This window comes from Somniosus microcephalus, chromosome 27 (genome assembly GCF_052327205.1).
Source record: "Somniosus microcephalus isolate GS21.2 chromosome 27, FLI_Smic_1.0, whole genome shotgun sequence".
Classification (NCBI taxonomy): domain Eukaryota; kingdom Metazoa; phylum Chordata; class Chondrichthyes; order Squaliformes; family Somniosidae; genus Somniosus; species Somniosus microcephalus.
Window position 1 is genome coordinate 24170745 of NC_141013.1, and position 144179 is coordinate 24314923.

Below are 144179 nucleotides of genomic sequence, written 5' to 3' on the forward strand. Positions count from 1 at the left end.
AAGATTCTAAATGGCAAGCCCCTGAAAGACCGCAGCTTCGAATGGCGTACCCCTCGCAATCAATTCATGGTACAACCGAGCCTGTAAGGTGCATATAGCCTTACAGCCAATCCCTACCGTATAAGCTTCCCAAATGGGACAACCCTCGCCCCACACTACTGACCATAGAGCACATATACCAGAAACGCTGTTTACGGAGGTCACGGTCCATCATCAAAGATCCTACCCACCCCAGCCACAGTCTGTTCGCCCTCCTGCCATCTGGGAGACGCTACAGATGCATTCGCACCCAAACGACCAGATTTAGGAACAGCTTCTTTCCCAGGACTGTCATCCTACTGAACTCCATAAATAAACTCTAAAGCCTGCACATCTGCCAATGCACTTTATTATGGTTATGTTTATGTTAATGTATTACAAGCCAAATGAATGTTGAATGTTTAAATGTCTTAATCTAAATGTACACTCTCGGGAGCCGCAAGCCTACATTTTGTTGTACTGCACTTGTGCACTAACAATGACAATAAAGTTGATTATTATTATTATTATCCCCTTACTGCTACCAGTGAGGTTATAAGAAAAACAGCATCTGATGTCTTCTAGGGACTGCTGTGTGAATGACACAAATGGCTTTTATTCTAAGTAGGATCGATTTATGTTACAGATTCAATTTCTTAACTCAAATGGCCAATCAGAGGGACTTTACTTTCAGTATCTCTTCATGCTTTTCCCGCTATTAACTGTTGAGTAACTGATCATTTAGTCACAAATAGGCACTCGACATCTATTCTACATAACATCTTATGCATTCTTCTTCATTGGTTTAAATTGGACTTGTTCCTTACAACATTAAACTGTTTCTGCTATCCGCAGAAATGTCTTCAATTCCAGTCCACAGACGGTGATGACAGAAGCAGCTACGGTTGTGCAGTTGCAATATCTAGTTGCTAACTGATAGATATTTCGGTAGCTTTTAGCCCGCTACCGTGCTTTGGGTGTTTCCTCGCTTTAAAGCATGTCGCCTGGGCTGCGATTATACCGTGCTATCGATGGTTAGCTCCAGAGTCGGGAGGTCCTACGGATCCCGGCCCATTTTTAAACACTGGTTGGCACCTCACTGGAGTTATAACTCAATACCCTGTCAGCGTGAGACTGCCTCCCCGAGGCTTCTCCGAGCGCTGCATATCGGAATCGACTGCGACCTGAGTCAGTTCTCCAGTCACTCTGACTCAAGAGAAATCGGAAGCCATTTGGCAATGATACAGAAGTGACGATACAACGTCGCCCTTTGGAAGCCAGTTATCTCCGTCAATAAGCTGTGTAATAAGCTGCTAACTGTGTAAAACGGAACTCCTCATAGAAGCATTCCATGGCCTCGCCCTCCCTATCTCTGTAATCTCCTTCAGCCCCACAACTCCCCCCTCCCTCCAGGTATCTGCGCTCCTCTAATTCTGCCCTCTTGAATATCCCTGATATAATCGCACAACCATTGGTGGCCGTGCCTTCTGTTGCCTAGGCCCTAAGCTCAGGAATTCCCTGCCCAAACCTCACTACCTCTCTTTCCTCCTTTAAGACGCTCCTTAAAACCTACCTCTTTGCCCAAGCTTTTGGTCACCTGCCCTAATTTCTCCTTATGTGGCTCCGCTCAAATTTTGTTTTATAACCGCCTTGTGAAGCGCCTTGGGACGTTTTACTACTAAAGGCGCTATATAAATACAAGTTGTTCTTCATAATATAATATTTTGGGGTCAAATTGAACGTTGATAGAAACTGGCTCTGTATGGGAATTGTTGGTACGTCTCAATTTCACTTGTCACACACAATAATCGTCCTGTTGATTACAAGTCAGATCAGAAGCAATGTAGATGTTCCTCCCACTCTATTCCACGTAAACAGTGTTCCACTGGACTGGCTTGCAGGTGGAACGTGTAGATAGATAACTAAACGGAAAGATAAGTAACAGGCCAATGGATTCATTACATTGGGCGTTTCCCCCAGCAGAGGGAGCCAAGGTTTTCTAGTTCACAGTGTGTGCTTGCAGCCCTGGAACCGAGCTCCCTCTGCCTGGCATGGTTTCTGTGCTTTGCTTTGTTAACTGTATGCGGGTCCTTGTTTGTCTGTGTTTAAAGTAATGGCTTGAGAGTAAGATGTTTTGATTACATTAATCACTGTCAGTCTCTTCGGGAATTAAGCTCTTTGATGTAAACCTCTGCTGTAAGAAAACAGGCTTTTGTTTAAAAAAAAAGAAGGTAGCAGTATTCACACATGCTGGAGATAAAGCTGGTCAGTTTAGAGGGATTTCTTTAAATTTGGCAAAGTTTTGACTTATTTCGTAAACCTAAGGCTGCAAAGTCAGGGAAACTAATTGCGGCTGTTGTTTTAGTTGTAAACAGCTCTATTGTTTTATACCAATGTTTAAAGATGTGTCATTTCCTCAAAGCCCAAATGTTATGCCTCAGAACTTTCGCCATCAATAATACGCATTGTATTGATTCAGCAGCGGGCACTGACAGGACACCGTTACATGGGCAATATCGCATAAAACATGGAATTTTGAAAGCAGTCGAGGAAATTCAGGACCTCGTTTTATGCCCGAATAACGGTATCTGTTATTGCAATTGGGATTCTCAAACGCTTCAAAAGGTTTCATTTGCAAGGAATGACTTTGAAGGGCGGCGACTGGTGTTCTGCAGACAAACCCAGTCAGCCATTTTGGGGACAGGAAGATCCCACAAACAGCAAATTGGTGCAGGGCACCTGTTTTTGTTGCTATTCCTCGAGGGAGGAATTTTGCCCAAGACTCTGCTCCTCAAATAGCTCCATGGAATATTTAATGGCATTCTAAACCACTGGGACAGAGAGACGGGTTAACGTCCCATCTGAAGGATGGCACCTCTGACAGGGAGAACCGCTGGAAATACTAAAAAAAGAAAGGTTGCCATTTCAGCTCGAATCCCTTGGTCAGATTGGGTTATAAATACATTTGGAAATGTATGAATAAAACATGACAAGAGGGGGGGGGAAATCCTCAGACAGGGCTTAAATTTTGAGAAAAGTTACCCCCAGTCAACACTTTGTTTTGTGATGGTGAAGATTGACAATAGTACATGAAATTGTGAGCGGACTGTAAGTGTTAAATGGAACTAACGGCAAAAGCGTCCAAAACATTCGCCCGGAAGGTTGCTGTCTGTCTTTGTGAACAAGCGCGTTTACTTTGGACGAATTCGACTAGCTTCGTTCCGCCAAAGCTGTTTTTGTGTGCTTGAAGCTTTCGTTTTCATTGGCAGGGAGAAATCCCAGCTGTGGAAAAGTGGAGGACACTGTCTGGGAGGCTGTGGGAAAAGCCCGCTCACGGTTCCGAGCTCTGCCCGTTCCTATCGCCTGTGCAAGGTTTCAATTTAGATTGAAATGACAGTTTCCCAGGGAGAGAGGGGAACTCCTGCCCAAGCCTGGACTCAGCAGTTACCCCACTATTCCGCCTCACTGTGTATTATTTGTATTAAACCGAATGGCAACTCTGAAAATAACTGAACTCTCTGGTGTGTGTGTGTCTCTTTTAAAATCTGCTCCTGGTGTAAGTGAGTGTGAAGACATTTTTTAATAATAATATATTAAGCAACACTGACATAACAGATGAAGATGTCTTTCCTATCTATTTATATAACTAATATAAACGGTGCATGGGTACTTCAAGAGACCAATTGCATTAATCCCGAAATAGATTAACACAACATAAAAAAAAATACTGTCCGTGAGAAAGGGAGTCCAGGAAATACAGCCCGCTAAACACAAGGGGGGATGATAGCCAATGTCACTTGGAATCTGCTTCGGCAGAGTGAGGGATTGAATGGACGGAAACAGTGGAATTCAGAAAGTGCTGCAACAGCCCGGCGGAATGCTGCAGATTTCACAGAGAGGGAGGCGCGGAATAACGACAGGATTATCCCCTTAAAATGAAAGCGAGTGGGATCAGCTCTGCGCGCCGGTGTTTCGGATGGACTGGGAGCCTCGCCTCTCCTGTGTGGGGTGCAGCTGGAAGCTATCGACCAGTTGTGCTCAAAGGAACTCCAGGACAGAGTCGCCATGCCCAGCCCGTTCACTGGCAGGGCATTTCTTTGGGGATTTCAGGTGGCGCTGAGTCCAATGGAATTAAACCGCGCCGCTCCTCTGGAATTGTTCAGCTCCAGAACCACTTGGCTAAACAAAAAAAAGTTGGCATTGTCTCTCCAGGTCTGGCTGGGTTTACAGGTGATGGGATCAGGGAGAGATCAAGTATTGGCGACGATAAGATAATACAAACACAGATTGTCCCTAATGAATCCAATCGTGTGGAGTCCTGCATTGCGTCCGATTGTTTAATCTTATTTTTTTTGGAGCATATCATTCTTACGAGGACAGCCCAGCCCCTTCTCAGCTGATGCCCAATAAGAGAGAGACACAGACTGACACCTGCTTATATACAAAGCCACAGCACAGGGAACAAGTCACAATCTCTGATCAGCAAAAGTAGAAAAAACCAATCGGCATCCTGACCGCCACTCCGCTTCGACAGATCGATATGACTTCCAGTGAGATCGAGTTCCCCAGTGAGGTGAAGGCGGACCCGGCCGCTCTGATCGCTTCTCTCCAGCTGCTGCCGTCCCCAACTCCAAACCTGGAGATCAAACACGCCAAGGTTGGTGCCGTTTGTATTAAGTCAAGTGTGAGCAATCCCGTGCAGAGCAATTGCACCCCAGAGAACAGGTCGCCCTGCAATCTGCTGCCTCGCTTAGATCTGCGTTCGGTGACTGATGTGCAAACCCGTCTATATATCGAATATAATGCAATATATAATGATATAAGGCTGCCGGAATCCGCAGAGATGCAGTTGTGTTATTCCATGGCAAATAGTGAGTGTTTAGTGGGTGAACCGAATTCACCAAAAAAGCTACGGTGCCTTGGCTACTGTTTCTGAGCTAGCCTTCGACCCTTCCCAATACTGCACCCGCCCTATTAACACAGCGTTAAATTCAGGAGCAGGGATACTGTCCAGCCTGGGGAGAAGCAAAGGACATGTCCCCCCGCTCTCGACACCCCCTTCTTTTTACTGTTTCCAACACCTTGTCTCAGCCAAACTCTTGCCTCTTATTTATTTGGCTTTTAAATGATTATGAGAACAGCAGGTGCTTTTCCCCCCGAGGTACATCTTCAGAGGGGAATAAAACTGACAAACAGAAGCGTGGAGACACTCCATCACAGCCCGCTCGGCACAACACTGTCATGTTATGTAAAACCAGATATTCTGGGGGGAAAAATAGGCACAGTTAAACACGGAGTGGGTTTTACAGGGAGGGGTTTGTGTACAAACCTTAGCCGGATGAGAGTTAGGAGCAGCTCTCCCTCCTGCCCCCTTGCAGTAATTATCACTGAGTTACTTCTGGGGAGCCGAGCTGGTCGTCTGGAGACTGGTGTCAGTACTTGGGATTTAGGGGTCCTCTCTATCTCTCTGTGGTGTGCTGATCCCAGTCTTTCGCTGCTTCCCTTTCCCACAGGACTTACTGGGGCTGTTGGCAGCCCCTCTGTAGTCTGTGATTTCTGTGATGATCCGATTCAGCCCCCAACTTTACCAAACCTGTGCTGTCGCTGGTACCCAATGCAGCCCGCAATGGACCATTCCGTTTTATTTCGGAATTCTTTATTTAATCGGATGTGACTCAATAATCCTTACAATGAATAGTAAAACGTTCAACGATTGAGTGTTTCTCTCATCTCTCTCTGTAGTTTTAAAATTGATCTAAAGTTGACAATGTTTATTTCTCTTTCAGTCTCTCTATTTTCTGGCGCTGTGATATCAATATATCTTTTACAATATTTATTAATAACATCTCAAGATACTTGTAACGTTAATCGGATTCAACGTCGTGTTCGGATTGTATAAATAATTCGTTCTTTATGGATTTAGATTTTTTTGTTGTTGAAACGTGAATCTTACTTTTTAACATCACCGAGAGCTGGAGGTGATAAGATGGTTTTCCGCCGAGATCTGTCAGAGTAATATGTGCATCAGGCATTCTGCAGGGATCTTTTCATTGCGCACAAGTGGATCTCCACAGGGAGTGAGCGAGATTTATGGCCATTTAGTGGTTTGGGGCTAGAACCCTGCCCCAGCCAGCCCTTTAATGCAGTATCCACTTTCCCATTTATTATAAAAGAAAAACAAACAGCTGAAATGGGGCAAGATTTGTAATGCGACCCTTCGAAAAATTTTTTTAGATCTAATTGGTAATGAAACCTTGCTTTCTCGCCATATGGTAACTGCCCGATATAATCAGGGGCGATCCGTAATCCGCATTACAGGAGTGCATCAAGAGGCGGGTTGGGGAGACCGTTAGTGCTCCTATAAGGAGACTTTCCACAGCTTTACAGCACGCCTTTGACAGGGTGAGACGGTGGAAAAAGGTCGAATGGCCCCAAAATATTTATATGAACGAAATATATATGGAGAATGTAACAGGCTGATCTACAATCAGTACACTTACTGTGGTGGTTCAGCGCCTATAAAAGGGCATATTTAGAATAACACAGATAGATGGAAAGACAGAAAGAGGCCTCAGGCCATATTTTGTTGCTCTGTAATACCGCATGTTTCAAATTGATGTTGATCGCAATCTTGCTTTTCCAGACTTCACCAGTCTTGGGGAGTTCATAATATCCCACTGCGGGAACTCAGTGCGTGTGAGAGCGGCTGGATTATCCCAAATATTCCGTTTCATTGTTGAACCAGCAAAAACCTGTATTCAATTGTATTTTTGAGAGTGCACTCGCTCCCCAGCCACCAGTACAGTTTGACTCAAGTCTGCGTCTTTATTTTAAGCAGCGCTCCTGCCCTTAAACATCGACACAAGCACACACTTAGAGCTTGGGCCATTGCAATTAGCTTATTGGCTGTTTTTAATGTCAAACGCGCCGCTTCACAAATCGCGGCGGAGCGAGTTGAATGTAAAAAGAGAAATTCTTCAAGAAAAAGGGGAAATTGTACAACGGCGATGTGTTGAGAGTTGTGGGCCGGCAAAGGGTGAGAATGTCTTCACACTACAACTGTTATAGTGTAAATGCAGCCTGAATCCCGAGTCAGGACCAGACCTGACACCAGAGTGCAGAGGTCTGAAACTCGCAGGGGAGGAGGTCTCACTGCTTCACCTCAGTCACTTCGGGCCTTTACACCCAATTTACACCACACACGTTTAGCATGGCGCGGTGCTCAAACTGTTGGGCACTGATGTTAAACTTCTCCTCCAACGCCATTTTCATTCTTTGATTTGACAAGACATGGAGTGCGAATCCAGCGCAATGTCTACCTACTCTTAGTTTAAATGTTTAGAGATTCTTCCCTCCGCTATTTTAACATTTACATTTCTAACTCTTGGGCGATGGCCCTGTTCATGTGTGGAGACAGTCCTGTGTATCTATGGAGACAGTCCTGTGTATGTGTGGAGACAGCCCTGTGTATGTGTGAAGACAGTCCTGTGTATGTGTGGAGACAATCCTGTGTATGTGTGGAGATCAGCCTCTGTATGGGTGGAGATCAGCCTGTGTATGTGTGGAGACAGTCCTGTGTATGGGTGGAGATCAGCCTGTGTATGTGTGGAGACAGTCCTGTGTATGGGTGGAGACAGCCCTGTGTATGTGTGAAGACAATCCAGTGTATGCGTGAAGACAGTCCTGTGTATGTGTGGAGACAGCCCTGTGTATGTGTGAAGACAATCCAGTGTATGCGTGAAGACAGTCCTGTGTATGTGTGGAGACAGCCCTGTGTATGTGTGGAGACAGTCCTGTGTATGTGTGGAGACAGTCCTGTGTATGTGTGGAGACAGTCCTGTGTATGTGTGGAGACAGTCCTGTGTATGTGTGGAGACAGCCCTGTGTATGTGTGGAGACAGTCCTGTGTACGTGTGGAGACAGCCCTGTGTATGTGTGGAGACAGTCCTGTGTATGTGTGGAGACAGCCCTGTGTATGTGTGGAGACAGTCCTGTGTATGTGTGGAGACAGCCCTGTGTATGTGTGGAGACAGTCCTGTGTACGTGTGGAGACAGTCCTGTGTATGTGTGGAGACAGTCCTGTGTATGTGTGGAGACAGTCCTGTGTATGTGTGAAGACAATCCAGTGTATGCGTGAAGACAGTCCTGTGTATGTGTGGAGACAGCCCTGTGTATGTGTGGAGACAGTCCTGTGTACGTGTGGAGACAGTCCTGTGTATGTGTGGAGACAGTCCTGTGTATGTGTGGAGACAGCCCTGTGTATGTGTGGAGACAGTCCTGTGTACGTGTGGAGACAGTCCTGTGTATGTGTGGAGACAGTCCTGTGTATGTGTGGAGACAGTCCTGTGTATGTGTGGAGACAGCCCTGAGTATGTGTGCAGACAGCCCTGTGTATGTGTGGAGACAGTCCTGTGTATGTGTGGAGACAGTCCTGTGTATGTGTGGAGACAGCCATGTGTATGTGTGGAGACAGCCCTGTGTATGTGTGAAGAAAATCCTGTGTATGTGTGGAGACAGTCCTGTGTATGTGTGGAGATAACCCTGTGTATGTGTCGAGACAGCCCTGTGTATGTGTGGAGACAGTCCTGTGTATGGATAGAGACAATCCTGTGTATGTGTGGAGACAGTCCTGTGTATGTGTGGAGACAGTCCTGTGTATGTGTGGAGACAGTCCTGTGTATGTGTGGCGACAGTCCTGTGTATGTGTGGAGACAGTCGTGTGTATGTGTGGAGGCAATCCTGTGTATGTGTGGAGACAGTCCTGTGTATGTGTGGAGACAGTCTTGTCTATGTGTGGAGACAGCACTGTGTATGTGTGGGGACAGCCCTGTGCATGTGTGGAGACAGTCCTGTGTATGTGTGGAGCCAGCCCTGTGTATGTGTGGAGACAGTCCTGTGTATGTGTGGAGAGCAGCCTGTGTATGTGTGGAGACAGCCTTGTGTATGTGTGAAGACAATCCTGTGTATGTGTGGAGACAGTCCTGTGTATGTGTGGAGAAAGTCCTGTGTATGTGTGGAGATAATACTGTGTATGTGTGGAGACAGCCCTGGTATGTGTGGAGACAGTCCTGTGTATGTGTGGAGACAGTCCTGTGCATGTGTGGCGACAGTCCTGTGTATGTGTGGAGACAGTCCTGTGTATGTGTGGAGACAGTCCTGTGTATGTGTGGAGACAGCCCTGTGTATGTGTGGAGACAGTCCTGTGTATGTGTGGAGACAGTCCTGTGTATGTGTGGAGACAGTCCTGTGTATGTGTGGAGACAGTCCTGTGTATGTGTGGAGACAGTCCTGTGTATGTGTGGAGACAGCCCTGTGTATGTGTGGAGACAGTCCTGTGTATGCGTGGAGACAGTCCTGTGTATGTGTGGAGTCAATACTGTGTATGTGTGGAGACAGCCCTGTGTATGTGTGGAGACAGTCCTGTGTATGTGTGGTGACAGTCCTGTGTATGTGTGGAGACAGTCCTGTGTATGTGTGGAGGCAATCCTGTGTATGTGTGGAGACAGTCCTGTGTATGTGTGGAGACAGTCCTGTCTATGTGTGGAGACAGCCCTGTGTATGTGTGGGGTCATCCCTGTGTATGTGTGGAGACAGTCCTGTGTATGTGCGGAGCCAGCCCTGTGTATGTGTGGAGACAGTCGTGTGTATGTGTGGAGAGCAGCCTGTGTATGTGTGGAGACAGCCCTGTGTCTGTGTGGAGACAGTCCTGTGTATGTGTGGAGACAGCCCTGTGTATGTGTGGAGACAGTCTTGTGTGTGTGTGGAGACAGTCATGTGTATGTGTGGAGACAGTCTTGTGTATGTGTGGAGACAGTCCTGTGTATGCGTGGAGACAGCCCTGTGTAGGCGTGGAGACAGCCCTGTGTATGTGTGGAGACAGTCCTGTGTATACGTGGAGACAGTCCTGTGTATGTGTGGAGACAGCCCTCTGCATGTGTGGAGACCTGTGTATGTGTGGAGACAGCCCTGTGGATGTGTGGACACAGTCCTGTGTATGCATGGAGACAGCCCTGCGTATGTGTGGAGACAGTCCTGTGTATATGTTGAGACTGTCCTGTGTATGTGTGGAGATAATCCTGTGTAGGTGTGGAGACACACCTGTATATGTGTGGAGACAATCCTGTGTATGTGTGGAGAGAGTCCTGTGTGTGTGTGGAGACAGCCCTGTGTATGTGTGGAGACAGTCCTGTGTATGTGTGGAGACAATCCTGTGTATGTTTGGAGACAGTCCTGTGTATGTGTGGAGACAGTCCTGTGTATGTGTGGAGAAAGTCCTGTGTATGTGTGGAGTCAATACTGTGTATGTGTGGAGACAGCCCTGTGTATGTGTGGAGACAGCCATGTGTATGTGTGGAGACAGCCCTGTGTATGTGTGAAGACAATTCTGTGTATCTGTGGAGAAAGTCCTGTGTATGTGTGGAGACAGTCCTGTGTATGTGTGGAGATAATCCTGTGTATGTGTGGAGACAGCCCTATGTATTTAAGGAGACAATACTGTGTATGTGTGGAGAAAGTCCTGTGTGTGTGTGGAGACAGCCCTGTGTATGTGTGGCGACAGTCCTGTGTATGTGTGGAGACAATCCTGTGTATGTGTGGAGACAGTCCTGTGTATGTGTGAAGACAGTCCTGTGTATGTGTGGTGACAGTCCTGTGTATGTGTGGAGACAGTCCTGTGTATGTGTGGAGACAATCCTGTGTATGTGTGGAGACAGTCCTATGTATGTGTGGAGGCAGTCCTGTGTATGTGTGGAGACAGCCCTGTGTGTGTGTGGGGGCAGCCCTGTGTATGTGTGGCGTCAATACTGTTTATGTGTGGAGACAGTCCTGTGTATGTGTGGTGACAGCCATGTGTATGTGTGGAGACAGCCCTGTGTATGTGTGGAGACAGACCTGTGAATGTGTGGAGAAAGTCCTGTGTATGTGTGGAGCCAGCCCTGTGTATGTGTGGAGACAGTCCTGTGTCTGTGTGGAGCCAGCCCTGTGTATGTGTGGAGACAGCCCTGTGTATGTGTGGAGACAGCCCTGTATATGTGAGGAGACAGCCCTGTTTATGTGTGGAGACAGTCCTGTGTATGTGCGGAGACAGTCCTGTGTATGTGTGGGGACAGCCCTGTGTATGTGTGGAGACAGCCCTGTGTATGTGTGGAGACAGCCCAGTGTATGTGTGGAGACAGTCTTGTGTATGTGTGGAGACAATCCTGTGTATGTGTGGAGACAGTCTTGTGTATGTGTGGAGACAGTCCTGTGTATGTGTGGAGACAGACCTGTGCATGTGTGGAGACAGTCCTGTGTATGTGTGGAGACAGTCCTCTGTATGCATGGAGACAGTCTTATGTATGTGTGGAGACAGCCCTGTTTATGTGTGGAGAAAGTCCTGTGTATTTGTGGAGATAGTCCTGTGTATGCGTGGAGAGAGTCCTGTTTATATGTGTAGATCTGCCTGTGTATGTGTGGAGACAGCCCTGTGTATGTGTGGAGACAGTCCTGTGTATGTGTGGAGACAGCCCTGTGCATGTGTGGAGACAGTCTTGTGTGTGTGTGGAGACAGTCATGTGTATGTGTGGAGACAGTCTTGTGTATGTGTGGAGACAGTCCTGTGTATGCGTGGAGACAGCCCTGTGTAGGCGTGGAGACAGCCCTGTGTATGTGTGGAGACAGTCCTGTGTATACGTGGAGACAGTCCTGTGTATGTGTGGAGACAGCCCTCTGCATGTGTGGAGACCTGTGTATGTGTGGAGACAGCCCTGTGGATGTGTGGACACAGTCCTGTGTATGCATGGAGACAGCCCTGCGTATGTGTGGAGACAGTCCTGTGTATATGTTGAGACTGTCCTGTGTATGTGTGGAGATAATCCTGTGTAGGTGTGGAGACACACCTGTATATGTGTGGAGACAATCCTGTGTATGTGTGGAGAGAGTCCTGTGTGTGTGTGGAGACAGCCCTGTGTATGTGTGGAGACAGTCCTGTGTATGTGTGGAGACAATCCTGTGTATGTTTGGAGACAGTCCTGTGTATGTGTGGAGACAGTCCTGTGTATGTGTGGAGAAAGTCCTGTGTATGTGTGGAGTCAATACTGTGTATGTGTGGAGACAGCCCTGTGTATGTGTGGAGACAGCCATGTGTATGTGTGGAGACAGCCCTGTGTATGTGTGAAGACAATTCTGTGTATCTGTGGAGAAAGTCCTGTGTATGTGTGGAGACAGTCCTGTGTATGTGTGGAGATAATCCTGTGTATGTGTGGAGACAGCCCTATGTATTTAAGGAGACAATACTGTGTATGTGTGGAGAAAGTCCTGTGTGTGTGTGGAGACAGCCCTGTGTATGTGTGGCGACAGTCCTGTGTATGTGTGGAGACAATCCTGTGTATGTGTGGAGACAGTCCTGTGTATGTGTGAAGACAGTCCTGTGTATGTGTGGTGACAGTCCTGTGTATGTGTGGAGACAGTCCTGTGTATGTGTGGAGACAATCCTGTGTATGTGTGGAGACAGTCCTATGTATGTGTGGAGGCAGTCCTGTGTATGTGTGGAGACAGCCCTGTGTGTGTGTGGGGGCAGCCCTGTGTATGTGTGGCGTCAATACTGTTTATGTGTGGAGACAGTCCTGTGTATGTGTGGTGACAGCCATGTGTATGTGTGGAGACAGCCCTGTGTATGTGTGGAGACAGACCTGTGAATGTGTGGAGAAAGTCCTGTGTATGTGTGGAGCCAGCCCTGTGTATGTGTGGAGACAGTCCTGTGTCTGTGTGGAGCCAGCCCTGTGTATGTGTGGAGACAGCCCTGTGTATGTGTGGAGACAGCCCTGTATATGTGAGGAGACAGCCCTGTTTATGTGTGGAGACAGTCCTGTGTATGTGCGGAGACAGTCCTGTGTATGTGTGGGGACAGCCCTGTGTATGTGTGGAGACAGCCCTGTGTATGTGTGGAGACAGCCCAGTGTATGTGTGGAGACAGTCTTGTGTATGTGTGGAGACAATCCTGTGTATGTGTGGAGACAGTCTTGTGTATGTGTGGAGACAGTCCTGTGTATGTGTGGAGACAGACCTGTGCATGTGTGGAGACAGTCCTGTGTATGTGTGGAGACAGTCCTCTGTATGCATGGAGACAGTCTTATGTATGTGTGGAGACAGCCCTGTTTATGTGTGGAGAAAGTCCTGTGTATTTGTGGAGATAGTCCTGTGTATGCGTGGAGAGAGTCCTGTTTATATGTGTAGATCTGCCTGTGTATGTGTGGAGACAGCCCTGTGTATGTGTGGAGACAGTCCTGTGTATGTGTGGAGACAGCACTCTGTATGTGTGGAGATCAGCCATGTGCATGTGTGGAGACAGCCCTGTGTATGTGTGGAAATCAGCCTGTGTATGTGTGGAGACAGCACTGTATATGTGTGGAGGCAGTCCTCTGTATGTGTGGAGACAGTCCTGTGTATGTGTGGAGACAGTGCTGTGTATGTGTGAAGAGCAGCCTGTGTATGTGTGGAGACAGCCCTGTGTATGGTTGGAGACAGTCCTGTGTGTGTGTGGAGAGAGTCCTGTGTATGTGTGGAGACAGTCTTGTGTATGTGTGGAGGCAACCTGTGTATATGTGGAGACAACTCTGTGTGTGTGTGGAGACAGTCCTGTGTATGCACGGTGACAGCCCTGTGCATGTGTGGAGACAGTCCTGTGTATGTGTGGAGACTGCCCTGTGTATGTGTGGAGACAGTCCTGTGTATGTGTGAGACAGCACTCTGTATATGAGGAGATCAGCCCTGTGTATGTGTGGAGACAGTCCTGTGTATGTGTGGAGACAGTCTTGTGTGTGTGTGGAGACAGTCCTGTGAATCTGTAGAGACAGTCCTGTGTATGTGTGGAGACAGTCTTGTGTATGTGTGGAGACAGCCCTCTGTATGTGTGGAGACAGTCCTGTGAATGTGTGGAGACAGTCCTGAGTCTGCGTGGGGAGAGCTCTGTGTATGTGTGGAGACTCTCCTGTGTATGTGTGGAGACAGTCATGTGTATGTGTGGAGACAGTCCTGTGTAAGCCTGGAGACAGCCCTGAGTATGTGTGCAGACAGCCCTGTGTATGTGTGGAGAGAGTCCTGTGTATTTGTGGAGATAGTCCTGTGTATGTGTGGAGAGAGTCCTGTGTATGTGTGGAGACAGTCCTGTGTATGTGTGGAGACAGCACTCTGTATGTGTGGAGATCAGCCACGTGTATGTGTGGAGACAGTCCTGTGTATGTGTGGAAACCAGCCTGTGTATGTGTGGAGACAGCACTGTATATGTGTGGAGGCAGTCCTCTGTATATGTGGAGACAGTCCTGTGTATGTTTCGAGACAGTGCTGTGTATGTGTGGAGACAGCCCTGTCTTTGTGTGGAGACAGCCCTGTGTATGTTTGGAGACAGTCCTGTGTATGTGTGGAGACAGTCCTATGTATGTGTGGAGACAGTCTTGTGTATGTGTGGAGACAGTCCTGTGTATGTGTGGAGACAGCCCTGTGCATGTGTGGAGACAGCCCTGTGTATGTGTGGAGACAGTCCTCTGTATGCGTAGAGACATTCCTGTGTATGCGTGGAGACAGTCCTGTGTATGTGTTGAGACTGTCCTGTGTATGTGTGGAGATAATCCTGTGTATGTGTGGAGACAGTCCTGTGTATGTGTGGAGACAGCCCTCTGTATGTGTGGAGACAGTCCTGTTTATGCGTGGAGCCAGCCCTGCGTATGTGTGGAGACAGTCCTGTGTATGTGTTGAGACTGTCCTGTGTATGTGTGGAGATAATCCTGTGTATGTGTGGAGACAGCCCTGTGTATGTGTGGAGACAATCCTGTGTATGTGTGGAGACAGTCCTGTGTGTGTGTGGAGACAGCCCTGTGTATGTGTGGAGACAATCCTGTGTATGTGTGGAGACAGTCCTGTGTATTTGTGGAGTCAGTCCTGTGTATTTATGGAGAAAGTCCTGTGTATGTGTGGAGACAGACCTGTGTATGTGTGCAGACAGCCCTGTGTAGGTGTGGGGACAGCCCTGTGTATGTGTGGAGTCAATACTGTGTATGTGTGGAGACAGTCCTGTGTATGTGTGGAGACAGCCCTGTGTGTGTGTGAAGACAATCCTGTGTATCTGTGGAGACAGTCCTGTGTATGTGTGGAGACAGTCCTGTGTATGTGTGGAGATAATCCTGTGTATGTGTGGAGACAGCCCTGTGTATGTGTGAAGACAATCCTGTGTATGTGTGGAGACAGTCCTGTGTATGTTTGGAGACAGTCCTGTGTATGTGTGGAGATAATCCTGTGTATGTGTGGAGACAGCCCTGTGTATGTGAGGAGACAATCCTGTGTATGTGTGGAGACAGCCCTGTGTATGTGTGGAGACAGTCCTGTGTATGTGTGGAGACAGTCCTGTGTATGTGTGGAGACAGCACTCTGTATGTGTGGAGATCAGCCATCTGCATGTGTGGAGAGAGTCCTGTGTATGTGTGGAGGCAATCCTATGTATGTGTGGAGACAGCACTGTCTATGTTTGCAGACAGTCCTGTGTATGTGTGGAGACAATCCTGTGTATGTGTGGAGACAATCCTATGTATGTCTGGAGACAATCCTGTGTATGTGTGGAGACAGCCCTTTGTATGTGTGGAGGTCAGCCCGTGTATGTGTGGAGACATTCCTGTGTATGTGTGGAGACAATCCTATGTATGTGTGGAGACAGCCCTGTGTATGTGTGGAGGTCAGACCGGGTATGTGTGGAGACAGCACTGTGTATGTGTGGAGACAGTCCTATGTATATGTGGAGACAGCCCTGTGTATGTGCGGAGACAGCCCTGTTTATGCGTGGAGACAGCCCTGTATATGTGTGGAGACACTCATGTGTATGTGTGGAGACAGCACTGTGTATGTGTCGAGACAGTCCTGTGTATGTGTGGAGACATTCCTGTGTATGTGTGGAGACAGCCCTGTGTCTGTGTGGAGACAGCACTGTGTATGTGTGGAGACAGTCCTGTGTATGTGTGGAGACAGCACTCTGTATGTATGGAGACAGCCCTGTGTATGTGTGGAGGCAGTCCTTCGTATGAGTGGAGACAGCCCTGTGTATGTGTGGAGACAGCCCTGTGTATGTGTGGAGACAGTCCTGTGTCTGTGTGGAGACAGCCCTGTGTATGTGTGGTGACAATCCTGTGTATATGTGGAGACAGCCCTGTGTATGCGAGAAGACAATCCTGTGTATGTGTTGTTAGATCCGTATGTTAATGGAGTCACGGAATGCAGGAGTTGATTTAACAAATGTTTACTGAACAAAGTCTGGAGGTGAACTAACTACACAAGACGCTATACAGGCTTATATACCCGAGTGGTCACTACTGGTACTACAGTATACAGGGGCTTCAAAACCATAGTTCCTCTTAAAGGTACATACACTGCAATTCCTCCCCTTTTAGATAAATAGCACATAACATTTTAAGTAATCATTAAATAACATTTTTACAAGAACAATAATATACACATTTGCTGAAGTTAATCAATTACAAATTCAGTCTCTCTGGAGGCTTCCTGACTCGGTCCGGATAACGCCTCGGTGGTGTAGTAGGTTCTTTTGGCAAGGTCGATTCGGCTTCAATGCCAGTGTCGGGTTCGTCTGGTTCCAGTATCACCGGATCGGAGGTAGATACTATGGGTATCTCTGCTTCATCACTAGGCGTATAGAGTTGTGGTGTAGGTTGTCCTTCTTCGGATTACTCTATGATCTGGTCAGCATGGCGCCTTATTATGCTTTCTCCAATGTCCACGGTATACATCAGCGGTCCTAGTCGTGTGCAAATAGTTCCAGGCTGCCATTTCTCGGTACGGTAGTCCCGGGCCAAAACTTGTTGACCTACCTGGAAGGTTCTAGTTGGCCTTTCATTCATGCTTTGAAATTGTCGGTTCTCTACGTCCCTTCTGACGTTTGGCTTGACCAAATCCAGCCGGCATCTTAGGCTTCTATTGAAAAACATCATGGCGGGGATTTGGTTTGTAACCACATGTGTTGCATTCCTGTATGCAAACAAGAAGTTATCTACCTTATGTTGTAGATTAATGTCTTCATTACCCATGGCCTTTATGGCCTTCTTGAAGGTCTGGACAAACCTTTCAGCCAATCCATTGGTGGCGGGATGGTATGGGGCGGACGTGTAGTGCTTAACCCCATTGTTTTTTAAGAACTTCCTGAATTCTTCGGATACAAATTGCGGTCCATTATCAGAACAGATCTGTTCAGGCAGCCCATTCCTGGTGAATATGGTCCTTAATACTGTGATGGTTTTTTCCATGGTGGTGGAGGACATCTTTATTACCTCCGGCCACTTGGAGTGTGCATCCACTGCGATTAAGAACATTGAGTCCATAAATGGACCAGCAAAGTCGATATGTACCCTTTGCCATGGAGATGAGGGCCACTCCCATGGATGTAGAGGGGCTTGTGGTGGGGCGTTTTGGACCTTCTGGCATCCTAGACAGCTCTTGGTCATTTCTTCGATGTCTCCATCGATACCTGGCCACCACACAAAGGCTCTGGCTAAGTTCTTCATTTTCACTCCACCCAGATGCCCCCCGTGAAGCTCCTTTAGCACTCTATCCTTGAGTTTGGGTGGAATCATCACTCTGGATCCACACATCAAGGTTCCTCGGCACACTGACAGCTGTTCTCTTCTTTGCGAGAATGCTGGCAACAGTGGTTCGCCATGTGCTGGCCATCCCTTCACCGTTAAATCGTAGACTCGTGAGAGAGTCGGGTCATTTCGCGTTTCCTTTTCAATGGTAGAATTTGTCACCGGTAGACATTCCACTATGGTCGAGTGGAACATCTCCACTGCGTCCACTGTAGGCGCCTCTTCCACCGTTGGCAATGGTAGGCGCGAAAACTTGTCAGCATTCCCATGCTGTTTTGTTCCTTTGTATTCTATGTCATATTGGTGTGCCCCTAGGAAAAGGGACCACCTCTGTAGCCTTTGCGCTGTCATAATGGGAACGCCCTTTTTGGGGTTGAATATGGAGACGAGGGGTTGATGTTCAGTTAACAAGGTAAACTTTTGTCCGTGTAGGTAATGGTTGAATTTCTTCACCCCCCACACCAGGCTGAGTGCCTCCCTGTCGATCTGGGCATAGTTACGCTCAGCTGAGTTCAATGAGCGTGACGCAAAAGCTATCGGCCGCTCCGAGCCATCAGGGAATCTATGCGATAATACCGCTCCCACGCCATAAGGGGATGCATCGCACACCAGTCTGATTGGCAGTGATGGGTTGTAATGAGCCAACACTTCCCTGGACGTGATCAAGCCTTTGCATTTATGGAAGGCACGTTTACAGTCTTCGCTCCATTTCCAAACTATTCCCGTTTGTAGCAGTGCGTTAAGAGGGTGCAGAACCGTCGACAAGTTTGGTAAAAATTTATGATAGTAATTTACTAATCCCAGGAACAACCTTAATTGTGAGACATTTTCAGGTGCTGGGGCCTTTACGACCGCTTCAATTTTTTTAGGTGACTTATGCGACCCTTCTTCGTTAATGACATGGCCACAATATGATATTTGTTTTTGGAAAAATTCGCACTTGGGGCGATTTGCTCGTAGGCCCCGTTCTCTCAGCCTCGTGAGCACCTGCTCCAAGTTGGCAAGGTGCTCGTTGTCGTTTTCTCCTGTTACAAGGATGTCGTCTAGGTAGCATTGAGTCCCCGGAATCCCTTGCAGGACTTGCTCCATAGCTCTTTGCCAGATAGCCGGAGCTGATGCCACTCCGAAAACCAGTCGATTGTACTGGTACAGGCCTTTGTGTGTGTTTATCGTGAGATACTTTTTAGAGGCCTCCTCAACCTCCATCTGTAGATATGCCTGCGTTAAGTCAATTTTGGTGAAACGTTTCCCTCCAGATAGTGAGGCGAAAATATCTTCTATCCTCGGAAGAGGATACTGTACCGTGTGAAGAACCAGGTTTACAGTCACCTTGAAGTCCCCACAGGTGCGAACTTTTCTCTGTTCTTCAGATTTATCATTATTCAACGTTTTCTTCATGACCGGGACGATGGGTGTTGCCCACTCGCTCCAATCTACCTTGGATAACACGCCTGCTTTTTCCAAATTCTCCAGCTCTGCCTCGACGGCTGGACGAATTGCGTATGGCACCGGCCTTGCCTTAAAAAACTTGGGAATTGCCGCATCTTCCACTTTTATTGAGGCGGTGGCGCCTTTCAGGGTTCCTAGTTCCTGTTGAAACACTTCTTTGGTGTTAGCCAAGATTTCTTTTAATCGTCCAGGTATGACGTCATCATCGTTTTTTTTCTTACTGGTCACCGTCAGTGCCTGAATGGAGTGCCAGTCTAAACGTATCTTTCGGATCCATTCACGTCCCAACAACGGTGGACCACCATCTTGCAGAACGTATAAATACAACTTCTGTATTTCCTTGCCGTTGTATACAACAGGCACCCTTATTTTCCCTCTGGGGTATACTTTCTACCCCGTATATGTCTTCAAGATAATGGATGTGTCTTTCAAATGTATATGCGGAAATAGCCGCTCGTAATCCCGTCGACTCATGACGGTCAGAGCTGATCCTGTATCTAGCTCCATTTTGACTGGGGACCCCGCTATCGTGAGCGTAACCCAAATGGTCTGGTAATCTTCTTTGGCAATTACATTATGTAATTTGAGACAGCTTAGTCTCTTGTTTCCGGAGTCGCTATCGCTCTTCTGGTCTTCGGAGCTACTGTCCGTCATCATTTGTACCTTTCTGTACTTTTCCTTATTGACCTTTTTACTGTCAGCGAATTTCTTTCCAGATCTGCATACACGTGCAATGTGTCCCATCTTTCCGCATTGCCTGCATGCTTTGCCCTTGAACCAGCAGTCCTTCTGGTCATGGGTGGATCTGCTGCAGCGATAACATCTCTCGAAACCCCGTGTCATTTCATGGGTGCCGAAGTCCTGTGGCTTTTGCTGTATCTCTGCAGCTCCTCTTGCTGCTGCTTCGTATGATACAGCCACACTGAAAGCCTTGTCCAGTGTCAAATCTTTCTCAGAAAGTAGTCTTTTCTGTGTTCCTTCGCTTAGGAGACCGCAGACGAATTTGTCTCATAGAGAATCTGCCAGTCCTGCCCCGAATTGGCAGTGCTTTGACAGCTTTCGTAATTCGGTGAGGTAATCAGCGTTACTTTCATTCTTGTTCTGATTCCTCCTGAAGAATTTGAATCATTCCACTATCAGCAGCGGTGTTGGGTTTAAGTGCTCCTGTAAGGTATCAACAATCTCCTTTAAATTCTTGTCCATCGGTTTGGCTGGAGTGATCAAGTTTCGTAACAGCCCGTATGTCCTTGCGCCCATCAGATTTAGAAGTACTGATGCCTTTTTATCATCCGCTACTTCATTCGCCTTGCAATATACCTCCACTCTTTCCACATATGTGGTCCAATCTTCTATATCACTATCGAAAGCAGTAATATTGCCAGTCTTCGGCATCTTGAAAATCTAAAATGGCGCTTCCCGCACTTTTCTTTCTTCCCCGCCGAGTTAAGATGGCGCCTCCCGCGCTTTCCCGCCGCTGCCGCTGCTGCCAACGCTGTTCTCCGCGGTTCCCGTTGCGACCTGCAGCTTTTCGCGGTATTCTATTTTTTTTATATATATCGCTTCAATAGTTTCTCCGTTACTTGGAGAACCGTTCCCGTCGTGGAGCGGACCCTCTGGGACTTTCCCCTCCCTCAGCTCGGTCCAAACGCCGACCTGCTTTGCCGCACCGGCCGCGCCCTGAGTGCTCCACCCTCTCTCTCTCTTTGCTTCTGCTTCCCGACTCGCTGCCCGGCCCCGTTGCAGAGCCACCCGATCGAGCTCTAGCCCGCCGCAGCCCAGGAAGGACCAGTGCACTACCTGCCACCAGCCCGTTTAGCTGGTGAAACCACAGTTTTTTTTTTCTTGCTTCTGGCTTCGACCTTCATCTGGGGAATCGATCTCCTTGAGGTGCTGCCGAATTGCAGGTAAGTTCGTTTCTAACTCGTCGCCACTGTTAGATCCGTGTGTTAATGGAGACACGGAATGCAGGAGTTGATTTAACAAGTGTTTACTGAACAAAGTCTGGAGGTGAACTAACTACATAAGACGCTATGCAGGCTTATATACCCGAGTGGTCACTACTGGTACTACAGTATACAGGGGCTTCAAAAACATAGTTCCTCTTAAAGGTACATACACTACATGTGTGGAGACAGCAATGTGTATGTGTGGAGACAATCCTGTGTATGTGTGGAGACAGTCGTGTGTACGTGTGGAGACAATCATGTGTATGTGTGGAGACAATCCTATGTATGTGTGGAGACAGCCCTGTGTATGTGTGGAGATCAGCCCGTGTATGTGTGGAGACAGCCTTGTGTATGTGTGGAGACAGCACTGTGTATGTGTGGAGACAGCCCTCTGTATGTGTGGACACAGTCCTGTGCATGTGTGGAGACAGTCCTGTGTATTTGTGGAGACACCCCTGTGTATGTGTGGAGACATTCCTTTGCATGTGTGGAGACAGCCCTGTGTATGTGTGGACACAGTCCAGTGTATGTGTGGAGACAGTCCTGTGTATGTGTGGAGACAGCCCTGTGTATGTGTGGAGACAGCCCTGTGTATGTGTGGAGACACTCCTGTATATGTGTGGAGACACTCCTGTGTATGTGTGGAGACACTCCTGTGTATATGTGGAGACACTCCTGTGTATGTGTGGAGACACTCCTGTGTATATGTGGAGAAAATCCTGTGTATGTGTGGAGAAAGTCCTGTGTATGTGTGGAGACAGTCCTGTGTATGTGTGGAGACAGTCCTGTGTATGTGTGGAGACAGCACTCTGTATGTGTGGAGACAGCCCTGTGTATGTGTGGAGACAATCCTATGCATGTGTGGCAACAATCCTGTGTATGTGTGGAGACAGCCCGGTGTATATGAGTAGATAATCCTGTGTATGTGTGGAGATAGTCCTGTGTATGTGTGGAGACAGTCCTGTGTATGTGTGGAGACAGTCCTGTGTGTGTGTGGAGACTGTCCTGTGTATGTGTGGAGATAGCCCTGTATATATGTGGAGACAGCACTGTGTATGTGTGGAGACAGTCCTGTGTATGTGTGGAGACAGTCCTGTGTGTGTGTGGAGACAGGCATGTGTATGTGTGGAGACTGCCCTGTGTATGTGTGGAGACAGCACTGTGTATGTGTGGAGACAGCCCTGTGTATGTGTGGAGACAGCCCTGTGTATGTGTGGAGACAGTCCTGTGTATGTGTGGAGGCATTCCTGTATATGTGTGGAGACAGTCCTGTGTATGTGTGGAGACAGCACCCTTTATGTGTGGAGACAGCACTGTGTGTGTGTGGAGACAGGCATGTGTATGTGTGGAGACTGCCCTGTGTATGTGTGGAGACAGCACTGTGTATGTGTGGAAGCAGCCCTGTGTATGTGTGGAGGCAGCCCTGTGTATGTGTGGAGACAGTCCTGTGTATGTGTGGAGGCATTCCTGTATATGTGTGGAGACAGTCCTGTGTATGTGTGGAGACAGCACCCTTTATGTGTGGAGACAGCACTGTGTGTGTGTGGAGACAATCCTGTGTATATGTGGAGACAGCCCTGTGTATGTGTGGAGACAGTACTGTGTATGTGTGGAGACAGTCCTATGTATGTTTGGAGACAATCCTGTGTATGATTGGAGACAGCCCTGTGTATGTGTGGAGACAGCACTGTGTATGTGTGGAGACAGCCCATGTATGTGTGGAGATAACCCTGTTTGTGTGTGGAGACAGTCCTGTGTATGTGTGGAGACAGTCCTGTGTATGTGTGGAGACAGCCCTGTCTATATGTGGAGACACTCCTGTGTATGTGTGGAGACAGTCCTGTGTATGTGTGGTGACAGTCCTCTGTATGCATGGGGACAGTCCTGTGTATGTGTGGAGACAGCCCTGTGTATGTGTGGAGACAGTCCTGTGTATGTGTGGAGATAGCCCTGTGTATCTCTGGAGACAGTCTTGTGTATGTGTGGAGACAGTCCTGTGTATGTGTGGAGACAGTCCTGTGTATGTGCAGAGATGGTCCTGTATATGTATGGAGACAGCCCTGTGTACATGTGGAGACAGTCCTGTGTATGTTTGGAGATGGTCCTGTGTATGTGTGGAGACAGTCCTGTGCATGTGTGGAGACAGCCCTGTGTATATGTGGAGACAGCCCTGTGTATGTGTGGAAACAGTCCTGTGTATGTGTGGAGCTCAGCCTGTATATGTGTGGAGACAGTCCTGTGTATGTGTGGAGACAGCCCTGTGTATGTGTGGAGCGAGCCCTGTGTATGTGTGGAGACAGTCCTGTGTATGTGTGGAGGTCAGCCTGTGTATGTGTGGAGGCAGTCCTGTGTATGTGTGGAGAGAGCCCTGTGTATGTTTGGAGGCATTCCTGTGTATGTGTGGAGGCAGCCCTGTGTATGTTTGGAGGCATCCCTGTGTATGTGTGGAGACAGCCCTGTGTATGTGTGAAGGCAGCCCTGTGTATGTGTGGAGACAGTCCTGTGTATGTGGAGACAGTCCTGTGTATGTGCAGAGATGGTCCTGTATATGTGTGGAGACAGCCCTGTGTATGTGTGGAGACAGCCCTGTGTATGTATGGAGACAGCCCTGTGTATGTGTGGAGTCAGCCCTGTGTATGTGTGGAGACAGCCCTGTGTATGTGTGGAGACAGCCCTGTGTATGTGTGGAGACAGCCCTGTGTGTGTGTGGAGACAGCCCTGTGTACATCTGTAGAGAGCCTTGAGTATATGTGTAAAAATCCCGTGTACGTGTTTGTTTTATTCATTCCTGGGATGTGGACATCACTGGCAAGGCCAGCATTTATTGCCCATCCCTACTTGCCCTCGACAAGGTGGTGGTGAGCCGCCTTCTTGAACCGCTGCACCCTGTGTGGTGAAGGTACTCCCACAGTGCTGTTAGGGAGGGAGTTCCAGGAATTCGACTCAGCGATGATGAATGAACGGCGATATACTTCCAGGTCAGGATGGTGTGTGACTTGGAGGGGAACTTGGGGACAGCCCTGTGTATGTAAAGCGCTCTCTTCTAAGCAGCTTCCAGACAGGCAGGAGACAAGCAACATGAAAAGTGTTCTGCCTAGTTGGAACCTGAAGTACAGTTATCAGTCTGAGACTAGTAGCTGCAGCATAAATGTGCCCTAAGAAGTGTTTGTTTGTGCTCTGAGGATACACAAATTCAATAGTTTCATTCTACACAAGCTGGATTCTCTTTTTCACAAATGTCAGTGCAGTGTTTTATTATTTCATAGACTCACATGGCACAGAAGGAGACCATTCAGCCATTCCTGCCTGTGCCGGCCCTTTGAAAGAGCAATCCAATTCGTCCCATTCCCCTGCTTTTTCAGTATATGCTAATCTGTCCTTTTCAAGTATATACCCAATTGCCTTTTGAGCGTTATTATTGAACCTGCTTTCACCATCCTTTCTGGCACAGCGTTCCAGACCAAGACAGCTCGTTGCGTAAAACAAAAGTCTGCTCATTTGCCCTCTGGTTTCTTGCCAATTACCTTAAATCTGTGTCCTTTAGTAACCAACCCTCCTGCCAGTGGAAACAATTTCTCCTTCTTTATCAATTTACTCTATATTTCTTTATGATCCACATGGTAAAGTAGAACAGAAAATAAGCGGTGGATTTGTTTCTATTCTTTACACTGATCAATGCAGTCGATGAGCAATTGTATGTTGGAGGGAAACTGGATGTCAGGGCTGTCGGCTCTGGACTACACATTAGCATTTTGAGATTATTTTACATTTCAAAAACATTCAAAAATGATGAATATTCCATATAAAGAAATACCAAGTGATTAGATCCAATTCAATGATTGTGCTCCAAATCCTATTTCGGACCTGCATACTGTTTTATGTGTAATATTTATTCATTTTTTTTAAAAAACTGCAAATTTTACCTAAGTCTATAGCATCTAACCCCATACCATGAAATAAATAAAAATTGTATTCATTATTATCCATTTTAATTTAAAGTTGCAGATACTTGTCAGGTATGTGACAAGAAAACAAGGGAAAATGGTATTTAAATGAGATTAATATTCTCGCCTCAGAGTCTGAATGATTTTTTCTATGTTTCTTTTTTCTTGCCAACCTTCCTTTGATGACGTTGGCTCCTTGATTCTATGGGTGGAAGCTGTCCTCTGCTATCTCAAGCAAGTAGCCCTCGTTGGATGTGTGAGCTTTGACAGCGAGCGCTTCACCACAGGGGCATCACAGCTTAGTCTGATCTTGTCCTTACTCAACATCGCCCACGTACACTTCCAGCAGGAGTCACTGAATAGTGATTAGCAGGGGGGAACCTGACTAATTTTCCCTTCCTACCCTGGGACCAGTGAGTCCAATTTTATCGTCTCTGCACCTGTCCCAGCTACCTCAGCTCAGAGCAGGAATTGATCAGCTACTCACTGGATAAACTCACTGAGCGACTGGGGAAAGCTTAGAAGTGACCTTTATCATAAAGTCAAGATGGTGAGAAAATATTTTCTGGAAATAAACTAGAAAGTGAAATCAGACCCAAACAAATCACAAACTGTAGGCAGAGTGACATCAGGATTGAGTTACCCATGGGACTGTGGACAGAGTGACATCAGGATTGAGTTACCCATGGGACTGTGGGCAGAGTGACATCAGGATTGAGTAACCCATGGGACTGTAGGCAGAGTGACATCAGGATTGAGTAACCCATGGGACTGTGAGCAGAGTGACATCAGGACTGAGTTACCCATGGGACTGTGGGCAGAGTGACATCAGGATTGAGTAACCCATGGGACTGTGGACAGAGTGACATTAGGATTGAGTTACCCATGGGGCTGTGAGCAGAGTGACATCAGGATTGAGTAACCCATGGACTGTAGGCAGAGTGACATCAGGATTGAGTTACCCATGGGACTGTGGGCAGAGTGACATCAGGATTGAGTTACCCATGGGACTGTGGGCAGAGTGACATCAGGATTGAGTAACCCATGGACTGTGGGCAGAGTGACATCAGGATTGAGTAACCCATGGGACTGTGGGCAGAGTGACATCAGGATTGAGTAACCCATGGACTGTGGGCAGAGTGACATCAGGATTGAGTTACCCAGGGACTGTGGGCAGAGTGACATCAGGATTGAGTTACCCATGGACTGTAGGCAGAGTGACATCAGGATTGAGTTACCCATGGGACTGTGAGCAGAGTGACATCAGGATTGAGTGATCCATGGGACTGTGGGCAGAGTAACATCAGGATTGAGTTACCCATGGGACTGTGGGCAGAGTGACATCAGGATTGAGTTACCCATGGACTGTAGGCAGAGTGTCATCAGGATTGAGTTACCCATGGGACTGTAGGCAGAGTGACATCAGGATTGAGTTACCCATGGGACTGTGAGCAGAGTGACATCAGGATTGAGTAACCCATGGGACTGTGGGCAGAGTGACATCAGGATTGAGTTACCCATGGGACTGTCGGCAGAGTGACATCAGGATTGAGTAACCCATGGACTGTAGGCAGAGTGACATCAGGATTGAGTTACCCATGGGACTGTGGGCAGAGTGACATCAAGATTGAGTAACCCATGGGACTGTAGACAGAGTGACATCAGGATTGAGTTACCCATGGGACTGTGGGCAGAGTGACATCAGGATTGAGTTATCCATGGACTGTGAGCAGAGTGACATCAGGATTGAGTAACCCATGGACTGTAGGCAGAGTGACATCAGGATTGAGTTACCCATGGGACTGTGGGCAGAGTGACATCAGGATTGAGTAACCCATGGACTGTAGGCAGAGTGACATCAGGATTGAGTTACCCATGGGACTGTGGGCAGAGTGACATCAAGATTGAGTAACCCATGGGACTGTAGACAGAGTGACATCAGGATTGAGTTACCCATGGGACTGTGGGCAGAGTGACATCAGGATTGAGTTATCCATGGACTGTGAGCAGAGTGACATCAGGATTGAGTAACCCATGGACTGTAGGCAGAGTGACATCAGGATTGAGTTACCCATGGGACTGTGGGCAGAGTGACATCAGGATTGAGTAACCCATGGGACTGTAGGCAGGGTGACATCAGGATTGGTAATGCATTAGGAAGCCCTGGGACTTATTGTTTGTGACTTATTTAGTTTTCCTGAGTGTTGTTTGAAGCCCTGCAAATACATGTTAAAAAATTGCCATCATTTTCCTTCGAACTATAAAACGGAGAAATTGTTGCCACACTTAACTGAAGGGAAAAGAGACTTGTAAAATATGTTTGTTACAAGACAGTAACATATTGCAGAGCTGAGACAATAACATAAACTATTATAGCACAACTGGAGAGTTTTGTTATGTCATCTCAGCCTCAAAATGTGTTACTACCTTTTTTTCAAATCCCTCCATGGCCACGGCCCTCCCTATCTCTGTACTCTCCTTCAGCCCCACAACCCCCCGAGATATCTGCGCTCCTCTAATTCTGCCCTCTTGAGCATCCCTGATTATAATCACTCAACCATTGGTGGCCGTGCCTTCTGTTGCCTAGGCCCTAAGCTCTGGAATTCCCTCCCTAAACCTCTCCGCCTCTCTTTCCTCCTTTAAGACGCTCCTTAAAACCTACCTCTTTGACCAAGCTTTTGGTCACCTGCCCTAATTTCTCCTTATGTGGCTCGGTGTCAAATTTTTTGTCTTAAAATACTCCTGTGCAGCGCCTTGGGATGTTTTACTACGTTAAAGGCGCTATATAAATGCAAGTAGTTGTTGTTGTTGAGACACACTCTGTATGTTATTCTGCACCTTGTAGTAAAAAGCGGTTATGCACAACTGTTAATGGTTAATCAATTCACATCAAGTTTCTGTGTGTAATATTTTAACAAAACTGTTAACCTGTATAAATCAGTATTAACCAGTCACTAAAAATCCTACATAGGAAATTGATGTTTTCCGTTATGTGTTTGCTGGTGAAGCTGTCGTGGTGGATAACAACAGAAGGCAAGTTTCCACAATGAATCACATGGTTTGACAAGTAGCGATGCATTTTACTGATTGATATAGGGCAATCTCATATAACACTGATAATGTTTACTATATGAATGGCACTCAGCATAAAATATCACCTGTTCTTATTTTTACATTCCAACGAGTCTGATTCTGTGCTTCTTAGAAATGTAGCACAGGCGGTAGAATATCAGCATCCATACCAGAGGGTCACGGAGCTGAGTCTCAACTCTACTCAGCAGTTGTGTCTACCTGATGTAGATTTGACTCTTGACTCGGCTGCTAGAAAACAGCGCCCTGCCCTGGTGCAGCATTCTAATGCCGCAAAACTCAAAACTGCCACAGCCATCTTGCCAAGTACATCTCTGATGGGGAATTGAAGCCAGTCGTGGGGTCGACTGTGGCTCTGGTCTGTCTTCCTAGCTGAAGAAGGCAATAGAACTGAAAACAGCTTGTGTGATGAACAGAAAAAGCAAATATGAATTAATTTTAAAGGCACAATAAAACATGTTTTACTCAAAGCTCCATTGTTATATTATCACATAAAGCTGTTCAAGTCACCAAACTTTCATTGCTTATTTTCTTTATTTTAATGAGCTCATTTAAATTCATCAGCATGTTCAGACAATCTCTGCATATTTAGGGTCTGCTCAGTAATACCTGTTTCAGTTCCACCGGTAAAGGCAATGCATTTCAGAATCTTAAGTCGGATCCCAGTTACAGATCAAGCATTTTAACAGTACGTTGCCTTGGTGGAAATCTGACTCTGGGCACGTAATGGGCTCACACTTTGGGCAAGTACAAATTGGACCTAATTTTCCTGCATGTTTTCTTTGAGTAAATGTTTCTTTTCTACTTAGGCATGAATGTCCCATTAGACAAACAAGCCCTTGATAACTTATTCCCGGGTAAAGACCTTTTCCTTTCTGTACAAAGTGGCTGTGTGTGAGTGGGGGTCTTTGTAGTTGACTCTCCCAGCTGTTTGCTTGAGCAGCTCTCAGGGGGAGTGGAAGCAGCGAACCTGGAATAACAACAACATTAGACTTCATTTACCTCTCTAGAGAGTTTAGACCTCGCTAAATGGATTGAATTGATGTGATATTGTATACCAGGCAAGACCAAAGGGTTGCGGCAAATTAACTTTTTCCAGTGCATTTTCATTGAAGCGTCTTTAAAAGACGGCTGGTTATCAGGCTACATGTGTTGGTTGTAATTAATATGGCCTTCCACACCTCCACACGTTGATAGGTATTTGCACTGTCTGGGTGATAAATTTCACAAATGAAAGCATTGCTGGTGGTTCCAGCCATTTAGTGATTTTGTGTCACAAAGTTCAGTCTATTTGGGCATAAATCCTGCCTTGTAAACAGCGGGAGCAGTAATGAGCTTTCCTCCACATTTTAGTATCATTATATCAAATTCATGAAAGGATTCCAGCAGAGGAAGGAGATGGATGCACTGGGCAACAGAAGAAAGGTCCATTTATTCGGGAAAGCCTCAGGTTGCTGCAGTGCTGGGGTTTGTTACTTCACACCTTTATCTCATAAATGCTGACATTTTGTTTGAATTTTTTTTTACCTAGAATGTCATGCCTAGCTTCACGTAAAGGTTAATCACTTGGAGCTGTCAGGATTTTTTTTTAACTCTTTTAAACACCAATGAAGCTGTTAGCATTCCAGTGTCCCCTTGTATCTGGTACTTAGCGTGATAACATTCAATTGTGTTGATATACAACTATCATCACATTTATTTCATTTGATGGTAGTCAGTGAGTCTACTTTAATTAATTACACAAATTATATCTTTTAAAAAAAACATTTGTGAATGATAAAACAGTGTACACAGTCAGTACTTTTATCTGGAAGAGATATTCACAGGTAATACAACACCCAAGTGATAAGTTACAAATAGCCAAACTAATTCACTTGAACCTCTGTAATACGAATTCAGGGAAGCGTGGAGTAGCGGTAAGCGTCGAGCATAACTGGGCGAGATATTCTGGGCAGAGAATGTTGAAAAAGTATCTTCATCGCTTTGGCCTAAATTATTCATTCAACCACTGTGCAGGTCAGCGGCTGTGCGATTTGTCTCTGACCCAAGTGATCTGGAGTTCTTCAGATCAAAACTAAGTCTTGCTGAGCTGAGATCAAACGGGCGAAGGTAGGGATACTGCCGGTGATTCATCATTGCCAAGGAGGGTGATTGGGCCAAATGGAGCCATTGCAAATGAAGTTGACATTCCTGCAATCTCCTCTGTTTGATCAGGGGACCATTCTCTTGATAACATTAATTTTCATCCAACAACGGAACAGTGGAATTTCCTGTACATGCATATAGAAATACAAAGATACATACATATATAGATAGCAGATTTTTACTCACATACATATACGAAAGTAAATGCACATATGCATATATATATATATACTGATGCACATACAAATATAAAGATAGATACACAGTGCTGTCACAAAATTTATTTAGCATATTAATAGCAATATGCTATAGAAAAAATGTTCTTAAGCTACGTGTGTTAAACTTAATTCATCACATCAGAGTGCTCCCATTAGCACTCATATACATTAGCAATAGGAGCAGGAGTAGGCCATTTGGCCCTTCGAGTCTGCTCCATTCTAGTAACCATCCTAGTGGTACTGTGTATAATGTAGCAAATTCAAGTTCAACATGTTCTTATTTTAATGGAGTTATTAACCTGTTATCAGATTAACACCTACGTTAAAAGAGTGGATAGAGGAATGTCATACAAATGTGTTAAGCATTCATCCACTAATATCAGCAACAGTTATTTCTGGGCTATAATCTTGGATTGCCCTCTCAGATTCAGACCAAGGTTGGAAAGACAAAATCTATAATTGTACAGCAGGATGTTTTTCACAGTTAACGCGGGCAAAACATTTCACGCAGCTAACGTTGCACTTTACTGAAATCCTAGTGACAGCACTGCACACACATGTTTTCGAACACCACAGGCCATTATATCTAAACAACAACACAGAAAAAGCATAAAGCCTAGTTGTCTAGACATATAAAATGCATCTTCAAAAATCCGTAGCGCGGTGACAGGTACTTAGTTTCCTGTAGGAATGTTTCAAAATCTGCTCGTGAATTGTAGGAAAGATGGTATGGATGCTCTTTTTAGACTAACTTACGAAGCTTAAATAAATTTGTCATCAAATATGTTGTAAAGAATACGTTCATTTAATGTTTTATTTAAATAAGGTAAAATAAAATGTTGGTGTTATTGTCATTGGCTACAAATACTTAAGGCACTGTGGCTTTGAGTCCCAAATTCTGGAAATCAGCAAACATTTGGGACTGAGCAGCGCCCCTCAGATATGTTGTTCAAAGAAGGAAAATAAACACTTTGGTGCCCGATGCTTGCTCTGTTGCCATATGCAAATCTCATGACTAATTGAAGAGACAAGGAAAATAGATAGTGCAAACATTTGGTGCAAGTATTTTGTTCCATAACAAAATGTCAAGTTACATTCCCAGTTTCATAACAGATTGATGGGAGATAGTAAAAGATAGTCAGTGTTCTCTCCTCCCATTCTATCAATGTGAGACAGCCCTCCCACAGAGCATTCTCACCAAGACACAACTGCTTCTACATTCCTGATGCTCATAATCCTTGTTGGGCCTGATTAGTAGTAATGAAGCCTTCGCCTACACTGTTTGAGTCTTTACTCAGACTGATACCAGAATGTCTCTCTTGAATGACTTTGGAATGCAAAATACAAGAACCCAAAAGCAGCTCTGTACTTTGTAACTAGAACAATAAAGCATATTAATATTCTCAAAAACCAAAGTAACCACAAACATACCAAACTCTTTAGTGATGTCTAGATGTGAAAGCAGGATATTGTTTTACTGGCTTCTGAAATTTAGACTTAAGTAAGTGGCCATTCAGATAAATTTAGTTCTCTACCATAAAGAGCCCTATCTTCGGGGCATAGCTGTCCATCCATCCCCCCACCCCCACCCCCACCTCCTGCTGCTTTGTAATCTAACAACATCTTGTTGGTAGATTATAAAACAGCATTGGCTGGCAATGCAGTCCTCGCTATCCCAGCTTAACAATGCAAAACAGAAGTGAATTGGTTCCTTGGAAAACAGAGTGAAAATATCAGGACTGCAAATGAACTATATTTTACCAGGAAGGTCTCCAGGGTTGAAGGTGTGTTCTGGAAGAGTATTGGGGAGGAGTTAAATGTCTAATAGCAATCGGCATAATAAAATGCATGCAACCATTTTATGATAAATTACTCAAGATAAGAAATGTGCAGTATTACTCTTGTATTATTTGTAAGCATGCTATATAAGAGCTTAAACAGTGCTTCATGGGAAACTAATTTGATCTTTTGTATGCCACACAAGAATTTGATCTCTCATATGCAGTAAAATATTAGATTCTTGGCTAAGAGCTCCCTGTACAATTTCCAATCTCAAAAATCCTTTGCATTTGGTTTTCTCTGTTTGGTTGAGTTCTTGCTAGTCTCATCCAGGACATTTGGAGGAAGGGAAGCGATGCATGTCCTGGGCAACCCTTTCCTTCACTTCATGAGGCAAGCCATGTCCCTCAAGGATGCTTCCTGGTGGTTCAATCTAAGAATGGCATTCATGGTGTCCCTGGGAAAAGAATTGTGCCAGACTTTTACATATATCGCACTGAAATCTAAATGTGTTACTCAGTTTGCAGGATTGGTCCAACTATTTAACGCATCAACTTTAGGTTGAATTTCTCTCAAAGTGGCGGCTTTACTTTAAAATAATGTATATCACATTAAAATAAAAGTTAGTATAGTAACATCTCCTGTGTGGTGTGGTGGCAATATATAGGTTTATAACTAGGATTAATCCTTAAACTGATTTACATATTTAAAATATATAAGAGGCTAATAGTGTGAATAATCCTTAACAAGGCATGAGGCAATTTACTGGACTTTGCAGAAGTGACTGCAAGAGGTACACAGTGGTGTTCCCCAGGGGTTGGTACTAGGACCACTGCTTTTCTTGATATATATTAATGACTTGGACTTGGGTGTACAGGGCACAATTTCAAAATTTGCAGATGACACAAAACTTGGAAGTATAGTGAACAGTGAGGAGGAGAGTGATAGACTTCAAGAGGATATAGACAGGCTGGTGAAATGGGTGGACACGTGGCAGATGAAATTTAATGCAGGAAAGTGCAAAGTGATACATTTGGAAGGAAGAACGAGGAAAGGCACTATAAACTAAAGGGTACAATTCTAAAGGGGGTGCATGAACAGAGAGACCTGGGGGTATATGTGCACAAATCATTGAAGGTGGCAGGGCAGGTTGAGAAAGCAGTTAAAAAAGCATACGGGATCCTGGGCTTTATAAATAGAGGTATAGAGTACAAAAGCAAGGAAGTTATGATGAACCTTTATAAAACACTGGTCTGACCTCAACTGGAGTAGTGTGTCTAATTCTGGGCACTGTTTAGGAAGGATGTGAAGGCCTTAGAGAGGGTGCAGAAAAGATTTACAAGAATGGTTCCAGGGATGAGGAACTTCAGTTACGTGGATAGACTGGAGAAGCTGGGGTTGTTCTCCTTAGAGTAGAAAAGATTGAGAGGAAATTTGATAGAGATGTTCAAAATCATGAGGGGTCTAGACAGAGTAGATAGAGAGAAACTGTTCCCATTGGCGGAAGGGTTGAGAACCAGAGGCCACAGATTTAAGGTGATTGGCAGAAGAACCAAAGGCGACATGAGGAAAAAGTTTTTTTTCGCAGCAAGTGGTTAAGATCTGGAATGCACTGCCTGAGAGGGTGGTGGAGGCAGATTCAATTGTGTCTTTCAAAAGGGAGTTGGATAAGTACCTGAAGGAAAAGAATGTTCAGGACAATGGGGAAAGGGCAGGGGAGTGGGACTAGCTGAAGTGCTCTTGCAGAGAGCCGGCAGGGGCTCGACGGGCCAAATGGCCTCCTTCTGGGCTGTAACCATTCTATGATTCTATGAATACCTCGTAGATATTGCCCTTTATAAACTGGAGTGTCTGACATTTCCATTGCAGTCTGATTTACAAAGAACAGTAGAAGCAGTTTGGATTTTTTATGAAGTGACCTAAGTTAGTTTTTGCCAGACTGCTATCCCCGAGCAGACTAATACCAGTTTCTGTCTTATCAGTTGAAACCAGCTGAAGTAAAAGGACTTGGTGATTTCTCCAGACTGTTTAGTGCCCTAAAAATATTTTCCTGTCACTTGTACTTCTCACTGGAACTTGCCTCCTGACATAGGAATACTAACATACAGACAAAGATGCAATATTGTATAGCATGAACTGTGCTAATAGTTTAAGTTCATTACTAAAATCAACATGATTAAACAATATTTAACTTTGACTTCGCATAAAGATGACTATTTTATTTTGTTAATGTTTGATAAATAAACACGCAGGGAATTGATTTAAACTTCGAAGCACAGCATCATTATTTTGAAATGTATTAAAAATGTAGAATTGTAAGTAATGCTAAAACTAAATCTTAAAATCACAAAGAATGCAGAGTATATGGAAATAATCCTTGGTGTAATGGTTACAAGGAGTTGTGTCCTGTTATTAGTGATGATTGGAAACACTTTTTTTTAACTTCCTGCTGATGATTCGAGATGCAAATAGTGCAGTTTTGTGCAGCAACAAAGAAAAGAGAAAAAATACATCTGTGACTCATTGAAACTATAAAAACTCATCAAGAATACCTCGTCATTCACAATAGTATTAAAAGATAATATTTTCCAGCAGCTACTATTACCTACTATGACTCATAGATAACTCACAGCCCTGTCTTTAAAAGTCTTGTAAAGGAAGCAATCGCACCATTTCTACTGAGCATTGCACTGTGACGCTGCCACTACCCGCGGAGTTATTACTTTGCGAGGGAAACTCACTCTTAACATGGTATACTGTAACATAAATTTTACAAACAGTGGTCTTGGTGTTTATTGGGTGTTGTAACCGTGCCATAATTGTGTAAATCGGTTCAGGCGGAAACAGAATCTTCTGGGATCACTCACACCAGGGGAAAAGATTTACTCTGGGTGCTACATGGTAAATGCATTCAAAAGTATTTACAATGTTGTTAAACAAAGTGACCAAAGCAATTCTTCCCCCCAGGAGGAAGAGTAAACATGGCATGTGTTAATAGATACCAGGTATCCAATAGACATTAGGACATATATATTTAGACTTTCAAAATCCACTTATTAAGGTGCTTTGTGTAAATCATTTGCCGCAGGTAAGGGTTCATGGAATGAAAGGGGAAGCAGTTAATTGGATTGGTAATTGGCTTGGCAACGAATGGTCCCTTGCACTGGTCCATCCAGATCATACCACGTTCATTCACACAAGTGTCAAAAGTTGTGCCTGCCCCTGACAAAAGAATGCTGGTGAAACTGTGAGCAGAATCAGACCCTCCTGCATACATTCTGGTCATGCTTCCACCTCCAGGTCTTCCGATGTCCTGACAACCACTTGCACCATGGTAGGGCTCTCCATTCCCCCAAACCAAAACTTATGCTTGCTACAAGTAGGACAAGGTACCCCTGCAACCTGCAGCCTCACTCACAGCAGCAAGAAGGTGCATCCCCTAGTTGTGGTGTAACCTGATACACCCCACAGGCAACATAGGCAAAGTAACCTGTGGGACATTTGCCAGTTGATGAGTGGGCTGCAGATAGAGATGGGACGACACCAGGAGATGTGTCCCCTCTTCCTGCAACCATACTTCATCCAACCCTTACAGACTCTCCTATCATCCACTGGGGTATTAAGAACAACCAACTATCAGATAGATTGCATAGCCTTCCTGCCTACCTATAGGGACCATATATTGCTCAAAGCTAAAGCCCATTAAACCCATTGGGCTGCATTTTCATTGAGTTCTAGCCAACCCACGCGATTTTGACTTGATTGACCTTGTTGAGCCCGCCCAGCGGGCTCAGCAGGCCAATTAAGGGCCACCTGGCAACAGGTGACATCACAGATTGATATTTCATCTGTCAAGACCTTTTGACAAATGAAATATCAGTGTTTGACAGCTCTTTGAAGCTGTCAAACACTGACAGTCTGTACTCCAGGTTAATTCCTTCCTCTCAGGATGATTTAGAGATCTCCCCGGAACAGAAAGCTGAATGCTGGAACTTTTGACAGCTCGCGGCCATTCTGCTTTCTGTGTCGGTGAGATGAGGGACTCCCGAGACCTGAAGGAAGGAAGGCTGTATAGGTAAGTACATGTAAGCAAAACTCCTTTAAACACTTTACACACACCAAACACACTTACCTTTGCACTCATGCACCCATCACTCACCTGAACACCGGACATCTCGACCCCTCCAAGCCCTTCATCCCGACGGCCCGCCTTGCTAACTTGGCGTGGTTTGGAGCTGTCGGGAATCCCACATTTCACTAATGAAAATAGGGATTAGGCTAAAAACTGCCTGTTAACTACCTGTTAACAGGCAGTTAATTGGTACTAATCCCCTTCCTGCCTCGGGAAGACGGGTCCCGGTGCGGGTCGGGTACCCGCCTCCTTTGAAACTGGCATGGATGCGGGTTGGGGCGGGATGTGTTTGTGCCCCCCGATTTCGGGATTTTAACCCCCCACATGCCTCCAATCCTGCCTCCATGGCCCAATGAAAATCCTGCCCATTGAATCAGTCTTCATGACCCAAACCCCTGACACTGCCAATCAATGTAACATATAGAACTATGTCCAAGTACCATGCAAATTGTAATACAGCAAGCCCTTAGAAGGCATGCAAACTTTGCTTTAGCTTATGCTTTAATTAAAATAATAAATATACTAAATAAAATAATAAATAAAGACACTGGGCATTGCTTGTAGAGGCAGCGTTAATGGGCCACACATTCACTTCCTCTGTAAGTGACACAAAGAAAGGTAATAAGCAGCAGCATTAAAACTGCACCTAATGTTGAACTCCATGGAGAGCACACTATGCGCAGCCATGTGTGCCAAAATTAAGAATTTGGAGAGGTTCGGTACATGGGCTAATAATTAGAAAATTAGTTTTAGAGGTCAAATGCAGGTATTTTTGTGAGGTGTGAAAATCTATAATCATAATTACATTATTTACAGTTACCTTTTAAGATTTCTAGACACAAAAGGCATCAATGGGGTATGGGGAGAGAGCGGGAATATGGTATTGAGGTAGAGGATCAGCCATGATCTTATTGAATGGCGGAGCAGGCTCGAAGGGCCGAATGGCCGACTCCTGCTCCTATTTTTCTATGTTTCTATTATTGACAGCCCTTGAACAGGTCTATACGATGCCAGACAGCGATCAATAGAGCAAACAGAATATTGGGAAATATCAATAGGACCACTGAGTAAAGGTCCAAGCAGGCTAGACCCAACTCTCTGTACTTATTAGTGTGGTGACAGTAATGGTGCAGTTTTACAGCATATGTTGCTTCACTAAAAAGGTGGTTCTGGCTGTAGTGTCAGTTTGGTATTATGCAGCAGGTGTGAGGCTGGAGTAAGCAGTCTCACACTGTTTGACTTCACATCAGTTGCAGTGTATCCATCACCTATGCAAAACCAAGTTTTAAAACTTAAATTACGGTTTAAAAAGAGACCAAATCATTTTCTGAACCCACTTTAAATCCCTAGGCCTAGAAATTCGGTTGGGTTAGCGCCCAATTAGGGGTGTTAGAGTGGCTTGCGCCGGCGGTATCGCTGCGCCCAAAATTGCGATGGGCCCTAACATCGGCATTACCCGGTAGCGCTGCGCCGGCACCAATGACGTCATCGGTGTGCGCAGCGCCCCGGTTGCAGTGGTAATCCGGCCCGATGGCCAAATTCAGTTGCGGCCGCCTCACCCGTGGCAGCCGCAAACAACGATTGTGGAACGGGATGTTGCAGCACCGTAAGGCCGGCGCATAAAGGTGGAGCGGCGGCCGGCCGCTTTCCCGGCGGCCGCCTGCCCGCACCTCCCTCCCCGGACTCCTGCACCACCCCCCCGTGGCACTGATGTGTGTGTCCCGCGAGCCCGGCACTTCTCCGAGGTGCCGGGCTCATTTGTCGGGGGAATCCACCGGTCAGCTGTCGGCTGCAGGCAGCTCCTCCTTAAGAGAAGGAGGAGGCCTGCAGTACCCCAGCCTGCCGCACCGCATCGGGTGCCGCAGCGGGGGATTAGCGCCTGAAACCTGCATTCAACGCCCATAGCGAGGCGCTAAAACCCTCCATTAGCGCCCGCCGCCGTCTGGGCCCGGGGCAACTGAATTTTAGGCGGGCGCAGCAGCAATTATGGCGGGCGCAAAATTTCGGGCGCTAAAGCCCTGGCGGACCCAAACCGAATTTCTAGGCCCTAATGTTTGAAAAGTACTGACTGCCTCATTGGTTCTTTTTACAATAGAAATCTCACAGAATAATCCCAGGATGCTGAGCAAGTTTCTACATGTGCATGTTTTCCCTGTTTAGAGAGCAGTGTGAGTGAGCAGCGGACAGTGTAAATCGGTGTTGTCTTCTTGCACCTCTGTCAAAAATGGTGTCAAACTGATAAATGTAGTCTATTCGCACGATTAGAAATTTATATTCACTTCTGCTTTAAATCACTGAAATCTGAACTTAAATCACTTTAATGCAAGTTGTTGTTGTTGTTTGTTAGGAAGATAAATTGTACATATTTATACAAGAAGATTAAAGATAATTGAATTCATCTATTTAAGCTTATGAAGGGTATTGATGATATGAAGGTTTTAAGTTAACTGCTAAAATGGGACTAGAGAACCAGTTCCAAAATTAGAAAACCTTAAGCTAAACTGTAGCTGAGACAGAACTCCTTTGTACAAAGTGTGGGCGTGACATGTGGAACAGACTGATGCCCAATCCAGTGCCTGCTGTTTTCTTCAAGAGAGAACTTGGAAGCTTTCTGATATGGAAAGCAAAGAAGGGCTGTAAGTGTAGATGTGATGCAAGATAATGAGAATAGCAGTTAGGTTAAGTTTGGGAGTGGCACTCGTAGCGACTGTAGGAGGCACTGAGAACTTTTCCCAGTTACATGGGGTGAGGCCGATGGGTGGGATAGCCATTTCTCACCACAGCTCTTTGGTTCCTAGTTTATGGCCACATATGTCTCACATAAGATCTCGCAAACATATTAATCTGGTTGAAAAGTAAGGCATTTTCTGTGTAAGAGTAAGACATGTAATGTTCAGAATTCATTCACTTCAGTCATATTTCTATCTAAATCTTATCTGAGTACAAATCATGTTCATTGTAAGAATACTTTAACTGCATCTTATTTACTGTGGCCACAAGGCAGTCTCCAGAAGATTCTATGGCAGAATGGAGGAGGGGTAGTGAATTGAATTATTGTTATTTATTTATATTCCCACCTCATTTTTTTTATGATTTGCTCCATCCTTTTGGTTCTCACATGCACCATTCCTTAGCTTAGAGGTTAGGTGGGCAACTTGCTCCCAGTAATTCGTCTGTGTGACTCTGTAACCCACCAGTAAGAGACATGCAAGAGAGAGATGGACTGGAGTGACTTGTCCACCATTTGAACCTCATAAAGTTATTTATTAATATCAGATAAAGTCATACATTTGCAAAGTCATTGGGCTGGAAATTCAGTTGGCTTTGCGCCCAGTTTTCGCCCAAAGAGGGCTTTTGCGCCTGTAAGGATGGTAGCGCTGATATTGAGCGCCGCGGTAATGGCGGCGGTAGCCGGTAGCGCTGCGCCGGCACCGATGATGTCATCGGTGTGCGCAGTGCCCCGGTTCCGCCCCGCTACCGCCCCAACGCCCATCTTCAGTAGCGGCCGCCTCTTCCGTGGCGGTCGCTAATAACATTCGGAGACCGGGTCGGTACTGCAGCCTTAGTGGGGCGCTTTAAAGTGGAGGTGCGGCCGGCCTCTTTTTCGGCGGCCGCCTGGCCGCATCTCCTTCCCCGGCCTCCTCCACCACCCCCCCCCCCCCCCCGCGGCATTGCCGGCTGCTTTCCGCGAACCCGGCACTTCACCGTGGTGCCGGGCTCATTTGCCGGCTCTATCCAGCGGCGATCTACCCGTTGCAGGCACGTCCCCCTTAAGAGAAGGAGGAGGCCTGCAGTACCGCAGCCTGCCGCTCCGCAGCGGGTGGTGCAGCAGCGCCTAGAGCGCTGAAATTCAGTTTCAGCGCCCCAAGCGGGGGCGGGCACACCCTGGAATAGCGCCCGGTTCCGACTTGGGACGCAAAAACTGAATATCTGACGGGCGCAACTGGCTCCGCGCCCAGCGGTAAATTCTGGGCGCAAGCGAGCTGGCGGGGCTATACCTAATTTCTAGGCCATTATACCTAGTTTTCTCACAGCCCTTTTTCTTGTTGGAACCATAGACTCCTTTTAGTTATGTAGATTTTACCCAAGCATACAAGTGCGTGGACCAAAACAAAACATAATACTGACTAATATTAAACTATTTCTACAGTTGACCACTTTTGATGCTGAACTTCCTGGGGAACACAGTTTTGTTCCATGGGCACTAATATTAAATTCATTGCCTAGGAACACATTAAAATTGATCAGGGTTATTAGTGCAGTGATTTTGAAATTTGCCCTTAAATTATGAGATTTTGGGTGATAAAATAAAGCATGACTTAAGAATCAAAACTGCATTTGATTAGCCTTGTGACTACAGCTTTATTGCACAGTTACTGTAAGACACAGATGCTCCTATTTCAGTACGAATTCTAGTTTAGTATCTGTTCCTGATGTTCAAAATTTGATTATGTATATACAGTTTCATGGTACATACATTATAAACTAATTATTATACTTGGAGTCATGAGTACAAGAAGGATTATTGTACCGCAAATGTTAATAACAATTGATAAACAGTCACAGTATGGTACTTATTCAGAATTTAGTTTATTAAATCTGTGCCACATTTATATAGTCACATTGAGTATCTCTCAAACTACACTTGTGTTTCCCAGGCTCATGTCTCTTCCATTACAATGATAATTGTAAGTTCTGAATGTTCCAAAGGGCCGGAAATGAAGTTCCTAAGTTGGAACAGGATATGAAATTTCCTGAGTTATCTTAGGCACAGGTGCCCAATATGCAATGAGGTTATGGAATATTTACAAAACTGTGTCATTCCATGACTTGGAAGACACTGAGAGCCAAACAGCTGCTAATGCTTCAAAAATAGTTGAGCATTTGATGCCTGCCTCTCTAAGCATGGGAGTCGAAAACTCTCAAAGCAGGAAGCCACATATGAAAAAGGAATTATTTCTATGGAATGAAGTTGCAACCAGCTACTAAATCAATTAAAATACCAAAAAATTCCCATTCATTCAATCCTCCATTCACCTAAAGTTATTCCTCATGTGGGAAACCATTATTTGGGATGTGAAGATTCTTCCGGTACCAAAACATGTGTGAGGCTGAAAATACAAAAACATCCCACGACATCCATGAGAAACACTTGCGGTTAAGTCTCCAGCTCTTACGATGTGTAGTAAAATCAATTTAAAGATTATTAAATAGTTTAAAAGGTAGACCAAATCCATTAAAATAAATATTGATTCATCCTCAGCCATCTATTGATGGATCTAATGAATAATCTTGTAGGTTCTTGACTAGAATAAGAGTTCTCAAATAAATGAAAGCACTCAACTCCTCCTTGTTCCCTATTCTCGGATAAAACCCTTTGAATCATTCATTACTGTCTTAATGAAGAACTGGTTATAAGGGTGGATATATTATGTTATGTATACTGTATAAGCATACAAGTACAGACCAATACTGAACTATTTCTACAGTTGAACTCATTTGATGCTGAATTTCTTGGGGAAAACATTGTTTTGTTCCATGGGCACTAATATTAAGTTTATTGCCCAGGAACACATTGCAATATTATTTAACAATCTGAATAGGCACCACACTTAGACTTTTAATGGTTGAATTTGCTATACCATGATCTTTCCTGTACACAATATCATTCCATTTATAATCATTATCTTATAATTTGATTGCGTATGCATTGAAACCTGTACACACATGATCAGTTCTAAATTTCAGGAACAGATACTCAACTAAACTCAAATTGAAATATCTTATATTACAGCACATAAATAATAGAAAATTATCACTTAATAATCTGAACTGCAAGACACATTCCAGAATATGTTAAAAACTGTTTTGATTAACCCATGAAATAAATGGAATATTCTACCACTGTGGTATGGCAATAGAAATATTGACATATACAAAACATTGCCATAACTGCCTCATATCTGGGTACGTCAGAATTATGAATCTTTTGCCTTCCTAAAAGAATGGCCATAATCCACATGCACTATCCTGGATGTAGATTTTTGTTGTGAAATGTTTTCTCATTTATGGCCAAATAGTACAAGAGTTCAAATGCTAGTCTTTCAATCAAAGATTCTCATCCTTGTGTTCAAATCCCTCCATGGCTTCACCCCCCCCCATCTCTGTAACCTCCTCCAACTCTCCAACCCTCCAAGAACTCTGCATTCCTCCAATTCTGGCCTCTTGTGCATCCCCGATTTCCTTCGCCTCACCATTGGTGGCCCTGCCTTTAGCTATCTAGGAGCTAAGCTCTGGAAATCCCTCCCTAAACCTCTCAACCTCTCTCTCTTTTAAGAGGCTCCTTAAAACCGACCTATTTGACAAAGTTTTTGGTCACCTGTCCTAATATCTTCTCATGTGGCTCGGTGTCAAATTTTGTTTGATAACACTCCTGTGAAGCACCTTGTGACCTTTACTACATTAAAGGCGCTACATAAATCCAAGTCATTGTTGTAAGGTTTGCGACTTAAAGTGGCAGGCCCAACAGTCACCCAAACTTGTTTGGCTCAGTGGGATCACTTGTTTCAGTTCTTCACTCTGTTGTTACATGAAGCATCAGTTATCTTTCAACTAAGGCACTGCTGTAAACCAATCACAAAGTGTCCACAACTCAGACCATCCCACCCTCTAACCTTAAGGAAGGTGTAGCTGGTTACCTGAACGGAATGAATAGCAATGCAAAATTGGAAAAGAGAAAAAGGTAAATGGCATGGTATTTTTTTATATTGTATAGTGAAATAGAAGAGATTAAAAGAGAATCATTAAAAATAACAATGCAGGTTAACAAAGCCATAAAAATTGCAAACAAAGCACTGGGATTAATTTCTAGAGGACTAGAATTCAAAAGCAGAAAAGTTACAATAAACTTATGTAGAGCCTTGGTTAGACCACACTTAGAGTACTGTGCACAGATCTGGTCTCCATATCACAAAAAGGGTATAGAAGCACTGGAAAAAGTGCAAAAAAGATTTACATGGATGATACCAGAACTGAAAGGGCACAACTATCAGGAAAGGCTGAACAGGCTGGGGCACTTTTCTCTAGGCAAGAGAAGACTGAGAGGTGAGCTGATGGAGGTCTTTAAAATGATGAAGGGGTTCAATAAGGTAGACACAGTGAAGCTGCTTCCACTTGTGGGGGAGTCCAAAACAAGGGGCCATAAATATAAGATAGTCACCAATAAACCCAATAAGGAATTCAGGAGAAACTTCTTTACTCAGAGAGTGGTGAGAATGTGAAACTCACTACAACATGGAGTGGTTGAAGCGAATAACATAGATGCATTTAAGGAGAAGCTAGATAAATTCATGAGGGCGAAAGGAATGGAAGGATATGTTGAATGGATGAGATGGAGTAAGGTGGGGGAAGGCTCGTGTGGAGCATTAAACACTGGCATAGACCAGTTGGGCCGAATGGCCTGTTTCTGTGCTGTAAAATTTATGTAATTCTATGTATGTACTTAAAGGAAAGACATGGAATACTGGAAGTCTGGGCTAAAAACAGGAATACACAGCAGGCCAGTCAACATCTGAAAGAAAAATGCATTATAGATGGATCCCTTCACCAGCACTGGAGCAATGAAATAATAGCCTGGCAATTACTGTCAGCAATGTTATCATACAAACACAGTTATAACAAATTCCTCTATCCACTATTTGAATGGAGATGTTAATCTATTTATTTTAAATGATTTAGTGCCTGCATTAAAATTGCAGAGAGAGGAGTTGATATAAGTGCATAAAGTGTTTGTTTAGTAACATTGCTCATAGTAATTTCCCAACTAATGTCTGTAGTGACTGTTTATAAGAGTGAGTTAGGAATTATAGTCTGCTGCAGTACAATTTAGCATCAGTTTAACACAAATTTGCATTATTTGAAAGACACATAACTACAAAGTTTCTTATTTCATTTTTATACCACTGTGTCTGGTATCCTACCACTCTGGTTTCCATAATGTGCAATTCAAATATCCTGTGATATTTGATTACATATACAAGCCTGACTTAATTGGCCATACATAAAGTGTCATAGTTCAGATAACATCCTAGTTCTCTCCCCTGCTGGTGAATTAAAAGTGGCACAGGTCACAGTACACAGGGAGTAGGTCACCCACCCACCTTCCCTTCTCAAGAAATACATGGCACACCTGATATCTAAACAGGGGGTGAAAGATGTTCAAACATTTCAATGCTCTTAAACCAAAGAGAAATTGATCATCTTAGTCCGATCAGACAGTGGCACCTTGTGACCGCACAGTACATTCTTTGCTGAATTCAGTCATCACCCCGCACTGACAAACCCCCCTCCCCCCGCCGAGACCTAAGGACGAGTAGCTGTTCAGCCCCTTAATACACACAAAAAAGGTATCAAAAACACTGATTTTTATCTTGTTTGAGTGAATTTTGTTTTCATCAAGGTGTAAGTGTTAGGGAACAATACCAACTTTTCTCAGCATCAGTCGATCTCATGACAGAAACGTTATGGCCAAAGGTGGAGTAAAAGTCCCTTTGCTTTGCCCGTCAACATGTTTTAACTCCAACTTCAGAAAAGTTGTCCCTCCTACACTGGCACAACATTTCCTCTCGCCACTGCAAGCACCACTCTGGCTGGCTCTTCTGAGTGAGATGCCAACTTGGTGCTAATTTGTGTTGAATTATGGGCAGTCGGTGTTCAGTTCTCACACACACTAGGAACTGAACTGAGTGCCCAAACTAAACTCACACATAACCATTGCAGCTGGCATCCCTAGGAGGCTTGCATTAATTTGTCTGGGCTAAAGCTTAAGGCCAGGTCCCAGTGATGAAATGGCACTGTTCTAACCCATTGCAGCATTTAGATCAATAACTCTTCAGAATCTGTACATTGCATCAACAACACTGATACATGAAGGTTTTGTCATCCTAAATCAAACATTTTTGTATTCAAAGCCTAACCTAGAGAAATCACGTACCCTTCCTGTGAATCCTAAGTTCTGTGCTACAAGATGGCTGGAAATCTTTGCAACAGATCATGGCTGGAAATCTGTCTTTAACACTTCTGTGCAGTAAACATTAAAAAAATAGAATATGGAATTATGGAGGGTGGGAGTGAATAATAAAGCTGTAATTTAATTGGAGGTCAAATTATGTCATAACTATGAGAGGAAAACTTGACTTTTATTCACATCTTCTGAATCCCAAAGTAAAATTGTGGCTGTTAATCCTCTCTGCAATCTATAATTTTAAAACATGCTTTGCCTGCAATATAATTAAAAGAATTCTAATGATATTTAAAAGTAGAGCTGAAATTGCATTGATTGCAACCTGAGAAGCTATTTTGAAATAATCATTGTAGCCTTTAGTGGAATATAATTCAGAGGCTTAATAAGGGAAATGAGGTCCTAGAATATATATAGCACATGTATGGTCAGTACAATAAATACCATAAGTCACAAGTTATGAAGTCACAAATGTTCTAACCAGTCTCATGTGGAGATATTTGCCACATTTCACTGTGGACCATGGGACAATTTATTTCTAAAGGTGTTCATTTTTAAAAAATAAATAGAAGAGTATTTGTATAGTTTTAGGAGTTTAATTCAACTTGTTGAAATTGCGTTGTGAAGTCATTTTATTATTATGATGCTATTATCTTTATTTCTGCTGGTATTTCTCCACATGAGATTTATAAAGTATGTATGGAATAGCTCACAGCTTGGAGTGTGTTGCAAGGCTATAACAAATTGTAGAGTTGAGATGACATAATCAACCATCAATAATCAATGCCACCTCAAGCCAGGGATGTGTTATTACTTTGGAATATACTGTTATTGGTTTGGTGTTATCTGTATATAGAAATATAGTTTTAACTTTTCTTTTCCATGTGGATTTACCATTTTCCATTTATGTTTTGCCATCAGTGGGAGTGTTGTTTTAGACAGCAAGATGCAGTTGTGTCCAGCTTGTGTACCATGTCATATGATCAGAAGTATCACTGCTTATTTCACTGCCTAATACAGGGGACTAATATGTGATAATATGGGTGTTGGTTAATGGTTCCTTAATGTGTATGTGAGACAAAGTCTGCCCAATAATCTCCTGCTGCCCCTATCCTATCCAACACTAGTTCCTGCTCACTTGTCAGCCCTGTCCTTGCTGACCTATATGATCCCCCAATGCTACAAATGTAAAATTCTTCACCTCCTTGACGAAGCTTTTGGTCACCGCTCCTAATAACCAAGGTGGGTAGATGGAGTTAAGATACAGATCAGCCATGATCTAATTGAATGGTGGAATAGGCTCGAGTCAAGGGGCTGAAAGGCCTCCCCCTGTTCCTATGTTTCCATGTTTTGTTCTGAACATCTCCTTTTTTGGACCAGCATGCATTTTGTTTAATTAATCTCTGTGAAGTGCCTTGGGACTTTTGTTCCACATTAAAGGCACTATATAAGTGCAAGTTGTTGTTGTTTAGTCGCACAGTGGATAAAAGTAATTCAGTGTACCATCCATTAACTGTCAGTAGATGTCTAGAACATTCGGGAAATGATTGAACAGTCCTATAATTACTACACAAACTAGTAACCTCCAGGGACAGAAACGAGACGGATTAACACACTTCTAGTCTTTATTCATTGCAATTTGTCCTCTATATTTCTCCGTTCCTGAAGGCACTGGCTCATGCTGGGGTATGGTTTCCTGGGCAGTGACCACTCTCCAATCTGTCACTCATGTTGCCACTCCTCAGGTGTAATCCCAGAGAGAGTGAACATCAGCAGGTTATTGGGAAGGCTATGGCTCAGTCAGTGGCACACTTGCTTCTGAGTCAGAAGGTTGTGGGTTCACAGTCCCACTCCAGAAACTTAAACACAATGGGCCATATTTTGCAACCACTACGGGTGTGTATGAGGTGTGTACGCACCCGTAGGGGTTGCGCAAGTTCCGGGTTTAGGCATGTGAAGCGCAGGCGCTAAAACCCGGAACTTGCGATCTGTCAAGAATTCTCTTGACAGATCCTCCGCATCCCTGGGAGACGGGCCTCCGTGGGTGGAGAGTTGGGCTATTTGCCCAACTTCTGCCCGCTGAATGCCTGTCAAATTCTTACACCTGGTAAAAACAGGCATAAGGCCTGCTTTAACCAGCATAAGAGTTTTAAAAAATAGAAAAATATGTTATCACTCACTTATACATTAAAAACCCTGTCCAATAAGGTAAGTTTATTTTTAGCCCTGTTAAAGCATGTATATATAGTTTTTAATTAAATTTTTGTTTAAAATATTTAATTAAATGGCATTTTAATCAATTTTAAATATGTAATTTTTTTATTTCATATGTTGGTGTATTTTTTAAGTGATCCCCATTCATACTTATTGGAGTTCCGTACGTACGCAACTCCCATGAGTATGAATGGGGATTCCCTTCTTTTATAGGTTGAGCTGGCCCACATGATCCCAGGGGCGCTTGCGAACCGCCTGCGCCCCTGGGAAACGCGGGCCTCTGCCCGCGCGTACCCGAATCGCAAGCCTGCATACCCCCCAGGCCACCGGGTAAATGCGTAGATTTTTTGCAGGTCGGCAACATCCGCCCGCGGGAAGCCTCCGATCGCAAATTTTGGGCCAATATATCTCAGCTGACGCTCCCAGTGCAGTGCTGAGGGAGTGCTGCACTGTAGGAGCTGCTGTCTTTTGGATGAGATGTTAAACCGAGGCCCCATCTGCTCTCTCAGGTGGATGTAAAAGATCCCATGGCACTATTTTCAAAGAAGAGCAGGGGGAGTTTTCCCTGGTGTCCTGGCCAATGTCAATCAGCATAACAAAAACAGATTAACTAGTCATTATCACATTGCTGTTTGTGGGAGCTTGCTGTGCACAAATTGGCTGCCGTCTTTCCTGCATTACAGCAGTGACTACATTTCAAAAGTACTTTATTGGCTGTAAAGCGCTTTGGAATGTCCGGAGGTTGTGAAAGGCGCTATATAAATGCAAGTCTTTCTCTTGTTTTTTTAAGGCCTCACTGTGAGGTGCATCACAGTTGGACTCAAGTGGCCCCCTGCCCCAATATTTACACACATTCACTTGCCCGCAGGAGTCATTGAAGGGTATCTGGAGCAAGATTTCGGGTTGATTTTCCTTCCTGGGGCTCAGTGGCACTAAAGTTAGTTCTCAGTATCAGAGAGAGGAACCGCTCAGGGGCGGAATATACTATATTCAATGTAAAACCTTTTTGGTCCGTTCAGCTCAATTGAGCAGCTTATATATTATTCCTTTAAAAAAAAAAGTCTTCTTGTGATCCATGAAATAAAGTGGTACTTGAGGCACATTTTTCTCTGATAAAAAAGTGTAAGTTACACAATTGGTACTGAAAGGGACTGACGGATCTCACCCCTGGACAGTGAGAACTGGTTTAAATTATGAGGGTGTCTTTAAACGGTTTAAAACGCTCAAACTTTAGCAGCAAGCAATTCTCCTTAATGAAGTGTAAACACCTGGTCGTCAGTTTTCACACGGGTTTCTGAAGAGCAATGATACAGGCGGCTGAGCAGCACATTGGATAGATTTTCCCGCAAAGTAACAGCCACCACCACACTTCATAAAAAGCAAAATGAACAAATAAAAAGCAGAACTGGGAACGCAACACAATAGCTGTTACATTCTTGGTATAAATGTCATGGATACTTTGACGTGTTGGTCCCAAATTGCAAATAAACATGCTTTAGCTGAACAAGCTCGCTCACCTTCTCCTCCCAACCAGGGAGCATTTATTTCAATCAGAGGGGTACTTAATAGTGAACATATAAAATAGGAAAATCTCATTTGACGTCGCCGATAAGTCAGTAAATATTTACGCTAACAAAGAAGTTGGGTTAGACGGTGTGGTTCAGTGTAATTTAACCGTTAGAAACTCTGTTCCGTTGGTTTGATTTTTTTAAATGAGGCATTGAAATGACCAAGTTTAGAACCAGTCTGAGCTGTTACGTGAGATTTGTTGGACTGTTCAATAAATATCCAATTTGTAAAGGGGCAAGAGAAATCCTGCACGGAACTCATTTCTCCTGATCTTTTAGAATGAAATTCAGTTAGTGGCCTCCCCACACTCCCGTTTAGCAGTTCAGCCCGAATTAATCCCACCAGAAATGGACAAACCCGAGCTTTGAAATACACTGACGGATTCTGAAGTGATGCGCTCCCTCTCTCCATCATTTAGTAATTCTTCTATCTTCTATCATTTAGTAATTAATAAATTGAGACAATGCGCAGCAATGGAAACTCACTGGCGCTGGAGAGGGTTTGAGGGACTGAGTGAAGCCTCAGTAACTGCCTCTTTGCATGTTCCGAACCCTCTACCCAGGTTTCATCAACTTCTTCTGAATTATAGTCTCGGGGCAGACTGGCTTCCCACCGTCACTTTAGCCCCAGTGTGTTCAGGGATCGATTCAATACAATGCACCGACGGTTAAAACAGGGGCGAAGGGGGGTCGAAGAGGGATTGGGGGGTCGGGGTCGATGAGAAGTGGACTGTAGGGCCGCGCTGGCGAAGGGGAGCTCTGAGTGTTTGAAGGGCTTGGGAGTGCTGCTGTTCTACAGAGCGGTACCAGCTGATACTGAATCCCTTCACCCTTCAACAGTGAGTTATGTCGGTTTGCGGCCCCCCTTGTAAAACTGCCAGATCTGTGTGCCAGCTGCAAAGATTCATTCATGAGAGCTCCTCTCCTTTAGTTTATATCTCCTTGGCAGCGGCTAATCCCCATTTCGCCGACAGATTAAATGTAGGTACCTATTGAGTTGACTTCAATAAATCAGCATTCAATTATATAAATATTTAGAGACGCTTGTCCATACGAATGTGGGGCACGGGAGAGTTCTATAAATACTGTTCATGTGTAGACTTAAACAGCGTATATATGGGCGGATTTTAATGACTTCGATAAGCTGTAAAAAGTTTTTAAAAAGTGTACACACTATCAATTTACCACATTCCTGCCTTTTAGAAAGGCTTTCTTTTGGGTTTATTTGGAGGTTGGCAAATACCAGCCGTGGCCCATTACTGAAGATACTCAAAGTGAGGACCATTTGCGAAATGAAAGGTTAAAGTTATTGAAATGCAAATGAAACCTTCTCCCGAACAAGTAGGTTTTGTTTATTATTAAAGGATCTTATTCGGTATTAAAGCGATTGAGAAATGCGATTGTAAAAGATGGATGATCTTTCTGGGAGCTTAAACACTCTGTACCAGGGTCTCAGTAAAGCCCTTTGACTGTGGGCTGGAGAAGCAGTTCTAAACAGCTTGTCTGACACTCCAAGAATTGGACTTCTCTCCAAGTTAAGGAGATGGCACACATTCCTTTTTAAAATGTAGGTGATTCAATGGACCTAGAGTCCGGGATCGGTTTTATTTTGGGATCCGATTTCAAGCATGTTAACACGGATCATTTCAAAGTGCGACAGTGCTAAAGCTGTATTGCTTTGTAAAGAATTGCACACGGTGATTTGTGTAACTGTACCAAGTGTTTTGAGGTAGTTTCCCACACGGGCACGGTTGGTGAGATATTGGAGTTTGATATAACCGTTAAGCGTTAATGCAGGACAGAATATTGGGGTCTGGGACTTGTTCAGTCACCTCAATATATCCCGGCGACTGCAGAGTCCAGTGAGGCACAAGTAATAGCGGCTGAGAGGCAAACAGTTAGACAGCAGATAGAAAGACAGCAGATTGAAAGGTGCATTTAATATAATGGATATAAAGTAAAAGGGTCTGGAAACGGATCTCTGGTTTTTTGACAACTTCATTTTTGAGCCAATTTGATTTTGATTCCATGGAGCTGATGGATGTGGGCGAGTTCCTATATTTCACCCCTTTCTCCCAGACCCCAGCGGTGGGCGCCGCAAGGACTGGAGTACAGAGTGGACACTGGGTGTAATATTATTTCGTTTGATAAGTTTCCTTTTTCCTTTATGGTTACGTTTCTTTTTATTAGTTCTGCCCTTTTTTAAAAGCGGGGCACATTTATTTGATTTAAGTTGATGTCAATGGGGCAACCCAACGCATCCTTATAGGTTATTTTAGTAAAGGATGGAATTGAGCGGTTATACCTATCGGGAGAGTTTGAACCGGCTGGAGCTCTTTGCAAAATGAAGTCTGAGGAGTGACCTGAGAGAGGTCTTTAAGATTATGAAAGGGTTTGATAGGGTAGACTTACAGAAAATGTTCCATTGGTGGGGGAGACCAGAACTAGGGGCCATAAATATAAAGAAGGTTCCAACCCGAAACATCAACTCAAATTTCTCTCCACGGATGTTGCCTGACCTGCTGAGTTTTTCCAGCATTTTCTGTTGTTATTTCGGATTTCCAACATCTGCAGTATTTTGCTATCGCCATAAATATAAGATAGTCACTAATAAATCAATAGGGAGCTCAGGAGAAACTTCTTTACCCAGAGTGTTAGAATATGGAACTTGCTACCACATTGTAAAAGCTTCTATAGGTATGTAAAAAGGAAAAGATTAGCGAAAGTACAGGCAGAGTCAGGAGGAATTATAATGGGGAATAAGGAAATGGCGGAGAAGTTAAACAAACACTTTGTGTCTGTCTTCACAGAAGAAGATGCAAAAAACTTCCCAGAAATAGCGAAGAACCAAGGCTCTAGCGAGAATGAGGAACTGAAAGAAATGAGTATTAGTAAAGAAATAGTACTGGCGAAATTAATGGGACTGAAAGCCGATAAATCCCCTGGACCTGAAGGCCTACATCCTAGGGTTTTGAAAGAGGTGGCTATAGAGATAGTGGATGCATTGGTTGTCATTTTCCAAAACTCCATAGATTCTAGAATGGTTCCCGCGGATTGGAAGGTAGCGAATGTAACCCCACTATTTAAGAAAGGAGGGAGAGAGAAAACGGGGAACTACAGACCAGTTAGTCTGACATCAGTAGTAGGGAAAATGCTAGAATCTATTATTAAGGACATGGTAACAGGGCACTTAGAAAATAATAATAGGATTGGGCAGAGTCAACATGGATTTATGAAAAGGAAATCGTGTTTGACAAATCTGTTAGAGTTTTTTGAGGTTGTAACTAACAGAATAGATAAGGGGGAACCAGTGGATGTGGTGTATTTGGATTTTCAGAAGGCATTCGATAAGGTGCCACACAAGAGGTTATTAAACAAAATTAGAGCTCATGTGATTGGGGGTAATATACTTGGGCCTCAGCTATTCACAATCAATGATTTGGATGAGGGGACCAAATGTAATATATCCAAGTTTGCTGATGATACAAAGCTGGGTGGAAATGTAAGTTGTGAGGAGGATGCAAGGAGGCTTCAAGGGGATATAGACAGGCTAAGTGAGTGGGCAAGAACATGGCAAATGGAATATAATGTGGAGAAATGTGAAGTTATCCACTTTGGTAGGAAAAATAGAAAAGCAGAGTATTTTTTAAATGGTGAGAGATTGGGAAATGTTGGTGTTCAGAGGGACTTGGGTGTCCTTGTACACGAAACACTGAAAGTTAACATGCAGGTACAGCAAGCAATTACAAAAACAAATGATATGTTGGCCTTTATTACAAGAGGATTTGAGTATAAGAGTAAAGATGTCTTACTGCAATTATAAAGGGCCCTGGTGAGACCACACCTGGAGTATTGTGTACAGTTTTGGTCTCCTTACCTAAGGAAGGATATACTAGCCATCGAGGGAGTGCAATGAAGGTTCACCAGACTGGTTCCTGGGATGGGGGGGGGATTGTCCTATGAGGAGAGATTGAGTAGACTTGTCCTACATTCTCTAGAGTTTAGAAGAATGAGAGGTGATCTCATTGAAACATACAAAATTCTTACAGGGCTTGACAGGGTAGATGCAGGGAGGATGTTTCCCCTGGCTGGGGAGTCTAGAACCAGGGCTCACAGTCTCAGAATAAGGGTTTGGCCATTAGGACTGAGATGAGGAGAAATTTCTTCACTTAGAGAGTGGTGAATCTTTGGAATTCTCTACCCCAGAGGGCTGTGGAGGCTCAGTCGTTGAGTATATTCAAGACAGAGATCGATAGATTTTTGGATATTAAGGGAATCAAGGGATATGAGGATTGGGCAGGAAGGTGGAGTTGAGGTAAAAGATCAGCCATGATCTTATTGAATGGTGCAGCAGGCTCGAAGGACCGAATGGCCTACTCCTGCTCCTAGCTCCTATTTCTTATGTTCTTACAAGGAGTGGACGGGGCGAATAGTATAGATGCATTAAAGGGGAATCTGGATAAAAATGAAGGAGGAAAGAATAGAAGGATATGCTGATAGAGTTAGATGAAGTAAGGTCGGGGAAGGCTCATGTGGAACATAAACACCGGCATAGACCAGTTGGGCCGAACGGCCTGTTTTTGTGCGGCAGATTCCATGTCATTCTATGTATACCGGGATCGCGGTGCTCTTTGCACCTGGTCCTACATTGGGATTCATTCGCAGAATCAGAGGGATGGTTCGGGATAGTTGGAGACGGGTTTTTAGGGGCCAAACGCGGAATATCGAGTTCGGATAGCTGCAAGTGTGGAACGTGGAGTGCGAGGGGAATGCTTTAAAAATATATAATACATCTCTTCCAGCCGTTAAGGACTGTCCAATGCAGAGATTCTGGAATTCACACACAATATATCAGTGCAGAAGTTAGTAATTTTTGACCCCATTACTGCTCGTAGGGGCAAAAATCCGATGTGAGGATATAGGCACCGAGCATCTAGTACAGGATGTTGTTACTGTGAATGAATTATCATCGGCATTTGGTTATTCCGACTGATGGAGGCTGGTTTTCTGTGTGAAGTCTCTGGGGTGGAACGGGTGAGCTCAGTCTGGTCACACACTGTCAGAGGGACCGGCTCTCCCAGCTGCTGAAATCATTTGTTCAGTTCTCACCGAGACACAGGGCACGATGCTGTATCTCAGCCCCTCCAACAACACAAGGCAAGTCGTCAATACAGCCGGCTCCGCCAGACACGCGGAGCCCATTGAACCCCTGGGTCCCGCACTGGGAATTGCTGACTACACGTCCATCCTTAAATCAATGAGCTCCCTTTTCCTCCACGGCGCAGTGTGCTGGAGTCCCAAGCACCGGGCAGTCCCAGAAAGACTCCAGCGGTGACATCCTGCGGCTAGGAACCATCAGATACACCCATGGAATCAAACAAATGTAGCCACACAGCGAGACCACTGCATTCACCCAATCAGGGTCTGGCTGCACATTTCCTTAGAGACTGTTGGCTTAACAGCATATTCCTGGTGAATAGTAACAGTCTGTGTGGTAACTGGAGGATTGCAAATGTTACACCCCAGTTCAAAAAAGTGGAAAGGGATAAACCCGGCAATTTCAGGCCAGTCAGCCTAATATTGGTGGTGGGGGACCTTTTTGAGACATTAATCCAGGACAAAATTAATTGGCACTTGGAAAAATATGGGTTAACAAATGAAAGCCAGTACGGATTTGTTAAACACAAATCATGTTTGACTAACTTGATCGAGTTCTTTGTTGAAGTAATGGAGAGGGTAGATGAGGGTAGTGCAGTTGATGTTGTGTATATATCTTTCAAAAGGTATTTGATAAAGTGCCACATAATAGACTGGTTAGCAGAATTGAAGCCCATGGAATTCGAGGGGCAGTGGCAGATTCAATAATAACTTTCAAAAGGGAATTGGATAAATACTTGAAAAGGAAAGTTTTGCAGGGCTCTGTGGAAGGAGCAGCGGGAGTGGGACTAATTGGAGAGCTGTTTCAAAGGGCCAGCACAGGCATGATGGGCCGAATGGCCTGCTTCTGTGCTGTATCCTTCTATGATTCTATAATGGTTGTAATTTAATGATGATTTAATTGGTGACAGTCAGTTGTACTGAGGAAAGTACCTCCACAAACCAATCAGCCACAGGGACCACTCTGATCTCTTACAGACCTGTCTGAAGACAGGACAAAACCACGGCCCAGCTCCCCCTAGATGATATGATTCTATATTGACTTGCTATGCTTTCCTGTCTCACCAGCTTTTTATTAACAATGAATGGCATCATTCAATGAGTGGAAAGACTTTCTCAACCTGCAACCCATCTACTGGAGAGAAAATCTGTGATGTTCAAGAAGCTGACAAGGTAAAGCCCTCCCGTGATGATGTCAGCATTTGTTCCTAACCGTCGAGGTCAAATCGTTCTCATTTTAATTTCCATTAATTTATTAACATGCCCAATATGTACGCAATAAAACGCTTTTTAAAAATTCAGCACAATGAGATTTGTAGCGTGATTTTGTACACCAGGTATAACAGTTCTGTACACCAGGTATAAAGATTTTGCACAAACGCAATGTAGAGTGATTTTGAACACACACGGCCAGAACTTGCTGGAAAAATATTGGCGAATTAACGGTGCTCGCCATTATCAGTACGTAAAAAATCCAGCAATTTATGGTGTAGAAGAGACATGTAATGAGTTCCGATTCTCCACAAATTGCTCCGCCATTAGCCTCAGCAAAACGGAAAAAATTGGAACCTTGTTGTGAGTCTCCCCATTGAAATAAATTGCGCCCTTCATGTGAATTAATCTCACTGCGGCCATTTAGGGTTGATAATTCATGTCGTAAGGACCCTGTTAATGTCCTAACATAACACTCAACATCCGAGGTCCAGAAAGGGATCAATGAAGCTGTGGAGTCTCACTCCAGCAGGTGGTGAATTGATCCTAGAGGTGTTTTTAAACTTTTTATCTATCTTGGCAGTATTTATGTGCCAGGCTTGCCATCCAGATTCCTGTTAGTGTCGGAAGGCAAAAAATTTCTGGATGCAAAGCTGTTTTGACACTCAAAAATGCAAATAAGATAGATTTCTTTCAGAAAACAATTTTGGGATGCAGTATATGAGACATGACCTGGTAAATGTAGCATGCTTGGGAGAAAAAGATGACTTAGGACCTATGGTTCCCAAAGCTCTCCACCACTGGGGTTTTCCTTCTGTCATTTCTGGGCCTGTTGTAGACTAATTGATTAAGATTGATTGCTACGATTAGTCAAGAACTCTATTATCATTGCATCATGCAACTATCAGGATGATAGAAGGCGAACTAGATGAACCGTGGTCTTTTTACATCTAGCAACTTCTATATTCCTATGAAAGCAGTGCAGTGACTTACCCAGTGATTGTTCCACTGTTCCGGATCATGATGGACAGGGCCCCTTGCTGGTTTCATACTTCATGAATCAAGAATGTTTGTACATTTCACACACCTACCCTGCCATCCACTCATTAACTTCTCAAGGCCCAATACAACAATTCACAGACACAACTGGGTTACAATGTCCTCTTCTTCTGCTTGGTCATTCTCATTTTTTTCTTACTTTTCCTTTCTGTCTCTTCTTTTCCTCTCTCTCTTAACCCATTCTTTCTTTCGCTCTCTTTATTTCTCTTTTTGTATCTAATTTGACGCTAATTCGCCCTATTTCCTTCTCCGTCGTTTGCTCTGTTTCTTTATCCTTTTCTTTCATTGATTAAGGAGATAGACCATTGGGCACAACATTCAGGAGGTCCCAGATGCGACATTAACATCGCTGCATCATTTTCGCTTAGACGTTCCAGCAATTTACGGCGCAAATATAATGTGACCTGAACAGTGAGGTAGTCCAATTAACGTTGCTCGCCATGAGATGTATCATTGCAGCAATTTCTGCTTTTTATACATGTTGTAAAATGACTGCATACAATGTATATTGAGTTCCTATACATACAATGTATACAGTACTGAATTTCTATACAAGGTATTGAGTTGAGTTTCTATACACACAATATATACAGGCACAAGTAATTTAATGTATGAACACAAAGTTTGGTGTTGAATTTTAAGAATTTGCTGCCTGTAACATTCATTGTTGTCTTTGTTTTGTACTTTGTTTATACAGGCTGATGTGGACAAGGCGGTACAGGCTGCACGGCTCGCCTTCTCCCCGGGATCCGTGTGGAGGAGGATGGATGCATCGGAGAGGGGTCGGCTGATTGACAAACTGGCAGATCTAGTGGAACGGGACCGACCGCAGCTCGCCGTGAGTATCCAGTCACATCTTTGACAATCAGACGGTGAATTAGACGATCACCTTGGTGTAGAAACAGCAAAGAGGGCACTTTATTCCCACCCACGGCTACACTAAACAAAAATGAAAAGACTAAAAATAAAGTGTAGCCAAAAATAACAGAACATACACCCTAAGAACATATACCGTCTTATAAAACTAGCACTAAATTGCTTCAATGTCCCCCCATCGGTTATGCAAGGTCTGAGATAGGGGGATTTCCACAGAGTAAAGTCAGTATCAAGCCAGAGTGCCCTGGATTGTGACCTTACACTGTTAATTTAATATAAAGACTGAAAATGCTGGAAATACTCAGCAGGTCAGGCAGCAACTGTGGAGAGAGAAACGGAGTTAACGTTTCAGGTCGATGACAGGTTGGCGGACTGGCTTTTCACCAGAACCTGAATCTGTGATCATAGGGGCACGAGGCAAAAAATCAGGAGTGTAAACTTCTTTACATCTCCCAAAATTAATTTAAAAAATAATGAGTGAAACGACATTGTCATTTATTGGCAAATGAATGCTTAATGAAATTGTGTGACATTCCTCTGTTTGTTCCCCCATTTAAAATAAAGAGGTTAATGTATCCATGAAAATATCAGTCAGAGGAAATTCATATGATCACTGATTAACTGAGGTGCACACTGCCTACTTATATAGACTATATAAATGAATATAGTGAATTATATTGCATCAAATTAGGTTTAGCCTGCAGATCTGTGCTGTTACAACAGACTGATACAATTGTGACCAATTTTGTTTTATAGAAATATTCTATTATCCATGAAAGAAAGACTTACATTTCTTTAGCACCTTTCACGACCACCAGACGCCTCAAAGCGCTTTACAGCCAATGAAGAAGTACTTTTGGAGTGTAGTCACTGTTGTAATGTGGGGAATGCGGCAGCCAATTTGCACGCAGCAAGCTCCCACAAACAGCAATGTGATAATGACCAGATAATCTGTTTTTGTTATGTTGGTTGAGGGAGACATATTGGCCAGGACACCGAGGATAACTCCCCTGCTCTTCTTCAAAGTAGTGCCATGGGATCTTTTACATCCACCTGAGAGATCAGATGGGGCCTCGGTTTAACATCTCATCCAAAAGATAACACCTCTGACAATGTAGCACTCCCTCAGCACTGCACTGGAGTGTCAGCCTAGATTTATGTGCTCAAGTTCCTGCAGCAGGACGTGAACCCACAACCTTCTGACGTAGAGATGAGTGTGCTACCCACTGAGCCACAGCTGACACAAATAAATAAACTTCTCCTTTAATTCCTTTAAATCACAACATAGATACTGATGAGGAAGGCAAATTGACCAATCCCAGCTTATCTATTCACCCGGGCCCTTTGCATTATGGTATCCAACTGTTTCTTACACAACGTCAGAGGGTCTGCCTCCACTACCCGACCAAGAGGCCCATTCCCCTTGTGAAGAACATGCTGATATCAGCCTTAACTTTGCCTTTTTGCTTATTTCCCCAGTTTAATAAATTGTTCTCCTATTTCTTCAAATAATAACGCACCTGCTATAAACACATTAAGGGGGTTAATCTCCTGTGGTAACAAACTGGTAATGTATTCAGGTAGGGTTACCTTATGCACTATTTTAATGCACAGGAAAATGTTCTGCAAACACATTAACAATGTCCCACCAGAGGAAATGAAACTCCTAAATGTCAGTCTTCCATGGGAAATATGAATAATCCATTTTACGATCCTAATCACAATAACACACTCATCGCTTCATCAATCATGAATGATGTGGTTGGTGTCCAATTGGGTGAAGTTCTATACACACACCACGAGAGACTGATATGTACCTTCAAGTAACTAAAATTGTGAAAGGCATGCTGTAATCTCACTTTCTGTCTCTGGCTTGACTTATCCTCTCACTGAATTGCTTTATGTTCTTTGCAGACACTTGAATCTCTAGATAGTGGAAAGCCATTTCTCCAGGCTTATTATGTTGACCTACAGGGAGTCATTAAGACTCTCAGATACTTCGCTGGCTGGACTGACAAGATTCATGGCAAGACAATTCCAGTCGGTAGGTTGACAAAGGAAAGGAACCCATTGATATTTTTTGACAGAAGTTACAGCAGATGATACCAAAACTGAAGCTAAAATGAAAGTTAATGAATAAACTATGTCTGTGCCTAACCTGAATTAATGTTTAGACAATGAATCTTACAGGGGGACATGAACTGTAAAGCTTGTTTTACCTCATGTGTGGAAAATGCAGATAAGTTAGTTGAATTAAGAGAGTGTGATGCCTTCATTTCATGTACAGCAGAGCTGTTGTACTTACTGATAACACTAGGTACACATGCCTGATTTGGATGTTGGAGCCTAGACTAACACCAGTGTTAAAATAACACTGATTAGAAAATCTAGGCCTGGGTACACACTAATATTTAGAAATGTTAGGCTGTATTTATACTACAGATACCAGTCTCAAACTCTGTATAAAATTTGATTGTGTTGGGCCTGTTGTTTGTGCACTAATGGAAGTGTGATGTGCAGTCAATACAGCCAGTGGATCGCTTGGACACTCTTGAAGTGCAGCTTTTTACTCTTCTCTTCTTCTTAGGCAGTCCCTCGGAACCGAGGATGACTTGCTTCCACATTAAAAATGTGTTTGCAGGTGACTGATGAGTCCAATGCGGGACCCGCAGTCTCTGTCACAGGTGGGGCAGACGGTGGTTGAAGGGGCGGGTGGGTGGGGTGCTTGGGTTTACGTGCACTACCTGCGCTTGGCTTCCGCTTGCTCCCGGCGAAGAGACTCGAGGTGTTCGGCGCCTTCCCGGGTGCATCTGGGAAGCTTTATACTGCAGCTGATATGACTAGCAGGACTATCAGCGCTTGGCTTTTGTGCGCTCGGTTGTTTGATCAGGATTTGATTGCTGGTTTATGCTTGCCACGTTTGCGTGGATGCACATCTGAAATCACTTCAAATTGTCAGGAACCTGGCAGTATAACTGTAGCCTTGGAGACCTGACTATTACTAATCATACCATTTCCAAGAAAAATGTCAGATGCAGTTTACTTTTCAGATCTACACAGTTGACTGACACTGTAGTTATACAGAGAGTTTTACGCTAATGTAAAGCAGTTTCAGACTATTATCAATGTAGCAGTATGATTTGGGGGTCCTATTTTTGAATCTCCTGGACACTTTATAAAGCTTAGTATTGAGCTTTTTAATGTGAGAAAGCAAACTCTGCCGCCTAATTATCCTAACGTTAAAACAAAACATGCCCGGGAGTTAATCTCTCTCCTATGGGTCGGAATGCAAGTCACAGCCTGCAGTATAACTTTGGTCTTGCCAGATGCAGTTCGCATTCTACAGCTATCAGTCTCAGTGTAGTATAACTGCAGCCCAAGTTTTCACTGTCTGGGTAGCTGGTGTAAAGAATGAATTGGCCTCTAGTACAAAAGGGGCCTTGGAAATATTGCTATGTCTATCCCTTCACTTTGAACATTCATATAGTTCAATCCTTGATTTGTGGAGAATCAATAATATAACTGTAGAAATCTAATATGACTCAACCTTGACCTTAGATCAGTACCCCTGCAACTGTGGGACACACATTAGCCACACTCTTTGCCAATTACTGCCCACTTATAGACAGTTTTGTGCTTTGGATTGCACCCTGCAGGGATTGTTCTAAAGCTACACAAGCTCAATTTATTTAGGATCCTTATTACCGACAGAGAAGAAACCTTTATCCCAGTCTTCACTGTATTGGAATCTAGATACCAAAATTAAAAGAAGGCGGCTCACCACCAACTTCTCGAGGGCAATTAGGGATGGGCAATAAATGCTGGCCTTGCCAGCGATGCCCACATCTCATGAATGAATTAAAAAAGGGCAGCAGTATAGCCCACTGCACCACTCACTCCTTGAGATGCTTCCATTTGAAGATGCCTTTCCCTTCCTGCATTCCTCATGCCACACACTAACCTAGATGAGAGTGTTAGCAATCCTTTCCCAGACTTCAGCCAATGCTTCTCTTTGCTTGGCCACTTTGGAGACTGACTTTGGTGACTATAATTTTTCAGGCTCAAGGGGCTGAATGGCCTACTTCTGTTCGTATGTTCTTATGTTTGGATGAGTGCCAGTGGCTGAACAGACTGAATACCCTGCTTGGGCACTGTTCTGCCAGTCTCTGCTCTGCAGTGGTACCCCTGTTAGAAACTACGTGTGGAAGGGAAATGAAGTAATACTATCACGGCCCATGGGCATCGTCAACACGTGTGCACTTTACTGAGCTCTGCAACATCAGGAGTTATTGGGGAGCTCTTAATGCCGCTCAGCCCACATTCATCTGAATGAAATAACAACAGAAGACGCTGGAAAAACTCAGCAGGCCAGGCAACACCGGGGAAAGAGAAACAGAGTCAACGTTTCAGGTCGAAACCCTTCTTCAGAACTGAGAAAAAAAAGCAGGAAATGAAACAGATTAAAAGGCCAGTTTGGGGGCTGGGAAATGGGGGAGGGGATGAAAGAAGAGACATTGGCCTAGAAATTCAGTTTGGGCCCGCCAGCTGGCTATCGCCCAAAAGTTAGCGCTGGGCGCGGAGCCAGTTGCGACCGTCAGAAATTCAGTTTTAGCGCCCCAAGTCGGAACCGGGCGCTATTCCAGGGTGTGCCCGCCCCCGCTTGGGGCGCTGAAACTGAATTTCAGCACTCTAGCTGCCGCTGCGCCACCCGATGCGGTGCAGCAGGCTGCGGTACTGCAGGCCTCCTCCTTCTCTTAAGGAGGAGGTGCCTGCAACGTCCGGAGCCCCGATCGCGAGTGCCGGCAAAAGAGCCCGGCACAATGGAGAAGTGCCGGGCTCCACGGAAACCAGCCGGCAATGCCGCGGTGGGGGGTGGAGGAGGCCGGGGAAGGAGGTGCGGGCAGGCGTCCGCCGAAAAAGCGGCCGGCCGCACCTCCACCTTAAAGCGCCCCGCTAAGGCTGCAGTAAGGACCCGGTCTCCCGATGTTGTTAGCGGCCGCCACGGAAGAGGCGGCCGCTACTGAAGAGGGGGGTCGGGGCGGTAGCGGGGCGGAACCGGGCACTGCGCACACCGATGACGTCATCGGTGCCGGCGCAGCGCTACCGGCTACCGCCGCCATTACCGCGGCCCTCAAAATCAGTGCTACCACCCCTACTGGCGCAGAAGCCCTCTTTGGGCTGTAACTGGGCGCAAAGCCCACCGAATTTCTAGCCCATTAAGAGATATTCAAGGTGAGACGAGATTGTAATAGGACAGGTAAAGAGACAAAGGATGGCTCTAGATGAAGTGTAAAATGCACTGGCAGAATGAGAGACAGCTGCCATGTGGGACAGAGAAAAAAAAAGGAAAAGGCACAAACCAAAAGTGTGGATAAAAAATATGAAAATATAATAGGGGCCGAGGTTATGATCTGAAATTGTTGAACTCGATATTGAGTCCGGAAGGCTGTAAAGTGCCTAATCGGAAGATGAGGTGCTGTTCCTCGAGCTTACACTGAGCTTCCATGGAACAATGCAAGAGGCCGAGTACGGTGAGGTCTGAGTGGGAATGGAACGGTGAATTGAAATGACAGGCAACCGGAAGCTCGGGATCACCCTTATGGACTGAACGGAGGTGTTCCGCAAAGTGGTCACCCAATCTGCGTTTGGTCTCCCCAATGTAGAGGAGACCACATCATGAGCAGAGAATACGGTATACTAGATTGCAAGAAGTACAAGTAAATCGCTGTTTCACCTGGAAGGGGTGTTTGGGGCCCTGGACAGTGGGAAGGGGGGAGGTATATGGGCAGGTGTTGCATCTCCTGTGCTTGCACGGGAAGGTGCCGGGCGAAGGGGAAGGGGTGCTGGGGGTGATAGAGGAGTGGACTAGGGTGTCTCGGAGGGAGCGGTCCCTACGGAATGCTGAAAGGGGAGGGGAGGGGAAGATGCGTTTGGTGGTGGGATCACGTTGGAGGTGGCGGAAATGGCGGAGGATGAGCCGTTGAATGTGGAGACTGGTGGGGTGAAAGGTGAGGACAAGGGGAACCCTATCATGGTTTTGCTATCGTATTCATCTGAATGAGTTGGCAACGCCTAAAAAAGTCAGCCTGGGTCAAACCATCACTAGGCCAGTGATTTTTCTGTGAGCTCAAAACAACATCTAGTTGTATCTAACTAAGTGCCGGAGGAGACAACTCCCTCCCGATCACCACCACTTGAATTCCCACAAGTTGAAGCTGTGCAATTGCTGAGAGAAAATAAAAATTGGGCATTGTCGACTGCCCTGTCTCCCATTTGTCACTGTCACTCTCTATTTTCCCCCCGTTCAGTTCTAAACTTTTATTCCACACCAAGAATGTATTCTTCAAATATTATTGTATTTGTTCTTGAAAGTCAATCATATAGGACGGCGTACACACATTAGAGTCAAAAGAGCTACTCAAGTTTCTTAACTTAATTCCTTTGAGAGCAGTAGTTTAGCAGAATTGTTTTTTAAATTTTCTCTTTAGTTGAAACTGCTTTAAAAAGCACCACTTGATTAAGATGTTTAATCACAGTGAATTGCAGGGTTCCAACTAATGAGTTCTGGCTTCCAGTAGTGGGCGTATATGGTGGAAACACATTAAAGAACTGGCATAAATGATGACAGAGTCAGGGCCCAGATGTCTTCCCAGTTTATGCTGTTTTGACGAGTGGGAGGGGAGACACAGTTATACTTTATAAAACGCACATGCAGTGAATCTGTCAGTCTGCAGTGGTAGCATTATGAAGCCAGGTCAGACGTCTGTGTAACTCTGAGTAGACTGAATTATGATCAATGATAAATCATTTAACAATCTATGTCCAATTGAAATAATTACAGCGTTCAAGAAATATTTGTAAGTGGGTGGGTAGTTTAAAGGGGATTTTAAATCATCATTTTCAAGCGCAACTAATCTTAAATTCTTGCCTCTTTGATAATGAGACACAATGTCATTGCTTAAAAATGAGTCATTTTCTTAAAACTCTGCTCTGTTATTTTCAAGCAAATCTCTGCTGTCATTTTATTGGAGACCTTCATGTGCCAGTAATTTATTAACCCCCAAACCACCCCATTTCTAGAATTACTCCAAAAACCTGATCTTCCGATTAGGCACTTTGCAGCCTTCCGGACTCGATATCGAGTTCAACAATTTCAGATCGCCCCTATTACATTTTTACTTTATATTTTTTTTCCACCCCTTTGTTTTGGGTTTTCCCTCCCCCCCCCTTTCCTTTTTTTTCTCTCTCCCACATGGCAGCTGTCTCTCATCCTGCCAGTACACTTCACACCTAATCTGAGCCGTCTTTTGTCTCCACTGTCCTATCACCATCTCATCTGGTTTTGAATACCTCTTAATGTCTCTTTACTTCTTTTGTTCTATCGCAGCCCTGCCTTTCGATCTATTTCATTTCCTTTCCAGTTTTGAAAAAGGGTTCACCCGAAACGTCGACTCTAATTTCTCTCCACGGATGTTGCCTGGCCTGCTGAGTTTTTCCAGCATTTTCTGATGTTATTTCGGATTTCCAGCATCTGCAGTATTTTGCTATCGTACTGATCTTTTATCAGTTGTCACTTCCAAAGCATTTACAGTTAACTCAAAACTAAACCACTGCTAGATTTCGGTTCTAATCTGAAACGCTTTGGTGATGTGCGTTTTCCCCCTGGTGCTTCGACAGTCCTTTCTAAGGCTGTGATTTATACTTTGCAACTGTGCTGTTTTCCTGCTAGTCCTGACATTCTGGGCGTGAGAATGGGATTTGTTTATTGAAACGTTTAAAAGGGAAGGCACGCCGTCAGTGCTACATTATAAACTCACACAGTTGAAAAGAATTATGCTGAACTTTAACATCCTTTCATTTTTTTTCCTGTCTATTTCTGTTGTTTCAAAAAACAAAAATGTGTTTAAATGGTTCGTGCTGATGACAACATGAAAGCAAGTGGGCCAGGAGGAGATGCTTATCCCAATAGTGTGGGGCAGCTGAATTAAGATTAGTAGATAGAATCAGGAGCCCAGAGTGCTACAGCAATCATGTCATTTTAACTGCATATATTAATTCAGCTCCTTCGCTCTCTTGGGCTCACTAACTTCTCGAGGATCATTTTTTTTCAATGAATTTTTAAAAAATAAACATAAAAGAACCAAAAGGATTTTTTTCAACTGTCTAGTATTGATGGTATGGCTCATTTAAGATGACCATTTGACACTCAAGACGATGCCACTAAGTGAGAGCGTCTGTTTAATCATCGTTTTCACATGTCAAGTGTGTTCCTAATTAATCATGATTTTGGATTAGATGATAGTCAGTGAGGCATTAAAAATTCAAACATATTTTGGAAATGTTCTAATTGGACAATACTTCATGGTACAATGTCATTTCTACTAGAATTATTTTTAGAATTAGTTCAGCTGGTAACTGTTCATGTAAATAGTTTATACCCTTGTTTTTCCAATTAATTTGCGTGTTTGAAAGTGTCTCAGCAGGAAGCCTGTTCTTTAGTAGGCAGCATCCAACGCATTGATTTGTGTCCAACTAGCCACTGGAGCTGTCCTTATCTTGACGTATTCTAGTTTCTCAAGTGACAAGAGCTCATGCATTTTAAGCACCTGCAGAGAGGTTCAGGTGTTGTGGAGATAAAAGTGTGGAACATCACAGAGAGACTCCGATGGAAGTTCCTTCAGGCACCTTAAGGCACGGTGTCAAACATGCAGAGCTCATTCAAGTGGACTCCTGCTGATGTCTCCCAGGCAAAGGCCAGGCAGATTAGCTATTCTGATGAGAATTAAAAATAGCATTTCACTCTGTGCCTCTAAAATAGTTGCTTCTCCATGTCAGTTCATCAACTGTGAAAAAACAAACATTTGTTAAAGACAATTAACTAATAAAGAGAATTGGAATCCACCTATCACAGCACTTCGTAGATATAACTCTTGGAAATGTCGACACATAATTATCAAAAACTAGTCCATTAAAGTGCGGTATTAAATTTAAACTATATTGAATGTATTACAATGTATCTGAAATAAGTATTTAACAAAGCTTTAACATAGGGTTCATACTCTCCTGATGAGGCAGTTAGTTTATCCACTGAGCAGCTGGGGCTACAGACCAGGCTGGCCCCATATTGGATCTTCGATTTCTGCAGTTTGCCATCAAGCTATGGTTAACAGATTTAACAGCATGCGTGCCAGGAGCCAGCTCCCAGAATCCAAATTTAAAGAACAACGTAGAAGGAACTTAAGCTGATTCAGCCAGCATGGCAGTGGAATGTTACAGTTAGCCTCAGAACCCCTCAGTTAAAGAGAGGCCAGAATTACTGCACCTCACGCCAATCCAGTAATCCCTGGTGGAAGTGCGGACATCTGGGCAGCAGAAAGAAAGAAAGAACTTGCATTTATATAGCACCGTTCACTGACCTCAGGATGTGCCAAAGCACTTTACAGCCAATGCAGTGCTTCTGAAGTGTAGTCAATGTTGTAATGTAGGAAAAGCGGCAGCCAATTTTCACACAGCAAGATCCCACAGCAATGTGATAATGACCGGATAATTTGTTTTTAGGTGTTGGCTGATGGTTCAATGCTGGCCAGGGCACCAGAGATATCTCCCCTGCAATTCTTCAACCTCAAACCCAACCATGAGGCCTGTGTTGGTTGAATATTGTGCCAATCTTCACTATCTAGATTCACGTATGCATATCGGACACTTGGGTGAGGTGCCAGAGGGCTCCCAAGGCCCACGGAACCATACATCAGCAAGGAGTCAACGCCTTCTGGAGGAGAGGAGGGCAGGGGAAAAGAGTGGTTGAAAAAAATAAGAAACTTTAATCAGTTTGTCGGTATCTTCAATTTTTAAACCGAGTATTGCTGAAACAAATTGAAGATCACCTCTTGCATCATTACACAGATATAACTGTTTTGTGTACTTCTCTGACTGCTTATTATTTACAGAATAAAAACACTGTAGAAATGGGCGAAAGGCATATGTTTTACTACATTCTTCCACCGAGTATGACTGACCAGTGGGGGCGATTCTAACCCTACTTGCTCAGCAGCAACCTGGCAAGTGGGCAGTTAAAATCGGCCTGGTTCTTACCTGTCCGAAAGCCGCCACGATTGCATCACCTGCAATTTTAACCTGCTCTCCTGGGCAGGCAGCAAGAACACGCGCCCGGAGCTAACAGGGTCCTTCTTTACATATGCATGTTGCGGCCCGATGACATCATTGAGACCCGACTGTAATTTTAACTCAGGCCTGAGCGGGGAATCCACCTGGAGTTAAAATCGGGGCCACTTGCAGGTGTTGAGTGACTTGGAGTTTGGCTGTTTCATCAACGGACTGCATCTCATGGGGTTGTCCTTCAGCCGATCCTTGTCTCCATCTGTACCTGTGCATCCACTATTTAAATAGAAAAGTTCTGAATGATACATATTCCAATAACTTAATCAAATGTCAAGCTCTTTACAGCATTACGTCAGACTGATTTTGAACCTGGCACAGGGACAAGCGTATGAGTTCAAAACTTCATTCACAATTTGAGTTAAAGGTAAAGAATAAATGCTCAGATATTTATTTCACCCCTCTCCATTGGCAAGTTCAAGTTACAAGTCATACTCCTTGGCCGCGATGCATTCTACTAACGATGCTAGATACTCTTAGACAGTTTGTTACATCTTATTATAGAGATAATAGACACACTGTACATATAGCCATGGACATCCTTTTCCCGGTGACCATTACAGGCCGGTATTAGGATTGGAATTGGTGGCTTGATCCCCGACTCACTCCTCTCCCAGGTGGAAGGGAAAAGAATGGATTTTGTACAACTGCAAGGAAGGAAAGTAGATTAGAGAAATAGGAAATTGAAAATTGTGCTCTATTAACAATCAAATTGTTGAAGCAGGTTTAAAACAATAATGTTAAACGAATAGTTGCAGCCAACTTGGCCCATGTTATAACAGGGATTTTCATTGAACAGTGCTCTGTACTTTAAGCACTTTGTCAAGATTTTTTTTTACTAAAACTGCATTCATTTGTCAATATTAGAGCTTGACAGCAAGAGATGGTCTATACAATTCCCTCTCCTGAGCAAGTTGATTAATGTGCCCAGAAGTATTAAATGATTTTTTTTTTGTGCAGCCAAATCAAACAAGAATGATGAGTAATTGCAGACCTCTGTTACAGATGGAGATTATTTCACATTTACAAGACATGAGCCAATAGGGGTGTGTGGACAGATCATCCCTGTGAGTATTATTCATCAGCAGTAGGTGTTTATCTTCTGAAAAATACCACAGACTACGACTGAAGAGCAATTTTTAATCTTATTATTATTTGATCACCCCTGACATGAAAGGATAACTTCAATAAAGACCCAGCCCTTTGAATAAAGGGTGCAGCACCCATTTCAAACAGGAAAAAGTGGCTTAACTTATTTATTTGGCTGCATTCATACTTAATTTACTGCATGTATGAGGGAGTAAAACAAGCACATTACACTCTTTTTTACTCCAACAAAATCTTTGGTCATGCTTGATTTACTTTGTACAGGGATTCTAGATTAAATGCACAACATATTCTGAAGGATACTTAAACGATTGTGTTACACTTGATACATGATTATTGAAAATCTAAGGGGTTCTTCCAACAGTTGTAGATATGCTTCGCAGCAACGTATATAAGAATGAGTACACTTTGTAATGTAGATTGAGATGTGTCACATTGTATGCAGTCAGGGGTTCAGTGTAAACATGCAGGTAAAGCTCATGTCTGTTTCTTTCAGATAAAATTCAGTATCCGCTGTAAAATAAATTATAATATTTAAAAACCAAGGGTGGAGACATTTTGGTTGGCCAATTTTGAGTTTGTGTAGTTGAGGGTAGATGAAACACTCTAGCCTCACGCTTTACTGTCATCACACAAACATAGCTGGCTTTTAAATATCAATCACTCTTTGAGTAGGGAATAATTGCAGTATAAAATAGTTGTCTATTTTTGATACTTCTAAAGACCTGTATTTACAGGGGTGTGACTTTTATAACATGAGTAAAATAACTTACGTCCAGGCCCACAAGTATTGTACATTCTGTAAACTATCTGCATGGGTAGATCCAATACCTTTATCAAAGAAGTCAATGAAGAGCACTGTCGAGTGATGAACCACATAGCACATCACTGAGCTCCCTTTAAGAGCCATGTTGCTGGGAGAAGATCCGAGCAAATACCAAGCACTTACCACAGGAAGCGCGGGAACATCAGAGAGAGAGAGAGAGAGAGAGCACGCTCTCCACAGATAACTCTTGTTCATCTCCTAGCAGTTGGTTCAGAGGCTGATGGTTGGAAGCCCAGGAACAGGCTGCCAACCTGGTGTCCTGGCTGCAGGGAGGCCTCAGAGTGAGGAGAAAAATGCACGTTAATTGCTTGTCCACTAATCGCACTAACTGTAATGTCAAGGCTTAAATCTGTAAACACAGTTTTCTGTAAGAACCTCTAATTACTACATTCTAAAAGTATTCACAGTGTGCCTGGATTTTGCCGTTGTTCAGGGCTATCAAAAATGAAAATTTGACAAACTCCAATCTGGTTTCCCCCTCCCTCTCCAAAATATCACAGAAGTTATGAAAAAATATCAATCAAATACCATAGGAACATATCAAGTCAATGTGAACATTACAAATATAATTCTTAATAAAGTGCAACACAAGGGAGTGGCAGTATCACTCCACTGTGGCTCCTTCCAAGCTATAGCCTAGAAATTATTGTTGATGCTATTCGTAGATCAACACTAAGAACATATGCATAACATTCCTTTGTTCATTATTTTAGTGGAAGGATTAACTTGCTTTAAAATAGGGGCCGAGGAACATGTTAGGTGTTGGTGATCAACAGTGATTTTGAGGCTTAAATGTGTAAACTTAGTTTTATGTAACTGCATCAATAGTGCTATTAATGTCCTGTACAGAATCAGCCTGTTAACAGTTAGTCTTATGTGAGTATAAAGTTGTGTTGTCAGAACGTGACTTATTTTCCCCCTTTTTAATCATCTTTCTGTTCCCCATCTACCTGCAGTGGAACTTTCCCCTCCTCATGTTTGCGTGGAAGATAGTTCCAGCCCTGTGTTGTGGAAACACAGTAGTCATCAAACCGGCAGAACAAACACCGTTGACTGCCCTCTACATGGGAGCTCTCATCAAAGAGGTGTGTTCCTCTTATCTCAATATTTTTTTGACTTTCAATGATGACATAAGTAGTGAGATCTGGCAGAGTCTCTTCATTTCCCAGTTTATTCTGGCAGTTTTCTTTTTCTAAGTTTGTTTAATCGAATCCTATTTTCCCAGGTTGGGTTTCCTCCAGGAGTGGTCAATATTTTGCCTGGATTTGGAGTGACAGCTGGTGCAGCAATAGCCTCTCATATGGACATCAACAAAATCGCATTTACTGGATCAACTGAGGTACACCAATTCACAGAAATACCGTAAAAGTCAGTGTATAGGTTGCACTGGTGTATAAGTGACACCCAGGATTTTATACTGAGCTGCCAAGTAGCAAATGATCATTCACATTGATGTATAAATTATAAAGAATCTGCATTCATGTAGTGTCTGTCACGGCCTCAGGATGTTCTGAAGCACTTCACAGCCAATGAATTACTTTTGAAGTGTAGTCACTGTTGTTTTGTAGGCAAATGTGGCAGCCAAGTTGCGTACAGCAAGATCCCACAAACATGCAAAGAGATAAATGATCAGTTAATCTCTTTTTGTGGTGGTGGATGGTTGAGGGATGAATGTTGGCCAGGCACCAGAGAGCACCCTATTCTTCTGCAAATACTGCTGTGTGATGTTTTACATCAATCAGAACAAGCAGACAAGACTTTGGTTTAACATCTTATCTGAGAGGCAGCATGTCCATCGATGCAGCATGCCCTCAGTCGTGCACTGAATGTGTCGCTCTAGATCATGTGGTCAGGTCCCGGAGCAGGAGCTTGAGCCCATGTCCTTCTGACTTAGAAATGAGCGTGCTATCAACTGGCCCAAAGTTGATACTTAAATCAAGGAAAAAGGAACAATTTTCTCTATGATTATTCTCCTGGAGCGGCCCGCAGCAGTGTCCAGGAGATTAGTCTTTGATTCCTGGAGACTCCTGGATAATCCTGGAGGGTGCCAATGGATGTGGTCTTTTATGCCGTGAATCAACCCAGCTACATCAAATGAGAAAGCCTTGAGTGCTTTCAAACATTTGGCTCACTCACTGGACAAATAATGGGAGGATCCCAGATCGCTGGTGCCAGTTCCCGACTCCCACTGTTGCAGGGAATATTCCCAATTGCACAGCTGCAGAATGAGCAATGGGGTGCAGGGCAGTTTGAAAGTTTGCCTGCCACATCAGGAACTGAGAGTCAGCACAGCTGCTCTGGGATCTTTACAGATAGATCAGTGCACGTAAGATAGACAACAAACCTTTCTGTTATTTCTTATGGGGAGGATTATATTTATGTTGTGTCGACCGCATGTGACAGCGGATTGAAGTTCTGTTGTGTTGATTTTCTGGCTACTAATTACTAAAGGCCTGACATTCTTTTTTTTTAGCAAACACGGACACTGCCATTTTTCTTCATACAGTAATTAATAAATTTATGGTAGCACTTGGATCAGAAATATTTCCTAGAGATTATATTCCATTAGCAATGATGAAAAGCCAGCAGCCAATCATGATGCACCTAAAATAATCCTTTAATGCTTCTCAAGCAGATAAAGAGCCATTTAACCAGTGTTAACAGTTATTAGAATTTTAGTACCATAAGGGGGATTCAAGACCAACCTCACCATTCTATGCTCAGACAGATCAGTTGGCACCCTGAGGAAATGCCCTCCAGCAGTGGCATACAGGAAGTGGCACAGGTGGCAATTCTATAACCTCTGAAAGCACTAGAGTGACTAGTGCTGATGCAGGTATATCAAGGTAAGTGACTGGCACGAGTAGCAGGCTTTCTGCATCCTATGCAGCTCAACAGATGGCTATGCAGCTGTCCACCAGTGCTATTCCCTCAACTCGTGGAGCACTTAGTAATCGGCCTCATAGACAACGAACACAGAGAGGGTTACCACGCACAAGGGGCAACACACATTGAATATGTACACCAGTAATACTGCAAAGTGTAACAACATGGATTCACTTTCAATATATCCTGCAATCTGTTGTTCAGTCATTGTCCCAAAACAGAAAGCATCATTTGTGGAAAAAGTAATGGGACAACTCTGTGGATATCTGGGAGGTTGATGTGGCCTAACAATTGAGGGCAGCGATGATCTTCACTCTCAGTGGTAGTGCTTTGTAGTTGATTGATTGTCCCCGTAAGTCTTCTCAGACCAGGTGGCAAACCTGAGGTACAACCTCTCTGGTGAGTCTGAGCTTCCTCATCCACAGTGCCCAGGTAACTGACTCTGTTGCAGTAGATCTGCTGAGGTTGTACATCTATTGTACCTTCTGCATTCCCAGCCTTCCTTTTCCTCATGCCCTCCAGCAATATAGGTGCTAACGGACACTACACCAACGTTCTCAGACAGAAACTGCTTTGTATTTTTGTGCTGCTACTGGCATTACTTCATTGAAATTACTAATGTCATGTCTGACCTGAAATGAAATGCTCACTTTTTGATTTGACTGTGCAGCTGTGGAATACTGAATGAGTTCATATTTAATGATCTTTAACAAAGCCTTAACAAGCAAGATGCAGTCATTATGTTTTTTTTTTGCTAATGCTCACTAATCCGTTTTGGGACATGTAGGGAAACACTGAATATGGCAGAGAAGCCCATTAGTGTGTTAGCACTAGCATCACTTTTTTACTCAAGTAGTCATTTAGCAACAACAACAATTTACATTTATATAGTGCCCTTAACGTAATAAAACGTCCCAGTGCGCTTCACAGGAGCATTATCAAAAAACAAAATTTGACTCCAAGCCATATAAGGAGATGTTAGGGCAGATGACCAATAGCTTGGTCAAAGAGGTAGGTTTTAAGGAGCGTCTTTAAGGAGGAAAGAAATGTAGAGAGGCAGAGAGGTTGAGGGAAGGATTGCCAGAGCTTAGGGCCTAGGCAACAGAAGGCACAACAACAACAACGTGTATTTATATAGCGCCTTTAACATAGTAAAACGTCAAAAGGCACTGCACAGGAGTATTTTAAAACAAAAAATTTAACATCGATCCACATAAGGCTAAATTAGGGCAGGTGACCAAAAGCTTGGTCAAAGAGGTAGGTTTTAAGGAGCGTCTTAAAGGAGGAAAGAGATCTAGCGAGGTGGAGAGGTTTAGGCAGGGAATTCCAGAGCTTAGGGCCGAGGCAACAGAAGGCTCGGCCACCAATGGTTCAGCGATTATAATCAAGGATGCTCAAGAGAGCAGAATTAGAGAAGCGCAGATATCTCGGGGGGGGTTGTGGGGCTAAATGAGATTACAGAGATAGGGGCGAGGCCATGGAGGGATTTGAAAACAAGGATAAGAATTTTGAAATCGAGGCGTTGCTTAACTGGGAGCCAATGTAGGTCAGCGAGCACAGGGGTGATGGGCGAACGGGACTTGGTGCGAGTTAGGACACAGGCAGCCGAGTTTTGAATGACCTCAAGTTTATGGAGGGTAAAACGTGGGAGGCCGGCCAGGAGTGCGTTGGAAATTGTTCTGTGAACACTGAAATGCCACTTGCCATGGCAGCACAGGGCGGGCCTGCGTTTGATGTGCTGAGCCAGCCCAACATCAAGGGACCACTGATGTGTGTGTCAGGGTGTGTAAAGGAATCTTGTGATCATCCTCCCGTTTACAAGGTTCAAGCGCAGCTAAGGTAAAAATTGTATTTAGTGGTTATAGAAACCCGAGCCATGAAATAAAACCCAGATGAAAAGAGGGGGGCCTAGAAATTGGGTTTTGGCTTAGCCAGGGCTTTAGCGCCGGAAGTTAGTGCCAGCGCTAAGTCCCCCTGCGCGCGCCAAAAATTCAGTAGCGCCGCGCCCAAATGGCTGCAGGCGCTACTGAAGGGTCTTAGCGCCTGGAAAAGGGCGCTAACTGCCGTTTAGCGCCGCAATTCCGGCGCTGCGGCACCCGATGCGGTGCGGCAGGCTGGGGAAGTGCAGGCCTCCTCCTTCCGTTAAGGAGGAGCTGCCTGCACCCGGCCGCGGCCCGCGCAAATCTGTTTAAAAATGAGCCCGGCACCTCGGACAAGTGCCGGGCTTGCATCTGTTCCGGGGGGGGAGGGGGAGAAGTCCGGGGAGGGAGCTGCGGGCAGGCGGCCGGCGGGAAAGCGGCTGGCCGCCGCGGGGCCTTTAATGCGCCGGCGCAAACACATGTTGGACTCTGTTGCCAGAGTCTTAGTTGCGGCTGCCACGGGCGAGGCGGCCGCAACTGAATTTCGGCGCTGGGGCCCGTCGGCATGGCAACCGGGACGCTGCGCACACCGATGACGTCATCGGTGCCGGCGCAGTGCTATCGGTGCAACGCCGCTTTAGGGCCCCAGGGAATTTTTCAACTGGCCATAACTCTGGCGCTAGTCCCTCTAGCGCCTCAAAAGCGGCGCTAAGGCTAGTGAATTTCTAGGCCACAGAAAATTTAAATTCCGGCATAAAAACCCAGGGGGACATTTTCCCCTTTTGCAGTCTGTGTGGAGAGCTTCATGTGCCAAAGGTCCACATCAGGATTTCAGATGTGCAGCCGCCCTCCATCATTTTCCACCTGTTTAATTTACTGGTGGGTAATTTGTGGGGGCGGTGGTCATGTGCCCCTGCGTGCTCCCAATGCAGAGTTTTGTACACTCAAAACTCTGAAGATAAAGGGGGAGAAATTCGGCAAGTTAGCGCCCCCAGTTAGCGCCTGGTGGGGACGCTAACGGGTCGCTCCGGCAGCAGCGCCGCGGTGGACCAAATCCCGCGCCGCCTGGCAAATCTGTCGGCTCTGTCGTGCCGGCGATAACCATTAGCGCCTTGGCACCTTTCGCCATGCAGATCGTGACATCAGCGAGCGTGCACGGCCGATCTGCAAACTTCAGTAGCGCCCCCCCCACCCCGCCTTACCACCTCGCGCCGACAGCGCCAGGGAGCGGAGGCGTGAACCAGCCAGCTGGTGGGGCGCTACTTAAAGGGATGTGCTCCAGCTGTCAAGGAACTTCCGTTCCAGCGGTCAGTTATGAGTGGCAGAGAGCGCAGGATGCATCTGCAGCCAAATAAAAGCTGCTTAGTTCCCAGGAGTGTTGTGGGCCGTCAAAGAGCTTTGCAATTCATCCCACAGCATATCATCATTCTTCACTCCCCGAATCATTGGGAGCTGGGGTGTAGACTCCAGACCTCCCCTTTAATGGCTGGAAGGCGCCTGCGCCAATGCTCACTCCCAATTACACAGCACCTCATATTTCTTATCGCTTGGAGCCTAACGCCACTCACCTACGCCATTAGCGCCTGATTTATCGCTCCCCTGCATTCTTTGAGTGCTGAGACTGAATTTAGTGGACAGCGAGATTGATTAGCACCCGGCGCTAAACTTCCAACTTCTCAAAAGTTAGCACCCCAGCCGGGGCGATATTGAATTTCCAGCTGAAAAATTTACCTCACAGAGCAGGGGGTGTAGTTTTGCCAGAGACCTTAAAAGCTTGGAAATATTTTTGAGCAGGAATCTAATAACTTTACAGTGATAGTGGCCTCGTGTTGAATTTGTTAAAAAAAAATTGCTCTGGCACTATTGGAGTTGTGACAATTTACACATTTGAAGAAAAATGTGACCAGTCTTCATATCCATTAGAAATAACAACTTGCCCTTAGTGTAGCCAATGTTACAAGACTCTTCACAGAGGTGAAAACCGACGCCAAGCAGTAGTAGAGTTGGGGGATTGAAATACTAGTCATGATTGAAGGTATGGTCAAAGAGAGCTAGGTCTTCAGGAGGCTTTTGAATGTGCGGAGACAGGGAGGAAGCTTATGGAGCGAGTTCCAGAGTCTAGGACCCAGATGGCTGAAAGCTCTTCCACAGATGGTAGAATGGGAGGGGTGGGTGATGCAAAGGAGGCCAGAATCATAAGAACAGAGGGTGTGCTGCCAAGTAGGGCTGGAGCAGATTGCAGCCGCATAATAAGGTGACGTCTCGGGAGGGATTTGTAAATAGAATGGAAATGTTGAATTCAATTCAGTGATAATGGGGAGCAAATGGAGGTTGGGAAAGACAGGGGTGAGGTGGGATTGGGACTATAGTGTAGGATAAGATTCAGGCCACAGATCTTTGGGTAAGTTAGAGTTTATGTAGGGTGGAGCAGCCTGCATAAAGAATGCAGCAGTCAGAGGAATCTAATAACCTTTGTCATAAAATCTAATCCAAGCTCTCTGGATGCCTGGGGAGATGGGGCACTGGATCAGAAGGTCTGTCTGAACCAGGCTACCCATACACAGTGCTACACTATTGATTTATTACTTGGAGCACACATAGCACATCTACAAAAGAACATTGCACTGTAAAAGGCAAAATCAAATGACCTAATCACTCCACAAGTAATGTGTCTGACAGATATCTTTTTTTAATTCTTTTTTTATTGTCAGCACTTTAAAAGCGAGATTCAAATGGTTTCATGACTAGTATTTCAAAGTTGTAAATGCCCTCTTGAGCCAAGAAGATCTCTGTTGCAATTCTCGAAATTTCTGTTTTCATTAAATATTGGGCATGTTCTGAGTTATATTGTGTGGTTTACATCAATTTTAGTTTTTTTTTCATTACCTGTACATTTAAAAGCCTCTTGATTTGAGAAATGAGAAGAAAAATGATTGAAAATCTAAAGCCCCTTCTCATGGAGCCAAACAAAAACCAGATGGTTACTGTGATGTTCAGCCATTGTAAACGGTGTCCTTTTTAGGGTTTGATTTCCTGTTATGATCCAAGTATCTAAAACCAGCTGTGTCGCACAGAGGTTAACATTTGGTTTGATACGAATACCCCACAAAACAGCACATCTATTTTCCAATAAAAAAGTGCACCACAAAGCCTAACATAATAAAAAGGTCTGCCTGCTAACAGCAGCTATCTGCTCCCTTATGAGGAGCTGCAGTCCGGTCCTCCAGAATGTCTGCTTGAGGGTGTTTCTTTTGCATCTTTTAGTAATTAATTTCTTATGACGATTGAGTTTCCGGTAACAAAGGTCTTTTTTTTCTGGAATTGTCTTTCAGTGATGACTGGAACAATGCTGTCCACTTTTATTTTTTGTTAACAAAACACTCATTAAATGCTTTTGCTGAATAGTTGAGTTTCTTCTAGGTAGCGGCAAAAAGCTCTGGAATCCTTTGAGTTCCAGCCAGATGCTGTGGTACGGGGCATAGTAAATGGATGAGCTAGATGGGCTGAATGGCCTCCCTCGTCTATACCTATCTTGTGAAGTAGTCCTGTCAGATACTGATATAAACACATCGCATTGTTACAGGAAACGTTTTTTTATCCGGCACCGACTGGACCGACGCGGTGCCGGTTCATCAAAAATTCCGGATAACCGTGAGCTATAGTAAAAGATACGGAGAGCTGAGAGCTCCGTATAAAGCAACAAACCCTGTTGCTTAGCAACAGGTTCAGAACAATGGCCACAAGTTCCAAGAGTCTCTGTAGCTTAGCAACAGCTGCAGCCACACCCTTGCACAGCAACAGATCGAGTAATATGAAGTATGAACCTACTCCTGAATTTTGCCGGTTAACCGAGATTTCCGGTTATTTCGGTGCCGGTAAATTGAAAGTTTCCTGTATATAGAAACAGCTGGAGGGAGGTCTCAATGAACTGTAAAAGTTCCAGTTGGGTTCAATTTATGCTGTTGGGTCTGGCGTAAAGAAGAGTGTTTGTAGCAGTTTCTTCATGTCTGTTGCTAACCAACAGCTACAACTTCTTACCCTTGGTGGTTTCACCCTCAGTCCTTTTCCATTCTTGGTCTCACTGACTTTAAACAGCATCTCCTCCATTGCTAAAGCTGTCTGTAAGCAGTTCTTTTTTTGTTAATCCCAAATACTTCTTTTCCCTTCAACACTTTTTAACTCTCTATAAAGCCATTGAATGCCATTGGCATATCTGAGGAAGCCCTTCTAGCACCTCTCTTGCACTCCCGGACAGGACACAAAAAAAACTGGTTACCTGATAGGCAATCTCTCTTCATCTCTAGTCGCAAACCTCCCACCCCCGCTCCCTGTTTCATCTGTACTTGCAATTGATATACAGGAAACTCTCGATTTACCGGCACCTAAATAACCGGAAATCTCTGTTAACCGGCAAAATTCAGCAGTAGATTCAGGTAAGTTTTACTTCATATTAGTGGCCGTTCCTGGATCTGTGGCCGTGTAACCGGGATTCCTGCACTTGTTGCTAAGCAACAGGGATGCTTGGTCTATGGCTGGGGTTCCTGCACCTGTTGCTAGGCAACAGGGAAGCCTGGATTTGTTGCTGTGTACGGAGCTCTCGTACCTTTTACTATACCTCTCTGTAATCCGGACTTTTTGATAAACCGGCACCACGCCGGTCCCGTCGGTGCCGGATAAAAAAGAGTTTCCTGTAATCTATATCATTGATATTATTGTGGTCAGTGTTCCTCTGAGGGAATGCTGCACTGTCGGAGGTGCCGTCTTTCAGATGAGATGTTAAACCGAGGCTCCGTCTGCTCTCTCAGGTGGAGGTAAAAGATCCTACGGCACTATTTCGAAGAAGAGCAGGGGAGTTATCCCCGGTGTCCTGGCCAATATTTATCCCTCAATCAACATCACTAAAAACAGATTATCTGGTCATTATCACAGTGTTGTTTGTGGGAGCTTTCTGTGCACAAATTGGCAGCTGCGTTTCCTACATTACAACAGTGACTACACTTCAAAAAGTACTTCATTGGCTGTAAAGCACTTTGGGATGTCCGGTGGTCTTGAGGTCATGAAAGGCACTGTATAAATGCAAGTCTTTCTTTTTCTTTATGATATCATGTTCTGTGAGGGGGAGAAACACGGGTGAACATTACTGCATTGGGATCATGTATGAAAGTACGGAAATGGTCATGAGATTAGAGCACACCAGCAGGTGAGAGCAACTGCTAGCGTTGTGCACATAAAATGATTGATAAATGGGACTCCCGTCCTCATAGAATCACTGTGCTTTGTATTCATAAGAAGTAATGGGTTGAACAATGTCCTCTGTTAACTCAAACCCTACCATGATGTCACACAGCTGATATCAAGGATGGGAAATGTTAATTATGAGGAAAGAATTAAGATACTTGGACTATTGCCACTGGAGCAGAGAAGGTTAAGAGGAGATTTTAAAATTATGAAGGATTTTTATACAGTAAGTAAGGAAAGACTATTTCCTCTAGTTGGGGATTCAGCGACGAGGGGTTATCACTTTAATATTGTCACTACATGAGGGAGAGGTTAAGGAATGATTTTACACAGGGAGTAATTGGAGCATGAAATGCTTTTTCATAGGGAGTGGTTGGGGCAGAGACAGCTGAACCTTTTAAGGGACAAGTCGATATGGGGGGTGATCAGGACAGTGAGATTGGTTTTGGATCGCTCTAGCAAAGAACAAGCACAGACACAATGGGCCGAATGGCCCCCTTCGGTGCCGCAAACGTTTACGGTTCTAAGTTTTCTGGTCTCCATGTTCTAAGCTTGCCGGCTGCAACTATCCAGCTGCCTGGTTTCAAGTCGAGATGCAGGATTTACTCCCATTGACTTTACTAGGTTTCAGACCATTAAATGTTTAAATGGAAAACGGCTGTGTTCAATGTCATGTTCCAATGTACCTCGCCAGCTGCAATGCTTACATTTCATTGCAATAAAGTCAATTCTGCTTTTCATTTAAAATAACATTAACCTTACCAACCAACGACAAATAGAGTGAAAGGACAAAAATTGTTAGGGGCCACCAGGATAAATGTTCCGAAGCACTACTGGTGGTGGGGACCCCCGCAAGTAACCAATGGTGGGGTCAGGAAATTGGCCTGCAATCTGATGGGCTCGATTTTCCTACCAGCGATATTGTTCATGCCACTGGCATACACGTCGAGTAATTATTTGACACTGAGCTAGAAGGGACAGTGAATAGTGTAGAGGGGAGCAGGAGGTTGCAAAGGGAAATGGACAGATTAAATAAGTGGGCAAAACTATGGCAAATAGAGTTCAATGTGGGAAAGCATGAGGTCATCCATTTTGGACACGAGAAAGTTAAATCTGAGTATATTCTAAATGGTGAGGAACTAGGAGCTGTAGAGGAGCAAAGAGATTTGGGACTCCAAGTACACAAATCATTAAAAGCCAGTAGACAGGTTCAGAAAGAAATTAAAAGGGCTAATGCAATGTTGGTCTTTATCTCAAGGGCTAATGCAATGTTGGTCTTTATCTCAAGGGCTAAAGCAATGTTGGCCTTTATCTCAAGGGCTAATGCAATGTTGGTCTTTATCTCAAGGGCTAATGCAATGTTGGTCTTTATCTCAAGGGCTAATGCAATGTTGGTCTTTATCTCAAGGGCTAATGCAATGTTGGTCTTTATCTCAAGGGCTAATGCAATGTTGGTCTTTATCTCAAGGGCTAATGCAATGTTGGTCTTTATCTCAAGGGCTAATGCAATGTTGGTCTTTACCTCAAGGGGGCTGGAATACAAGGGGGAGAAAGCTATGCTTCTGTTGTACAGAGCCTTGGTCAGACCTCATTTGGAGCATTGTGTTCAGTTTTGGCCACCGCAGCTCAGGAAGGATATATTGGCCTTGGAGAGGGTGCAGCGCAGATTCACCAGAATGATACCGGGGTGTTGAGGGTTGAACTATGAGGACAGGTTGCATAAACATGGCTTGTATTCCCTTGCGTATAGGAGATTGAGGGGTGATCTGATCAAGGTGTTTAAAATGGTAAAATGATTCGATAGGGTAGATACAGAGAACCTATTTCCTCTGGTGGGGGAATCAAGAACAAGGGGACTTAATCGTAAAATTAGCACTAGGGCATTCAGGAACAAAATCAGGCAGTGCTTTTTCACACAAAGGGTAGTAGAAATTTGGAACTCTCTTTCCCAACAGTCTGTGGATGCTGGGTCAATTGGAGCTTTCAAGACTGAGATAGATTTTTGTTAGGTCAGGGTATCAAGGGATATGGAGCAAAGGTGGGAGAATGGAGTTGAGGTGCAGATTAGCCACGATCTCATTGAATGGTGGAGCAGGCCCAAGGGTCCGAATGGCCTACTCCTGTTCCTAATGTTCCTATGTCTCTCGCCCGAATTCCTGACTGCAGCGGTGAAGTTCGCCCTCTTGAGATTAGCGGATTAGGATCCCCACTTGCTCGAGCAGGCATATTAAAGGTTAAGATGTGTGGAAAAGTGTTCTTTTTTTTCCAATTTGCAAACATTTCTGCTGCATTTTGGTCCATGCAACTGTTGTTTTTGCTGGGAACTCTTTGAATTTTTGGAATATTTTCCAGATAATACTTCCCTTCATTATTCTTGGTTGCTGTTGGCATCTAAATGGAGCCATACAAAGTGAGGAACCAGAACAAGCTTTTCCTGTATCTGTAGACTGTTCAAACGAGGAGAGGGGGGTGGGGGGTGGGATACACGTTGGAAAACTGGGCCAGCCCAACCCCCTCTGCTGCAGATGCAAGTGAGCCTGTGCATTGATCGAGCTTAACCTGATTCTTCTCCATTATTGAAAAATGCACAGATATGGATAAATACCAAAGGTATAGATAGAAGGCTGTGTGCAGTCAGCTTACTATAAAGGGAAATCTTGTACCACCTCTGTGACTTGAACCACAGAGCCTTAGGTCATTGGCCACCCTATTCGAGGCGCTACCACCTCATCTCCACCGGGCGCAAGGGCTGAAAGCTCAGCCCCCAGTAGCTTCCTAATTTTATGGATCAACACAAACCTGCTGAAGTGAGAACCTCCTACAATTTAGACAGTATGCAAGTTTATGAGGTCAGGCAGCATCTGTGGAGAGAGAAACAGAGTCAGCGTTTCAGGTCGATGACCTTTCGTTAGAACCTGAAATCATCATCGACCTGAAACATTAAATCTGTTTCTGTCTCCACAGATGCTGCCTGACCTGCTGAGTATTTCCAGCATTTACTGTTTTTATTTCGGATTTCCAGCCTCCGCAGTATTTTGTTTTTGTATTGCAAGTTTATGAGATTGGTTAGGCTGGAAACTGAGGGAAGGGTGAATTCCCCAGGCAGGGAATTGTCAAGAGGAAGGATAGACCAGGCAGAGAAAAGAGGGAGGGACTTCCCCAGTTCAGGGTAAGCAGGAAGGAAAAATAGACAGGCACAGATCTGGTAGAAGAGAAATTCCCCACAAAGAGAGCTAATGGGAGGAGGGATTGATCAGACAACAAGCTGGGGTGAAAGTTCATTGGCCTGGTAGGGAACTAGTGGGAGGAAGAAAATCAACATTCAGGAAGCTGGTGGGAGGAAGATTGACTAAGTAGAGAGCTAGAGCAGGAGAGATTAGACAGGGTGGAAGCGGGCAAAAGGGAGAAATTGGCCAAAGTAGGAATCTGATGGGAGGCGAGAAGGGAAATGTTTCCAAGCAGAAGTGGGTAAGAGGGGGATTGCTCAGGTAGGGAGGCAGCAGGATGGGGTATCAGTGCAAGGAATGAGAGGGAGATTTAGGGAAATGTAAAGTACCATGACAATAGCAGCCATTAAAAACTAAGTGTGATAAGAAAAGTTAATCCCCAAACATGTACTAATGATAACTGTACCTGGACAAAAACTGAAAACCAGAACATTTTTGATGAAGTTTTTAATGAAATTTAGTAATATTTACTGGATTATACAGAAACATGACAGCACAAATAAAAAACTGAAAACCCTGCGAGGTTTAAAGGGGCACAATCTTCAAGTGAAAGTGTTTGGCAGATATTTTATTTGAGTGCGGAGAATTACACCACTGATGGGATGAGCCATTTCGATTTAGGACTTTATGTCAGGGTCACCACACTCGAGATATCAACCTTTGAACCTTGTTAAAGCAAAAGCCCGACCTGCTCCACTGCTTCCCATGCCCGTGTATGTTGTGTGTTTGGCGGGGTTTCTCTTTATTTGAGTGTGCAGTCATGCCTCGGAGTCAAAAAGGTCATGGGATCAGCCTGGCACCAGGACTTGAACATTAAATCTAGGTTGACACTTCAGTGCAGTGCTGAGGGAGTGCTGCGCTGTCAGAAATGCTGTTGTTCGGCTGAGGTCTGATCTGGCTGCTCCAGTGGATGAAAAAGATCCCACGGCACTATTCAAAAAAGAGCAAGGGAGTTCTTCCAGCGTCTTGGCCAACTATTGACCAACATCACCAAAACAGATTGACTGGCGATTTATCTTATTTGCTGTTTGTGAGACCTTGCTATATGCAAATTGACTGCCGCATTTGCCTGCAAAACATGACGGCATTTCAAAAGTAATAAATTATCCAGTTAGCGCATCCTGAAGACATGAAAGGCAATATATCAGTGCAAGTTCTCTCTATTTATTCACAAAATTTTTTTTTCCAAATGAACCCTTTGTTACTATCGCAACTTTCAAATGGATGTTTCATTAAGCGATACGGTGGAAAACCAGAAAATACCAGAAATACCTGTTTGGAAAGTAATTTGATGAAAGTGAATTATTCAATATGAAAAAAACCCATGGAATTATTAACGACGGACTAAGATTGGTCATTGCTATTTGTCACTGACTATTGGAGAGAGACAGGATGGGCACGGCAAGTCTCTCTGATGTTTTTTACTATTCCCCCCTCAAGATGGAGCACTCCCTCCGGCTTTGCATCCCAAGATTGGCAATACTGCCTTTGGTGGGCAGCCAATTTCCGATGCCAGTTGGGCCTCGGATTAAAAAAGCTGTGTCTATGAATGACGTTTAAATTATGGTTGTGCAACAAATTAACAAGATAAATAATTCCCTGCATTTGAAATAATGAATTCTGTTTCTGAAAGACTTCAAGAATGTCCTATTAAAAATCTAAAATCAAGACAGAGGGGAAAGCTGTTTCCTGTCTCAAGCCCTTAAATGCCAGAACTCAGCTCTGGTTTTTTTTTTGGTTATTTCATCCAAAAGTGTCAATTAAAAGTAGAATCAGCCCACAATAATTTCCCCAAAGCATTCTTCTGAAGTTTTACATAGTCAGTAATGATTTCCCATGATAATTTTTTTTAAAGTACAAGGAATGACGAACATTTTCAAACATCCTTTTGACCAAAGCTCACATTGTACTGACCATACCATGTTGTGAGTACAAAATTAAGGAGTTTTCTTCAAGCCAAAAAGCAACAGGAAGCAACAATAACTTAGAGCTTTGACAAATCTTCTGAGAAAAAGTATAATACTCCCATTTCTAGAATCTTCTTAGGCAGGAAGTTGCATCCTTTCAGATTCCAGTAAACTCCTCTGTGACTGATAACTGATCCCCTCATCCTTCAGATCCTCCTAAAGTCTCGAATATGACAGACGTCAAACTCATCCCATCAAATCCTCTTTAACATCTCTGAGTTGATTATTGATCAACCATAATTTACTTGTAAAATTACTTTCCTTTGTACAAAAATATTGTGCCTTTGTATGTATAGCTGACTGTTGAATTTGAGGTGTTGGGGAACTGGTCAGTGAGGACAAGGGGGAACCATTGCTATTGGTTTAGATTTCATGGAACATCTGAATGAAGAAAAAGTATCCAGATACTCTAGTGCTTTGTTGCGGGATTGACCTCATTTATGTATTTCTCATGAATGGAAAATAAAATTGATAGGACTTCCTCATTATTTGCAAAACAAAGGTTAGCTCCAAGACTGAAAAGGTGAACACAAAAGAAAAGAAAGAATATATTATATAGCACCTTTCACAGCATCCCAATGTGCTTCACCGCCCAATGAAGTACTTTTTGAAGTGTAGTCACTGTTGTAAGATAGGAAATTGCAGCAGCCAATTAATGCACAGCAAGATCCCACAAACACAGATTCCGATGCAGCATACACTGCCACGATCCGAATGAGGCCCGGTGGCAGGACCATGGCAAATTGGTCCACCGGCCGCATCTGATTATGGCTGGTGCGCTGCGGGCGCCAATCGCGCAGTCCCTGGGGTAGCTCGAACCACGATCAGCCGGTGTGGAGCCTGTTGAGGTGGTGAGCAGAGTCTGGGGTTGCTGGGGTCGGGGTGTGGGGGAGACAATCGGGAGGGGAGGAGGCGAGTGGTGACCCAGCAACAGCCTGCGGATTTAATGTAATAAAAAAATAAAGTCGAACATTCAGGAGGCAGCCTCCAGGTCCAGTTGGTTTGGCTGGCAAGTGCCTGAGAATACTGATCACAGCATATGGGGCGCTAAATAATTTTGTAAAGGCTGGGCTTGAAATGGGTGTTAGGCCCCCTATTTGTATATGCAAAAGGCTTTATGCCTGTTCCAGGTGCAAGCCCTGGACGTCTATACAGGGGTCATTACCAATATGGCAGGCGGCGCACATCCAGCGCAGAATGTACACCGCCCGCCATATTGAACGCTTAGGTGCCCATCTTATGCTTGTAAAATGGGCACGGCGCCCACGCATTTCAGGGTCAAGATCTTTTACATCCTCCTGCGAGGGCAGAGAGGACCTCAGTTTAATATCTCATCCAAAAGGTGGCACCTCCCTCAGTGCTGCACTGAAGCGCCAGACTATGGGCTCAAATCTCAAGTCTCTGGAGTGACCTTTTTTGGAGGCAAGAGTGCTACCACTGAGCCAAGGATTACACCGCTTTAAGATGATCATTGAGAAGGACATAAGTATGATTAAAACCAGGGTAATAGTTTGGAGAAAAGCTGATTTTAAGGGGCTGAGAATAGAACTTGGGAAAATAAAATGGGCAACAATATTGGCAAACAACGATGTAGAACAGCAATGGGAAACATTTAAAACGGTGTTCAACAGGGTGCAGGAACAATATATTCCGCTAAAAGGAAAGAACAAACTAAATACTAATGGGACTCCATGGATGAATAAAGCCATAAGGGAACAATTGAGGGTAAGGAAAGAGGCACACATTAAGTACTTAGACAGCAGGGGAGTGCATGGTAAGGGAGAATACGAAGAGATTAGGAGAGAAGTCAAAAAAAACAATTAGGAAGGCAAAGAGGAACTATGAAACTAAATTATCAAGGAACATAAAACAAAATAGTAAAATATTTTACAGGCACATCAATAAAAAAAGGAAGGCTGGGATGGAAATAGGGCCATTAAGGGATAGACAGGATAATACCACAGGTAATGATAGAAAGATGGCAGAAATATTAAATAATTACTTTGGTTCAGTATTTACCAGGGAAATAGAACAGGTGGACATGACATTGGATGATGAGATTAGTAATGAGCTAAGTGTATTTAAAATAAAAAGAGGGGATATATTTAAATAAACTAATCAAACTGAAAGAGGTTAAAGCCCCCGATCCGGATGGATTGCATCCACGCATTTTAAAATAATCTAGGGAAGAGAGAGCAGAGGCATTAATACACATATTTAACAATTTGTTAGAAAAAGGTGTAGTGCCAGAGGACTGGCGGATAGCTAACGTAATACCTATATTTAAGAAGGGGGATAGAACAAGTCCAGGGAATTATAGACCAGTCTGCTTAACATTGGTGGTAGGAAACATAATGGAATCCCTACTAAAGGAGAAAATAGAATAACTTCTAGAAACCAAAAACATAGTAATGAATAGTCAGCGTGGATTTCAAATGGGAAAGTCTTGCTTGTCCAACCTCATTGGATTTTTTGAAGAGGTAACAGAGAGAGTAGACAAGGGTAATGCAGTAGATGTAATTTATCTAGATTTTCAAAAGGTCTTCGATAAGGTATCCCATAATAGACTGATGAACAAGGTCAGAGAATGCGGAGTCAGGGGATAAGTAGCAGAGTGGATAGCTAGCTGGCTTCAAGACAGAAAGCAGAGAGTAGGGGTAAAAGCTAGCTATGCACTGTGGCAGGTGAGTAGTGGTGTTCCACAGGGATCAGTGCTGGGACCACTGTTGTTCACAATTTATATTAACAATTTAGACTTTGGAATCAAAAACACAATTTCTAAATTTGCGGATGACACCAAACTGGTGGGAATAGTCAATACTGAGGAGGACTGCAATACATTCCAGGAGGACATTAATAAACTTGCAGAATGGGCATATAATTGGCAAATTAAGTTCAACACAGATAAATGTGAGGTATTACATTTTGGTAGGAAGAATAGGGAGGTCACTTCACTTGGAGGGTGTGAGTCTAGGTGGGGTAGAGGAACAAAGGGATCTAGGAGTACAAATCACTAAAAGTTGCGATACAGGTTAGCAAGGCCATAAAAAAAGCAAACCAAGCACTAGGGTTTATTTCTTGAGGGATAGAATTGAAAAGTAGGGAAGTTATGCTAAACCTGTATCGAACCTTGGTTAGACCACACTTGGAGTACTGCGTACAGTTCTGGTCGCCATATTATAAAAAGGATATAGAGGCACTGGAGAGGGTGCAGAGAAGATTTACAAGGATGATACCAGAAATGTGAGGGTGTACATATCAGGAAAGGATGAACAGACTGGATCTCTTTTCTCTTGAAAAAAGAAGGCTGAGGGGTGACCTAATAGAGGTCTTTAAAATTATGAAAGGTTTTGATAGAGTGGATACAGAGAGAATGTTTCCACTTGTGAGGAAGAGCATAACTAGAGGCCATCAATATAAGATAGTCACCAAGAAATCCAATAGGGAATTCAGAAGAAATGTTTTTACCCAAAGAGTGGTGAGAATGTGGAACTCGCCACCACAGGGAGTGGTTGAAGCAAATAGTATGGATGCATTTAAGGGGAGGCTGGACAAGCATATGAGGGAGAAGGGAATCCAGGGTTATGCTGATAGATTTAGATGAGGAAAGACGGGAGGAGGCTCGAGAGGAGCATAAACGCTGGCATGGACTGGTTGGGCCGAGTGGCCTGTTTCTGTGCCGTATATCCGATGTAATCCATGTAAAACCTCACAATATTCTAGCGATCAGGAGGTGGTGAGTAATCGCAGTACAGCAGGATCTGTGCTGGATCACAACTACAGACAGCACAGTGAGCATTCTTGGAAAGATTGTCCTTCAGTATTTCCATGTAATGTCTCTTTATGTTCTTTGTGTTTTGCACCACCAATATGTCTTTGTGATTTTCTATCTGTGCTGGTGAAATTGCTTCACCCTGATTATGGGCGACTGATTAGGCGTTATAACCGGATAATAGACAGTCAAATTGTGCCATTTGCTGGGCTCTGTGTGTCTATCCCCCTCTTGCTGGCAAAGTCCAATGTCATTCTGCAGTTCAGCTGGTAAAGAAATCTGCTCCTAATCTGAACGAATCCGAAAGGCCTGTCTGAAGTATGCTATTACTTTCATATCGGCAGCTAGCTGGATGCAGGGGAAGCGTCAAAGTAAATAAAAGTAAAACGAGGACCAAATCCCACCCGCCCAATTCTCCGAGTTAACAGCTGCATTAACTACAAACCCCATCATTCACTCGGCAGGGTTTCCGACTTGCCTTCAGTGTGCTCGCCTTCATCCCCTGATTTATTTTAAACAGGAGAAGCATTTAAGACTTTGAGTACTCACAGAATGAGATATGTGAATGCTGCTGCTGCTACAGTGTGGATGATAGCCCCTCTCTCACACGTCGATCACACTCATGATATGTTACAATTATGTGGTCATATGTAAACAGCTGCTTCTAAAACATGCCCCTCGGCTGTGCTACGTTTACTTTGCTGAATCTGTTTTAGGCCTAACTGCTAGAATGTTTCTGAACCGTATTTAAAAGGCAACTTTCCCGCTGATCTATGATTTATCACTCTTCCTTATTTGGACTTCAGTCCTAGGCTGTTCTGAGATTTATATATATTAAGGTTTGCATTCTGTATTTACTATTAGGTTGGAAAACTAATCCAGGAAGCAGCTGGGAAGAGTAATCTGAAGAGAGTAACACTGGAGCTGGGAGGAAAGAGCCCGAACATTATTTTTGCAGATGCCGATTGTAGGTTTAACATAAAATGTTAATTATCATACGTAGCAAGGACACACACACATCTACACATGCACACACATGCACAATTAAGCCCACACATGCACACATAAGCGTGCACACACACACTGGACAGAATTTTCAGTTTTGTGAGGTGTAAAATGGATGGTAGCAATTGCCCACCCATTATACAGCCCAGCCATTGATCCACTACTGCCTGGTTTATGCCCCCTCCAAAGTTGAACGTTCCACTCACGGAGATCCGATTCGGGCAGAGAGTAACCCAGACGCACGAGCAATATTTTTGCTGTCGTTCAAGTGTTTGCTGGGTGAGGTTTGAGAATTCTCTGCTGTCGCACTTGCTGGAACGACATGACAGCGAGCAAGGCGATGAACAAGGTGACATTGCCCACCTCAGCCCGCTCAAACTGTTGCCGGGTGCCTTCTCAGTTGGAAAAGGATGTCCGGTAGCAAGTGTGGTGAAAGCGGAGTTAACACAAAAACAACTGACTGGATGAATTTATTTACTAACTAAGGAGAATTTATAATGGAAGAATTGCATTATTTTCTGCAGCCAAGCATGGAAGTAATCTGGCTTGTCTCTAACAGTGAAGAGGCCTCAGATCCTTTAATACTTTGGGGATTGTAGTAGTATTTTGGTACCAACCTAGGTTATCTAACAGGGCCACAGATGTTGGTGCTGTAAATAAAAAGCTACACTGTGCTTAAACATGTTTTTTCTAAATCTTTATAATATTTACATTAGAAATATACAGTTCATCATTTTTTGTAAACATTTGTTGGGAAATTTCTGATATTTTTGAAAATTATTGGCCAGGCCGCGACAGGCATTTCCTGATACAGAAGAGGTAATATCTAACATAAGAACATGAGAAATAGGAGGAGTAGGCCATTTGGCCCCTCGCGCCTGCTCCGCCATTCAATAAGATCATGGCTGATCTTCTACCTCATCTCCACTTTCCTGCACTATCCCCATATCCCTTGATTCCCTTAATATTCAAAAATCTATCGATCTCTGTCTTGAATATACTCAATGACTGAGCCTCCACAGCCCTCTGGGGTAGAGAATTCCAAAGATTCACCACCCTCTGAGTGAAGAAATTTCTCCTCATCTCAGTCCTAAATGGCCGACCCCTTATTCTGAGACTGTGACCCCTGGCTCTAGACTCCCCAGCCAGGGGAAACATCCTCCCTACATCTACCCTGTCAAGCCCTGTAAGAATTTTGTATATTTCAATGAAATCACCTCTCATTCTTCTAAACTTGAGAATAAAGAATATAGGTCTAGTCTACTCAATCTGTCTTGATAGGACAATCCCCCCATCCCAAGAACAAATCTGGTGAACCTTCATTGCACTCCCTCTATGGCAAGTATATCCATCCTTAGGTAAGGAGACCAAAACTGTACACAATACTCCAGATGTGGCCTCACCAGGGCCCTATATAATTGCAGTAAGACGTCTTTACTCTTATACTCGAATCCTCTCATGTGCTGGGTTGTTGGCTTATTCTTGCAGTGGACTATGCTGTGGAACAGGCTCATCAGGGAGTGTTCTTCAACCAAGGCCAATGCTGCACAGCAGGATCACGGATCTATGTAGAGGAGCCGATCTACGATGAGTTTGTCAGGAAGAGTACAGAACGTGCACAGAGGAGAACAGTAGGAAACCCTTTCGATCCCGCCACCGAGCAGGGCCCACAAGTAAGATTTCCTCAAGCCAAACAAACAAAAAGAAGTGGTTATGTCAACCTTCATCCACTTTATAATGGAGCAGATTTTGTACCATGCTGTATCTTAGTTTCTTAGGAACTCTGGCCATAAGCCTGTGTGTTGGAGGCAGTCGAAAAACAATGTTCATCCTGGATCATCAACTACATTAATACACATCTGACGGAAATGATTAAGATTAATTTTAGTAAACTGTACAGGTATTAGCATCTAATTCCAGAGGCAGAACGACTTTAGATGTTTGTGCTTTTTGCTGTACATTATAAGGTTTTGATTTGCCTTACATTATAAGCTTGTTTTTTTTACACTATGGTATTTCTGCCCTCTTGAGCATCCCTGATTATTATCGCACAACCTTTGGTGGCCGTGCCTTCTGTTGCCGAGGCCCTAAGCTCAGGAATTCCCTCCCTAAACCTCTCCGCCTCTCTTTCCTCCTTTAAGACGCTCCTTAAAACCTATCTCTTTGACCAAGCTTTTGGTCACCTGCCCTAATTTCTCCTTATGTGGCTCGGTGTCAAATGTTTTGTCTTAAAATGCTCCTGTGCAGCGCCTTGGGACGTTTTACTATGTTAAAGGCGCTATATAAATACAAGTTATTGTTGATATAAAGTTGTTTTTTTTTAACAGTATGATATGATTGTTATTTTACATTACGATATAAGGTTTTACTATGATTTTTTTTTGCTGTGTATTATAAGGATGGATTTGTTGTGGTACAGTGCTACATGGTATGCTCATCGGTTTGTGGTGTTGGATCCCTGCTATAATGGATTTCATTTGTCTTCAGATTGACAAACTGCAATGTGATAAAGTCCTTGAACTTGTATTAAGTGGCATAGCTGAAGGAGCAAAGCTTGAATGTGGCGGCAAATCACTGGGAAAAAAAGGATTCTTCATTGAGCCAACCGTATTTTCAAATGTCACAGATGACATGCGGATAGCGAAGGAAGAGGTACAGGACTCTCAACCTCCAATTACTTCCAGTATGAAGTAGTTAGATTCTACCATTCAATAAAACTCTTTGGAATGCTATATTGCTGCCAACTTTTATTTTAATTCTGAGCACGTTCATCCATTTATTTCAGATTTTTGGCCCAGTTCAACCAATTATTAAGTTTAAGACTATGGAAGAGGTCGTGGAAAGGGCCAATAATTCTCAGTTTGGCCTGGTGGCTGCAGTCTTCACCAAGGATATCGATAAAGCATTAACAGTTTCTGCTGCAATGCAGGCTGGGACAGTCTGGTAAGAAAGAATGCCTTTTACAAACAGACCACAATGACGTGATGTTGAGACAGGACTGTCCAGGATTCCATCACTAGCCTGGTTTCTCATTAGAGGAAAATAAACATTGGTTTCAATACAAAATCAGTGCCCTCTCATATCAGGCCAGCAGAACTCTACTTATGCGGATTTCTCGGTAGTTTGGTTTGGAGACTCTCAAATGTGGTGGTGTCAGACACTCAACTGACCAAATAGGATAAAACAGGGTAACTCTTGCAAGGCTCTGCTAATGGCATAGAGCCTCGCTCAACAGGAGCACAGACTGAGAAATTGTTCTCTAAGCTGCACTCCCATTGAGCATGGTTCTATGTTGGGAGTGGAGTCTTGCTAAATGTATAATTCTAACACATTAACACTTCCACATAAGGTCACATGTTGTGGGTTTACTACAGACACCAAGTAATCAATGAAGCAAAGCCACATTTACAATCACAATATTGGCCCAGAAATTCGGGTCGGGGGCTTCCCGCGGGTGCAAGCCCCCGATCTGCACTTACCTAGCGCGCCGGCCGTTGAGCTGTAGGGCCCCGTGGAATTCCGATCCGGGGCCTGGTCCAGCTGCCGGCGTGCAGTGCTTGCATATCCCAGGGGCGCAGTTAGTTCGATGCGTCCCCTGGGATCACGTGGGCCATGGGCAGCCAATTGAAGCAGGGAATGCTCCATTCATAAGTCTGACAGGAAGTGCTGTCAAGACTTATAAATACTACGGCCCCAAAATAGCACTAAACCTTCAAATAATTTTTTTTAAAACATCACATTTTTAAAATAAACTATAAATTACATGAAATAACTATTTTAAACAATAATTTTAATTTTTGAAAAAAATAATTTTATATTCTAATGGGGCTAAAAATAAACTTACCTTGCTTTAAAGTATTTAAAAATAATAAACCTGTGGAAAAAATGTTTTAATTTTAATTAATTCATCACTTACCTTGTAAAAAGCAGGCCTTACGCCTGCTTTTTATATTTCTAAATTCTGCAGGCTTACCCTCATGGAAAAACCTGTAAAAAAAAACCTAAGTTTGATGCGCACGCGCTTCCTCCCCCGCACACGCGTTCGACCTCTGAACCCCTTCGTTCAGAGGATCGGAAGTGCCGGTTTCCCGCGCATGCGCAGTGCATGCAGGAAACCGGCACTTCCATCGGGCCTACGGGTGAGTACCCCGTGCGTACTCACCCGTGGAGACCCGAAGTTCTGGGTCTGTACAATGTATTTACCTTTGAAAGCAAAGAGAAGTAGAGTCTGCTAACTTTCTCCAAAAGTAGCATTACCAATACACGCTAACCAATTTTATAGAACCATCCAGCACAGAAACAGGCCATTCAACCCATCATGCCCGTGCCGTTTCTTTAAAAGAGTTATCCAATTAATCCGACTCCCCTACTCCTTTCCTCATAGCCCTGCAAATGTTTCCATTTCAAGTATTTATCCAATTCCCTTTTGAAAGTTACTATTGATTCTGCCTCCACCACCCTTTCAGGCAGTGCATTCCAGATCAGAACAACTCGCTGTGTAAAAAATTCTCAGCTCCCCTCTGGTTGTTTTGCCAATTATCTTAAATCTGTGTCCTCTGGTTACCAACCCTTCTGCCAGTGGGAACAATTTATCCATATCTACTCCATCAAAACCCTTTATAATTTTGAACACCTCTATTAAATCTCCCCTTACCCATCTCAGCTCTAAGGAAAATAATCCCAGCTTCTCTAGTCTCTCCACATAACTGAAGTCCCTCATCCCTGGTACCATTCTAATGAATCTCCTCTGCACCCTCTCCAAGGCCTTGATATCCTTCCTAAAGTGTGGTGCCCCAAATTGGACACAATATTCCAGCTGAGGCCTAACCAGTGATTTATAAAGGTTTACCATAACTTCCTTGGTTTTGTACTCTATGCCTCCATTTATAAAGCCATGGATCCTGTATGCTTTTTTAACAGCCTTATCAACTTACCCGGCCACTTTCAAAGATTTGTACATGTGAACTCCCAGGTCTCTCTGTTCCTGCACCCCCTTAAAAATTGTACCATTTAGTTTATATTGTCTCAGCTCATTCTTCCTTCCAAAATGCATCACTCCACACTTCTCTGTATTAAATTTCATCTACCATGTGTCTGCCCATTTCAGCAGTCTGCCTATGTCCTCCTGAAGTCTGCTACTATCTTTCTATCACGTTGTTTATTCCAGCAGTATATCCAGCCATCTACTGATACTGAGTATGGGGAATAGATACTGAACAATGGATTCAAGCTGTCCAAATCAGGTGGTGTGTTTCTACGTCACTCACTGCCTATGAAACTTGCCAACCCATCTCACTCTGCAGGCTGCTGCCTGTGCTGTTGCTGGCACAAGGCATTGCTCAGCCTCCTGCCTCAGATGGTTTCCAGCCTGCTTCACAGGGACTGGTTTAGTGAGCTCATTCTGTTGTTACAGTCGACCTTCTGGGAGGAGAGAATGTTTATTGAAACAAAACATATCAAAAGTCAGAATCTGATCCCTGAGGGATATTGAACATCTTGGATTCTATCTTTTGTTTTATTCAGGATTAGCAAACTCTGGGATATGTAATATTATAAACAAACAGCGTCCTCTCATGAGTTGGAGGTTTCTGTGTACAATGAGGATTTTTTTTTTGTGATTTCCCAGCTTTTCTTCTCTTCACAGTGTTGTTGAAATGTGGTTACATCAGTCTGTTATCTCGGGCCTTTGTCTGTAGGGAAATGAAATACGCCAATGTATGTGGGGCTCCCTGGTGACTGAATGGGCATTGCAATGTTTTGTATGGCATTGAAGCATACAGACAAGGTTCAGTCACCAATCTGCAGAGTTAGTTGATCTCAGACGAGGCACTGATGGGGGAACTACAACTGGCTCAGTATCCCTTAACTGGGGAGGGGGCAGGGAAGGGCAGTCAACCAAGGTTTCCGCTTTTGATTGCTCTCCGCTGACAGAAAGTAACCATGAGTATGGACAGGATTGGGTGTGGCTGTGATATTCCTCGGCTCCTTTGCAATGGACAGATAGCCTGCCCCATACTCAATGGGGTAGAAATTGGTTAGCGCCCGACTGCAAGATGGGTGGCATGACTCCAACGCGGGCCCGAGAAAGGCAGCCTGATGATCTCGCTCGAAATTGGTCGTTGGGCCTCAGCTTAATGATTGCAGTGAGCTGCCAGCGCCTGTCGCACCTCCAGAGGCAGCTCATTGGGTGGGGGGGGGGGGGGGGGAGGTGAGATGAGCAGGGGGCGGGGGTGGGTGGGGGTGGGCGCTACAGGTCCGCAGCGGCCCGCAGGAGTGCTGTGGAGCCGGGAGGAGCAGTCCCGCTCCCCCTGACTCCAAATCAAGATCTCATTGAAACTTATAAAATTCTAACAGGACTGGACAGACTAGATGCAGGAAGGCTGTTCCCGATGGCGGGGGAGTCCAGAACCAGGGATCACAGTCTAAGGATAAGGGGTAAGCCATTTAGGACTGAGATGAGGAGGAATTTCTTCACCCAGAGAGTGGTGAACCTGTGGAATTCTCTACCACAGAAGGCAGTAGAGGCCAACTTATTAAATATATTCAAGAAGGAGTTAGATATATTTCTTAAGGCTAAAGGGATCAAGGGATATGGGGAGAAAGCAGGGACAGGGTACTGAATTTGGATGATCAGCCATGATCTCATTAAATGGCAGAACAGGCTCGAGGGGCCGAATGGCCTACTCCTGCTCCTATCTTCTATGTTTCTATGGTTAAAAAGATTGGTGGTGGGCTCCAGCGGTCCCACTGGTTAGGCCGCATTGTGATCCCCAAAAAACTGAGCGTAGTAGGAATTTTATGGAAAGGTCCCTAAACAGACGTCAGGCTCCTCATTGACATATTCAAGGGGCCTAAAGTCTGTTTATTGACATCTGAATATTACCCGACCCCATATGGAGTCGGACATATTTCATGCGCCCTGGAGGGACAGGAACTTTCATCCTGAAATTGGTCCTGTTTGCCCCCGTTTTCTGCCCAGAAACCATGTGCTATGAGGACCAATTTACCATATCTACGTTCACCCAAAAGAAATGGCTATTTGAGGGAGGTACTGGAAGTTTGCTGATCCTGAGTGACCACATTCAAGAGAGGAAGAGAGAAAAATTGACAGAAGACATCATTGTGCATTCAGATGCGTGCATGACAGATCTTGGATTGTTTCTTGCCCAGACCCAGTGGGGTAGAAATGGGAAAACTGCAGTTAATGATGTGCACAATGGCTGTTAGAGATAAGGGCCTAGAAATTCAGTGGGCTGCGCCACCCGTTAGCACCCAAAGAGGGCACTTAGTGGGTTTAACGCCACTGGCCACGCCTCCCGCTAAATTTAGTGGGACGCTAATGGCAGCGCTAGCCGTTAGCGCTGCACCGCTACCGATTACATCATCGGTGTGCGCCGCACCCCGCTACCGCCCCGATCACGAAATTTGGTAGCGCCCCCTGCTTTAACACTGGTCGCAATTTGCGACCGGTTCAGGGGGGCCTACCTGCGGCAGTAGAGGTGCGGAGGTGTGGGGCGGCCATTTTTTTTGCTGGCCGCCTGCCAGCACCTCTTCGCGCTGCCATCCCGGCCTCCTGAGCACCCGCCCCCACGTTGTGCCGGCTGTGTCCCAAGAGCCCGGCACTTCTCCTCGGTGCCGGGCTCTTTTGCCGGCACTCGCAATCGCCAATTGCGCTGCAGCAGGCCCCTCCCCTTTAAGAAGGGGAGGAAGGCCTGCAGTACCGCAGTGCGCCGTGCCGCAGCATGTGGCGCTGCGGCACATTGCACTGCGATTTTCAGTTGCAGCGCCCCAACAGAGATGTGGGGCGCCTCGAGTAGCGCTGCGCTTCCGTCTGGGGTGCTGAAACTGAATTTCCGGCGGGCATTCGCAACTCCTTCCGGGGCCGTACTTCCGGCACCCTGGCGAGACTGGCGCGCCGTTTCTAGGCCAAAATGTTAAAAGTGGCAGTCAATCTGAACCTACTTCTTTTGGAGTTCAAAACATAATGCCAGGACTGCAAAGAAATGTACATATAAATGCTTTAACATGCACCAGAAAAACACATTGCCTCACTCGCACGCACATCCACAGACGCAGAGAACTCTATTTAATTAGACGATTGACAGTTTTAAAAATTAATCATTTGAAAAGCAATTGGGATTGGACTCAAAAGTGCTTTATGTCCAACATATTTTTTGTGTTCATCCTGGGTCAAATATATTTTATATTTTATGTATGTGTTTTTTTTCCACAGTTCCTAAATTTGTACACGTATGTATGCGTTTTCCATATGAACACGCACTGCACATTGATGCAATCGCTGTATTTGGATCTGTATTAGGTCAGGTGTCATTTTTATTGTGACTCCATCGTCTGCAAGTGATATGCCATTCGTGTAGTCGCATCAAGCACTTGTAAAACAAAGAAAGGCTTGTGAAAGACATTTTCATGAAGATGGTGCTCCTTAAAAATTGGTCACATACTAAAATACCTAGAGAGACGATTGTGTGCGCGTTTTATATACATAAAGTTACTTTAGAAGCATGTTTAGTTGAACCGATAACATCAAACCTCAAACTCGCTACAAGTATGCTCCAAATTGACTCGTCGTTTAGAAATCCTGGCTTAGTACCAAGGAATTTCAAGCAGCAGGAATTACTCCAAGAACTGAACCGTTTGCACAAATATAATTACTGAAACAGGGACAACATTTCATTAAGATATTGGAAGAGGACTAAAATGTGACATAATTTAAGTTTTGAATTGCTATCCATTCTGACTTGCTTTGGGCTTATTCTGTTTGGTCTTATTAGGTGGTGTCCCCCCTCTTTCCAGTTGACAAATTTCCAGATTTTGCTTGTCTGTAACAATTAAATTCACTGTCGTGTGTCATGTATCAAACTCTCCTGTGAATATTGTTACAAATCATCCTTACGTTTTTTTCCCAACATTCATGCTTGTGGACTTCGTAGTTGAAAAGATCTCTTTAAGCAGCAATTGAATTCAAATTAAATTCATTCTTCCTTTATTGCAGGATTAATTGTTACAATGCCTTAAATGTCCAGAGTCCCTTTGGAGGATTTAAAATGTCTGGCAATGGTAGAGAAATGTAAGTAGTTTTATAGACTCAGGTTTCAGAACACTGAGTATCTCAAATCTAAGTGTGCTGTTGTATTTCTGCAGACACATCTTCTGTTAAACATAAAAATTAAACAATAGAAAAAAAACTTAAAATACACAAAGTTTACAAATACTGTTTAAAAAAAGCATATTTTCTGATAGCGACAGCAATGTGTTGTCTTAGTCAATTGTGTAATGTGAATGTGGTTTTTTTTTCTCTAGGGGAGAATACGGGCTAAAGGAATACACTGAAATCAAAACTGTGACCGTCAGAATTCAACAGAAGAATTCTTAAGAGCGCTGCGAGACGAACACTTTGTACATGGGCACAGTGAATCCTCTCACTTATCAGCAGGACAAATGCGCACAACAGTGGTTGTGCAGCATATGGTTGAAGCTTTATCTTATAAAATGTAAAAAAATATATACTAGTGAATGTATATGTACCACAAATACTGTGTATTTGAAGAAAATACAATAATCTCAGCAAATTCCCCGAGTGCATTCATTACACGGTTCCCCTTCGAAATCGCTTTTAGCCTTGTGTAATCTGTAAACTGTGGAGACCTGATATACCGTGGAAACTCAATGGTGTCACTGGAACTGATAGCCGAATTCTTATTTTCTCTGTCGCTGCTAACAATTTGAGAACTGCCACAGAACCTAAATGCTGCTCGTTTAAAATCAGCGTGTCTTCCGTTCCCGGGTGGGCTGTCTGTGGGCGGCGCGGAGGAGAGGTAAGTGGAGGAGGAACAAAATTGAAGGGCGAGGCCAGACTGACATTCGTGTCCCTCCTCTTCTTTAAAAGTGACACAGTAGAAACATGAGCCCAGGCCCTACATTTTCTTAGAAGGGGAAGAAAATAAATCAAAATTATGCAAGTGAATTACATGATCTGGAATGTTCTCTGGGTGGGTGGTAGTCCTATTGGTAACCCAAATATAAATATTTAGGTATTTGCTCTATGGTTTGTTGGCAGTACACCGGTCATTTCTCACAGCCACTGCCAGCATTCAGAGTACAGAGAGTCTGCCGCAGCAGCAAGTTGAGGCTGGGAATTCAGCTTGTAAAATATACATCTTTATACACGCGGCGCTCATACAATTTTAACATACCACTGTCGTCCTTTGCCACTAAGGACAAGGGGGCCTCGGAGTTCCTGGGGCCAGGGAGGGAGTGTTACCGGGGAGGCAGAATTTGGGCGTAGACCCCGGATCCGCCAGGGTTCTGCTCCTCTTTGGCCCCGTCCGAAAGCCCGGAGGTGTTTGGGGGTGGATCCATCATATGATGCACTTTCCTCACTTATCACCTTAGCAACGCTCGATGCCAGGGATGCCTGTGTGTCATAGAAACATAGAAGATAGGAGCAGGAGTAGGCCATTCGGCCCCTCGAGCCTGCTCTGCCATTCAATGAGATCATGGCTGATCATCCAAACTCAGTACCCTGTCCCTGCCTTCTCCCCATATCCCTTGATCCCTTTAGCCTTAAGAAATATATCTAACTCCTTCTTGAATATATTTAATGAATTGGCCTCAACTGCCTTCTGTGGTAGAGAATTCCACAGGTTCACCGCTCTCTGGGTGAAGAAATTCCTCCTCATCTCTGTCCTAAATAGCTTACCCCTTATCCTTAGACTGTGACCCCTGGTTCTGGACTCCCCCGCCATCGGGAACATCCTTCCTGCATCTAGTCTGTCTAGTTCTGTTAGAATTTTATAAGTTTCAATGAGATCCCCTCTCATTCTTCTAAACTCCAGCGAGTATAAGCCCAATCGACCCAATCTCTCCTCATACATCATTCCTGCCACCCCAGGTATCAGTCTGGTGAATCTTCGCTGCACTCCCTCCATGGCAAGAACATCCTTCCTCAAATAGGGCGACCAAAACTGCACACAATACTCAAGGTGTGGTCTCACCAAGGCCCTGTACAACTGCAGCAAGACATCCTTGTTCCTGTACTCGAACCCTCTCGCTACAAAGGCCAACATACCATTTGCCCATGAGTCCCATGAGTCCAGTTTGAGGTTTTAAAGGTCAGTCTTGCAACGCAATTGTTGATCGCAGAGCAATTGATTGGATTACCTATAATTGACAGCCATGTTTTAAAATATACTTTTACATAGAATTACATAGTATTTACAGCACAGAAACAGGCCATTCGGCCCAACAGGTGGTGTTTATGCTCCACACGAGCCTCCTCTCACTCTTCTTCATCTCACCCCATCAACATATCCCTCTATTCCTTTCTCCCTTGTGTTTATCCAGCCTCCCCTTAAATGCATCAATGCTAGTCGCCTCAACTACTCCCTGTGGTAGCGAGTTCCACATTCTCACCACTCTCTGGGTAAAGAAGTTTCTCCTGAATTCCCTATTGGATTTATTAGTGACACTTTTATATTTATGACTCCTAGTTCTGGTCTCCTGCACAAGTGGAAACATCGCTACAACTACCCAGCAAAGATTACCCAAACAAAACCAGGTCCATATTTCATGGGGATATTAATTTCATGTAAATTTGTTTTGCAAATCTTTGTTCTCACTTATTTCAAAAAAGGCAGGTGGGTAAATTGCAATGAATAACCTCCTCACATCACTTGGCTAGTAGCGGCACGCTGGTGAAAACAGCACACAGCTCTTCCTGGTCTTCTCCCTTGCCAAAGGAAACAAGGTTTGCTAAACATTGTTTTATAAAGACAGTGCCCTTATAAATGTGCCATGTCCTCTTTCTATGTTTTCTGGGATATTGTCAAGTTGGTGACTACATGTTCCACCATTAACTGTTGAGTGTTATCAATGCATGGAATAACTCTGGGGCCTCGGCAGCATTGGGAAGTTCAATGCCATTGAATGCTGTACCCTAGACAACGTGCTGCAACACAGTCACCTGACACTGCATCAGACATTAGGCATCCGTTTAATCGCGAGGAATATTTTGGCCACTCTTTAGTGGTTTCAATACAATAATGTTGTAAGCCCGATTACAACACAGATGAAGACACAGCAAGAGGCAATCTGCAGCACGTATCAGCGAAACAAAACCTCTGTCATCAGCCGCAAAATCTGAAATGAGAGGATCTGTTGGCTAAAAAATCAAAGCATGTATGATATGAAATGAGAAGATACCAAAGTAATTAGAAACATGTTTCTGCTCTGAATATTTAGTCTAGAAATTACTATTGGTGATATTAGCAGACTAACAATTAACATGGTCATCGGACATTGCTCTGTCCAGTATTTTAACTTAGACTTTAATCTATTTAAACTAAACAGGTTAACACTTCTTTTAAAATAATAGGCAGAGGAATTCCATTCAAATTCATTAAGCATTCTTCTGTTAATATCACAAAGTCATTTCAAGGCTTATGTATGTTTAAAATATTTTGTTGTTACATTATAATTACAGTGATAAAAGCTAATCCTTTATTATTATATTTCATTTCATACTTTTCACTCCACTCGTATAAAATCTGAGCATTAATTTGATAAACTTTCACCATTCCTGCTGTCTTTCAGTTTCTCTGTTTTAAGTCACCTGTGGTTGATGTCACCAAAAAGCAATAATGTATAAATCCTTGCATTTTTATACACTGATTGAATGACTGCAAATTTTTTCTTGTTAACTGTATTGCAGTTTTGAAATCATGTATATACAATTATGTACTATGAAGATATAAAGATATTTTCTATACTGTTTTTCATTAAAGAAACAAGATACACTTGGTATCAGAGTGTTAAAATTATGTGAAAATAATTTGACTAAAAATCTGCTGATGTTTTAAAACAGAATATCAGTTGTGTTATGTTGGTTGTGACTAGGCCAGTATAAACAGAATCCCCATCTGGGGATCTGGTCAAAAGCTCCTTCCCATTATCCAAACACGACATATTACAAGACAAGACTCCTGAATGTAGTGACCGGCATTTTACACTTCACTATTCACCTGTCTGAAACAGAACTTTATAGTCGGAGCCCCACTCATCGCCCCTCCCCTGGTGCCTAGACTAAAATCAGACAAAAGTGGAATGACTGCGCTTCTGGCAACTGTGCGGCTGAATATCTGCCTCTCAGTATTTAGCCCGACAACCCCTGCCACTCGTTAAGTCCCCACGGGCAATTTATGATTAAATTACCACATTGGATCCTTCCATCCAACTAAATAATATTAATAATTTTTTTGTAATATATGAAAATCCATTAATTGCTCAATATTTTAACTTTTATCACACAAAAGTAAAAGTGCAAATAATGTAAGCGTAGAAAAACTTGCATAAATATTTGGTTAGAAGAATATACCCAGAAATAGAACTGAACATTTTGGCAATTCATCCTGAAGTTAATAAAGGTTTTGGTTTGTTAAAAAGTCTGTGATCAGTCATCATTATTTTTAGTGAGGCGTGAAATTGATAACATTTGGACCCGTCCCATCTGAATGTGTAGCAGATGTGGTGACATCAGAGCAATGACGACCTATATGTATGTGTGCGGTTAGCTAAGCAAAGGCCTACTGATCCCGCAAGATAATTACAAATGAGAAAGGCCATTCAGCCCATCTTAATTCATCCATCCAGTGTGATCCTAAAGTTCCCCCATTGCAGCATCCAATTGTTTCTTAAAGGCTTCCAGAGTTTTCACCTCCACTATGCTATCGGGAAGTTTATTCCACACATTGATCACTCTGTGTGAAGAATTTTCTGACATTAGCCCTAAAATTGCCTTTGACGAGTTTGGACCTGTGTCCCTTGCTCTACTGTCACAATTGAACGTAATATTCTGAGTTTCCTTTATCTGTTTTCTTAACAATCTTACGTACCTCCTTATAAGAACACCTCTCAAACACCTCCACTATAGGATGAAAAGCCCAGGTCATTCCAGCCGCTCTTCGTAACTCAGACCTCTGGAACTGAGGATCACCTTGTGGCTCTTTCTCTGCACTGCCTCCAGCATTTGAATGTCCCCCTTGTTTCTTGCTGACCAGAACTGGTTGCAGTATTCAAGGAGATCTGACCAGAACATTACAAAGTTTGATTGGTACCTCCTCTGACTTGCATCCTCTTGTTTTGTCTATATAGTTCATCATTCTATTGGTTTTGTTGATTGCTGCCCTCCATTGGTTGCACATGTTAAGTGTTATAGTCCAACAGCTTTATTTGAAATCACAAGCTTTCAGAGCACTGCTCCTTCGTCAGTGCTCCGAAAGCTTGTGATTTCAAATAAAGCTGTTGGGACTATAACCTGGTGTTGTGTGACTTCCTACATTTGTCCACCCCAGTCCAACACCGGCATCTCCACATCATGTTAGTGTTGAGTCTACTAAGACTCCTGGGTCTCTTTCAGCTTCACCTTAGCCATTTCACACTCGGCATGGAGTATGTGTGTCACCGAGTTTCCCTCCCTATGTGCAGCACTTGTCTGCCCATGTTCTGCCCACTTACACGTTTGTCCAACTCATTCTGTAATCTCCAAACAGCTGCACTTCTTAAGTTTGGCATCGTCTGCAAACTCGACCACTTTGCATTGAGCTTCTGAATCACGGGAACTTGTGTAAATTAGAGATTGCAGTGGTTCCAGCCCCAAGCCCTGAGACAGCTCACTACCTACACTCTGAGAGCTGGGAAATGGAGACAGAAGGCCAGCAGACCGGGGAATAGAACTGGAGGATGGAGATGGAATCAATAGATTGCAGGAAGAGAAATGGGAGGTAGGAACTGAGCCATAGCGATAGAAAAAAGAGAAAATAAGTTTTTTTTAGCAGGAAGAGAAACAGTAAACAGAACCTACCAAGATAGATTGATGCGAGTCTATCTTGCACCCAGCTACTTGTATACATGCCGCTAACAATTAACAGAGTTCACAAAATGTACCTGTTGAAACACTCACATTTAAGTTCAAACAAATACAGTATTTCAATGATAATATATAACACATACATAATTTTCCATTATCATGTTTTGAAAAATATCCAGCAAGACTGCGACTTCTTGCACATCTGATATGGTACATTTCAAATTATTCTTCTGTGTTAATTACTATTTTTAAAAACTCAATTATGGGATATGGGCGTCACTGGCAAAGCCAGCATTTATTGCCCATCCCTAATTGCCCTTGAGAAGGTGGTGGTGAGCCGCCTTCTTGAACCGCTGCAGTCCGTGCGGTGAAGGTACTCCCACAGTGCTGTTAGGGAGGAAGCTCCAGGATTTTGACCTAGTGACGGTGAAGGATCAGTGATATACTTCTAAGTCAGGATGGTGTGTGACTTGCAGGGGAACTTGGAGGGGGTGGTGTTCCCATGCGCCTGCTGCCCTTGTCCTTCTAGGTGGAAGAGGTCACGGGTTTGGGAGGTGCTGCCAAAGAAGCCTTGGCGAGTTGCTGCAGTGCATCTTGTAGATGGTACACACTGCAGCCATGGTACGCCGGTGGTGGAAGGAGTGAATTTTTAAGGTGGTGGATGGAGTGTCAATCAAGCGGGCTGCTTTGTTTTGGATAGTGTTGAGCTTCTTGAGTGTTGTTGGAGCTGCACTCATCCAGGCAAGTGGAGAGTATTCCACCACACTCCTGACTTGTGCATTGTAGATGGAAGAAAAGCTTTGGAGAGTCAGGATTGATAGAAGTAATCAGTAATATATAATTAGCAACGTTAATCTTTGACCCATCACATTCTCTGACCATTTCTTTCTTAATCCTCTCTAGCTCCAAGTTCACTAGCATGCCCACCACTCCTACTCCCTAAGGATCACTGTCATTGCCCAGTCTTGTACTGTAGCTCATTCTTTCACAGGATCGAAAAACTCTTTACCTCCCTCAATTTTGCTTTGAATAACCCAGGATTGGCATCAACTAGCCACTATTTCTCAATGAATCTTGTCCTCTCTCCTAGCCTTGGTGCTGTCTTCAGCTATAGGCCCAGGGTTCTCAGTTTAAAAAAAAATCATTACAAGATGTCAAAGATCAGCCATAATCTTATTGAATGGCGGAGGAGGCTCGAAGGGCCATATGGCCTACTCCTGCTCCTATTTCTTATGTTCTTAAAACCTGATTTGGTCTTAAGACTCCCAGGAGTAATAGGAAAATGATGATAAATGTTTTGCTAAGTATTTGGGATTTATACTCAGCTCCACAAGAGGAAATCTAGAGACAAAAGGAGCCAAGCTTTAATAGTCTAGTGTTGACTTGGTTGTAAATAAATGTTCTTTAGTGGCAAGTTCATTTCTTAAGTGATTTATGTGTGCTGTCCAACACATTGTATTTATCATGATTGGTATCTGCTGGTTAAAACTTCTGCACAGTTTTATATTTTGTTCTGAAAACAAATATTATACATTGTTCAAACTCAAAATTCTCTACGGACACATTTAAATGATTAAAACATTTTTTGATGAATGTAGTATGGTTTCCAAAACATAACCTTTGACATAACCATCGTCAGAGCACCCTCATCACAAGGACTGCTGCTGTTCAAGGAGAAGGTCCACCTCTACCTTCTCAGGGTGACTTGGGATGAGCAATAAATGCGGCCTTGCCAGTGTTGCCTACGTCCTGAAAACATGGGGGTGTTCAAGCATCAAATTCCCTTCTAACTCAAATATAGTTAAAAAGAATTACAAGTAACAGTTATACATAGGTTCTTTACATAGGATATACGGCACAGAAACAGGCCATTCGGCCCAACCAGTCCATACCGGCATTTATGCTTCACTCGAGCCTCCTCCCGTCTTTCCTCATCCAACAACCAGCACAACCCTCGATTCCCTTCGCCCTCATATGCTTGTCCAGCCTCCCCTTAAATGCATCGATACTATTCGCTTCAACCACTCCCTGTGGTAGCGAGTTCCACATTCTCACCACTCTCTGGGTAAAGAAGTTTCTTCTGAATTCTCTATTGGATTTCTTGGTGACTATCTTATATTGATGGCCTCTAGTTTGCCTTTGCTCTTCCTCACTATGGAGGCAAAATTGAGTCGCGCCCCCTTTGGGGCACTAACTTCGCCGGGTGCTAGCGCCCCCGTGGCTGAAATTCATCGGTAGCACCCCAAGAGAGAAGTGCTACTGGAAGGGCCCCGACTACCTCTTGGGGCGCTGCGAGGGAATATCGTGGCGCTACATGCCGCAGCGCCATGCCGTGCCGCGGTATTGCAGGCCTTCCTTCCCTTCTTAAAGGGGAGGGGCCTTGCGCAGCGTGACTCGGGGCTCAGCTGGACCACCAGGGATCGGAGTGCCGGCAATAAAGCCCAGCACTCAAGAGAAGTGCCGGGCTCACGGAGTGCAGCCAGCACTCCGCGGGGGGACTGAAGAGGAGGCCTGGGACTGGAGTGGAGGCAGGTGCTGGCAGGCGGCCAGCAACAAAAATAGCCACCCGGCACCTCGCCTTTAATTAGCGCCGCCCCGGCCGCAGGTAGGCCCCCCCTGACCCTGTCGGACATAGCGTCCAGCGGTAAGTCAGGGGGCGCTACCGAAGATCGCGGCCGGGGTGCGAGCGGGGTGCTAACGGTTACCGCCGCCGCTAACCTCCCACTGAATTTTGCCAGAGGCGTTGGTGGCGGCGCACCCAGGCGCTAGTTGCTTTGCGCCTAGGGCGCTAACGGGAGGAACAAAGTAACCAAATTTCCCCCCCTATATCTTTTTGTTATGTTATGCTCATTCTGGTGAATTTTTGAATACTTTTGAAATCAGCGAGTGTTGATGAGACCAGTCGGAGTACTGGTTTTAAAAGTCATTGTTAGGGATGGAGTTAACAGTAGCAGAGATAATCATAAACGCAGGCATGGTTCCGTATCAGCTATTTATGTTAATTTATGATGTGGAGATGCCGGTGTTGGACTGGGGTAGACAAATGTAGGAAGTCACACAACACCAGGTTATAGTCCAACAGCTTTATTTGAAATCACAAGCTTTCGGAGCGCTGCTCCTTTGTCACCTGACGAAGGAGCAGCGCTCCAAAAGCTTGTGATTTCAAATAAAGCTGTTGGACTATAACCTGGTGTTGTGTGACTTCCTACATATGTTAATTTAGTTCACTCAGACTGTTAGGCACAGTAACCAATCCAAGCTAGTACTTATCACCTGGCCTACCCATAGCTCCATACTAGGCTCACAGATTTATTCTTCCTTTTAGACACAAGGGGAAATTTAACACGGGTGAATGGGTGGGATTGTGTGAGGGTGGAGGGTTAAATGGGCAAAAAATTGAAGCGTGTCAGGAAGCAGGCTCCAACCCATCGATTTCTGGAATTTAAGGACATAAGGAATAAGAGCAGGAGTAGGCCATACGGCCCCTCGAGCCTGCTCCACCATTCAATAAGATCATGGCTGATCATTGACCTCAACTCCACTTTCCCGCCCGATCTCCATATCCCTTGATTCCCTGATTTTACTCAGGCGAGACAATGGGCGGGCAGCCAACCCGCTCCCAGAAGGCGGGTTGGCATTTTAAATATGTTAATGAGCCTGGAAGCTTCGGATTTAATCTGCTCTGCAGGTCTAACTGTGGCCGGCCGGGATACCCAACAGCTGCAGCGAGGCGAGGATAGCCTTGGGGAGCACTCCTTGGGGAGTGCTTCCTCCCAGCCCCCCCAAGATCTCCCACCATCAGACCCTCCCTCTACAAACCCCTCTCACCCCCGGGATCAGACCCCCTCCCTCGGGATCAGGGATTAGACACCACTTGGGATCGGACTCCCCCGCACGGGGTCAGCGATCGGAATCCCCTTGGGATCTGACAACCTCTCCCCCGCGGTCAGGGTTTGGACCTACCTGGTCCTGCGGCCTCCTCTGGGGCATTCCCTGCCCAACTGGAAGCCAAACCTGCCAATCAGGCTGTCTTCCGGGTAAACAGTCAATGACGTAAGATGCATGGTGAAGTTAAATCTCAGTTCTTTCCTATTTTATGCTTTCCCTCATTAAGTCCAATGTTTACAGCATTATGCATTCCTTCATCCGGGGAAAAGAGATGGTTTGCAATGAAATGGAATGTGTTTGGGAATCTGAAAGGGACAGGAAGTAAGCATGTGGAGTGGGAAGGGGACAGAATGAGCTTTTGCGTCATGGGAAGGAGGGAGCATGGCTGAGGATCTGGGATCAAGGGAGATCATGTTTTTGAGTCTGAGAGATACTGCAAAAATATGGGATTACAGGAGATCATACAATGGGTCCGAGGAGAGGGGATAAGCCGTCTTTCCTCATCCAACAACCAGCACAACCCTCGATTCCCTTCACCCTCATATGCTTGTCCAGCCTCCCCTTAAATGCATCCATACTATTCGCTTCAACCACTCCCTGTGGTTGCGAGTTCCACATTCTCACCACTCTCTGGTTTCCTGCATGCTACCACAACCCCCCACCGCCCCCACCTCGCTCCCAGCACGTCAGAATGTTAAAATTCCCCCAAAAACTAATTTCCTTGATACTTTCCAAACCTACATACTCACTTCCTCTCCATCCAGGTGCTGTAGGCTTACCCCCTCTCCTTGTATGATCTCCTGTAATCCCATATTTTTGCAGTATCTCTCAGACTCAAAAACATGATCTCCCTTGATCCCAGATCCTCAGCAATGCTCCCTCCTTCCCATGACCCAAAAGCTCATTCCCTGTCCCCTTCCCAAATCCACATACTTACTTCCTGTCCCTTTCAGATTCCCAAACACATTCCATTTCATTGCAAACCATCTCTTTCTCCCGGATGAAGGAATGCATAATGCTGTAAACATTGGACTTAATGAGGGAAAGCATAAAACAGGAAAGAACTGAGGTCCAGAAAGGAGAAAGCAAGGGAAAATTAATCAAAGGCCTAAAGGGGGAAGTGCTCCTCCAACAGCCCAGTGAGCTTACCCAGCGAGAGCCCGAGCTGTACAGATCAGGAAAGGTCCTGGTTCCTGCTCTATGCTATGATCTCACCTGAGGTGGTAGTAGAGGTACTGCCTTTGGTCTTTATGTCCGTGGGCTAGGAAATGTCAAGTTGACAAGGACTCCCATTATTGATTGCTAGGCCAGTGATCCTTATTGGACATGTATGTGTAGAAGTAAGGGAACAGGGTTGGGTTTGGTGAAGATTCCTGTGGCAGTCAAATATCCTACTGATACCCACTGTCAAGGTTCACGCCTGAATAATGGGCACTTGAGCGGGGCACCAGAGGCTGACTAGGGAACCAGATCATGGCCAGGAGACTGCGCTCCTACAGCTGTGTTCCTCACTCTGTTAAGAGTGTTAGGGGAAAAGAATTCAACCTCTTAGTGCCTCCTGTTAGCGCCATCTGCTGGCGCTAACGGGGTGCTAGCGCATTATCGTCGGGCCGAGGCGAATCCAGCGCCGCACGCCAAATCCCGCCAGGACTTGGCGAGGGAGGAGGCAGCCACTCAATCGGCCTTCTGGAAGGGCGGTCCATGACCGTCTCATCAGACTGCAGTTCAAATGAATTAAACCCCAGATCCCCTTTGCTCACCACATCCCCATCATTCCATCCCTGTCGCAGGCCATATCACAGCGCTAAGCTCAAATGAGACGCACCACAAAAGAATTAAGACTGAATTAATTAATTTATCAAAAATCAGTGAACACATATTTACAACAAAAATATTAACTATTCACCCTTGTGCAATCCCTTAGTTTTTTTTATTAGTTTATGGGATGTGGGCGTCGCTGGAAAGGCCAGCATTTATTGCCCATCCCTAATTGCCCTCGAGAAGGTGGTGGTGAGCGGCTTTCTTGAACTGCTGCAGTCCGTTTGGTGAAGTTACTCCCACAGTGCTGTTAGGGAGGGAATTCCAGGATTTTGACCCAGCGACGATGAAGGATCGGTGATATACTTCTAAGTCAGGATGGTGTGTGACTTGGAGGGGAACTTGGAGGTGGTGATGTTCCCATGCGCCTGCTGCCCTTGTCCTTCTAGGTGGAAGAGGTCACGGGTTTGGGAGGTGCTGCCAAAGAAGCCTTGGCAAGTTGCTGCAGTGCATTTTGTAGATGGTACACACTGCAGCCACGGTACGCCGGTGGTGGAGGGAGTGAATGTTTAAGGTGGTGGATGGGGTCCCAATCAAGTGGGCTGCTTTGCCCTGGATGGTGTCGAGCTTCTTGAGTGTTGTTGGAGCTGCACTCATCCAGGCAAGTGGAGAGTATTCCATCACACTCCTTACTTGTGCCTTGTAGATGGTGGAAAGGACTTAGTCCCTGTCGTTACTGTGCCGTTGCCTACTCTAGTGCTCCTACGAATTGTTGGCCCAGTGGCTGCAGCAGGGCTGATGGAAGGCTGCCGAGTGTCCGTGTGGGAGACTTCAGATGGCCTTGCAGGATGCCCTTGACTAGCTCTGGGCCTGGAAGGCCCAGCTGTAGACTGCACCACCTCAGCATGGGCAGCAGCAGTCTGAGCTGGCTGGATGACAGGCAGTGACAAGGGCAATGGCGGAGTGGCAGCCCCAGAGCTACCCTTTCCCCCTGGCCTTGTTGCAGCCTGCTCGTCCCCGGTGCCTCACTCTGTGCAGATCCCGCTACTATACTAGCCTCTAAAGAACGCGTAGTGCCAGCATCTGAGCTGGTGCCTGTGGGTGAGACATGCAGTGACGCGGCATATTCTTCCTCCTCCTCTTCTCCCGCCTCACTCTCAACGGTGCCCTCAGGAACAGGCTGATCAGGTGCTTGCTCATTCTCTGAAAGCATAAAGGCACAAGAGTCAGGTTAAGGTGAGGGGAAGGGGGCAGGAAGGGAGAAATGCATGCATACAGCATGATTAGCTGGAAGGTGCGAAACGTTTGTGGGGTGAGGGGGAAGTGGGATCTGAGGAGAAACAGTAGGGATGAACATACCGTTGTTGTCCCCAAGGGGGTCAAGGTCGCCAGTGGCCACGGCGCCCACCACCTGACCCCTAATAATCTGCAGCACTCTATTCTCCAGCGCAGACAGTGGTTGGGTATCGGCTTGACCCCCGCCTGTGTGCTCCTGCTCCCTCCTGTTGTGAGCTACCTTGGCCTGCAAGAGAAAGGAAAGTGTGTGACTGAATGTGGAGCAATGTGTTTGGGTGATGTGCCTGCCATAGTTGAATAGCTGTTGTTGTGTGCAAGGTGTGAGATGTGGGTATGAGTGTTGGTAGGTAGAGATTGTTGGTGGGGCAGTGCTGGGGGTGTGGTGCTTTGGGCAGTGTGTGAAGACTGTGGTACAGATGTACGTAGCATTTGTTGAAGCATTCACTCACCCTGACCACCTGAGTGAGGTTGTTAAATTTCTTCCTGCATTGTGTGTGGGTCCTGGGGACCACAGTGCTGCCTGAGATGTGCTGCGTTACCTCCCTCCACATGGTACAGAAGACTTGCGGCGAGGGCCTCCTGCTACTTGCCGGGTAGAGCACCACCCTCCATCTCTCCACAGCGAACACCAATGCCTGCAATGCTTGATCGCAGAATCTGCGGGCTCTCTCCCTGGGGCGTGGATCTGCCATGAGTACAGCTGCTTCAATCCTCCGGCTCCTTCTCCTTGTCCTGATTCTGCTTGCTGAGGCAGCTGCACAGTCAGCAATGCTGAGAACGAGGTTCTGCAGCATCAATGAACCTCCCCTTTAAGTACTGAAAAATGCCTGTGGCAATCGTGACTTGCGATTAGACTGTTATTGGTCCACCCTTTGAGTGTAATGCCAATATACTTGGGCTTTAAGACTTGAATTAGGACTCTAATCATTTTTTGAGCAGTGAGCACGAATTTTGCATGCAGTCTAAAGCATTAGCGCCTGGCACTAATTCTCCAATTTTTCTACTGAATTTCTAGCCCTTAAGGTTTAGGGTACACTACCTTACTCTATTCTTTTCCCTAAAATATACTGCTTCACATTGCTCTGCATTAAACTGCATCTGCCACCTCTGATTACACTCCACTTATCTGCCAATAGCCTTTTGCAGTCCCTTGTGCTCTCCCTCACCGATTACCATTCCTCCTAATTTAGTATAATCAGCAAACATTAATATCATTCCTCTTCTGTCTGTGTCCAAATCATTTGCATAAATGGAAAACAAAAGAGGTCACGGTACAGTTCCCCGGGGCACATCATTATCCACATCCTGCAATTCTGAAAAACATCCATTTATTTCGGTGCTTTACTTTCCGTCCCTTAGCGTCCTTCTATCCATGCAAGCTACATTCCCTTTAACAACACGTGTCTTAATTTGCACAACAAGTCTCAATTTATCAAATGCCTTCTGAATGTGCATACAATCAACATTCATCACATTCACCTTATCTATACATTCTGCGATTTCCGTTACAAATCCATGCAGACTGTTCCTGATTAGCCCATACCTTTCTAAGTATTCATTAACAATAATGTGTTGGCAGGCACCCAAAGAGCTGCTGTGCATCAGGCACCAGCTCACTATATTATTGGGCACGCACGCCTGAGGCTCAGTATATGCCCAATGCACATAGCGTGCTAAAATACAACCCTGAAGGACTTTGAAGGTTTGGAGCCTCGCATAGACAGTGCGCAAAGCTCATAACTAGCTCCAGTTTTGCTAAAATGAGCAGTCCTTCTAATAATGCAACCAGGAGGTATGAACAGCACCAATATAAAACAGATGGTGATTGGGAGGCCTGTTACCTTAAGTTGAATTCTTGTTAAAGCTACATCGCTGTTATTGCTGTATCTCTTAGCAACTGATTGCCTTTGCATTGTTTTGGCCTTGTTGGACGAAGTTATTGAAACTAGTTGGAGTCTTTCTGAATGCTACTTACAGCTGAACTGCACCTTTTCTCAGTGACTAAGAGCACTCTTTAATACAATAGCAAAATACTGCAGATGCTGGAAATCTGAAATAACAACAGAAAACGCTGGAAAAACTCAGCAGGCCAGGCAGCATCCGTGGAGAGAGAAACAGAGTTAACGTTTCAGGTCGAAGACCTTTCGTCAGAGCTCTTTAGTATCCAGCTATGGACATTTCTGTGGGCATTTGCAGATTTTGGAGGAGAACGAGCAAGAAGCCATTAAAGACAGTTGAGATTGCACTTTAGACACTCGTTTGCACACATCCTTACACTGGCACTCTTCTACAAAAGGCCAATGTTTTTAGCTGGATCTTGTCTGAAGAAACTTGCTAGCACTAAGATTCCCAAGGGAAGCCATGATGCAACTCTGCAGCCAGGCTTGGAGACCATTTCTATCAAAGAAGTGGCTGTCAAAGTTACAGTTGCTTTGAAGATTTCTGTAACAGGTTCCTTCCAGGCACGTGTCGGAGACCTCAGTCACAGCTCCCAGCCTTCAGTCCATAATAAGTCAAGGAGTTAACTGGCTCTATGTTTACCAGGGTCAGGTTGTTTTAAATCCTATTTCCAATGGAGAGCAGCCAGCAGCAAGAAAGCGCTCTGCATGTTGAGTGTATGGCATATTCCAACCAGTGCGAGACGTAATTGACTGCACGCATGTGGCCAGGCATGCTTCAGCCTATTCATGAATAGAAAGGGAAAACGTTCCTTCAATGTACAGGTGGTCTGCGGCCAAAGGAAGCGTACATGTGATGGTTACCGATTGCAGCCTCCACGATTCGTTAATCCTGTGGCAGTCAATGCTGCCTTGTGTGAAGGCTCAAGAAGGCTCTAGGGGTGGCCAAGGATGCTCAATGGCCCTTTGGATGTGTAGGCCAAGTTCTACCTTTCCTAGCTTTGTTCTCGAGTAGGCCTAAGTTTATATCCCCTGCCAAAGAGGCGTTCCACTTCATTGTAAGCCATTGGCTGTAAAGCGCTTTGGGACGTCCGGTGGTCATGAAAGGCGCTATATCAATGCAAGTATTTCTTTCTTTTTTTCCACTGCAGGAGGCCCTGGAGTGGCCACTTTCTTCGTGGTAGTTTACAGCTCAGTGAGACAGCCATGAAGCATGGCTGTTTGTGGACGGCACCGTGGACATCCCCAAATTGTACAGGCTGGGTGACACATTCTCAGGACGATTCGGTGACATGACGATGTTAAACAATCAAAGAACGTTTGTTGGCAGGCTGTGTGAGGTCCAAATACCTGGGCACCGCACCTGAAGCAAGCCTTGAGCCAGCCCTCTAGCCAGCAGGTTGCATCTCCTACAATTTCACCTGCACTTTCGCTGCTCACACATGCTCAGTGCTTCACCAAGTGCTCAACTTGCTAACAACCTTCCTTCCAGAGTGGATATATCTGCGCTGCCACTGTGGGATATTACATAGTGCTATGAGGTACTAGATCGATGCTCTACAATTGGTTCAGTCATTTTCCCTTCTCAGGCACCTGGATGCTTGGAGGGGAAATCCTTGAAATTTAGCTGCATAAAGAGATAAGAATAAGCAGCAAAGGATATTATCCATGAGCCTGGGGGAAGCCTCCAACTTCACCCTGCCCCATTCCCTCTATTGCCTCCATGCTGATAACATTGATGGCCTTCTCCTCACAAGTAGTCGAGGGTTGGAGTTTTGGTGGCCTCCTCTCCTACCTGCAAGTGCTGCCTCCTGTTATATGCAGCCTTATCCCACAAGCAGATCTAAATGGGGACTATGTAAGGAAGAGGATTATGAGAGAACGGTGCTACCAAAGTTACCGGGACAGCAGCCACCTTATGTAAATGTGTGACCATACTGCTAAGGGATTTGGTCCTGAGCTAGTCTTTGGTGCGCGATACTTGACCCATTTAATGGTCAACATGGGCAGCATTATAATTTGACCCTAGTGAAAGAGAAGGAAATGAGCATGTTTGTACATTTACAAAGATCAACAGTTGGCAAAGTTCTCTGTAATTTCCCTCTGTCATAATGGACCATATTTACACCGGGGAGCAATGAAGAATGTTTCACAAGCCTGTTTATTAAGATGCTGTCACATATTTGCACACTTACTATAGCAGCCTTGCACTGACCAAAAAATGTCCTTCTCTCATGTTCGAGCCTGCATTGATACGCTGTCACCTCTATTCATGTTTCTCTGACTATGCTCATTTTTTGCTGGGTGTCCCTCTTCACCCTTCACTTTAGCACTTTCAAAATCTGGTCACTGATCAGGGCCTTGCTGCTCTCTATCAAGAAAAAAGAGCAGATCATTAAGGGCAGCCGGCAGCCTCTTAAAAGAGCTCCTAGTGCAGAAAATCCCACCCCCTCCTTGACCTCAATGTGCATCATGTGCGTGAGACCACTGATAAAGTATGCTAATAAAATGACCTCAAATTATCAAATCAGGTCAACCTTTTATGGCACAAAAAAGAAAGATTTGCATTTATATAGCGTCTTTCACGACCTCTGGATTTCCCAAAGCACTTTACAGCCAATGAAGTACTTTTGAAGCGTAGTCACTGTTGTAATGTAGGAAATGCGGCAGTGAATTTGCGCTCAGCAAGCTCCCAGAAACAGCAATATGCTAATGACCAGATAATCTGTTTTAGTGATCTTCATTGAGGGATAAATATTGGCCAGGACACCTGGGATAACTCCCCTGCTCTTCTTCCAAATAGTGCCATGGGATCTTATACGTCCACCTGAGAGAGCAGACGGGGCCTCGATTTAACGTCTCATCCAAAAGACGGCACCTCCGACAGTGTAGCACTTCCTCAGCACTGTACTGGAGTGTCAGCCTAAATTTTTGTGCTCAAGTCTCCAGAATGGGATTTGATCCCACAACCTCCTGACTCAGAGGCAAGAACTGAGCCAGGACTGACACAAGTACCGATATGCAGCCATTCTGTCACAGCTGTGTCGGGACCATATTATTAGCTCCTAGATATTTATTCACAACTGAGGTAAGACTAACTATCATAAAGTTCCATGATTTATCTTTTTCTCCTTTCTTCAACTAGGGTGAGTGACATTTACCACCCTGTAGTCCTTTGGTACAACTCCCACTTCCAAAGATTTTGGGAAAATTCAGGCTAGTGCCTCCACTATCTCTTCAACATCGTTTAGTATTCTCAGTTAAGAACATAAGAAGTAGGAGCAGGAGTAGGCCATACAGCCCCTCGGGCCTGCTCCGCCATTCAATAGGATCATGGCTGATCCGAACCTAGACTGACATCCACTTCCCTGCCCGCTCCCCGTAACCCCTAATTCCCTTATCAGCTAGGAAACTGTCTATCTCCGTTTTACATTTATTTAATGTCGCAGCTTCCACAGCTCTCTGAGGTAGCAAATTCCATAGATTTACTACCCTCTGAGTGAAGAAGTTTCTCCTCATCTCAGTTTTGAAAGGGCAGCCCCTTATTCTAAGATTATGCCCCTTCGTTCTAGTCTCACCCATCAGTGGAAACATCCTCACCGCATCCACCCGATCAAGCCCCTTCACAATCTTATATGTTTCGATAAGATCGCCTCTCATTCTTCTGAATTCCAATGAGTAGAGGCCCAACCTACTCAACCTTTCCACATAAGTCAACCCCCTCATCTCCGGAATCAACCGAGTGAACCTTCTCTGAACTGCCTCGAGAGCAAGTATATCTTTTCTTAAATATGGAAACCAAAACTGTACGCAGTATTCCAGGTATGGCCTCACCAGTACCCTGTATAACTGAAGCAAGACTTCCCTGCTTTTATACTCCATCCCCCTTGCAATAAAAGCCAAGATTCCATTGGCCTTCCTGATCACCTGCTGTACCTGCATACTAACCTTGTGTTTCATGCACCAGGACCCCCAGATCCCTTTGTACTGTAGCACTTTGCAGTTTCTTTCCATTTAGATAATAACTTGCTCTTTGATTTTTTCTGCCAAAGTGTATAACCTCACACTTTCCAACATTATATTCCATCTGCCAAATTTCTGCCCACTCACTTAGCCTGTCTATGTCCTTTTGCATGCCATCTGGGGCTGATGTTTCTTCTACATTTAGTCCCGTTATTTTTTTAAATACCATACCCTTTTGAATACTTAGCTGCCTTCTTTGACTATCTATTTACTTTTATGTGCTCATGTAAGTCCTTCCTATTTCCCTATATATTGAACGCTAATCTGATTTTATATTTGTAGTGTATGTGCCTTTAAGGGGAGAACTACTTTTTACAGCTCCTGTATACTGTAGTACCGGCAGTGACCACACCTGTATATAACCCTGAGTAGGGATCTGTACTGTTTAGTTTTAGAGCAACCCTCATCCAGTAAACACCTGTTGATTGTTCCTTTGCAGTCTCTGTCGATTATTTGAAGGACACACTACCTAAAGATTCACGGATTCAACAATATTCTCCCTTAGATTCCCTACACTCTTTTTCCTTCCTTTCTATACTTCTTATAATTCTGCATTATCCCCAAGTTATTTATCATTTGCTTCTTTTTCAAAACCCATTTTTGCTCTAACATCTATATATCTACGGAACCCCTGCCTTTGGTGCATCCTCTTCACGCTCACTCGGAGTGTATTTAACTTGTACTTTATCAATCTCATATTTAAATATCTACTCCTGCTGGTCTGCCATTATTTCCATTTAGGTCCGTTTCATGCTGTTAAATTGAGCTAATTTCCAATTCAACACCGTTATCTTGGACTCCTATTTTCCTTTATCTATTTTCAATGTGGACATAATTAAGTTGTACTCATTATTTCCCTAGTGTTCTCCTTTATTGTCTTGCTTCAACAACAAATTGCATTTATATAGCATCTTCAACATACAAAAACATCCCAAGGTACGTCACAGAGGCGTAATTAGACAAAAAATGGACATTGAGACAAAGCCGGAGATAGCAGGAGGGGTAACCAAAATTTGGTCAAAGAGGTGCATTTAAGGAGAGTCTTAAAGTAGGAGAGGGAGGTGGCGAGGTGGAGAGGTTTGATTTCCAAAGCATGGGGCCCGGACGGCTGCCAAGTGACTTCAGATGTTTTTCTCAATGCATCAGTGATAAAAGACTGTGGCCGTACCAAAAAAAAATTGGCATGATGTGATCTCAACTAAGAGACCAAAATTCAAAAATTCCACTCGGAAATGTTTGGCATTATGGTCAGATTTCAAGGCGGCAAGGAGGGAAGACAGCACAGGGTGCAACTGACTGGCATGACTGCTGAAAGATGGGGCAGCGGAGGGACAGTGCCAATGGCCAATTGAAGATCTGCAGGTTAGAATATCTCCTGCCAACTAAGGAAAGAAAATAAGGGAAGAAAATAGAAAGAAATTTAAGAAAGTAAACAAATTGAAGTCAACAAACATTTATTTGTTCTTTAAATTTTTCCCTGCTCCATTATAATACTGTTTTCCAATTTTCAATTGAATTCCATCAGACGCTAGTTGGTTGTAAGCTCCTCAAAAAAGAATTGGTTACCAAAATAAGTTATATTTAGTCATTTGAACAGTCATGCACAAATAAATTTCCAGTTTTGCGTTAAATTCCATGAATTAAGCAATGGGGATAAAGCTGGGATCAACAAAAATGCCTTGAAGATTCCCATAGTTCATAGGCATCACCATTATGGCATCACAAGATAAACCAGCGTGTTTCTCTGTAGCACTTTATGGTTCAGTTCCAAGTTTCGTGCATTCTACAAGGTATCCCTGGAACCATTTAGCACGCTGACCTTCAGAAGATTGGTGACTCCTCATTAATTACAACAAAAGGCACAAAAGATATTCTGTTTATTTTATGAAATATTTTTGCAGCGACTGTGCACTGTTGATATAGCCGAATTAAAAAAAAAACTATTAAGACTGACGTCTCCAATGTTATGAGATGGGGTATTAACAACACAGCACAGATCTACACATCAAATGAAGGGCGCTTGCAGAGAGCATGGGAAAGGCCTGCCTGAAACTGCATGTGTTCCACTCACTAGCCATGTACAGCGCTTTCACAGATTGAGCTGGGGACGGGCCAGATTTTCAGTACAGGAAGCTCTGTCATGACTGAATTGCACCTTTGAAGTGTAAATCGCCAAGATAATTTTTCTTGAGGAAGCATTTGTACTAAATTCATGCATGAGAAGTGGTTTTTACTGGCTACAGATGCACTGAAGAGCATGAGATTCATTTATTTAGTCTGTAACTGTAATTTAGATTCAGCTGCTGTTTATGTTTGAACTGATCCAATCCAGCACTGCCAAAATACACATGCAATAATCTGGATCATTCTTTTATATTCTTTAAGCATGTCAAAATTAGTTTGGTTTTGATTTTTCCCATGGCTACTTTTTAAATTTCTCTTCCTTTTTTGGGGCTCATTATTAGAAGTTTCAATATAACTGCTTTATGAAATGATACACAGGTATAGGAAATGTTTTGACGGATTGGCTCCTGTGCCTTTATACCTTTGACCTCACCAGAAACAAACCTTGTATTGAAATGAATAGCTTTTAGTGAGAGAGCTTAAGAAAAACCCTCTCCGATCAAGGTAAATGGATTAATGAACAATAGCGATATCTGTTTTGGAGGTTTTCAGAGCCTGAAGACCCGGTGTTAACTCGGGGGCAGGAGTCAGTGCAGGCGAGGGCCGAGGTGGTGGGCAAACTGTCCTGACCTCGACAGCGTGAGGCCCGGGCGATTTTAACGCCTAGGCCCGTTCTGCGTGCACCCATCCCCGACCAGTTGCCCGACCGAAATGGGGCGAGGTGGCAGCTGGTCAGAGCGGAATGTCAGGCGACAGGAGGCCGACGCTGGAGACTGAAGGAATGGTCCCGTCCCCCGCCCCGGCACTCAGGGAAGTGGTTGGATGGGGCTCAGGAGTGTGCCACCGGCTACTCGGCTGTCGGGCCCTGATGACATCACCGGAGCTCGATCTGCATATTTAAAGAAAGACCCCACTGGCTTCCGGCAGGTGTCCCTCTCGCCTGCTCAGAGGAGCAATTCAAAATCAGAACCCGGGGAAAGACAGCGGGACTTTGGCGGGTAAGTCCCATGGGCAATTGCCCACCCACCCGGTTTCCATCAAGCGAGCAAGGTTAAAATCGCCCTTAAAGAGTTGATAAAGATTGAAATAATAGCATTTTTTACATTCTCTGTGACTTTTCTTGTTGTTCCAAGTAGAAATTTTCAGCAGTTCTTCATTGAAGGTTTTTTTTCCACTTTTCATGGTAACTGATCCCCAATACAGGACATGGGGTACATTCCTCTTGCCACTTGCTTTCAAGAGGAGTAACATAAAACACAGCACAGCACAGAAATATTTTTTTTTTACAAAATAAGAAACCAGATTATTTAACTGACAGATGCCTCATTGGGAAAATGTGAAGAATGCCCGTCTGTGCTGCTGGTGGAATATAACACATCGATGTCTTCTCACTTTTCAAAAGAAACGTATTAAGCCTTTGTGAGGCTTTTGTTGTGTGACTTTGAATCATGAATGGGGCCACAGACAAAATGATTCAAGGTTTGCACTTGAGCACGGCTTTATTTGTGATCTAAAGGGACCTGCTGTGAATGCAGTGTAAAGTGGCAGATTGATTTTTTTTTATCACAGCATTACCTGAAGCAAATGGTACCACAGTGAGCCTGAGTGCCAACAGCAACAGAGCTTCGGTGCAGCACCACATCCACTTCACAGGAACTTAAGGCAGATTATTCAAAACCTGTTCCAAGATTCTGTTGCGAAGAAAAAATATGCAAATGTTTCCTTCAGATTAGAATTTTCATAGGCCTGAGGAACTATTTGATTTAAAGAGAATTACGAAAGATTTTTCTGGGTGACATTTTATTGGTTCCTTAAAAATACGCATGGCATGATAGCGTACAATGCGTCAAAATCATCATCATGTCGCTTCTAAGTGACAAAATGGTGACAAAAGTGACGCTAGGTTCTCTGGTTTGAAACCCTCCCCAAACACTTCTTCACGAAGAGGAAAGCGATGATAAATGGGGAAAAGCTCTTCCTGAGGGGGCAGTGAATGGTGGGTCTGTTTGGGGAGCCCTGCTGTTTACACTATTCATAAACATTTTGAAGTGAAATACATTTTGTAATATAAATTGTGCCCATGATACCAAGTTACAGATGTAAAGGACATAAACTTCATTCAAAGGGTTCCAACCAATTAAGCAAATGGGCTAAGGAATGGCAAATGGATTTAATGTAGATAATTGTTAAGTCATGCATATTTAAACAGGAATAACAAACATGTGTACATGATGAAAGTATGTCCTTTGCTAAAGATGCAGAAAGAATTTGGCTGTAGTCATTTACTAAAAGGTTCTGGTCAATGCGAAGTTAAACAAATACTAGGATGCATCTACGAACAGACAAAAAGGATGGGAAAGACCACCCTATCGCGACATGATGCTTCTACACACACCATCCACCCACCTTCCCAGCCATACAATCTCCTTGGAGAGGCATAAACTAAGAGCAAAACCTGAGGAAAATCTCGGGGAAATTCCTCTGACTCCCCCCCCCAATGCAAACATGCAAGCTCTAGAAGACTGCAGTAATTGGCGTAACTACCCCAAACTTACACTCTATAACTTGAAATCGTCTCCTCTCTTGGGAATTTGTCCAGTTCCCTTTTGAAATGTTACAGGAAATACATACTCACAGCATTCAGATCTACTGTCATTGATAACAAACCTCAAAAATAACACCAATAAGAACTTGCATTTCTATAGCGCCTTTAACGTAGTAAAACGTCCCAAGGCGTTTCACAGGAGTGTTATAAGACAAAATTTGACACCGAGCCACATAAGGAAATATTAGGACAAATGACCAAAGAAAACGTCTTATAGGAGGAGAGAGAGGTAGCGAGGCGGAGGGGTTTAGGGAGGGAATTCCAGCGCTCAGGGCCGAGGCAACTGAAAGCACGGCCGCCAATAATGGAGCGATTAAAATCGGGGATGCGTGAGAGGCCAGATTTGGAGGAGCGCAGATATCTCGGGGGGTTGTGGGGCTGGAGGAGGTTATAGAGATAGGGAGGGGCGAGGCCATGGATGGATTTGAAAACAAGGATAAGAATTTTAAAATTTAGGCTTTGCTGCACCGGGAGCCGATGTAGGTCAGCGAGCACAGGGGCGATGGGTTAATGGGACTTGGTGCGAGTTAGGACACAGCAGAGTTTAGGATGAGCTCAACATTATGGAGGGTGGGAGGTCAGCCAGGAGTGCATTGGAATAGTCAAGTCTAGAGGTAACAAAGGCATTGATGAAGGTTTCTAAGATTGCAACCAATTTCCTATCCAGCATAATATCTGACCACGAATCTCACATGACAAAATGTTTACCAATAACGGTCTATGTGGCACTTTATTAAAAGCGTTCTGGAAATCAAGGGATACAAGATTTGCTGGACTTCCATCAGTCACTAATTTAGTCACTTCAATCAGGTAGCGAAGCAGAACCTGCATTTCCTGAAGTCACCTGGTATTCTGTAATAACTGCCCACCTCTCCAGATTAATCTAAATCACATCGCTTATAACGCTTTCCACCATCTTCTCTACAGCTGGTGTCAAACAGAACCTCAGGATCTGACTTACTTCCCTTGTTAAGTATCATCACAAATATTGCCTCTCTCCAGTCTATTGGAATGAACCCAGAACTCAAACAGCTATTGACAACATATGAGCCATGAGGCTTGCATAATACATCCCTCATCTCCTTCAGCACTCTAAGAGGTTATTAAACAAAATTAGGGCTCATGGGATTGGGGTAATATACTAGCATGGATTGAGGATTGGTTAACAGACAGAAAACAGAGAGTAGGAATAAACGGGTCATTTTCGGGTTGACAGGCTGTAGTGGGGCACCGCAAGGATCAGTGCTTGGGCCTCAGCTATTCACAATCTATATCAATGATTTGGGTGAGGGGACGAAATGTAATATATCCAAGTTTGCTGATGATACAAAGCTAGGTGGGAATGTAAGTTGTGAGGAGGATGCAAAGAGGCTTCAAGGGGATATAGACAGGCTAAGTAAGTGGGTAAGAACATGGCAAATGGAATATAATGTGGAGAAATGTGAAGTTATCCACTTTGGTAGGAAAAATAGAAAAGCAGAGTATTTTTTTAAATGTTGAAAGATTGGGAAATGTTGGTGTTCAGATGGACCTGGGTGTCCTTGTACACGAATCACTGAAAGTTAACATGCAGGTACAGCAAGCAATTAGGAAAGCAAATGGTATGTTGGCCTTTATTACAAGAGGATTTGAGTATAAGAGTAAAGACGTCTTACTGCAATTATATAGGGCCCTGGTGAGTCCACACCTGGAGTATTGTGTACAGTTTTGGTCTCCTTACCTAAGGAAGGATATACTTGCCATAGAGGGAGTGCAATGAAGGTTCACCAGACTGGTTCCTAGGATGGGGGGATTGTCCTATGAGGAGAGATTGCGTAGACTTGTCCTATATTCTCTGGAGTTTAGAAGAATGAGAGGTGATCTCATTGAAACATACAAAATGATTACAGGGCTTGACAGGGTAGATGCATGGAGGATGTTTCCCCTGGCTGGGGAGTCTAGAACCAGGGGTCACAGTCTCAGAATAAGGGGTCGGCCATTTAGGACTGAGATGAGGAGAAATTTCTTCACTCAGAGGGTGGTGAATCTTTGGAATTCTCTGCCCCAGAGGGCTGTGGAGGCTCAGTCGTTGAGTATATTCAAGACAGAGATCGATAGATTTTTGAATATTAAGGGAATCAAGGGATATGGGGATAGTGCAGGAAAGTCGAGTTGAGGTAGAAGATCAGCCATGATCTTATTGAATGGTGGAGCAGGGTCGAGGGGCCGAATGGCCTATTCCTGCTCCTATTTCTTATGTTCTTAGGTAAATGACATCAGGTGCACCAGACATATCAGCCTTCAGCGACTTCACATCAGCTAAGCCCATTTCTGTAATTACTTCCATTGACTCAATTTTAGTTATTTGGCTTTAGTTATCTTCAACTGTATCTTATACCTGTACTCTCTTGAGTTATTTGCTTTAAACATCATGAAACATTTCTTTGAGGGTTAGTTCCCTAGGACCTCTGCTAAACAATTTAGGTTTTACATTACCATGTATCCTCCTTTTTATTCAAGGAATATACAAAGCTTCCCTATTTATAATTATAAATGTAAATATCTTCCATTGTTCCTCTGTATTACAGTTACTTCCTTCAGCAGCATAGTCTGATCTACCTTCCCCAAATCTTCCTTCATTTTTTGAAAAGTGAGTCCTCCTGAAACTTGCCGCGAACACTGACTTTATCTGCTGCGGTAATTTGCCTAACTAATTGAAATCTGATGATACAATGATCGCTATTGCCCAGATGTTCCCCGCATGGAGATCAACTATCTTCCCAAGGTCACGGGTAAGAACTGAATCCAATAGATTATTTCCCCTAGTATTTTCCATAGCATGATGTGCAAGAATGTAATCATTGACAGTATCAACAAATATTTTGGTCTTGCCTCCCTCTAGACTTGGCTACACCACGAGTCCATTTAATGGATGGATAACTGAACTCCCCCACCTAATGACAACACTACTCAGTTCTGTTTTGCTCAGAATTCTCCATCTGGCTGATCCCATAGGCTGAGAGGCCTACTATAGATGCCAAGGATCAACTTTAGACCAACTCCCAGATCCAGCTGTATCCAAATTGTTTCAGCTTCTCTTTGTTAATCAAATACATAAATAAAGCTCAACCCATCCCTTTTTGTCCTGTCCTACTCATTCAGAACCGCTGCACCCTTTCAACTGAACTCAGTATCATCGTTAGGATCCAACCAGGTTTCAGGGATATTTATACTAGATATTGCCTGCCATTTCAAAATCTTATTCCTAACATACAATATAGAAAGGTATTTGACCATAAGCTAGAAGGTTGAGGGATGATCTGATCAAAGTTTTCCAGACATTAAGGGGAACTGATAGGGTAGATAGAGAGAAACTATTTCCGCTGGTTGGGGATTCTAGGACTAGGGGGCGTAGTCTAAAAATTAGAGCCAGAGCTTTCAGGGGTGAAATTAGGAAACACTTCTATACACAAAGCGTGGTAGAAGTTTGGAACTCTCTTCCACAAACAGTAATTGATGCTCGATCAATTGTTAATTTTAAATTGGAGATTGATAGCTTTTTGTTAACCAAAGCTATTAAGGGATATGGGCCAAAGGCGGGTATATGGAGTTAGGTCGCAGATCAGCCATGATCGCATTGAAAGGCGGAACAGGCTCAAGGGGCTGAATGGCCTACTCCTGTTCCTATGTCAACTTATTAGATAACTAATGGTACCATGCTTGGAATTTAGTCGATGAAATTTCTCTAGTTGATAATTGTAGCAAAAAGATCATTCTGAGTGTAGAAGGTGATTTTCTCTTTTGTGGGCATGCAAACATTTTCACTAAAATTATTGACAGGAGGAATTTCACTCCCACTGTGTGCAATTTTGAACATCATTCCTTCAAAAGAAAGTTGATGTATTGGAGAGGGCTCAGAGAAGAGCAACCAGGACTTAAGCCTCTAAGTTATGAAGTTTAAGATTCTCCTCAAAACCTGCCTCTTTGGCCAAGCTTTTGGTCACCAGTCCTAACATCTCATGTGGCTCGGTGTCAAATTTTGTTTGATAACTCTCCCGTGAAGTGCCTTGGAATGTTTTATTATGTTAAAGGCACTATATAAACCTTTATAAAAGTTGTTGAAACTTCCAGGACTGAACTTGTTTTTACTGGAGAAGAGAAGATAGGGAGGGCGGGTTGGGAACAAACAAGAATCCAGTCTTTAAAATGTTGAGAAAGATATTTGATGCAGTTGTCAACAGGTCAGTTAGCTTGCACTTTGAGTGCCGAATTAAAGAGCTCGGGTTCACAATTAACAGACTTCTGTCAAGTCTGGAGATTAGATGGGAACTTTCCACCACAGTATAGTGGAATAGCAGTTGATGTTGTGCCAGTTAATTCATTTCACAAAAGAGCTGGATAGATATCAAATTGGGAATGGGATTGAAGGTCATAATGATGAGTATGCACTGAGGTGATCAAATTGTTGTCAGAGCCGGAGGTGTTGGGTTGTCTGTGGAGAACAGTAAGTTATGGTTGAACAGCAGAGATGTGGGATGGATAGATGGGATGATGTGGGGATCGAGTGCATACTTTCTATGGGAGAAGTGAGCTTGATGAGTGGAATATTCTTTTCTCAGTCCACCCTTTCCTGTGCTCTTATGAAGAAACAGAAATGATGTCAAGTTCTAAGTGTGGAATTTACTTCAAAGGGGGTTGAAATGGTTACAACTTTAATATCCAGGCTCTGACCTGCTCCTCCCTTCTAGACAAGCCCCTAGAATATTGCAGAAAGGACATTTCCAGGGTGGCTGATTTATGGAGACTAAATAAATCAAAACATATTTCTATTACAGTACATGGAATTCCTAGATTTCTATCAGTGTTTTGCAGATCACATTCTCCAATTACATTAACTTTTCCATGAAAACTACAACCCAGTGACCAGTGTTAGAGAACGGATGTCAGTCTGCTGTGTCCCTTACAGCAGCATCAAACTGGCAGAAGGAAATGGCCACGTTTAGAGGACTGCAGGACCATAGAGGAGAGAAAATGGTAAGTTTCCTTTGCTCCCCCGCTCACTACCAAACATTCATAGCTCTTATCTGACTCCTTAAAAACTGATCTCAAATTTAAAAAATGAAACCATGCCGATCTGTAAAAATATATAGGGTAGAAATTCATCTTGGGCGGTATACACCCCACCTGATATTCAGTTCCATTGAAGCCAATGGCTCCTGCCCAAGCCGAATTTCCACCCCAATAATCCCGAAAATGTCACAGATCAGTACAATAAAAGACTGCAGCAACAGGATAAAAGTGAAGCACCCCAATGACTTTAAATGATCTCAGATAGTCTATATCAGGGGTTAAGAACATAAGCAATAGGAGCAGGAGTAGGCCATTCAGCGACTCGAGCCTGCTCCGCCATTCAATAAGATCATGGCTGACGAAAGGTCTTCGACCTGAAACGTTAACTCTGTTTCTCTCTCCACGGATGCGGCCTGGCCTGCTGAGTTTTTCCAGCGTTTTCTGTTGTTATTTAAGATCATGGCTGATCTGATCTTGGTCTCAACGCCACTTTCCTGCCTCTTCCCCATAACCAACTCCCCTGTAGATCAAATATCTGTCTATCTCAGCCTTGAATATATTCACTGACTCAGCCTCCACAGCTCTCTGGGGTAGAGAATTCCAAAGATTCACGACCCTCAGAGAAGAAATTCCTCCTCATCTCCGTCTTAAATGGGCGACCCCATATCCTGTTCTCAACCTCTTTGCTTCCGAGGACCCCCTCCTGTGTTACAAAATTTCCACAGACCCCTGTAACACAACACAAGTACTTTTTCTGTCTAAAAATTAGTTATCCAATTAAGCATATATATATATTTATTTTTGTTTTACTTAATGTGAAACTTGTTGCTGGTGAGAACTAAAAATCGAGATGAGGCCTTCAGCTATTTTATTAACTCAGACTGAAGACATTGAAGGAGAGAGTCACACAGGGTCCTGATTATTATGGCCTTGTCACAAGCCCAGAGGCTGGAAAGTCTCTTTCATTCCGCCCCTCCTTGGTCAGGTGTCTTTTCAAACGCGCGAGCAGCTTCCAACGGACACTGGGCGGCTCTGCACGAGGGGAAAGAAAAGGGTTGAAAGGAAGGCTCACACTACCTCGGTCCACGCAACACCGGACTAACTCGTGCATTTCCCCACCCCCCCAACTTGGGTTTTAATCCCCGGAAGAGAAGTTATAACTTCAACTATTTTGTTTAATAGTTAAAAGTGGCAAGTGGTTTATGAACGTGCTTTAGTTGTCAATTTGTGCTTTGTACACTCGAATATTGTCAAAATGCATTCTGTGATGCTGTTGGACAATGACAACTGTCACAAAATAATGAAACAAGCTGAAAACATGCGCAAACCGAAATAAAAGATTAACAAGGTATTGGCCCGTAATTTCCGATAGGGGGCTTCCTGCGCGCAGATGCCTCCTATCGGAAAAAAATCTACGAACTTACCTGAGGGCTCCCGAGGTCCGAACACTTCCGATGCTGGGCCTCTCCACAGTTGAAATGCGCAGGGCCCACGTATCCCAGGGGCGCAGGCGGTTCGCAAGCGTCCCTGGGATCACTTGGGCCAGGCCAGCCAATCGGAGAAGGGAATCTCCCTTCATACTTTTGACAGATCGACCTGTCAAATATATGAATGGAGATCACCCCAAAAAGACACTAAAACATTAAATACATTTTTAAAAAACCATCATGTTTTTAAAATGAGTTAAAATTACATTAAATTTAATATTTTAAACAAAAATTAAATTTTTTGAAAGAAATAATTAAAGTTTTTTACAGGGCTAAAAATAAACTTACCTTTTTTTAAAGTATTTTAAAATTATAAATGAGTGAAATTTTTTTTATTTTTTTTAACTTTTTTTCAACTCTTATGCTGGTAAAAGCAGGCCTTGCGCCTGCTTGATTTCTAAGGGTTTTCAGCGGGCGGAGGTTCTGCAGAAAGCGGAACTCTCCCCCCCGCAGAGGCCCTTCTCCAGGGCAGGCGTCCGATTTGTCAAGAGGATTCTTGACAGATCGGAAATGTCGGTTTTCAGCACGTGTGCTTCGCACGCCTGAAACCAGCATTTCCGATATCCCTACGGGGGTGTACACAGCCCATACACACCCATAGGCATCGGAAAATACAGCCCATTAAAACATTTATTTACTTGACGTGGCTCCATTCCTTCAGTATTTGCAGATCTATAAACTTCTGTTTTGAATGAAAACTTCCAGCAAAGTGCCTCCAGAAGCAGCTTGCTAGTTGTTATATTTCCTGCTAGCACTTGGGCTCGCTTAGTTACTCTTCTAACTCTCAGTCTTTTATGAGTAATTGATAGCGCATCACTAGTCATTTGCATTTAAAAGGTGTTGATCGAATTGTGACAGTATTCTCTTACTAAGAGTTAAGTGTTTGAACAATGGCATAAACCTTCGAATATTGTTGAATACCTACATTTAACCAGAGATTGGGACATCCCAAACCTGTTGCTCTAAACAACAACAACAACTTGTATTTATATAGCGCCTTTGGCGTAGTAAAACGGCCCAAGGGGCTTCACAGGAGTATTGTAAGACAAAAAATTTGACACCGAACCACCTAAGGAAAAATTAGGGCAGGTGACCAAAAGCTTGGTCAAAGAGGTAGGTGTTAAGGCATCATAAAGGAGGAAAGAGAGGTAGCAAGGCGAAGAGGTTTAGGCAGGGAATTCCAGAGCTTAGGGCCCAGGCAACAGAAGGCACGGCCACCAAAGGTTGAGCGATTATAATCAGGGGTGCTCAAGAGGGCAGAATTAGAGGAGCGCATATATCTCGGGGGGGGGGGCATTGTGGGGCTGGAGGAGATTACAGAGATAGGAAGGGGCGAGGCCATGGAGGGATTTGAAAACAAGGATGAGAATTTTGAAATCAAGGCACTGCTTAACCGGGAGCCAATGTAGGTCAGCGAGCACAGGGGAGTTGGGTGAACGGGACTTGGTGCGAATTAGGACACGGGCAGCAGGGTTTGGATGACCGCACGTTTACGTAGGGTGGAATGTGGGAGGCCAACCAGGAGTGTGTTGGAATAGTCAAGTCTAGAGGTAACAAAGGCATGGATGAGGGTTTCAGCAGCATTCACAGGTGCGACAGAAGTAGGGGCCTCACCCTTCCATTAATGGCCTGTAGGGAACAACCTATTCATCTTCTTGTGCTTTTCATTCTCTGATTGGAATTGGCTTTCCTTTACCCACTTCCATTCTGCTGTCTTTCGGAGACATTCTTTATGTTTGACTCATATCATTATGGATAATGTTACCTTTTTCATTCAAATATTGAGAAAACTATTCCAAAGTTGTACACAGCTGTCCTTGTCCTACATCTGTGCTTGATTTTGTCTGTTGTTATTTTAATTTCTGGCTTTACAAATGTCCACTTTTGTGGGTTTGCTCAATATGTTTATTTTCTCTTGATCTTTCTGTTTGAGGAATGTCTCCTGATTGAATCATATAATGCGCTGAATAATGCTGTGCCAAAAGTGTAAACCATACTATTAAACAAACAAGTGGTCAAAGCTTCAAACAGTGTAAAGCAATGACACATGAACTAAACCTAAAAATGGATAAAGATCTAGCTCTTCCTTCTTGGTAGGTGCCTTTGAATCCCTCATCACCTATTGACACAAGGGGGAAGAACAATCCCAACAGAAATATTCTTGCCCTTAAGCTGGGTTAAGGATGGATTGCTTCTATCGCCCAGAATATGGTGGTTTTTCATATGTGTTCTCAGAAATGGATGTCTTGGGTCAGCTGTGGCTCAGTTGGTAGCACCCTCGCCTCTGAGTCAGAAGGTTGTGGGTTCACAGTCCCCACTCCAGACACTTGAGCTCAAAAATCTAGGCTGGCGCGCCAATGAAGTACTGAGGGAGTGCTGCGCTGTCGGAGGTGCTGTCTTTCGGATGAGACGTAAAACCGAGGCCCCGTCTGCTCTCTCAGGTGGATGTAAAAGATCCCAGGCCACTATTTCAAAGAAGAGCAGGGGAGTTATCCCTGGTATCCTGGCCAATATTTATCGCTCAATCAACATCACTAAAAAAAAACAGATTCGCTGGCCAGTATCCATGGGAATCAAGGGGAAAACCCTCCATTGGTTGGAATCATACCTAGCACAAAGGAAGTTGGCTGTGGTTGTTGGAGGTCATTCATCCCAATCACATGACATCACTGCAGGAGTTCCTCAGGGCAGTGTCCTAGGCCCAACCATCTTCAGCTATTTCATCAATGACCTTCCCTCCATCATAAGGTCAGAAGTGGGGATGTTTGCTGATGATTGCACACTGTTTAGTACCATTCGAGACTCGTCAGATACTGACGCAGTCCGTGTCCATATGCAGCAAGACCTGGACAACATTCAGACTTGGGCTGACAAGTGGCAAGTAACATTCGCACCACACAAGTGCCAGGCAATGACCATCTCCAACAAGCGAGACTCTAACCATCTCCCCTTGACATTCAATGGCATTACCATCGCTGAATCCCCCACTATCAACATCCTGGGGGTTACCATTGATCAGAAACTGAACTGGACCAGCCATATAAATACTGTGGCTACAAGAGCAGGCCAGAGGCTGGGAATTCTGCAGCAAGTGTCTCACCTCCTGACTCCCCAAAGCCTTTCCACCATCTACAAGGCACAAGTCAGGAGTGTGATGGAATACTCTCCACTTGCCTGGATGAGTGCAGCTCCAACAACACTCAAGAAGCTCGACACCATTCAGGATAAAGCAGCCCGCTTGATTGGCACTCCATCCACCACCTTCAACATTCACTCCCTCCACCACCAGCGCACTGTGGCTGCAGTGTGTACCATCTACAAGATGCACTGCAGCAACTCGCCAAAGCTCCTTCAACAGCACCTTCCAAACCCGTGACCTCTACCACTTAGAAGGACAAGGGCAGCAGATGCATGGGAACATCACCACCTACAAGTTCCCCTCCAAGCCACACACCATCCTGACTTGGACCTGTATCGCCGTTCCTTCACTGTCGCTGGGCCAAAATCCTGGAACTCCCTTCCTAACAGCATTGTGGGTGTACCTACACCATATGGACTGCAGCGGTTCAAGAAGGCGGCTCACCACCATCTTCTCAAGGGCAATTAGGGATGGGCACTAAATGCAGGCCTAGCCAGCGACGCCCACATCCCATCAATGAATAAAAAAAAAAAAATTTTTAAGTTGCTGTTTGTGGGAAACAGCACCTCATCTTCCGATTAGGCACTTTACAGCCTTCCGGACTCAATATCGAGTTCAACAATTTCAGATCATAATCTCGGCCCCCATTACATTTTTACTTATATTTTCTATTCACACCTTTGTTTTGGCCCTTCCCCTCTTTTTTTCTCTCCCACATGGCAGCTGTCTCTCATTCTACCAGCGCATTTCACACCTAATCTAGAGCCGTCGTTTGTCTCTCCACTAGTCCTATCACCACCTCGTCTCGTTTTGAATACCTCTTAATGTCTCTTCACTTCTCTTTTGTTCTCTCATCCCCATTTCCCAGCCCCCAAACTGGCCTTTTAATCGGTTTCATTTCCTGTGTTTTTTCAGTCCTGATGAAGGGTTTTGACCTGAAACGTTGACTCTATTTCTCTCTCCACGGATGTTGCCTGGCCTGCTGAGTTTTTCCAGCGTTTTCTGTTGTTATTTCGGATTTCCAGCATCTGCAGTATTTTGCTATCGTGCTGTTTGTGGGAGCTTGCTGTGCTGCTGCATTTCCCACATTACAACAGTGACTGCACTTCAAAAGGTATTTCATTGGCTGTAAAGTGCTTTGTGACCTCTGGTGGTCGTGGAAGGCGCTACATAAATGCAAGTCATTCTTTGGGTCTTCTGATAATACTGCAACAGAGAAGCTGTATGTATACTGTGGTACATCTCCTTTAAAGAGCTAGAGATTGTCTCTAGATGAATCGCTTGATTAACAGACTCTACTGAGTTACAGCAACAAGTTGCAGGTTCTGGTCACTTAGAAGGCTACGTTGATCCAATAGTTGCAGATTCTGCTGAACCATATCTTGAATTTACAGAACTGGCTGCTGGTTTCTTACTGAATCAATAATTGGTTTGTTTGGACCATTTTCTGAGTTCCCTCCTTCAGCTGTTTCATGAGTGGCTAGACTTGATGGAAAGCATCCAAGTAAATCATATAACTTAAGAAGGCTACAGTTCTCCATCAAATGAATTGATCCACAGATCCTCACTATGAAGCCTTGGAATTTTTCGGTAGTCTTATATGTCACAAGTCAGGAGAATAATTGTAGCCTTAAAATGGAAGTTGTGCTCTGGGGCTGCCTCCAGCCTCACCTTATGTAAACAAAAATGCTCCTTTATTATTTTAAATGTTTGTCATTTGTGCTTTTAATTTTTTGTGTTAATCAGGTTTCTATTGAGCCCAATTTGGCACATGGTCTATTGGGATTTCCCATATAGGTTGACTTAGAATGAATGCAAGGGAAAGCTGCTGTTTGGAGCCTGATGGTGTTGCATTTTACTGAAATGACAGATAGAAAGAAAGAAAAGAAAGAACTTGCATTTATATAGCACCTGTCACTTCCACAGGACGTCCCAAAGAGCTTCATGGCCAATGAAGTACTTTTGAAGTGTGTGTGTGTGCGCACGTGGGTGTGTGCATGAACCCTTACTGTATCTACATGGCAGCAAAAGTCCTAACAATGAGAATACAAGTATGCACACTAAAGCACAGTATTTATGTGCTGAGTAATGATCTATGATCCTAGATTTTCCCATTGGGTTTATTTTAGTACTGGGCACAACCCATTAAAATAAATATGTTACCTCAGGCATTAAAATGATGCCGATTAGGAAAATCTGGGCTATCTCAGTACGGATGTGATAAAAAGACAACTAAAATGTTTCTTTCCATTTTAAGTACTTTGCAAAGCTTGATGATGCCAGTTTAACGCTTAAAGAGACTTCAGCATAATGATCTACTCTTCAGCTTTCTTCGTATTCGACTTCAAATCTGTTACAAATAAAAACAATGCTGCTGGTTTAAGCGGAGAGAGCCTGGTTCTCCTCTAACTGATTTGCTACCAATTTGAAATTACTGATATGTTATTTATTTTGAAAATAATTCAAAATTTTACATTTTTTTATGGACTATTTTATTTCAACTAATTTAATATAATTAACATGGGGGTAAGAATAGAGAGCCTTATTTTGAATCATTTATGTGAGTTGGGTTAAGTAGAAAATGAAAAGGAAGGGAAATGCCCAAATACCCTGTTGGCCACGGCCACCAGCCTTGCCACCTCCAACGTTGCATACCCTCTATCTACCAATGGTGTCGATGGCTGCCTCCTCCATTGGCGTTAGAGTTTGCAGTGTTGCGGGATCTCCTCCTCTTCTTGTACTCTCCCTATGGTCATGTGCCAGCTTCTGCTGCAGGAAGAGTGGCCGTGGGTTAGTGTGTGCCCAGCTGAAGGGTTTTGACAATGCGTGAAGCAGCTAAGCATAGTGTGCATACTGAACGGGAGAAGCAGCAAGTGTGGGCATGCGGGGGAAGTATTTGTGAGGGCAGTAGGAGGTGTTGAGTGTGTAAGTTCAAGCAGAAGGAGCTGTAGTGAAGTGTCCCATTGCGATTGGAGGAGTGGCATGGGAGGTAGGGGCAGGAAGGATTGATAGTGCTGGGGTTAAGTAGGGTGGTTCAGGGCTATACAGAGAGCAAGATAGATATGAAGGGGTATCTTACCTTGGCAGTTCTGGTCAGGTCATCAAATTTCTTCCTGCACTGCTTAGCCAGGTCTTTGGAACAATGTTGCTGGCATTGACCTGCTCAGCCACCTCTCTCCAGTGCCTATCGGAAGGGGAATAGAACCTCCTTCCTTTACCACTGTAAATGGGCAGCTTTGTTATCTGGTCATGCTACACTCAACCTAGGAATGCTTGAAGCTGCAGAAAAATGTTCCATTCCCAGGAGTGATGTGCATCACTTCAATGAGCGCAAAAATTTATGGGAAAAGAATCACATATTAGATATCAGCAAGTGTCTTACTTGAACAGTTTCACTGTTTCTCCTCACTGCTGCTCTAGTAATGTTAGTGAAAATGCTACATTACCTTCATCTCATTTCACTCTTCAAACATCAATAGGACCCTTCTGCAGCAGTTACTCATACTGTCTTGATTTAATCATTGGTTTTCTCTTATAAAGCAAAACAAAAAGTGCTTTTATAACCTCCTCTTTATATCTCATTGTCCAGACTGGCATATTGGGACGCTGTAACTGCACCGCATCATTTTTGTTTTCCTTAACTCCTGGGAGAGATGTTGGAGGCAACAGGAAGCATGAATGGTCCCCAACTTGAGACCACAGGCCAAACGAGCCTTGGCCAAAACCCAACTCAACTGGTGTTGTTTTCCTTCTGAGCTCATTATCTGCCCCAGCTTGCATCTGCAGAAAAAAATCTGGCATTGTTTCACTACTGGGGAGAAGAAAACAAACTTTTGCTGTATTAGTAAATCAGCCCAGTCTAGGTCATCTTTCCCACACACACACACTGGTTACGGGCAAGCCTACATCCGTAAATTAAGGTTTACTGGTTAGTCAACTCTACTTAGATGCTTCTGGGCAACATTTTTTCTGTCCACAATTTTGCTGGAAAGAAAACGGGCCTAAGCACAAAACAGAAATTCTGTTTTGTATTAATACAATTCTTTCACCAAAGTTATCAGCAGCAAGAATTTCACTCCCTTCACCTGAAGCATTTAACAACCTGACTAAGACCTGGTGGAAGCTGTCAGTATTTGGCTGGCAGGACAAGATACCAGCCACTTGACCCCAGGACCATGATGCAGTGAAGTGAACGACTGTCCACCAATTTGCTGAGATTTTCATTGGATAATATTGGAGGATTGGATTACAATGGTTCTCAGTGTCCCTCTACAGAGAAAGGGAGAATCAGCTCAGTGGGCAGCACTCTCGCTTCTGAGCCAGAAGATTGTAGGTTCAAGTACCACGCTAGAGAATTGAGCATATAATCTAGGCTGACACTCTAGTGCAGTGCTGAGCGGGTGCTGCACTGTCGGAGGTGCCGTCTTTTGGATGAGACGTAAAATGGAGGCCCTGTCTGCTTTCTCAGGTGGACATAAAAGATCCCATGCCACTATTTTGAAGAAAAGGAGGGGAGTTCTCCCCGGTGTCCTGGCCAATATTTATCCCTCAACCAACATCACTAAAACAGATTATCTGGTAATTAATTCATTGCTGTTTGTGGGAGCTTGCTGTGCGCAAATTTGCTGCCACGATTCCTACATTACAACAGTGACTACACTTCAAAAGTACTTCATTGGCTATAAAGCGCTTTGGGGCGTCCTGAGGTTGTGAAAGCCTAAATGCAAGTCTTTCTTTCTTTCTGTGACTCCTGCTGGTAAGTACGTGTGTGGGTTTCTGGTGAGAAGTGGGTCAGGCTTGGATATGATGCCCTCCATAGTTGAATAGACTGCTGACACTCACCGTCTTGGCTTCAGCCACCTGAAAAGCCGTGAGTAGTGTTATGGAGGCCACTGAGCATGTACAAAGGAAGTTGCTTCGCTTTATAACACTATCATGCCAGTAATGTGATCGTGGCTGTGCACTGTGCCAGGACATAGCTGCAATCCTGGCTACATCTTCACCCAAATTAACTGACCTCAGTCTTTAAAACTTTATATATTTTAGTCACACTCCCAGCACCTAGTGCATGATGCGTCGGGGACAACACAGAGTCAAGGGCTGGAATGGCAAACACCAAGCAGCCAGTGAAGGACCGGCCTTTATAACGTCACCAATTTTTCTTCATTTAGCCCACCACTGAGGACGTAAGTTCCTGTAGTTGATTTGGCCCTTGAAGGCCGAAAACAATGGGTCAGCAAAGGGTAGCCCTAACATTAACGAGAGCACCGTCCAGCAAGAATACTTCATCTTGCCTCTACAGGTTTCCCCTTTGAGGTACATTTTCCAAACTGGCAGCTAGCGTCAGGAGAACTGTTCTGGTGTTCCTGTCCGCAGTGGTGAACCAGGGCGAAAGAAAATGGCGGCACCATACAGCCTTCACTGGCTGTTGGTGTTCAACATTCCAGCCTCTGACCCCCCGCCCCCACCCCCCTGCTCCCAGCGCCTCATGCAATAGTAGCTGGTAGTGCCACTAAAATATTTAATATTACAATGGTTCATTTGGGCAAAGACTTGGCCAGGGCCTCAGCTAGAGTTGCCCCCTAATTTAAATAAACTGCGGGGCTGTAATGAATCTTGCGCAGCTTCTGTGCGCAGGTTCCCAGTGTGCAATGCACCGTCCAGCCACATTGGGGGTTTGCTGAGCTCCTCCGTGCTCGATAATAAGGGGAGCCTTAGCCCAATGCACATCAGCGCAACAGGCTGTGGGCATCGTATAATTGGCCACTATGTACCTCACCCTCTCAGAAAAGCATGTACCAAACTAGAACTTGCAGTTGCCCTTTCTTGTTTAGTAACGCTGTTAACAGTGAAACATGTGGTTTCATGTGCTGTTACTGAAATGTCTAACAGCTCTCTTAAAATATTATTAGGGAACCATTAGGAAACGAATCATTTTCATGACACAATGGAATTTGAGTTGTACATAAAAAAACACAAATGTTTTGTGTTAGTGACTCTCTACGGAAAGATGCAGATGCAGATTTTCCACTCAGGCGAAGTCCTGAGCAGACGTAGGGCAGGTTACAAATTCATGCCCACCAGATGTTCGGGTGAGCTGACCTCCTGTCGTGCTGGCACCGGTTGCCCAGGGAGAAGCTGGTGATGTTGCTAGATTTAGGGAACAATGCCTCCGCGGCTTGCTTCACGCTTCCGTGCACAGCTTGGTTCATGTGAGAGGTGGGTCTCAGTGTCACCCTGCAATGGCCCCATGGCACCGAACTTAAGCCTTAATGGCCACTGGCACAGCATTGCCTGTGGTGAAGGTCCATTTGTAGTATGTGGCATAACATCCTTTGGAAAGTGAAGCCTCTGCAGCTACTGCTCCGCTGTCACGTGCAGGTAGGAGGGTCTTTGTGGGTGGGTTAACACCAGGTGGGTGCTATGTGCCCCCCGAGGCAGCCTCACCAGCTTGGTGTCCCTCTGTTGCTCCTCCTCTTCGCCAAAAAACAAAGATAGAGACAAATTCCCAATGGGAAAGGCATTGTGCCCAGTCTCAAATTGGGGGTGGGGAGGGGACTGGCAGCCTCCTCGGCGAATGGCGCAAGAGCAGATGCCAAGTGATTGGCAATAGCAAAAGAACAAAAAGACAACCAACTAAAATGACAGAATAATAAGTGATGTAAGAAAACTACTAGGCACTTGGTCTAAGCGTTAAACAAAGCTTTAATCAACTGTTTTACAACATGGAGGTCTAGTTGTGTCCTTCACTAGTTCCTGTTAAGAATGTCCTGCGCAAGCTGGGCCCATGCCCGAGTAGTTATACTCTCCCTGGACAGTGCCACCCGCAGGCCGCTCAGTATTATTTCATGTCTTTCTTTCATGAATGACTGATTCATGTCAATAAGCTATTATCTAGACCGGTAAACATTCAATCTAAGTACTTTAAATTCTCTTCCGCCTTCTCCCTGGTGCCTAGTAACCCTGGACCCTATCTTACATGGACCTAATTGTGAATCTGTGCAAATGATCAAAAATGGGGCAGATGATGTCACCACGTCAATTGTGCCTCATTTGTGTGCGTCTGTCCAAAAATCAGCCGGTGCTTCCGCCGGCTGCTGGAAATAATGGGGAGGAGTGGGGAGAAATAGCACGGATGCTAAAGTGTGCTGAAATCTGTCATTGCAGATTTCCATCCCATTTCAATCAGCACCACACAATCAGGCAGAGCCCAGCAGAAAATATCGGCTATTGTAGAATATTGTAAACCTAGATTTTCCAACCACTGTGTACGAATGGGCAGGAAATCCTGTGAGTACAAAGCATCTAGTACATTGGATACATCTCTTTATACAGTGTTGTCTCCAATCTTGTAATAAGGTGTAGTTTCCCACTGGTGGGGGAACATGTGAACAGGGGTCAGGAAAGCTGACAGGGAAACCCCTTCACAGAATCCCCACCCAATTCGCATACAGTGCCATCTTCTGGCCCACTTAACGAGCTTGCACTTAATTTAACTATTGGAATGAATGCAAATCGAACGTTGATGAGTGCTACACATCGGTTCCCCAATTCCCTCGCAGGGAACGCGCTGTGAGCTCAGCTTGCCAATATAAAATGGGCAACGGTACTTGTGGGCTTTCAGCAAGTCAGTTCGACTTAGCACTGAACTTAGTTCAATTTAACACTGAACTTAAATAAAGAAAAAGAGAAGTGAATTGGATTTTTCACGGGACCATTTTTGATTGTGGACCGTGATTTTTTTTGTGAACTGCATTTGTAATTTCTTTTTGCTGCATTTTTGTTGGTTTCATTTGTTTTGCTGAATTTTTGATGAGGAGATTTTTCATTGTTGCAAAAAAATGGATATGGGAACTTCTTTGAGCCATCCCCTCAGCATTGCAACCCAGAATATTGAGCAGAGAGGAGAATGGGACTTCCTTGGGGCCTCAGGCCACTAACAATATTCTGGAAACCTCGCAGCCACTTTGCAGATGCATAGGAACACGACTGCCTGGTATCACATGGCGCAGTTAGGAGGAGAGCAGTTGGGTCACAACATAGGAACAGGAGAAGGACTGTTCAGTCCCTCAAGCCTGTTCCACCATGGCTGGTCTGTACCTCCAATCCATTTACCCGCCTTTGATCCACACCCCTTGATACCCTTATCTAATAAAAATCTGTCGATCTCAGTCTTGAAAATTTCAATTGACCCAACATCCACAGCCTTTTGGGAGAGAGAATTCCGCATTTCCACTACCCTTTGTGTGAAAAAGTGCTTCTTGATTTCACTCCTGAATCGTCTGGCTCTAATTATAAGATTGTGACCCCCTTGTTCTGGATTCCCCCACCAGAGGAAATAGCCTCTCTAATTTTACTCTGTCGCATCCTTTTCTCATTTTAAACACCTCAATTAGATCACCCTTCAACCTTCTAAACTCAAGGGAATACAAGCCAAATTGATGTAATCTGCCCTCATAATTGAACTCTCTGAGCCCCGGTATTATTCTGGTGAATTGGCGCTGTGCCACTTCCTTTCTGGTGAATTGGTGCTGTACCACTTCCTTTCTGTGGTTTGGTGCCCATGTACTTTCTGGACAATTTCTTCACTACACTCGATCACAGCCAGCAATTCATTGCCACATAGCTTAGGGAAATGGCCGTTCAATGCTCCAATGTGTTGTGTGAAGGCCAGTCTGATAGGATTATTCAGCAACAACAAGTGCTACAGTAGTGAACGTGTCACTTCATTCACGACTGACCCTGAGGAAGATCCTTCCAATGATTGCAGGGTTATGGGAAGAGAGCAAGGGCGCGGGGGCTCTTGCAAACAGCTAGCACAGGCACAATGGGCTGAATGGCCTCCTTCTGTGCTGTATGAGGCTATGATGTGTCCTTCCAAAGCTCTTCAATTAGATCACTTTAAAACATATTTTAGGGTGTTACAGTAACTAACGACTTGTGTATTATACGAGTGAAAATATTGCTTATTTGCTGGTTCAATGTTAAGAATTTGTTAAGAAACCATTTGCCAATTTTGATTTCAGTATCTTTTCTTCCTTGCTACGTCTCATCCATTACTATTTCATTTGTAGAAAGATTTGAACCATGTTGTGAATCAGCCTTGTGTCTGCTGCTTTCAGTTTCTGGTGTATTCTGGCACATATTCCAAACACTTCTCATTAATATATTCATGTCAAAGCTGACGTAGCTGGTGCCAGTTAAATCAAAATTTTCGGTTCGATTTTACAGCACTCTTGTTGACGTCATGTTTGGAAGTGTCTACTGCAGCCCATGTATCAGACAAGGAAACGGTTACACCCTGCAGCACATACCATATGTAGCAATGAAGCTGCAAGTAAAACAGTGAAGTGCATCAACATTGTTCAGCATGTGTTCTTCTCGTTGCATTATCACACAAAATACTATTATAGCTTTAAAACAAGATAAAATAAATCATGGAACGTATTGCAGTGAGTCAATGGGAGGTGTTGAAACCTACTTCAAATTGGATTTTCAGCATTTGTGGAATAAGTGGTTTGAAAAATGGGAACACAATGCTTTGGCAAATGAGATACGTCCGCCAATAATTGATGTAAATGGTGTTTTCAGTTTACAAACAGGAATCCATTCCCACTGTGTTAAACCTTCGTTGGCAATGCATTATGCCAGTAAGGCTGCCAAAAATAGCCGTACCACCGAAGTTGCCATTTCCTGTTGAGCAGCAAGTGTACGGCAACATTACTAATATCTGAAAATCGGCCCCCCACCCCTCGATATCATGTGTCGATAATTAACTCGGGGGAAGGGGTTCAGTCTATGAACAGGCGACCTGCCACAGAAACCACAGAAACCCCACAGTGCAGATAGAGGCCATTTCGGCCCATCGAGCCTGCACCGACACATATCCCACCCAATCCCTGTAACCCCTACACCAACACATATCCCACCCTATCCCCGTAACCCCACGTATTTAATCCCCCTAACACTAAGGGTCAATTTATCATAGCCAATCAACCTAACCCGCACATCTTTGGACTGTGGGAGGAAACCGGAGCACCTCTGGACTATTTCAAGGGATACAAGAGGTTGAGCTGTGGGCACCTGAGGATCTTGATTTATCATCTTCGGGAGATGAGAGGTCGGGAGAAAATAAGAGAGGACAGAATAGCAAGAGGAATCAAATGGATGCAGGCTGGGTTATTCCCTTGTGATGTGTTGAATAAATCCTAATAGCATTGCTGTTTAAGTGATGTGATCGAATATCACTTCTTCTTGGGCCATGGGGCACATTATCAGCCCACTCCACCTATGGGAGCCTGTTGACCATTTGCTTTTCAAATCCAAGTAACTATCAACTTCCTCCACTACTGAAGTGTTAAGACGGCTAGGAAATGCTACCTTGACATGCGGATAGTGTATGGGGGAGATCTCTTGCAGGAGATGTCGTTGCTTTTATTACTGAATTTCCCTCTCACGTAGAGAGCCATTTCAGATCTTCAATTACACCAGATTACTCAGTGGAGATTCTCCATTCACATCGGTTATGGATGCGGCTAGAGGCAACTTCTTAGAAAATTCTGGGAATCCGCATATTGGACTGGCCCAAAGCTTCACTTACCTACCCTTGAAATAGACTGCTGGAAGCTTGGTGCTGCAGTTTTATTTGGACATTAAGGGAATCAAGGTATACAAGGATAGGGCGGGAAAGCAGAGATTAGGTAGAAGATCAGCCATGATCTTATTGAATGGCGGAGCAGGCTCGAGAGACCGTATGGCCTACTCCTGCTCCTATTTCTTATGTTCTTATATTATGTTCTTTACGATGTCAAGTCTGTAATGTCTTGACTTGTAATACACGGCAGATTATATATTATCCTGTATATAATAGCTAGAGCCAAATACAAAGACATCAATTAATATCACAAATCATTTCATATCAGATTTTAAAAGTCCAAATTTCTCCCAACACGGTTTGCTGCAAGAGGAGGACAAAACTGAATGATCAGATGCTCTTTAGATCATTCGAACCCTATCCTAACACTGGGATCATGTTGGGTTTTTACTGTACATTGAACAAAAAGTCTCAAACTCGCTTCCTGATATGTTCCACTGTAAATACTAACATCAGACAGCTCTCTGACCTCAGGAAATGCTTTGCTATTTCCACAACTCTTCACTGTAGATAAACTTGATACAGAGATTCTTGGGAGGACTCCAAAAAAGTACGGCCAATCAATAAAATGTCCCCATTTAAAACTTACTTCTGTACATTCCTTTTGTTTTATATTATAACATGCTCCAGCTCCTTTAACCAATTAGATCACGAACCAGACTGTAAAACCAGAGGTCACTTGCCCTTCAGCTAGTCACGTCCCAGAATTACAACCAATCAGATTCCAGAACCATTTAATTAAAGACCAGTCACTAAGCTATCTCTGTACTGTCATTTCCGATTGGTTTAGCCACCTACCAAAATAAATTTTCTGTGATATAGAACACCACTCCACTATATACCAATAAAAATAACATTTGTAATAGAAACACATAAAAGCTCAGTAATTCCACAAACAACTTGCATTTATATAGCGCCTTTTATGTAAAAGAAATGCCTCAAGGCACTTCACAGAGGCATAATCGGACAAAAACAGACGCTGAGATAAAGGAGCTATTAGATGGGGTGACCAGAAGCTTGGTGAAAGAGGTAGGTTTTAAGGAGGACCTTAAACAAGGCTAGAGAGGTGGAGAGTTGGAGGGAGGGAATTCTAGACATGGGACCTGGATGGCTGAAGGCACGATTGCCAATGGTGGGGTGAAGGGAATGGGGGGGGCTTACACAAAAGGCCAGAGTCAAAGGAACCTAGAATTTGGTGGCGGGGAAATTGTAGTGCTGAAGGAAGTTTCAGAGATTGGGAGGGGCGAGGCCCTGGAGGATTTCATTTTAAATTTGTAGATTTGGGGGACCGGGAGTCAATATCAAGGCAAGGACAAGGGTGATGGGAGAGCAGGACTTAGTGAGGGATAGGATACAGGCACATCGTTTTGGATGCGCTGAATGGCGGAGAATGAGAGGTTGGCCAGAAGAGTATTGGAATAGTCGAGCCTGGAGGTGAAAAAGGCATGGACGAGGGTTTAGCAGCAGACGGGCTGAGGTAAGAGTGGAGGCAGGTGATGTTATGGAGGTAGAAATAGAAGGTCTTTGTGATGGAAAGTATATGGGGTCAGAAGCTCAGCTCGGGGTTGAATAGCATGGCGAGATTGCAAAGTCCGATTCAGCCTGAGACTCTATCTGGGGAGGGAGGTGGAATCGGTGGCAAAGGTACTGGAGATGATGGCTTCAGTCATTCCAAGGTTTAACTGGAGAAAGTTTTGACTCATCCAAAGCTGGATAGAGGACAAACAGTCTGATAACACAGAGGCAGTGGACAGATCAGGAGAGCTGATGGAGATGTAGAGCTGGATGTTGTCAGTATACATGTGGATGCTGACCCCATGCCTGTGGATGATGTCACCATGTAGACGAGGAAGAAGAGACGGCCAAG

The 144179-nt window shown here is 44.2% G+C and overlaps 1 protein-coding gene across 1 annotated transcript; it reads left to right on the forward strand.

Annotated features, from left to right (window-relative positions):
* Positions 1-3886: 3886 nt before the first annotated feature.
* Positions 3887-102327, forward strand: LOC147100076 (retinal dehydrogenase 2). Its single transcript, XM_085968720.1, has 13 exons — positions 3887-4675; positions 55366-55470; positions 57266-57406; positions 59359-59488; positions 68626-68687; positions 70510-70638; positions 70779-70892; positions 89367-89469; positions 90996-91180; positions 91995-92159; positions 92293-92450; positions 98521-98595; positions 98829-102327. The coding sequence occupies exons 1-13, from the start codon at positions 4559-4561 to the stop codon at positions 98899-98901; spliced, it is 1557 nt and encodes a 518-aa protein (XP_085824846.1). The 5' UTR covers positions 3887-4558; the 3' UTR covers positions 98902-102327.
* The last annotated feature ends 41852 nt before the right edge of the window (positions 102328-144179 follow it).

Bases quoted from the DNA above. Each gene is read 5' to 3' on its own strand.
- LOC147100076 (XM_085968720.1), top strand. From the start codon at position 4,559: ATGACTTCCAGTGAGATCGAGTTCCCCAGTGAGGTGAAGGCGGACCCG. The intron at 55,471-57,265 runs GTAAAGCCCTCC...TTGTTTATACAG, and splicing joins ATGTTCAAGAAGCTGACAAG to GCTGATGTGGACAAGGCGGT. The intron at 92,160-92,292 runs GTACAGGACTCT...CATTTATTTCAG, and splicing joins TGCGGATAGCGAAGGAAGAG to ATTTTTGGCCCAGTTCAACC.